Genomic DNA, 144179 nt, shown 5'->3' with positions numbered 1-144179 from the left:
CCTAATTAGTATACCAATTTATCCAAACTAAATAAATAAGTCTAGGTATACCATGGGCAATTAAACATTTTTTAATTAATTTAGTACTATTCACTATTACTATTTTCTAGTACTATTCATTGGTACCATTAATTTCATTTTAATAGGACATTAGTCCTAATTTACATATTCATATCATTTTTAATATTAAATTTTCCTTATGACTATTTTAATTATCCTATATAGCATTTTTCCCATGAATCTTTCTTTAGGTTCATGTTGATGTGTTAGCTTTATCTAGGAATTTGACTAGGTTAGGATGTCTATTTAGTCACACTTCCTTCATAACAATTGCTCCTCTATGTTTAAACTTGAATTTCAGCTTTTGAATCACTAAATTTGGGGTTATAGAACTCAAGTTATGGTCAAAATACCAAAGGAATAGTATTTTGGGACAATTTCTGGGTTAGCAGTTTTAGTGACTAAATTTGTGCTAACAATTTGATTTGGTTAAAGGCAAAACTGGGTTAAGTGGTCCTCATGAAAAGTGTAACCCTATGTCTAAAATTTTCATTGGTAAAATTTTAGGTCATTTGGACCAGTATAGAGAGAGTTATGACCAAATGAACACGTACTGTTCATTTGGTCATTTTCTGGGTTGGCAGTTTCAGTGACCCAAATTGTGCTAACAATTTGAATTGGTTAAAGGCAAAACAGGGTTAAGTGATCTTCATGAAAAGTGTAGCCCTATGCCTAAACTTTCTATTGGAGAAATTTTAGGTCATTTGGACCAGTATAGAGAGAGTTATGACCAAATGAACACATACTATTTATTTGGTCATTTTCTGGGTTGGCAGTTTCAGTGACCCAAATTTTGCTAACAATTTGAATTGGTTAAAGGCAAAACTAGGTTAAGTGGTCTTCATGAAAAGTGTAGCCATATGTCTAAACTTTCCATTGGTAAAATTTTAGGTCATTTGGTCCAGTATAAGGAGAGTTATGACCAAATGAACACATACTGTTCATTTGGTCATTTTCTGGGTTGGGTGCAGGGTAAATCCGGATTTAGGCAGTATTTAGGTCAAGTTTTGGATAGAATTTGGGCATGGTTTCTTCATAGAATATGGGCTATTTTGGGTCTAGTTTCACCCCCAATTGGCCTCATACCAATTGGGTTCACACAATTTCATTTATGGCCTAAAATGTATACTGCCCTCAACAAACACAACCTGCAGAAAATAACACTTCCAATAATTCATTTCTCCTGCATCTTCCTTGCTTCAATTTGACATTCATGGCACTTCTAAATATCATCAACACATCTCAACAATCCCAATTGCATGGTATAATGCAAAAATACCAAAGTTAGGCCAAACCCTAACTCACCATTTCAACCTCATAAAATCTCAATGTAAATCAACTTCTAATACTTATAATGCATCAACCAACATCATTAAATCACTTTATATACATCATAGTCATCAAAAACCATCACTCACCATGGGTACCAAAAACTCAGTCCCCCCATAACTCACCTATTTCTTTTAGTTTCTTACAAATTTCACTTCATTTTAACCTTAACTCAAGGATTAATAAAGGAAGAAAGGAAGATTAGGCACTAACCTCTTGGGTAACTTGTTAAACTTCAACTTTTCTTCTTCTTTTCACTATCAATGGCTTCCTTATGGAGTGGGCTAACTTTTTAATGAAGGGGTCTCTGGGTTTTGATGAGGAGAAAGCTTGGAAAATCAAGCTTTAGTGAAGACAAAAATGGAGGGAGAGAGCTCCCATGGTGGACGGCTCAAAGAGAGGGAGAGAGAGAAGAGGGAAGAAGAAGATGGAGGCTTGGGGTTGGTGGGATTTTGTCTCTTATCTCATATATATATATATATATATATATATATATATATATATATATATATATATATATATATATTTGTACTTTAAATTTTAAATTGTCATAAGCTCTTTATTTTTCCTTTCTTTTCTTTTCTTTCCTTTTCTTTTCTTTCTCTTCCCATTTTCCAAATTTAAATTCATAAAATTAATTTATGTTAATTATTCTATTTCCAAATTTTAATTTGACATTTAAGTCAAAATTCACCTCTAGGGGTAAAATGACTAAAATGCCTTTCATGGTGCTCATTGGGTTATTTTTATTATTTTATACCAATTTTAAATTCTCTAAACTTTAATTTATTTTTCTCTAAATTTTTTTCTATATTTTTTTAACATTTATTTCTTCAATTTATGTCTCATCACTATAGTTTAGGTGTAGTTCCAGATATTTTAACTGTCTGAATAGACATTAGTTGTCAGAACAGTAAAATATACGGACTACCTATGGCGAGGGCGTTACACAATTTCTTTTTTTGCATTTTGATAGGAAAACAAATAGAATATATCAGATTTGACAGTGATTACTAATATTAAAATAATAAAAACAAAAACTCATAATTATTATAATTAATAAAAATTTATTATTAAATCTTATTAATATTTTTACATTTAATACATATCAAAATATGTATCTCAAAAATTATATAAATAGTAGAAGTATATTAAAAAAAAAAAAAAAGTCGGCTCAGCACTCAACAATGGCGAAAATCTTTTTTTTTTTTATGTGTATTATTCTTTCCAAGTTTTATTACTCAAGGTTAACTATATATTCCCATCCTATTTTTTTAACTATATATTCCCATCCTATTTTTTTTTCTTTTCTTGCAAAAATATTTCTTTTATATAAATATGAAACAATTATTAAAGATTATATCATATATATTATTTTTTTATGTGCTTCACATGAATATATTATCTAATTTAGTTATCATTTAATTATTTAACTTGTAGGAAATTGCCAATATAATGAAGTTTTAAATATATAACTTGCAGGATATTATAATTAAACAATCACTAACTGAAGTGAGAGTTCAAGATAAGCCGCAATGGAATGAGCTGTTCAGCTTGAGAATTTTTTAGTCTCTTTATGAATTATTTGTTAAATTGATTGTGGCATTAATAAATTAAGTTGTGAAAATAAGTACTCACAACAACAACAACAATAATAAGAATAATAACATATGATAGTCATTAGCAACATTCAATTTTGATTGGATAGCCAAAACTATTTTAAATTAGGCCCTCAAATACATGGAGAGAGGATGAGACAGCTAACCCACACAAATGCATACTCCCCCCGTCCCAAAAAAATAATTCATTTTACTTTTCGAATATGGATTGAGGATTTTGGTTATTATGATTTAACTGAAATTTTTTCACCTCTTTTTCCCTATATGCCCCTAATTAAAGTTGTTTGCTAAAGTAATATTGCTTTGTAATGCCCTCACCATAGGTAGTCCGTACATTTTACTGTTCCAATGACCAATGTCCGTTCGGATAGTCAAAATGTCTGAAACTACGCTTAGACTATAGTGAGGAGGCATAAATTGATGAAATAAAAGTTAAGAAAATATAGAAAAATTTTGAGAAAATAAAATAATCAAAATAAACCGATAAGCACCATGAAAGGCATTTTGGTCATTTCACCCCCAGAGGTAAATTTTGACCAAAATGTCAAATTAAAAATTTGACAAATAAAATAATTAACATAAAATATTTTTATGAATTTGAATTAGGGAAATGAGGAGAGAAAGAAGAAGAAAAGAAAAGAAAAGAAAAGAAAGGAAAAGAAAAGAAAAAGGGCTTATGAAAAATTAAAAATTTAAAGTACACAAATAGAATATATATATATATATATATATATATATATATATATATATATATATATATATATATATATATACCATAACATGACAAAAACCCACCAAACTTTTCTCTTCATCTTCTTCTTTTTCTCCATTGTGCCGCCCACCCTTGTCTCTCATTTCCACCATTGTCATTCAAGCTCCAAGCTTGATTTCTCCCTCATTTCCTCACCAAAACCCATAACACTCTTTATTAAAAATACTTCTCACACCCTAAGGAAGCTATAGATACCAAAAAGAAGCAAGAAAAGTGAAATTTAATAAGTTACAAAAAAAAGGTTAGTGCTCAAAACTCTTAATCTCTTCTTTAAGCATGAAAATCATGCTAAACCAAGTGAAGATTTACATGAAATTAAAAAGAAAAATTTGAGAAAGAAACCCTTGAATTCGGCAGCCCTAGAGAAACCATAAAAATGATGGATTTTGTTGGTTTTAGTTTAGTTAGGGAAGCTAATTAATAAGGTATTATATGTGAGAATTGATTTCATGGTTATATATGTGAATTTTATGTTTGAAATTAGGGTTGTGCGCTTGAAATTGGGGATTTTGTGACATTTTTGAATTTGACCTAATTGTGTTAAGATTGATGCTAATAGAAGTGCCATGTATGCTTATTTGGAGTTTGGAGAAGGAGGAGATTGAATTTTGGGAGTGTCAAATTTTCTGTAGGTTAGGACTCAATGAGTCCAGTGTGTTTGTTGAACTCTAACTGACAATGTGTGACTCCAATTGGTATGAGGCCAATTTTAGGTGTTTTGGAACATCCAAACGTTCATTTTTCAAGAAGAAATCCTACCCAAATTATATCAAAATCATGACCAATTCTCTACCCAAACCCAGATGACCAAACACTAAAACCCAAAAAATGACCAAATGAACAGTACGTGTTCATTTGGTCATAACTCTCTCTATACTGGTCCAAATGACCAAAAATTTACATCAATGGAAAGCTTAGACATAGGGCTACACTTTTCATGAAGACCACTTGACCCAGTTTTGCCTTTAACCAAGTCAAATTGTTAGCACAAATTGGGTCATTAAAACTGCTAACCCAGAAATTGACCAAAACACTGTTCCGTTGGTATGCCTGACCAGTTTTGGAAAAAAATGCCATAACTTGGTCTCCAAAGTTGCAAATTGAGTGAAACCAGTGCCAAAAGTTTTATAAGACATAGCGCAACAATTTTTATGTTTTGACCAAGCTCCAAAACCCATTGCATCCTAGGGAAAATATTAGCCAAAGTTAGGAATTGAAATCTAGAAAATGTTAAGTTGAACCCAGAATGCCATTTGATACCCGTGTGTTCATTTGGCCATAACTCTCACTAGGAAATTCCATTTGAGATGTGCCAATATGATTTGGAAACATGATACTTAGGGCTACAACATTGATTTAGATACCTTTGCCAAATTATAAGTGTAAAGGCCTTAAAAGGAGGGACAAACATATTGTCCTGAAGATTGACTATTGCCTTTATAGGATTAAGAGTCCAGGTTAATACATTAACTATAACTCACTATACCAAGCTTGAAAAATTATGAAATTGTACTTGGGTGTCCCTAAGACATAGAGGAACATATCTTGTGAAGGAACCTAAGTCTAAAAATGACCATAAAATGATCAAATGACTGGTCAAATTCTATTGACCAAGAATTGTCAATTTTGGACAGCTTAGAGGCAAATGGACCAGTTATGATATTTTAACCATAACTTGAGTTCTATAACCCCAAATTGAGTGATTCAAAAATTGAAATTCAAGTTTAAACATAGGGGAGAAATTGTTATGAAGGAAGTGTGACTAAATAGACATCCTAACCTAGCCAAATTCCTAGATAAAGTTAATACGTCAAAATGAACCTAAAGAAAGGTTCATGGGAAAAATGCTATATATGATAATTAAAATATTCATAAGGCTAATTAAATATTAAAAATGATATGAATCTGTAAATTGGGACTAATGTCTATTAATATGAAATTAATGGTACCACTGAACAGTACCAGAAAATGTAACAGTGAATAGTACTAAAATAATTAAAATCATGCTTAATTGCCCAGAGTATACCAAGACTTAATTTAGTTTGGATAAATTGGTATACCAATTAGGGACTACAGATAGCAGTACTGCCTACCGAGAAAATCATGAACTAACAATATATGTCTGGTATGATTGTTTTACAGGCTATATGCCTACTTACTGGCCATTGTGCCTACTTTATTTCTGGCTTTACAAGCCTGACAGCGGGTCTCATACCCGACAGCTGGCCTCGTGCCTAACAGATGTATACAGGGTAGATATATGACTGTCTAACCCGTATACTCCTGTGTATCCAGCTCTTATAATCTGTTATAAGTTTCTTGGGCACTGATAAAAATTAATTAAGACTTAAAATACAATAAGTAATCATAAAAGATCCCGATAATGTTAAATGTTTCTAAAGTGCAATAAAAATGTAAAAGACCCAGAAATTATGATTTACAGATGTTAATTCAATTATTTAATTATTGTTATTATAAATTATGCACCACTATGCGTAATGCTTAGCGCGTTGGTTTTCCATCGCGTAGGTACTAGAGATCAGTAGCAGCCGCCACAGTAGTATTCGGACAGAGTTTTGACCAGATCTGCCATCGACCAGAGTCCCCTCACTAGTCTTTTGTATCTTGGTAGAGCCCATGTATAGACTAGTATTTTGGTTCATTATGTTTAATCATAATGTAATTACCAGTTATGATGTATTTCATTTTGGACTTGTAATTAAACTTGAGATTGAAACGAAAACTTGTAATTTATTATCTATGAATTTCTATATGAATGCAATAGATGACACTTCATTTTTAATTAGATCTCCTGAATAAATGTAAATGATATGATACAAGAGAATATGATATGAAATTGTGTGAAATGAATATGGACATATTAACAGGTGATTAGTGGAACCTGCCAGATGCTAATAAAACAGGGGAGGCTCTGTCCGGGTCTCCACAGAATTTAGATATTTAAAAAAAAAATTCTACACATGGATTACTACTTTTAAATGATATTAAAAGTTTACAATAGATATGATAAAACAAGATAGGGTGCTCCGGTACCGAATGTGGCACTTCTTGCTCGGCTATACAGTAGACGGGTAAGGGGTGTCATATGCTTGGACTGCATTAAATACAAGATAAATCTAAAGAATTACTATTATTATCTAAAGCATCAATTTGGTCTTCCATTATAGGTGGTGATTTACAAAATCATAATATAAAGAGGTTAAAGTAACAATTTTTTTTTTTTTTTTGATATTGTGATCAAAACTGATAATAAATGAATTATTCACTACACTTCACTTTCTTAAAAAAATAAAAATTATTAATTATTCTAAAGTGTAATTGCATGAGGGTATATTTATAAATTCAAAAAAAAATATATATCTAAAAGAGGAAGTGTGACGCCCCTTACCCGTCTACCGTATAACCGAGCAAGAAGTGCCACATTCGGTGCCGGAGCACCCTATCTTGTTTTATCATATCTATTGTAAACTTTTGATGTCATTTAAAACATATATTCTATGTGTAGAAATTTTTTTTTTTGTTTTTTTTTATATCTTATTTCTGTGGAGACCCGGATAGAGCCTCTTTTATTTTATTAGCATCTGGCGGATTCCATTAATCACCTGTTAACATGTCCATATTCATTTCACACATTTCCATATCATATTCTCATGTATCATATCATTTACAATTATTTATGAGATCTCAAAATGAAGTATTATCTATTGCATTCATATAGAAATTCATAGATAATAAATTAGAAGTTTTCATTTCAATCTCAAAGTTTAATTACAAGTCCAAAATGAAATACATCATAAACTAGTAATTACATCATGACTAAACATAATGAACCAAAATACTAGTCTACACATGGGCCCTACCAAAATACAACAAACCGGTGAGGTGACTCTGGACAATGGCAGATCTGATCAAAGCTCTGTCAGTGCACTATTGGTGCTGCTGCTGCGGCTACAGGGACTGATCTCCAGTACCTACGCGAGGGAAAACAAACGCGCTAAGCATAACGCTTAGTAGTGCATAATTTATAATAACAATAATTTAATAATTTGAAACAATATATGCAACTCATAATTTCTGGGTCTTTTACATTTTTATTGCTCTTTAGAAATAATTAACATTATTGGGATCTTTTATAATTACTTATTGTATTTTAAGTCTTAATTATTATTTTTTTTTTCAGTGCTCAAGAAAACCTATAACAAATTATAAAAGCTAGATGTACGGGTGTATACTGGTTAGACAGCCATATGTCTATCCAAGATATCGTCTGTGCACGACGCCGTATCGCACGAGATTCATCGAGCTTGTAAAGCCAGAAATAAAGTAGGCATATAGCCTGTAGAACAATCATACCAAACATATATTGTCAGTTCATGATTTTCTCGGTAGGTAGTACTGCTATCTGTAGTCCCTAATTGATATACCAATTTATCCAACTAAATAAATAAGTCTAGGTATACTATGGGCAATTAAATATTTTTAATTAATTTAGCACTATTTACTATTACTATTTTCTAGTACTGTTCATTGGTACCATAAATTTCATATTAATAGGACATTAGTCCTAATTTACATATTCATATCATTTTTAATATTAAATTTTCCTTATGAGTATTTTAATTATCCTATATAGCATTTTTCCCATGAAACTTTCATTAGGTTCATGTTGATGTGTTATCTTTATCTAGGAATTTGACTAGGTTGGGATGTCTATTTAGTCACAATTCCTTCATAACAATTGCTCCTCTATGTTTAAACTTGAATTTCAGTTTTTGAATCATTGAGTTTGGGGTTATAGAGCTCAAGTTATGGACAAAATACCAAAGGAATAGTATTTTGGGACATTTTCTGGGTTGACAGTTTCAGTGACCCAACTTTTGCTAACAATTTGAATTTGTTAAAGGCAAAACTAGGTTAAGTGGTCTTCATGAAAAGTGTAGCCCTATGTCTAAAATTTCCATGGGTAAAATTTTAGGTCATTTGGACCAGTATAGAGAGAGTTATGACCAAATGAACACGTACTGTTCATTTGGTCATTTTCTAGGTTGGCAGTTTCAGTGACCCAAATTGTGCTAACAATTTGAATTTGTTAAAGGCAAAACTGGGTTAAGTGGTCTTCATGAAAAGTGTAGCCCTATGTCTAACTTTTCATGGGTAAAATTTAAGGTCATTTGGACCAGTATAGAGAGAGTTATGACCAAATGAACACGTATTGTTCATTTGGTCATTTTCTGGGTTGGCAGTTTCAGTGACCCAACTTGTGCTAACAATTTGAATTTGTTAAAGAAAAAACTGGGTTAAGTGGTCCTCATGAAAAGTGTAGCCCTATGTCTAAACTTTTCATGGGTAAAATTTTAGGTCATTTGGACCAGTATAGAGAGAGTTATGACCAAATGAACACGTACTGTTCATTTGGTCATTTTCTGGGTTAGCAGTTTCAGTGACCCAACTTGTGCTAACAATTTGAATTTGTTAAAGGCAAAACTGGGTTAAGTGGTCTTCATGAAAAGTGTAGCCCTATGTCTAAACTTTCTATGGGTAAAATTTTAGGTCATTTGGACCAGTATAGAGAGAGTTATGACCAAATGAACACGTACTATTCATTTGGTCATTTTCTGGGTTGGCAGTTTCAGTGACCCAACTTGTGCTAACAATGTGAATTTGTTAAAGGCAAAACTGGGTTAAGTGGTCCTCATGAAAAGTGTAGCCCTATGTCTAAACTTTTCATGGGTAAAATTTTAGGTCATTTGGACCAGTATAGAGAGAGTTATGACCAAATGAACACGTACTGTTCATTTGGTCATTTTCTGGGTTGGGTGCAGGGAAATCCGAATTTGGGCAGTATTTAGCTCAAGTTTTGGACAGAATTTGGGCAGGGTTTTTTCATGGAAAATGGGCTATTTTGGGTCTGATTTCACCTCCAATTGGCCTCATATTGGCCTCATACCAATTGGGATCACACAATTTTATTTATGGCCTAAAATGTACACTGCCCTCAACAAACACAACCTGCAGAAAATTAACACTTCCAAAACTTAATCTCCTCCAACTTCCTTACTTCAATTTGCATGCAATACACTTCTATAAGCAACAATCTCATCCTAATAGGTTAATTTCCACATTTTACACAAAGTCCTCAACATTTACACAAACCCTAGTTTTCAAAGTTTTAAATTTACACAAACACTACACAATCAAACCCCCAAATATTTCAACTAATTACACATTCTCATGGAATCATTTTTCATCACTTAAAAGCAATAAACTTCAAGTTCCATGGCTGCCAAAAATTCAAGGGTTCTCTCCTCTAGATTTTCTTTTTGTTTAATGGTATTTATGCTTAGCTAAACATGCTTTTCATGTTTAATAAAGAGAAGAAGAGGGATTAGTGCACTAACCTCTGGTGACCCACTTCAAACTTTAATCTTTCTTCTTCTTATGGGTATCTAAAGCTTCCTTATGGTGTGGGCTAAATTTTTTGTGAAGGGGTCTATGGGTTTTGGTGAGTGAAAGCTTGGGAAATCAAGCTTTAAGCTTAATAACAATGGTGGGGAGGGAGAGACCAAGGGAGACGGCAAGGAGAAAGAGAAAAGAGGAAGAAGAAGATGGTTGGTGGGGTTTTGTCTCTTTGTGATGCCCCTTACCCATTTATTGTATAGCCGAGCAAGAAGTGCCACATTCGGTACTGGAGCACCCTATCTTGTCTTGTCATGTCATGTCTATTGTAAATTTTAATGTCATTCAAATCAGGTAATTTATGTATAGAATTTTTTTTTTTTTTTATATATATCTTATTTCTGTGGAGACCCAAATAGAGCCTCCCTTATTTTATTAGCATCTGGCGGGTTCCACTAATCACCTGTTAACATGTCCATATTCATTTCACACATTTCCATGTAAATTATTATAAATGTTAAAAGACTACTAAAAATGACATGAATCACATAATAGGTATTGGAGGATATGTTGAGAAGCTGCATCATTGACTTTGAAGGAAGTTGGGAGAAGTATCTTCCTTTGGTAGAGTTTGCTTACAACAACAGCTACCAAGCCAGTATAAAAATGGCTCCATATGAAGCGTTGTATGGGAGGAGATGTAGAACTCCCTTATGCTGGACAGAAATGGGTGAGGAGAAAATAGTGGGCTCAGATTTAGTGAGACAGACAGAGGAAAAAGTGAAACTCATCAGAGACAATTTGAAAGTCGCCTCGGACAGACAGAAGTCATATGCCGACCTAAGGAGAAAGGATATAGAGTATGAGGTTGGAGAGAAGGTATTTCTTAAGGTATCACCTTGGAAGAAAGTGCTAAGATTTGGTAAAAAGGGTAAGTTGAGCCCTAGGTTTATTGGTCCATATGATGTCATTGAGCGTGTGGGTCCAGTAGCCTACAGGCTAGCTTTACCACCTGAGCTGGACAAGATTCACAGTGTATTCCATGTGTCGATGCTCAGGAGATACAGATCAGATCCTTCACATGTCATTTCAGCAGAGGAGATAATTGTGCAACCTGATTTGACATATGAAGAAGAACCAGTCAGAATCTTGGCACGGGAAGTGAAAGAACTCAGAAACAAGAGGATCCCACTAGTGAAAGTCTTATGGAGACACCACAACACGGAAGAAGCGACATGGGAGAGCGAGGAGACGATGAGGCAGCAGTTCCCTCAGCTCTTCACATTAGGTAAATTTCGAGGACGAAATTTCTATTAGAGGGGAAGAATTGTAACGCCTTCACCGTAGGTAGTCTGTAACACCCTCCCGATAACCACTCCGTACATCCTACTCTTCCGGTGACCAGTGTCGGTCCGGACAGCTAGAATATCCGGAAAAATATTTAAACTAAAGTCAGGAACCATAATTAACTCAAATATATATAAGAAAAATTTAGTAAAAATTTTAGAAATAAAATACAACCAAGTCAAACGAGCCGGTGCCCTAGCGATGGGTAACCAGAGGGAAGTTGCGGTTCTCGCAACGAGGAGCCCTAGACCCGGGGGAAAAATTATAAAATAATTTTTGGGACTCCAGAGAAGGGTTATTGAGGTTCCCATGGCATTAGAATGCCAAGAAAATACCTAGAAAAAATTTTCAATCAGTACAAACAATTTTTACCCGTTAAGCCAAACGGAGGGCATTTTGGTCATTTCGCCTTCCGAGGTGATTTTTGGCCGACTTGTCCAGTTGAGTAAATAATTAATATAACATAAAATATGAATAAACATTACTAGAAATTAAATTGAAAATGAGTAGTGGAGGAAAGAAAAGAAAATGAGGAAAAGAGGTATTTATGACATCATGGTGATGTCATTAAGAAAACAATGACCAATCAAAATTAAGCCATTATTTGACTAACTATTAAAAGAGATAAGAGAAGACCAAATTGATAAAATGCAGCAGCCATCTCCCTTTCAAGAAAATCAGCCGAAACTTCCTCAACTCCTCCCTCCATTGATGTTCACTCCAAACCTTCAATTTCCTCTTCAATTCACCCTAAAACCCTAGAAACCCTTCACTAAAATTTGCCCTAGCACCTTGCTAAAGCTTTTGGCAGCCAAGAAGGAGAAAGAAAGTGAGGTTTAGGGGCTTGGAAAATTCTGCCACTCGAGGTTAGTGCACTTATATCCATTAAACTCTTTATTTTCATGGTTTGGGACTTGAAACTTAGTGAGAATTGTGGTTTAAATGAACATAAACCTATGTGTTTGAGCTTGTGAATTTCGGCAGCCCTAGCTATGGAATAGGAGGAAGTGTTTTTGATGAGCTCAAAGTGAATTAGAAACCATGTTTGAAGTTTATAAACATAAGAATGGTGAATTAATAGCTAACTAAGGTAAAGTGTAGAAATCATGACTTTGAACTAGGGTTTTTGGAGTAAAATGTGAACTTGGCCTATGCAATTGTTAAAGAACCTTTTAATGGTCAATTAGTGACCATTTTAGGTAATTTGACTAACAAATAGATTGAAAAATGAGGTTGCAAAGTGAGGTTGCAGGCTGCCCTAGGACAGCAGCATAGGGACTAAAAATTCAGTCCATTTGCACTGCCATAACTTGGGCTGTGTTAGTCCAATTGGTGTTTGGCCAATTGGACATTAAATTAGGCTTATAATGGCACATTTTTACTGAAGAAACCATGCCCAAAAGACCAAAGCAAGAGGACCAAAACTTGGCCCCAATCCGGATACCCTGCAACTGGTTCTGCAGAATTGACCAAATGAACAGTAACTGTTCATTTGGCCATAACTCACTGTAGTTATGGTCAATTGACCTGAAATTTTTACAGAAACAAGTTAAGACATAGACAAACAACTTTCATGAAGGAACCTACCTCAAATTATGGCCAGAACCTAATCCAAATGGTAGTGGAAGTTACTGTTCCTGTTACTATAGATATGGTATTTTCTGCAGAATGGGAATCCGGCCAGCTGTGGTTTTTGGACCATATCTGGAGCTAAAAAACTCCAAATGGAGTGATTCAAAAAACGAAATTCAACTAGACAAAATAAGGAACAACTTTCATGTTTTACATTTCTTCAAATTCCCACAGTAACAGTGTCCAATGGAACAGTGAAATTGACTCACCAAAACTGAAAATTCTGCTTGTGTGGGTTTACACTTTGAAATGGTATTAACACTTAATTCCAACAAGTTTTAAACACCAAATGTGGTATGTTGGGAGTGCCAAAGTCAATGTACATATTTTCTATCCAAAAGTCAACATTTTTGTTGACCAATGAGGTGAATAGTAACACCAAAATATGAAATTCACAAATTGAAGAATTTAAAAGTTTCAAATGCCCTAGTATACCTAACAAGATTGGTTTGGATAGTTTGGCATGCCAATAGGGTTCAGTTAGCAAGATCTTGCACATGGCAATATGCCATTCTGTGATTTCATGGCTTTTAGCCATTCGACTTTGTATTGAGACTTGGCCTTGTGCACGATATTATTTACGACTTGTTAGCTACATTTGCACACCGAGATGCATATGTGACCGATGGTGTGACGGCGAGGTACTAGGTACCCGGTGCGGTTACCGTTATCCATCCGATGCCTAGTGTAGGTTACTTGGGCAACCAAATGAATGAAAGTGAACAAAGTTACTGAATTAATGTATATATAACCATACTAAACAAATGAATCATACACATTCACTATATATTCGTTTCCTTGCTATTTTCTTTTATTATATTATTGCACCACTAAGCATTATTGCTTAGCGCGTTGCTTTTGCCACGCGTAGGTACTAAAGATCTCGATCGTGAGCCCAGTAGACCGCAGACTGGGTGAGTTCATCCTGCAGATCTGCACAGTGTCCGTGTCACCTCACTACATGCAGTGCATTAGTAGGGCACTAGGTGTCATTTTGTCATTTTGTAATTAAATTTTTATTTTCTCATATGTATTTGGGATTATGTATTGTATTTTGAGGTTCATGTAAATAATAAAGATTTATGGTTATGTATGGAAGTAATTTGAGCTTTTAATTGTTATTTATATATATGAGAACCCTGAGAAATGGATGTTTGAGAAATGAAAAGGCTATTGAGAACTGAAATTGAGAAATATTGTTGAGTTTTTGATATTGAGACTCTGTTGATGAATTGAAGTTGGGTTTGTTTGAAAATTATTTGGAAGTGTTTTCACAGGTTCCGAAGAACGGTTTTCTCCATTTTTAGCCGGTACTCCGCCGGGTTTTCTTTAAAATTTTCGGAACCTTCAATGAATAATACTTTTGATAAATGGCTTAAATAAATTGTATTTCATAAATTATATGCAAAAGCTTGATATAAATTAATTGAGGAATATTAGAGTGTGCCGGTACACCGTGTGGCATTACTTACTCTGGTATCTTGTACGGGTAAGGGGTGTCACATTTAGTGGTATCGAGCACGGTTTAGGCGTTCGGGCCTAGATTGAGTCCATACCATGCATTGCATTTGTAAGAGTCGAGGTGACACTAACGCAGATCTATTTATTTTTCTTATTTTGAATAGGATATGGACCCTTCATCTCAGAGAGCCGTTGAGGAGGAAGTGGAGAGTCATGCTCCACTGCGGCACCGAGACTGGGGCATGAGAGAATCTGCTCCACCAGCTCAAGCGAGCCTTTCAGCCTCCACAGCCATGTTTCAACAAATGGCCGACTTCTTTAGACAAATGGCCGGGTAATGCCGCACCACCACCACCACCACCAGCTCCACAGTAAATCACACTGAAAGACTAAGAAAGTTTGGGGCGGTGGATTTTTATGGCAAGAGAGAAGATGACTCGTGGCGGTAGAATTGGTTGAGCAGGCAGGCAGAGTCCTAAAACAACTCCACCGCACTCCGAGCAAAACACGGAGGCCGCTATATCCCCTTTGCAAGACGATGCATATGAGTGGTGGGACACCGTGTCGATGAAGTGCAGCCCAAGTCAGAACTTGGGACTTCTTCCTCTCCGAATTCAAGAAGAAATATGTGGTACTGTATACACGGAAGAGAGAAGAAGAGAGTTCATTAACTGAGGCAGATTGTGATGGCGAATATGAGAAGGAATTTGTTCGATTAAGCCGCTACGGAAGGGAGATAGTCCCTAATGAAGCTGAAAGGTGCAAGAGATTTGAAGAGGGATTGAATGACAATATTAAGATACAGCTCACTGCCTTGGGAATCACAGAATTTAGCAAGCTAGTGGAAGCAGCAATAAGGGTTGAAAAAGTGAGAATCAGTGAGCAGACCAGAATTGAGAGACAGCAGAAGAGGGGCCCAGGTCAGTCTTGTTCAGCTCCTGCATTTGGGAAGAAGTTCAAGGGTCTACCTACACAGGGTTCAGGCCAACCACAAGGTCAGGGTCAGTCACAGGGGCCCAGGCCATAGTTCACCCCTAGGAGAGGTCAGTCCACACCATCAGTGGGCAGCTCTCCAGGGATGGGGTTCAGGGGACCAGCCCCAACATCTTCTGCATGTCCGCATTGCCTGAAATGGCACAAGGGGGAATGTTGGAGAGTAACTGGTGCTTGCTTGAGGTGTGGGTCAACAGAGCATCAGTTGAAGAACTGTCCACGCAGAACTACTACAACTGCTCCAACACAAGCAGATAGACCTGCTCCTGCACCACCAAGGGGTAGATGGTCTGGTAAATCCGAAGCTGTGGGACCATCTCAGAGGCCTGCATCTGAGCCAGCAGAGAGGCCAGATAACAGACCACCTGCCAGAAATTATGCCCTGAGAGCGCAGGAGGAGCAAGATGCCCCGGACATCATCAGGGGTACGTTCTCCCTCTACAATACTCCTGTGCATGCATTGGTGGATCCAGGATCCACTCATTCCTACGTTTGCATCAACCTACCCGTAGAAAGGGGGATACTAGTAGGGGAGAGTGACCAAGACATTCTGGTCACTAATCCATTGGGCCACAGTGTAGTGGTGAACAAGGTATACAAGGGTTGCCCGTTAAGGATTCAAGGGTATGAATTCTTGGCAGACCTGATTGAGTTGCCTTTCCATGAGTTTGACGTGATTTTGGGAATGGACTGGTTATCACGTCATCAGGTAATAGTTGATTGCAAATTGAAGAGAATTTCTTTGAAAACTCCTGAGGGTAATGAGATCACTGTTGTGGGTGAAAGGACAGATTTCCTGTCCAATATCATCTCAGCCACAGTTGCAAGAAGAATGATGAGAAAAGGCTGTGAAGCCTACCTAGCACATGTGGTGGATACTAGGCAGGCTAAGCCAAACCTGAGAGATATACCCACAGTAAGAGACTTCCCAGAGGTATTTCTTGAAGAGTTGCTTGGGTTACCACCAGAAAGGGAAGTCGAATTTGCTATTGAGACACTGCCGGGTACAACACCCATTTCCATTGCTCCTTATAGGATGGCACCCACTGAATTGAGGGAGTTGAAAACTCAGTTACAAGAGTTGCTGGATAAGGGGTTCATACGCCCCAGTGTGTCACCATGGGGAGCTCCAGTGCTGTTTGTGAAAAAGAAGGATGGGACTTTGAGGCTATGCATTGATTACCGGCAGTTGAATAAAGTGACTGTGAAGAACAAATATCCGTTGCCTAGAATTGATGATCTGTTTGATCAGTTGAAGGGGGCAGGAGTATTTTCTAAGATTGATCTCAGATCAGGATATCATCAGTTGAGGGTGAAAGATGTAGATGTGCCCAAGACTGCGTTCAGGACCCGGTATGGGCATTATGAGTTTCTGGTGATGCTCTTTGGCCTAACAAATGCACCAGCGGCATTCATGGACCTTATGAACTGTATCTTCCATCCATACCTGGATCGGTTCGTAGTGGTCTTTATTGATGACATTCTGGTGTACTCCAAGACCAGGGAAGAACATGATGAACATTTAAGGATTATTCTGCAAACCCTGCGGGAAAAGAAGCTGTATGCTAAGTTGTCCAAGTGTGACTTTTGGCTGAATGAGATTGCATTCCTTAGACACATAGTGTCAGCTAATGGGATTAGGGTGGATCCCAAGAAAATAGAAGCAGTGATGGAATGGAAGCCTCCCAGGAATACAACTGAGGTCAGAAGTTTCTTGGGGCTAGCTGGATATTATAGAAGATTTGTGAAGGGATTTTCCCTAATAGCTGCTCCAATGACCAAGTTGTTACACAAGAATGTCAGATTTGACTGGAATGACAAATGTCAGACCAGTTTTGAGAAGTTGAAGGCTATGTTGACAGAGGCACCCGTGTTAACACAGCCAGTGTCAGGAAAAGACTTCGTGGTCTACAGTGATGCCTCTCATAATGGGTTAGGGTGTGTATTAATGCAAGAGGGGAAAGTGGTCGCTTATGCTTCCAGACAGCTAAGGCCACATGAACAGAATTACCCTACCCATGACCTAGAGCTTGCAGCAATTATCTTCGCACTGAAGATATGGAGGCATTACTTATATGGTGAAAAGTGCTACATTTACACAGACCACAAGAGTCTAAAATATTTGCCAACTCAGAGGGAGCTCAACCTTAGATAGAGGCGATGGATTGAGTTCCTGAAGGACTATGATTGTGTAATTGACTACCATCCTGGGAAGGCAAATGTAGTTGCTGATGCTTTGAGCAGAAAGTCCATCACAGCTTTGAGATCATTGAATGCCCGTCTAACTTTGATTCGAGATGGAGCTATTTTGGCTGAGTTGCTAGTGAGGCCAAACTCACACACAGATTTTAGATGGGCAAAAGGTAGATGAGAAGCTAATGGCTATTATGAGCAAAATCTCGAAGGAAAAGCAATCGACTATGAGGTGAAAGCGGATGGGTGTCTCAGATACAAAGGAAGACTGTGTACCAGATGATGGGGAATTGAAAGCTAATATTCTGAAAGAGGCACACACTAGTGTATATGCTATGCACCCAGGAAGTACAAAGATGTATCATGACCTGAAGCTTCAGTATTGGTGGTCTGGTATGAAGAGGGACATAGCTGACTATGTGACTAAATGCTTGACATGTCAGCAAGTCAAGGCAGAACATCAAATTCCATCGGGTTTGCTACAGCCTATAAGCATACCTGAATGGAAATGGGATCGGGTCACCATGGATTTTGTAAGCGGCCTACCTCTCACCCGGAAGAAGCATGATGCAGCATGGGTAATAGTGGATAGATTGACCAAGTCAGCACACTTTCTGCCAGTTAGGACTGACTACTCACTAGAGAGGTTAGCAGAATTGTATATCAGTGAGATAGTTAGACTGCATGGAATTCCACTTTCCATCATATCTGATCGAGACCCAAGGTTTACATCGAGATTCTGGAAGAAGTTGCATGAATCCTTGGGTACACAACTCCATTTCAGCACAGCTTTCCATCCTCAGACGGATGGGCAATCCGAAAGAGTAATCCAGGTAAACAATTGAACCAATTGAATTAGTACAAATAATGAATTAAAATGATAACAATAACATGAAATATATGTCAGGTCCTTGAGGATATGCTGAGGAGTTGTGTCATTGAGTTTGAGGGAAGTTGGGATAGATACCTCCCACTGGCAGAATTTGCATACAACAATAGCTACCAAGCTAGTATCCAAATGGCTCCGTATGAAGCACTGTATGGGAGAAAATGTAGAACTCCAGTGTGCTGGACTGAATTGGGCGAAGACAAACTGGTAGGGCCAGACCTGGTGAAACAGGCTGAGGAGAAGGTAAAATCAATCAAAGCCAATCTCAAAGTTGCCTCAGACAGACAGAAATCTTATGTCGACCTGAAGAGAAAAGAAATATAATATGGGGTTGGCGACAAAGTGTTCCTCAAGGTGTCACCATAGAAGAAAGTGTTGAGGTTTGGAAGGAAAGGTAAGTTAAGCCCTAAGTTCATTGGCCCATATGAAGTTATTGAACGTGTGGGCCCAGTGGCCTATAGGCTAGCTTTACCACCAGAGCTGGACAAGATCCACAATGTGTTCCATGTATCCATGCTCAAAAGATACCGCTCAGATCCTTCACATGTCATCTCCAGAGAAGAAATTGAAATACAGCCGAATTTGACATACGAAGAAGAACCTCTACGGATCTTGGCTCGGGAAGTGAAAGAGCTGAGAAACAAGCAAATTCCATTGGTGAAAGTGCTTTGGAGGCGCCACAACACCGAGGAGGCAACTTGGGAAAGTAAAGAGACGATGAGGCAACAGTTCCCTCAACTGTTTGCATCAGGTAAATTTCGAGGACGAAATTTAAATTAGAGGGGAAGAGTTGTAACACCCTCCCGATAACCACTGCGTACATCCTATTGGTGACCGGTGTCGGTGCAGACTAGAATATCCGAAAAAATATTTAAACTAAAGTCAGGAACCATAATTAACTCAAATATATATAAGAAAAATTTAGTAAAAATTTTAGAAATAAAATACAACCAAGTCAAACGAGCCGGTGCCCTAGCGATGGGTAACCAGAGGGAAGTTGCGGTTCTCGCAACGAGGAGCCCTAGACCTGGGGGCAAAATTATAAAATAATTTTTGGGACTCCAGAGAAGGGTTATTGAGGTTCCCATGGAATTAGAATGCCAAGAAAATACCTAGAAAAATTTTTCAATCGGTACAGACAATTTTTACCCGTTAAGCCAAACGGAGGGCATTTTGGTCATTTCGCCTTCCGAGGTGATTTTTGGCCGACTTGTCCAGTTGAGTAAATAATTAATATAACATAAAATATGAATAAACATTACTAGAAATTAAATTGAAAATGAGTAGTGGAGGAAAGAAAAGAAAATAAGGAAAAGAGGTATTTATGACATCATGGTGATGTCATTAAGAAAACAATGACCAATCAAAATTAAGCCATTATTTGACTAACTATTAAAAGAGATAAGAGAAGACCAAATTGATAAAATGCAGCAGCCATCTCCCTTTCAAGAAAACCAGCCGAAACTTCCTCAACTCCTCCCTCCATTGATGTTCACTCCAAACCTTCAATTTCCTCTTCAATTCACCCTAAAACCCTAGAAACCCTTCACTAAAATTTGCCCTAGCACCTTGATAAAGCTTTTGGCAGCCAAGAAGGAGAAAGAAAGTGAGGTTTAGGGGCTTGGAAAATTCTGCCACTCGAGGTTAGTGCACTTATTCCATTAAACTCTTTATTTTCATGGTTTGGGACTTGAAACTTAGTGAGAATTGTGGTTTAAATGAACATAAACCTATGTGTTTGAGCTTGTGAATTTCGACAGCCCTAGCTATGGAATAGGAGGAAGTTTTTTTGATGAGCTTAAAGTGAATTAGAAACCATGTTTGAAGTTTATAAACATAAGAATGGTGAATTAATAGCTAACTAAGGTAAAGTGTAGAAATCATGACTTTGAACTAGGGTTTTTGGAGTAAAATGTGAACTTGGCCTATGAAATTGTTAAAGAACCTTTTAATGGTCAATTAGTGACCATTTTAGGTAATTTGACTAACAAATGGACTGAAAAATGAGGTTGCAAAGTGAGGTTGCAGGCTGCCCTAGGACAGCAGCATAGGGACTGAAAATTCAGTCCATTTGCACTGCCATAACTTGGGCTGTGTTAGTCCAATTGGTGTTTGGTCAATTGGACATTAAATTAGGCTTATAATGGCACATTTTTACTGAAGAAACCATGCCCAAAAGACCAAAGCAAGAGGACCAAAACTTGGCCCCAATCCGGATACCCTGCAACTGGTTCTGCAGAATTGACCAAATGAACAGTAACTGTTCATTTGGCCATAACTCACTGTAGTTATGGTCAATTGACCTGAAATTTTTACAGAAACAAGTTAAGACATAGACAAACAACTTTCATGAAGGAACCTACCCCAAATTATGGTCAGAACCTAATCCAAATGGTAGTGGAAGTTACTGTTCCTGTTACTGTAGATATGGTATTTTCTGCAGAATGGGAATCCGGCCAGCTGTGGTTTTTGGACCATATCTAGAGCTAAAAAACTCCAAATGGATTGATTCAAAAAAAGAAATTCAACTAGACAAAATAAGGAACAACTTTCATGTTTTACATTTCTTCAAATTCCCACAGTAACAGTGTCCAATGGAACAGTGAAATTGACTCACCAAAACTGAAAATTCTGCTTGTGTGGGTTTACACTTTGAAATGGTATTAACACTTAATTCCAACAAGTTTTAAACACCAAATGTGGTATGTTGGGAGTGCCAAAGTCAATGTACATATTTTCTATCCAAAAGTCAACATTTTTGTTGACCAATGAGGTGAATAGTAACACCAAAACATGAAATTCACAAATTGAAGAATTTAAAAGTTTCAAATGCCCTAGTATACCTAACAAGATTGGTTTGGATAGTTTGGCATGCCAATAGGGTTCAGTTAGCAGTACTGCATATGGCAATATGCCATTCTGTGATTTCATGGCTTTTAGCCATTCTGACTTTGTATTGAGACTTGGCCTTGTGCCTGATATTATTTACAGCTTGTTAGCTGCTCAAGGTACACCGAGAGATGCATATGTGACCGATGGTGTGACGGCCCGAGGTACTAGGTACCCAGTGCCAGTTTACCCGTTATCCAGTCCAGTCGTCTAGTGTAGGTTACTTGGGCAACCAAATGAATGAAAGTGAACAAAGTTACTGAATTAATGTATATATAACCATACTAAACAAATGAATCATACACATTCACTATATATTCGTTTCCTTGCTATTTTCTTTTATTATATTATTGCACCACTAAGCATTATTGCTTAGCGCGTTGCTTTTGCCACGCGTAGGTACTAAAGATCTCGATCGTGAGCCCAGTAGACCGCAGACTGGGTGAGTTCATCCTGCAGATCTGCACAGTGTCCGTGTCACCTCACTACCTGCAGTGCATTGGTAGGGCACTAGGTGTCATTTTGTCATTTTGTAATTAAATTTTTATTTTCTCATATGTATTTGGGATTATGTATTGTATTTTGAGGTTCATGTAAATAATAAAGATTTATGGTTATGTATGGAAGTAATTTGAGCTTTTAATTGTTATTTATATATATGAGAACCCTGAGAAATGGATGTTTGAGAAATGAAAAGGCTATTGAGAACTGAAATTGAGAAATATTGTTGAGTTTTTGATATTGAGACTCTGTTGATGAATTGAAGTTGGGTTTGTTTGAAAATTATTTGGAAGTGTTTTCACAGGTTCCGAAGAACGGTTTTCTCCATTTTTAGCCGGTACTCCGCCGGGTTTTCTTTAAAATTTTCGGAACCTTCAATGAATAATACTTTTGATAAATGGCTTAAATAAATTGTATTTCATAAATTATATGCAAAAGCTTGATATAAATTAATTGAGGAATATTAGAGTGTGCCGGTACACCGTGTGGCATTACTTACTCGGGTATACTGTACACGGGTAAGGGGTGTCACATTTAGTGGTATCAGAGCACGGTTTAGGCGTTTCTGGGCCTAGATTGAGTCCATACCATGCATTGCATTTGTAAGAGTCGAGGTGACACTAACGCAGATCTATTTATCTTTCTTATTTTGAATAGGATATGGACCCTTCATCTCAGAGAGCCGTTGAGGAGGAAGTGGAGAGTCATGCTCCACCTGCAGCAGCTGAGACTGGGGGCATGAGAGAATCTGCTCCACCAGCTCAAGCAGAGCCTGCTCAGCCTCCACAGGCCATGTTTCAACAAATGGCCGACTTCTTTAGACAAATGGCCGGGGTAATGCCTGCACCACCACCACCACCACCAGCTCCACAGCAGAAATCACACCTGGAAAGACTAAGAAAGTTTGGGACAGTGGATTTTTATGGCAAGAGAGAAGATGACTCCGTGGCAGCCGAGAATTGGTTGAACAGAACAGGCAGAGTCCTAAAACAACTCCACTGCACTCCAGAGCAAAACCTGGAGGCCGCTATATCCCTGCTGCAAGACGATGCATATGAGTGGTGGGACACGTGTCGATGAAGTGCAGCCCGAAGTCAGAACTTGGGACTTCTTCCTCTCCGAATTCAAGAAGAAATATGTGGGTACTGTATACCTGGAAGAGAGAAGAAGAGAGTTCATTAATCTGAGGCAGAGGCAGTTGACAGTGGCCGAATATGAGAAGGAATTTGTTCGATTAAGCCGCTACGGAAGGGAGATAGTCCCTAATGAAGCTGAAAGGTGCAAGAGATTTGAAGAGGGATTGAATGACAATATTAAGATACAGCTCACTGCCTTGGGAATCACAGAATTTAGCAAGCTAGTGGAAGCAGCAATAAGGGTTGAAAAAGTGAGAATCAGTGAGCAGACCAGAAGGGAGAGACAGCAGAAGAGGGGCCCAGGTCAGTCTAGTTCAGCTCCTGCATTTGGGAAGAAGTTCAAAGGTCTACCTGCACAGGGTTCAGGCCAACCACAAGGTCAGGGTCAGTCACAGGGGCCCAGGCCACAGTTCACCCCTAGGAGAGGTCAGTCCACACCATCAGTGGGCAGCTCTCCAGGGATGGGGTTCGAGGACCAGCCCCAACATCTTACGCATGTCCGCATTGCCTGAAATGGCACAAGGGGGAATGTTTGAGAGTAACTGGTGCTTGCTTGAGGTGTGGGTCAACAGAGCATCAGTTGAAGAGCTGTCCACGCAGAACTACTACAACTGCTCCAACACAAGCAGATAGACCTGCTCCTGCACCACCAAGGGGTAGAAGGTCTGGTAAATCCGAAGCTGTGGGACCATCTCGAGAGGCTCGCATCCGAGCCAGCAGAGGCCGGATAATGCACCACCTGCCGAAATTATGCCACGAGCTCGGGAGGAGCAAGATGCCGGACGTCATCGAGTGCGTTCTCCTCTACAATACTCCTGTGCATGCATTGGTGGATCCAGGATCCACTCATTCCTACGTTTGCATCAACCTACCCGTAGAAAGGGGGATACTAGTAGGGGAGAGTGACCAAGACATTCTGGTCACTAATCCATTGGGCCACAGTGTAGTGGTGAACAAGGTATACAAGGGTTGCCCGTTAAGGATTCAAGGGTATGAATTCTTGGCAGACCTGATTGAGTTGCCTTTCCATGAGTTTGACGTGATTTTGGGAATGGACTGGTTATCACGTCATCAGGTAATAGTTGATTGCAAATTGAAGAGAATTTCTTTGAAAACTCTTGAGGGTAATGAGATCACTGTTGTGGGTGAAAGGACAGATTTTCTGTCCAATATCATCTCAGCCACAGTTGCAAGAAGAATGATGAGAAAAGGCTGTGAAGCCTACCTAGCACATGTGGTGGATACTAGGCAGGCTAAGCCAAACCTGAGAGATATACCCACAGTAAGAGACTTCCCAGAGGTATTTCCTGAAGAGTTGCCTGGGTTACCACCAGAAAGGGAAGTCGAATTTGCTATTGAGACACTGCCGGGTACAGCACCCATTTCCATTGCTCCTTATAGGATGGCACCCACTGAATTGAGGGAGTTGAAAACTCAGTTACAAGAGTTGCTGGATAAGGGGTTCATACGCTGATGTGTCACCATGGGGAGCCCCAGTGCTGTTTGTGAAAAAGAAGGATGGGACTTTGAGGCTATGCATTGATTACCGGCAGTTGAATAAAGTGACTGTGAAGAACAAATATCCGTTGCCTAGAATTGATGATCTGTTTGATCAGTTGAAGGGGGCAGGAGTATTTTCTAAGATTGATCTCAGATCAGGATATCATCAGTTGAGGGTGAAAGATGTAGATGTGCCCAAGACTGCGTTCAGGACCCGGTATGGGCATTATGAGTTTCTATAATCTTTTTTAATTGGTTAGATTTATGATTTCCTTTTTCTTTGACATAAGTTCATGAATGAACTATAGGTAAAATGAATGTGAAAAGGGGTTTTTTTTTTGTTATATATTTAAAATTAGTTGTTTTTTTACACTAATTTATAATTTTATTTAAAAGTTTCAATTCTAGATCAATTATATAAATCTTTTAATTTAAAAAAAATTTTAGCTAAAATTGAAATTTAATCTGAGAACTTAACAGATTTGGAATAATTTAAATAATTAAAGAAGCATATTTAAAGGAATCTAATTAGCGATTATAGAATCCAAACATATATAACAATATAATAATCATTTAATTACTTAGATTATTCTAAATTGGATTAAGATAATGCAAACATTTATGGCAATATATTAATTAATTTTAATTACCTAGATACTTTTGACAAAAAAATAATCACCTAGATTATTCTAAATCGGATTAAGATAATCCAACCATAATATTAATTAATCATTCAATTACCTAGATTATTCCCTCCAATAATTGGTTTGTTAAAATTGATCATAGAAAGGGTAAAATATATAGACAGTATTTTAATTAAAGGGTACGTAACAATAAAACACTTAAACTTTAGTTTATAATGCAAACTCATAATGTTTAATTTAAGTAACATAAAACCCCATGTAACCTCTAACAATAGATTTTTTTATTATATTAAAAAATTATATTTTATCTTTCTTAATTTAATAAAAAAATTTAATTACTTAAAAATAATATTTTATAATTTATTTTTGAAAAAACTACTTACTCATGGTCAACCAAGTTCATCAAATAAAAAAAAATGAGAAGAAATTGAATTAAAAAACAATGGATTTTGCTGCCTTGATCTTGTGGAACTTTAACTTGAATCTTTCCTTGTGTAGAAAAAGTGAATCTTCTCAAGTTAGGTCTCCCATGTAAATTTCTTGGAAGTTAAGATGGCTCTCATGTTATATATATATATATATATATATATGAAAACCCTAATTTTAAAGTCCTAGGAAGCTTAAGAACCCATAAAAATGGAAAGCAAATGGGATAATTTATATTTTCACAGCATTACACGGCCTATGTAATTTTATTAATTTACACAGATCTACCTCATGTGATTTTTTGCTTCCTAAAACTTTTAATTTCCTTTGCACAAAAAGTTATACCATTTGACCCATGCAATTTTACACAGCCTATGTAATTTTAAACTTTCAGAAATCAGCATTACATGGGCCATGCAGTTTATGACACTATCAAAGACCTCCAAAACATAAAATTGAAGTTTTATCACCTTTCCAATTATGCTCATGACCTCTGAATTACCAAACCTTATTTAAAGAAATCCAAAAATCAAAGAATTAGTTGAACATGACGAACAACTAAAAATATGTAAAAATTGAATAAAAAGGTAACTAAACATGTATAAAATACATTAATATAATAACCTAAATGCCTGTAAATTGTCTCTAAATCAGCTAGCACTCAACAATAGCAAAAATTCTTCTTTTTTGTGCATTATTTTTTCAAAGTCTTATAATTCAAGGTGAATTATTTTCCAATTCTAGTTATTTTGTGTTTCTATATGACGCATTATTTTTTTTTCCTTTCTAAATTTAGTCATAATCAAATGAGTTATATGCAAAGAGGCAATTAATTTTAATTTTTATCAAAATTTATAATTGGTTTAGGATTGAGATGAAGAATTGCTCTTTTTTTTTTTTTTTAAACACATCCTTTTAGTTGTTATAGGACAATGAAATTTGAAAGTTTTTTGCTTAAGAATAATTTTGACAAAAATATATAAAAATTATTAAAGATTATGTCATATATTTTGATTTTCTTTTATGTGCTTCACACATATATTTTATCTAATTCAGTTATCATCTGATTATAAAATTTGCAAGAAATTACCAATGTGAAGGAGTTTTAAATATTACAGTTGTCCAGGCGAAAGTGCAAAAGAAGTGGCAGGTGACGATAACAATTAATTGCACTTGCACTCAAAAAGACATAAAATTAGACTGTATGGGATTTTAAGTGGTGAATATAGTCAACCCTCCATACTTAGACGACCAAAATGATGATTGCATAGTTACTTACAATGGAGGAGTTCTTCTGGCAAAAGCTCAATTGGCATTCACCTATGCTTCGGACAGTCCATTTGGGTTTCGGATAATTAGCACCACAATTACATGTTCTAAAGGGAATAATTTGAAAAGCTTGGTTGCTTATAATACGTAACAATTGGTTACTACATTCTATTATAGTTATTTATCAAATCCTTAGATATTTCCATTGCATTAAAGGCCTTGCTCCCTATCCAGTTGGAGCCACGCTACCCATCTCCATCTGCATGACTAAACCCAATAATTTTTTTTCAAACTGTTACAATGTTGGATTTGATTATAATTTTGTTTTGCACTAGAAAATTATTTGAAAATTTATAATTTAATTTTTGAAGTATTACAAGATTATAATTTAATTCATTTATTTTTAATTAAAAATAATTTAATTTTTGATATATGTAATCGGTTGACAAAAATACTTATTTGGTTAAAATTCATCATTAATAGTTTGAAAATTTTAATAATTTAGTTCAGTACATTTTGCTATTTATAATGATTTAGTTTAACAAAATATAAAACAATTATTAAAGATTATGTCATAAATTTTAATTTTTTAAAGTGCTTCACATGTATATTTTATCTAAATTAGTTATCATCCAATTGTGAAACTTGCAAGAAATTGCAAATGTGAAGGAGTTTCAAGCATTACAATTGTCCAAGCAAAAATCCAAAAGAAGTGGGAAGTGACAATAACAAATAATTGCATTTGCACTAAAAAATACAATTAGACTGTACGGGATTTTAAGTGGTGAATACAGTCAATCCTTTATACTTAGATAACCAAAATGATGATTGCATAGTTACTTACAATGGAGGAGTTCTTCCTGCAAAAGCTCAATTGGAATTCACCTATGTTTCGGACAGACCATTTGGGTTGAGAATAATTAGCACCACAATTGCAGGTTCTTAAGGGAATAATTTGAAGATCTTGGGTGCTTTTTATATGTAATAATTGTTTACTACATATAATTATAGTTATAATATGAATAGCACCAAGCTTGGTGAATCTTCAAATGCAATAGTTTACACATTGTTCATTTGTTCCTATAATCTATCAAATCCTTATATATTTCCATTGCATTAAAAGCCTCGCTCCCTATCCAGTTGGAGCCACGCTTCTCCATCTGCATAACTAAACCCATATAATTTTTTTGTCAAACTGTTGTAATGTTGGATTTGACTAAAATTTTGTTTTACGGTGGAAAATTATTTGGAAATTTATAATTTAATTTTTGAAGTATCACAAGATTATAATTCAAAATAATTATTCGGTTAAAAGTCATCATTAATGGATTGAAAATTTTAATAGTTTAGTTCAATATATTTTACTATTTATAATGGTTTAGTTTTTAAAATTTTAATATTTATAATAAATTTAGTCCCTTAAATTTGAATTAATTAATTGCTTCGATTAAAGACTGATTCACAATGAATTGTAATTGAATGATTAATTTGAGATTGTCAACATTTGAGATTATGATTTCCTTTTTAAATATTGAAGAAGAAAATTTTATTATCGCCTCGTTGATTGAAAATGTAAAGTAATTTTTTTTTTCACGAAAGTCAAATGGATTGTAATAATTGCTATGAGCTATTTGTAGATGTGTACGGAACTTAGCTGACTTGTATTATCATGAGGAAATATATATACAGGTATTAGAGATAAGCCTTAGCTGTTAGTAATATTTGATTAGGATTGCAGAGTCAATCTATATACAACGTTATCTATACTGATAATCCTTATTATTATACAGCGAGAGAAGGGCTAAAATTAGGGAGTTGTTTGTGCTTTACACGTAACTATTAAAAAATTTAATATATAGATAATACATAAATAATTTTTAATTTTAATATATAAAACTAAAATAACATTAAGACTAAAATTGATCTAAGAATGGTATTATAATAATTATTTGCAAGGATAGAAAGAATTATCGTTTAGGAAGAAATACTTACTAATTAGCATAATTAATCTTTTTATGGGAATTGAAGATTAGTTCGATTTGATTTTTTTTTTCTGTTTTTAATGAAAATAATTGAACCAAACCAAAATGAAAAATAATTTAATTTTTAATATATGTAATCTTTTAACAAAAATACTTATTTGGTTAAAATTCATCATTAATAGTTTAAAAATTTTAATAATTTAGTTCAGTACATTTCGCTATTTATAATGGTTTAGTTTCTAAAATTTTAATATTTATAATAAATTTAGTCCCTTAAATTTAAATTAATTGCTTCGATTAAAGACTGACTCACAATGAATTGTAATTGAATGATTAATTTGAGACTGCCAACATTTGAGATTGTGATTTCCTTTTTAAATACTGAAGAAGGAAATTTTAATATTGCCTTGTCTACTGAAAATGTAAAGTCGTTTTTTTTTTTTTTTTTTTTTTTTTTTTTTTTTTTTAAGTCAAATGGATTGTAATAATATAGCTATGAGCTATATGTGGATGCGTACAGAACCTAGCTGACTTGTATTACCATGAGGAAATACGTATGCAGGTATTAGAGATAAGCCTTAGCTGTTAGTTATATTTGATTAGGATTGCAGAGCCAATCTATATACAACGTTATCTATACTGATGACCCTTATCATTATACAGCGAGAGAGGATAAAATTAGGGAGTTGTTTGTGCTTTGCACGTAACTATTAAAAAATTTAATATATAGATAATACATAAATAATTTTTAATTTTAATATATAAAAATAAAATAACATTAAGACTAAAATTGATCTAAGAATGGTATTATAATAATGATTTGCAAGGATAGAAAGAATTATCATTTAAGAAGAAATACTTACTAATTAGCATAATTAATCTTTTTATGGGAAGTGAAGTGTGGCAATAGTAAAAAAAATATACCACATGGGAATACCATAAAAAAAATGCTTTCTTTAGATAGATGAGAATATGATATTTTGAAAATGCCCATATGATATAAAGAGAAGATGGTGAACTTTAATAACAAAATTAGTAAAAAGAGTGTCAATATGAACCCATTTTTATCATTTGAAGAAGGTATTAATTTTAAGGTTCCATTTGTTTCATAAAAAGTAATTTGTATATGTAAAATATTTTGTATGGAAAATATTTTCTAATTTTTTATAAAAATAATTTTTATTATTTAATTGTAATATTAAATTAATAATATGTGTTTATATCATATAAGTTTTATCATATTTTAATTCTATTATTAAAATTTAAAAATGAAAAATGACCTAACATGTTCTTAAAAATTACTTAGTTTCCTTTAATTAGAAAAATATTTTCCGTTAGCATTATTCTGAGTATACCAAACACTAGAAAATAATATTTTTTATAAATGAAATGAAGCCGTAAATCTCTTCATTGCTTACATCAAAGGAAAACAAATTTAATATATTATGATAAATGAATTTATTATTGTATCCTATTATCATTTTTGCATTTAGTACATATCAAAATATGTATCCCAAGCATAGCTGAAGTACCTCACAATGTTGATCATATATATTCCTATTAAAAAAATTTAAAAAAAAAAAAAGAAAGGTCATCTCAGCACTCAACAATGGGGAAAATCCTACTTTCATGTGCATTATTCTTTCTCAGTCTTATTACTCAAGGTGAATTATTTTCCCATACTAATTATTTTGTGCTTTTTATGATGAATTGTTTTATGTTTTTTTTCTTTTTCTTTTTTTTTTTATTTAAACATAATCAATCGAGCTCAGGCATCCACCTAAATTTTTGCGTGTCCCCATTTACTAAAATTGAGATTTAAATGGAGAGTGCAACTTCCTACTGTATCACAATTGTTATCCAATCCATGGGACATAAATTTTTAAACTCCATTTTTTTTTTCCAATAAATCTTTTTTTTTTTTTGGAAAGAATTTATACTTTGTTTTGGATTGAGATAAAGAATTGCTTTTTTAGAACACTCCCTTTTAAATGCTATAGGAAAATGCAATTTAAAGTATAATAATAATTTGGTTTATTGACCAGAAAAATCCAAAAAATTTATCCAATTCTTTAATTGTTCATTTTGGATAAAATTTTTCAATATAAAAGTTTTTCATTTAAAATAAGAAATTCATGCAAAGTTTTGAATTTTTTTAACCAATCGACCTATTAATTTTGGCAAAAATATGAAATAAATATTAAAGAGTACATCATATATATTAATTTTTTTTATGTGCTTCACATCGATATCATCTAAATTAGTTATCCTCCAATTATTAAACCTGCAGGAAATTGCCTAATAACACGTGGAGTTGCGTATATTACAATTGGCCAATCTGCAACTGGAGTAAGAATCCACAATAAGCCGCAATGGAATGTGTTAATAACAAATCATTGTATCTGCCGTCAAGAACGGGTAGCATTAGACAGCAAAGGATTTCATACTGTGGAAGAAATCGACCCGAATAACTTAGCTCTGCCTAAAAATGGTGATGACCATTGCCTTGTGCTTAACGGAGGACTTCTCACTGGACTTAATATAGTGACATTTAACTATTCTTAGGATACTCAATTTGAGTTCAAAGCAACTAGCTCCATAGTTGAATATTGTTTTTAAGGGAATAATTTCAAGTGCTTGGATGCTTATCATATAATCGTTCCATTTCTCTTAATCAAATCTCTGCTTGTAAAAAAAAAAAATATAATAATTGTTTACTACACATTATGGTTGTAACAAGGGTATGAACAACGCCAAGGTTGGTAAATCTTGGAATGCAATTTTTAAACATTTTTCATTTGTTCCTATAGTTTATTGCATTAAAAGTCTTGCTCACCATCCAGTTGGAGCCGCCCTATCCATCTGCATAACTAATTAAACCCATCTAATTTTTTTTTGAAATTGTTGTAAATTTGTTTTACACTATAAATTATTAGGTAATTTATAATTTAATTTTCTAAGTATTAAAAAATTTCTAAATTAATCAATTTATTTTAATTAAAAATGATTTAATTTTTGATATACGTAACCTCCTAATTATATAGAAATTTCACTTTTTATAACGGTTTACAAACCTTTTAGTATAATAATAATAATAATAATAATAATAATAATAATAATTTAATTCCTAAATTTAGATTGTGTTTGTTCACTTATTGTCTGTTCAATTTTTTGGCTTTTCTTGAATTCAATTTTGCTTTTGTTGAGTTTTAGGGTTGGGTTTAATTTGTTGCAAAATAGTTTATGGGCATGCCTGAACTAAGTTTGATGAATTAAATCTTTTGTGTGTTTTGGTGAAATGGTGAATTGAATCATTGGTCTAAGGAGGAGAAGCGGGGAGGATGTGGTTCTTGCAATAATGACATTGTTTAATTTTCTGCAAAAATAATACTGTTTAATTTTATCATATACAAAAAATTGAATTATCAATCGTATGATTATATATAACGTGGAATGTACATTTCAAAAAAAAATTAGTAATTAAAAATTATAAATATTAAAAAATATATAATTATAAACAAATAAAGTATTTATATATAGAGAGTACATATCAATGAATTTTAGTTTAATGGCATTTGAATTATTTTCAAAATTGTGTCAATTATATATATATAGTGCATAAGTAGTGAAAATTCACCTACGAAAGTTAAAGGAAATCAAAATTTTAGCCTAACATAAGCCTACACAATAAATTCATTGTATTAAATTTGAAAAGAGTAGTAATTAAATTAAATTTTAATTTATTTTAATTCAAATTTATATAAATAATTAGGTTATTTTATATATCAAAATAACTAGTTAATTTAACATGACAATCCGACCACTAGTCATTTTTCTTAACTCTAAAACGCTAATGAACAAAATCACTCGCACGTGCACCTTTACTACCAATTTTCGTGGACTGCCTGCACTCACTACTCGGCAAAGCTCAAGGGTTTTAACACTTGATTCCAATTCGACTTGAAATTCTAACAATATACACACTTCAATTTGAGAATTTGAGTTCAATTTGATTCATTAACAATCAATTCTGTAATTAAAAATCTTAATCGAATTCATGGGTTCAATTAACATATTTTTTCACATAAGATTTTTTTTTTTCAAATCAGTTCCATTTTTTAGAATTTTATGCTTAATTACTCATACGATATGATTTTTTTTTTAATTTTTATTATTGAATTGCAATTTACATTAGAGGAGTCAATGATATTGTTTTAAATACAACAAAATTAAAGCTTATTAGTATAAATAGATAATTTTTTAATATTATTTAATCAAAATCATTAATTATTAAGCGTTTGTATTAATTCTATGACAATTTCTTTAAATAAGATAAGATAACGCATGTATTTAAATATGTATAGGTTTCGGTTTAATATTTATGAAGCTCGTGGTGCTACCATGTGTTTAGTATTTGGTCAATTCCTTTATGGGGTCGAAGCTCTCATGATGCGCTTCTTGAGTGTTCTTCGATGAAATTAATTAGTATAAGTGAAAGCCAAAGCTGGCCTCTTTGCTTGGAGTGTGTGATTTCCACATGCTTGGGAACCTATATAAACCATTTCTTCTAAGGGAAATCTTGTCTATATAAACAAATAAATTAATAAAAATAAGAAGCAATTATATTCAAGAAAAAAAAAAAATCAATTCCAAGCTTATGTGAAAAGTTGAATAGAAAATCCTAAAAAAGGAATTGAGAATTGCTTTGCTTCTCACTAACTCCCAGTGAAATGTCTAGTTCATATTTAATTGATTACAATCTATTCTTTTATACTAAAAATCAAAAGAAATATATGTGCCAAATTTAAATCGTTATTTTAAAATAAAAAAAATATGATTTGAATGATAATATAATAATTTTAAAAAAGTTATCTTTATAGAAAGAGTATTATTTTTATTTATAAAGAACAAAAAATTTGATATGTATTTTTGAAAATAAATAAATTATTAATTTATATTTAATAACTTAATTTCAAAAGAAGTGAAATTTTTTTCTCTTACTAAATTGACCCAAAAACTTTTACTAAGATTAGATTAAAACTAGTAAAAAGATATAAAATTTTGAGTCTTTTATCGAACGGTTCATTTAATTTGTTATTTATTTTTTTTTATTTAAAGAAAATTCAATAATAATTATTAATCAATTATACAACGAAATATAATTCAATTTAACAACTTACTAAATTTATATTGTTAAAGTTTCCATCCACATCACCTCTTGCTCTATTAAGGAAATTTTGTTAAGATAATGGGCCACCGAAATGGCCTCTCAAAGATATGAAGACACCGAAAAGAAACCACATATTAAAAAGGATTAAAATTATTCAAATTTAAATTGGATGCAATTAGCACATATTAACAAGAATTAATTGAAATTATTAGATATTAATTTGGATTTGCTAAGTGTGAAAAGAAACCAGAATAGTGCATGAAAATCTTTTCCATATTTAAATCATAAGTCATTGTTATTGCCCAGAAGAGAAAATTTTCTAACTTTTCTAAGTTGGCGTAAAAGAAAAAAAATAAAGATGAGAGATCACATAATAACTTCTACTTTTACAACTCTTGACACAAACACACACAGATTCACAATATATATATATATATATATATATATATATTAATTTTCTGTATAAAAATATATATTCAATTATTATGTTGCTGGTCCAATGACAAATATGCTTAGTCTATGAAAATTTTTCCCATGTTTGAATGATGTAAAAAAAAAAATTACTAAATTTCTATGGATCTTTTAGGAAGGGTATGGGGTGGATGAGGGTGGGGATCGCTCCCCATCCTTGCTCCACAGGAATTTGGAGTCAAAATGGGTATTTTTTCATTGAAGAGTGGGTTTTCCACTAGACATTTCTTTTTATTTTTTATTTTTTAATTTTAATTTATTATTATATAAATATAAAATTTATTAAAAAAATAAATTAAAAATATAAGTTTTAAACATAATTTTAATACAATATTTATATATTTTTTAAAATTATAATGTTTAAATACATCAATATACAGGAATAAATTATTTTTTGATAAAAATAATAATATAATATTATGTGAGACTGATTACAAAGATTCAGGACAAGAAGAAGGTTTTCCCATTCTCGTCCCATATAATATCTAAATTAGAGAAAATTAATCAAATTCAAATTCAAAACGGCTCAAATTAAGTTATTCACGGTCCATTGCCATCCTAGGATTTTCAAGAAATTCTCAATAAAATATACAACATTGAATAATTTCTAGGATCTTCTATTCCTTGCAGAAAAACATAAATCATGAATTCCCCTTGTAGCATATATAAATTTTAATTTATCAAATTAAAAAGTTTAACTCTAAATTTATATATATGCTATTATAGCGAATAAAATGCTAACGGATTAACTAAAATTTATAATCTTAGTTGATAATATTCAAAAGATCTAATGGTAGAAAATATTGACAAAACTAATCAGCTATAAATTGATTGACAACCCTTTTTCAACGTAGTGAAAAAATTTTCTGTTCCATTTATATATTCCTCAATTTTCCAAAATTGGATAGAAATTAAATGTGGATGTTAATTAGAAGGAAATGTTGAATATATATACAGCTAATTTCCCTATATCAAATGCATTCTCTCTCTCCTACCTTCCATGCTTCATACCCCTTTCTATAAATATATAAATGAAGATGCAATTGGATTCAGCTCAGGTCCTTATAAAAACCCTTCAATCACTGCTGTTTTCATATTCCCTTCTCTACAATTTTAGTCTTGGTAAATTAATTATTACAAAAATCCAAGTTTGTTTTCAATTTATTTTTCTGTTTCTCTCTATATATACATATGCATGCATGTGCATACATATATATATATATATATGCATTAATGTTTTCTCATTTCCACTGTATTTGATTTGATTGATATGATTTGGATTTTTCAGGTTTTGTTTGTGTAAGACAATGAAGATTGGTGAAAAGAGCAATATGGTTGGGTTGTTGCTGTGGTGTATTCTTCTTTTAATAGGTTGTAATGTATATTATATTCTTTATTTGGTTATTTCAATTGTTATTATAGCTCTTCTTTTTTCTTTCTGTAATGGAAAGGACAGAGAAGAGCAAGTGTTGATATTAATATTATGCATGTTTAATTAGAAAATCTCACTTAAAAGTTCAAATTAACTCCTTTTATCCTAATCAAGACAATGGGGAATCTGTATGGATAGCCTAGTTCTCTTTTTTACTTTTATTGCTATTTTCTCAGTAAAACATGAAAAATAATTAGGCTGCACTGATAGATTCTTCTTCTTCTTCTTATTCTTATTTAGAATCATAACCATTTTTTAAGGATTTCTTCACAGTTTTTCGTTTCTATTTTTATTCTCGGTTATAAAACTCAAATTAATCCGTAGGGTTAATCTGTTGAGCTGGTGATAAACACATAAACTGGGCCAATTTTCTTATTGAACTAATAAAAAATTGACCCAAAATAATTTAGATGACCCGATGAATGCTTTTTGAAGATATATACAGACTTAATCCTTACATAATGTATATTCTTTTACTTTGGATATACGTTTCGTTTCTCAAAATGAATGAAGGAAGCAATTTTCATTCAAATGTCAATTCAATTTACAACATTAATTGAAGTTTGGTTTTTTATATTTAGTAAAAAACGAACGTTTTTCACTTATAATTTCATTTATTTTATAGGGTTTAATATCGCTAATGCTTTATCCTACGATTATACGGCTTCAATTGAGGTAATTATTTCATCTTTGATTTTAATTTTTTTAATTAATTTTACTCTGAAAATAATTCTAATATTAATGAATCAAAATTCATCAATTTATATCTGTAATATGGCAAAAATAATTATAATTCGTAAAATAAAAAAATAATTTTAATATCTGGTTTTTTTTTTTTTTTTTTTTTTGGAAAATAATTATTAGTGTTTGGCAAGTCCTCAAAAACCTCAATATAATGGAGGAGTCATTCAAAACCCAGAGCTTAATGAAGGGTTGAAGGGATGGTCTACGTTTGGAGATGCTAAAATAGAGCACAGAACATTGGGAAACAACAAATTCATTGTAGCTAATTCCAGAGTTCATCCTCACGATAGTGTCTCACAGAATCTTAACCTGGAAAAGAACAAAATCTACACTTTCTCTGGTAGGTGTTTGCTCATTTCATTGATTGATTAAAAGTGTATCTACTTATGTTTAATCATAATTAAGCTTTGGTGTTAATTTAATTCAGCGTGGATTCAAGTGAGTAAGGGAAGAATTCCAGTATCAGCTGTTTTCAAGACTCAAACAGGGTACATACTTGCTGGTTCTATTTTTGCCGAGTCCAGTTGCTGGTCCATGCTTAAAGGTGGCTTTACTGTTGATGCTTCAGGCTCTGCTCAACTCTATTTCGAGGTAATCCTTTATTCCATTTAAGCATTTTTTTTTAATTATTCGCTATATCATAAATAATGAATTTGTGCATATAATTCTAATAAATTTGTATAGAGTAACAATACATCGGTTGACATATGGGTGGATAGCATCTCATTGCAACCGTTCACCGAAAAGCAATGGATGTCTCATCAAGATCAAGCCATTGAAAAGGTAATTAAATTCACTGAAATCCTTTCTCCATGAATTATTATTCTTAATCATGACAAATGCAAATCAATTGCTACTAATTTATCATTATCAACATAAATATTGCAGACCCGAAAGACTAAGGTAAGAATCCAGGCAGTGGATAGTCAAGGAAAACCCTTATCTAACGCTAAAATCTCAATAAAACTAAAGAAAGCAAGTTTCCCATTTGGCTGTGCTATAAACAAAAATATCCTCTACAACAACGCCTATCAAAACTGGTTCACTTCCAGGTTCACAGTGACAGTATTTGAGAATGAAATGAAGTGGTATAGCACAGAACCCTCGCAGGGCAAAGTGGACTACTCAGTCCCTAACGCCATGCTTCAGTTCGCCAAGAAGAACAATGTACTAGTCCGAGGCCACAATGTGTTCTGGGATGATCCCAAGTATCAGCAAGGATGGATCAATTCACTCTCTCCAGCCGATCTTTCCAAGGCCACCACTGATAGGATCAACTCTATCATGTCAAGGTACAGAGGGGAAGTCATTGGCTGGGATGTTGTTAATGAAAACCTGCACTTCAATTTCTTTGAGAGCAAATTAGGGCAAAATGCTTCTGCAGTTTTCTATAACTTGGCTCAGAAGATTGATGGAACTTCGACGTTGTTCTTGAACGAATACAATACCATTGAAAATGCTAGAGATGGTGATTCTACACCGGCTAAGTACCTGCAAAAGCTGAGAGATATTAAGGCATTTCCTGGTAACGGAAATTTGAAATTGGGGATTGGACTCGAATCCCATTTCAGTAGTGCTGCTCCAAACCTTGCTTATATGAGGGCTTCCATTGATACACTTGCTGCTACCAATTTCCCCATTTGGGTCACAGAAGTAGATGTTCAAAGGGGCCCATATCAGGTAATAAGATAAATGATCGGATTTTGCTACATTTATATAAATGATTTGATTTTGCCTTTGCAGTTGCAGGCTAGTTTGCAATTTGAAGGCATGCTATGAATGAGTTATGAACGATTTCAGAAAGCTGAACTTGTACATATATTTTAATGGATTTTATGGGCAGGCACAATACTTGGAGCAGATTCTAAGGGAGGCACACAGTCACCCGAAAGTGGCAGGAATTGTGATCTGGTCAGCCTGGAAACCGCAGGGATGTTACACGATGTGTCTGACAGATAACAATTTCAAGAACTTGCCCACTGGTAATGTAGTTGACGAGCTGTTGGCTCGGCGGATTGCTATCAAGTCCTCGGCTGGCAGGACAGATGGAAATGGCTTCTTCGAGGCGTCCCTTTCCCATGGACTTTACAGTGTGAAAATTCATCACCCATCTGCAAAAAATTCTTCTTTGGTTCAAAAGCTTAATGTGGTCTCAAGCACTGGTGCAGATAACCAAACATTGCTTATGCGATTTGCCGCCTGAGTCTTTTTCTTTTTTTGGTTGGAGCCTGAGTCTTTTTTTTTATAGGCAGAGTGTGACGCCTCTTACCCGTCTATTGTATAACCGAGCAAAAAGTGTCACATTCGGTGTCAGAGCACCCTATCTTGTCTTGTCATATCTATTGTAAATTTTAATGTCATTTAAATCAGGTAATTTATGTATAGAAATTTTTTTTTTTATATCTTATTTCTGTGGAGACCCGGACAGATCTTCCTCTGTTTTATTAGCATCTGGCGGGTTCTACTATCACCTGTTATCATATTCATAGTCATCTCACATATTTTCATATCATATTCTCTTTTATCATATCATTCACAACTATTTATGAGATATCAAAATGAAGTGTCATCTATTGCATTCATATGGAAATTCATAGATAATAAATTATAAGTTTTCATTTCAAGTCCAAATTGAAATACATCATAAACTAATAATTACATCATGACTAAACATAATGAACCAAAATACTAGTATATACATGAGCCCTACCAAAATACAAAAGACCGGTGAGGTGACTTTGGACAATGGCAGAATCGATCGAGCTCTCGGTGCACTCTCAGTCTTTATTCTGCGGTGATCTCCAGTACCTACGCGATGGAAAACCAACGCGCTAAGCATAATGCTTAGTGGTACATAATTTATAATAATAATAATTTAACATTTGAAATAATATATGTAACTCATAATTTCTGGGTCTTTTATATTTTTGTTACTCTTTGGAAACAATTAACATTATCGGGATCTTTTATGATTACTTATTGTATTTTAAGTCTTAATTAATTTTTATCAGTGCCCAAGAAACCTATAACAAATTATAAAAGCTGGATGCACGGGTGTATACTGGTTAGACAGCCATATGTCTATCCAGTATATGTCTGTCAGGCACGAGGCCAACTGTCGAGCACGAGACCCGCTGTCAGGCTTGTAAAGCCAGAAATAAAGTAGGCACAATGGCCAGTAAGTAGGCATATAGCCTGTAGAACAATCATACTAGACATATATTGTCAGTTCATGATTTTCTCGGTAAGCAGTACTACTATCTGTAGTCCCTAATTAGTATACCAATTTATCCAACTAAATAAATAAGTTTAGGTATATTATGGGCAATTAAATAATTTTTTAATTAATTTAGCACTATTCACCGTTATTATTTTCTAGTACTATTCATTGTTACCATTAATTTCATATTAATAGGACATTAGTCCCAATTTACATATTCATATCATTTTTAATATTTAATTTTCCTTATTAGTATTTTAATTATCATATATAGCATTTTTTCCATGAACCTTACTTTAGGTTCATATTGATGTATTATCTTTATCTAGGAATTTGACTAGGTTGGGATGTCTATTTAGTCACACTTCCTTCATAACAATTGCTCCTCTATGTTTAAACTTGAATTTTAGTTTTTGAATCACTGAATTTGGGGTTATAGAACTCAAGTTATGCTCAAAATACCAAAGAAACAGTATTTTGGACAATTTTTGGGTTGGCAGTTTTAGTGACTAAATTTATGCTAACAATTTGATTTGGTTAAAGGCAAAACTGAGTCAAGTGGTCTTCATGAAAAGTGTAGCCCTATGTCTAAGCTTTCCATTGATGAAATTTTAGGTCATTTGGACCAGTATAGAGAGAGTTATGACCAAATGAACACATACTATTCATTTGGTCATTTTCTGGGTTGGCAGTTTTAGTGACCCAATTTGTGTTAACAATTTGAATTGGTTAAAGGAAAAACTGGGTTAAGTAGTCCTCATGAAAAGTGTAGCCCTATGTCTAAACTTTCCATGGATGAAATTTTAGGACATTTGGACCAGTATAGAGAGAGTTATGACCAAATGAACACGTACTGTGTACTGTTCATTTGGTCATTTTCTGGGTTGGCAGTTTTAGTGACCCAAATTGTGCTAACAATTTGAATTGGTTAAAGGCAAAAATGGGTTAAGTAGTCTTCATGAAAAGTGTAGCCCTATGTCTAAACGTTCCATTGATGAAAGTTTAGGTCATTTGGACCAGTATAGAGAGAGTTATGACCAAATGAACACGTACTATTTATTTGGTCATATTCTGGATTGGCAGTGTTTGGTCATCCGAGTTTGGGTAGAGAATTGGTCATGATTTTGATAGAATTTGGGCAGGGTTTCTTCTTGAAAAATGAAAGTTTGGATGTCCCAAAACACCTTCAGTTGGCCTCATACCAATTGGAGTCACACATTGTCAGTTAGGGTTCAACAAACACACTGGACTCATTGAGTCTCAACCTGCAGAAAATTTGACACTCCCAAAATTCAATCTCCTCCTTCTCCAAACTCCAAATAAGCATACATGTCACTTCTATTATCATCAATCTCAACACAATTAGGTCAAATTTAAAAATGTCACAAAATCCCCACTTTCAAGTGTATAACCCTAATTTCAAACATCAAATTCACATATATAACCATGAAATCAATTCTCACATGTCATACCTTGTTAATTAACTTCCCTAACTAAACTAAAACCAACAAAATCCATCATTTTCATGTTTCCTCTAGGGCTACCAAATTCAAGGGTTTCTTTCCCAAAATTTTCTTTTTAATTTCATGTAAATTTTCACTTGGTTTAGCATGATTTTCATGCTTAAAGAAGAGATTAAGAGTTTTGAGCACTAACCTTTTTGGGTGTTTTGCCACTTCAATTTTTTGCTTCTTTTTGGTATCTATAGCTTCCTTAGGGTGTAGGGAGTATTTTTTGTGAAGGGAGCTATGAGGTTTGGTGTGTGGAAGCTTGGAAAATCAAGCTTGAAAGCTTGACAAAAATGGTGGAGAGGGAGCACAAGGGTGGATGGCAAGAGAGAGGGAGAGTGGGGAAGAAGATGGAGAGAAAAGTAGGTGGGTTTTGTCTCTTGTGCTTTATATATTTATGTGTACTTAATTTGTTTTAATTTTTCATAAACCTTTTTCTTTTCTTTTCTTTTCCTTTCTTTTCTTTTCTTTTCTTTGCTTTTCTTTTCGTCTCATTTCCCTAATTCAAATTCATAATTTTTAATTTGTGTTAATTATTTTATTCTCTAAATTTTTATTTTGATATTTAGGTCAAAATTCACCTTTGGGGGTGAAATGACCAAAATGCCCTTCATAATGTATATCGGTTTATTTTTATTATTTTATTTTCTCAAAATTTTCCTATAATTTCTTAATATATATTTCATCAATTTATGCCTCCTCACTATAGTCTAAGCATAGTTTCAGACATTTTGACTATCCGAACAGACATTGGTTGTCGGAACAATAAAATGTACGGACTACCTATGGTGAGGGCGTTACAATTCTTCCCCTCTAATAAAAATTTCATCCTCGAAATTTACCTGATGTGAAGAGCTGAGGGAACTGTTGCCTCATCGTCTCCTCGCTCTCCCATGTCGCTTCGTGTTGTGGTGTCTCCACAAGACTTTCACTAGTGGGATCCTCTTGTTTATGAGTTCTTTCACTTCCCATGCCAAGATTCTGACTGGTTCTTCTTCATATGTCAAATTTTGCACAATTATCTCCTCTACTGAAATGACATGTGAAGGATCTGATCTATATCTTCTGAGCATCGACACATGGAATACACTGTGGATCTTGTCCAGCTCAGGTGGTAAAGCTAGCCTGTAGGCTATTGGACCCACACGCTCAATGATATCGTATGGACCAATAAGCCTAGGGCTCAACTTACCCTTCTTACCAAATCTTAGCACTTTCTTCCAAGGTGATACCTTAAGAAACACCTTATCGCCAACCTCATACTCTATATCCTTCCTCCTCATATCGGTATATGACTTTTGTCTGTCCGAGGTGACTTTCAAATTGTCTCTGATGAGTTTTACTTTTTCCTCAGTCTGTCTCACTAAATCTGGGCCCACTACTTTCTCTTCACCCATTTCTTTCCAGCATAAGGGAGTCCTACATCTCCTCCCATACAATGCTTCATATGGAGCCATTTTTATGCTGGCTTGGTAGCTGTTGTTGTAAGCAAACTCTACCAAAGGAAAATACTTCTCCCAACTTCCTTCAAAATCAATAATGCAGCTTCTCAACATATCCTCCAATACCTATCATGTGATTCATGTCATTTTTAGTAGTCTTTTAACATCTATAATAATTTACTAGGTTCTAAGGGTTACCTGAATCATCCGTTCTGACTGTCCATCCGTCTGTGGATGAAAAGCGATACTGAAGTGTAGTCGAGTGCCTAAAGACTCCTGTAGCCTCTTCCAAAACCTCAAAGTAAATCTTGGGTCTCGGTCAGATATGATCGATGTTGGCACTCCATGTAGCCGGACTATCTCATCTATGTAAATTTCTGCTAATCTTTCTAATAAGTAGTTGGTTTTAACTGGTAGGAAATGAGCTGACTTGGTCAATCTATCCATAATCACCCATATAGTATCATGCTTCCTTTGTGTCAATGGTAGCCCAGTCACAAAATTCATGCTAATGCAGTCCCATTTCCATTCTGGTATGGATATAGGTTGCAACAACCCTGATGGGACCTGATGCTCAGCCTTAACCTTGGCATGTCAAACATCTAGTCACAAAATCACCAATCTCTTTCTTTATTCTAAGCCACCAATAATGTGTTTTCAAGTCTTGGTATATCTTAGTACTTCCTGGGTGCATAGCATGGAAGCTACTGTGCGCCTCTTTCAAGATATTCTTCTTCAGTTCCTCATCTCTTGGTACACATATTCTGCCTTGATAGTAAAGGCACCCATCTCCTTTCAACTTATAATCAGTCTCCTTCCCCTCTTGAGTTCTGCCCATAACAGTTAGCAACTTTTCATCCCTTAACTGTGCTTCTTATATTTGCTGTAACAAACTTAGCTTTACACACAACTCAGCCAAAAGTACCCCATCCTGTGCTAAAGACAACCGAGCATTCAATGCTCTCAAAGCCATCATGGACTTCCTGCTTAGGGGGTCAGCTACTATATTTGCTTTCCTAGGATGGTAGTCGATCACACAGTCATAGTCTTTAAGGAATTCAATCCATCTCCTCTGTCTCAGATTGAGTTCCTTCTGAGTTGGCAAGTACTTTAGACTCTTGTGATCAGTGTAGATGTAACACTTCTCACCATATAGGTAATGCCTCCATATCTTCAATGCAAATATTATTGCCGCCAATTCCAGATCATGAGTTTGGTAGTTCTTTTCATGTGGCCTTAGCTGTCTAGAAGCATAGGCAACTACTTTCCCTTCCTGTATTAGAACACACCTAAGCACATTGTGAGAGGCATCACTGTAGATCACATAGTCTTTCTCTGACTCTGACTGTGTCAACACTGGAGCTTCTGTAAGCATAGCCTTCAGCATCTCAAAGCTGGTTTGACATTTTTCATTCCAGTTAAACTTTGCATGCTTATGCAGTAACTTAGTTAGTGGGACTGCTATAAGGGAAAATCCCTTCACAAATCTCCTATAGTATCCAGCTAACCCCAAAAAGCTTCTGACTTCTGTTACATTTTTGGGAGGCTTCCATTCAACTATTGCTTCATTCTTCCTTGGATCTACCCTGATTCCATCTACTAACACAATGTGTCCAAGAAAGGATATCTCATCCAACCAGAAGTCACACTTGGATAACTTGGCATACAACTGCTTTTCTCGCAGTGTCTGTAGTATTACTCTCAAGTGTTCATCATGCTCCTCCCGATTCTTAGAATACACCAATATATCATTTATAAAGACCACAACAAATCGATCCAAGTAGGGATGAAAGATGCAGTTCATTAGGTCCATGAAAGCTGCTGGTGCATTTGTTAGCCCAAATGGCATCACTAGGAACTCATAGTGTCCATACCGGGTCCTGAAAGCAGTTTTAGGAACATCTGTCTCCTTCACTCTCAACTGGTGATAGCCTGATCTGAGATCTATCTTGGAGAATACTCCAACTCCCCTTAACTGATCAAATAGGTCATCTACCTTAGGTAAAGGGTATTTATTTTTCATAGTCACCTTATTCAGCTGCCGGTAGTCTATACATAACCGAAGGGTACCATCCTTCTTCTTCACAAATAGCACTGGTGCTCCCCAGGGTGACACACTAGGGCGTATGAAGCCCTTGTCTAGTAGCTCCTGTAACTGAACTTTTAACTCTCTTAGTTCAGTAGGTGCCATCCTATATGGAGCAATGGACATTGGCGCAGTACCCGACATAACCTTTATAGCAAACTCCACTTCTCTATCGGGTGGCAACCCCGGCAACTCTTCAGGAAACACATCCGGAAAATCACATATAGTGGGGATCTCCTGCATGCTTGGGCTAGTCTTCCTGGTATCAACCACATGTGCTAAGAAAGCCTCACAGCCCTTTTTTATCAATCTCCTGGCTATTGTGGCTGATATGATGGTGGAAAGACAACCTGTTCCTTCACCCACAATTGTAACCTCATCCCCATCTACTATCTATAGTGACATCCTCTTTAGCCGATAATCTACCATCGCATGATGACGTGATAACCAGTCCATACCCAATATCACATCGAACTCGTGGAATGGTAGCTCAATCAAGTTAGCTAAAAACTCATACCCTTGTATCTTCAGAGGACAACCCTTGTAGACTTTTTTCACCATGACACTATGGCCTAAAGGGTTTGTGACTTGTATGTCCTCCTCTAGCTCCTCTACTTGTACCCCTCTATCAACTGGTGGTGTGATACACACATATGAATGTGTAAAACCCAAATCAATCAATGCACATACTAGCAGGTCATAAAAAGAAAATGTACCTCTAATGACATCAGTTGGTTCTGGCTCATCTCGAGCTCTCATAGCATAAGCACGTGGTGCTACCCTAGTCTCTTGCCTTTGCACTGTCTCTGTAGTAGGCCTCTGTGATGTACCAGCTGTATCAGGCCTCGCAGGTCTTCTACCCCTATGTGCTGCTGGGGCAGACCTCTCCATCTGAGGTGGAGCAGTGGGAGCACTAGTGTTCCTTTATGGACAATCCTTCAGGAAGTGATCTGTTGACCCACATCTGAAACATCCACCCATCAACAATCTGCACTCTCCTCTGTGGGGTCTACCACAATGTATGCAAGCAGGTGGTGAGGCTGATCCCCGTGTAGCTGCACCAGGTGAACTACCCACTGATGCACCAGACTGTCCTCCTCCTCTCCTTGGAGCAAACCGAGACTTCTGTTTCTTGCCCCTACCTTGAGTCTAACCCTGAGACTCCTTGGGCCTCTTACTACCTGTGCTAGCTGAACCGGACTGACCAGACCCAAAAACCCTCTTGCTTTGCCTATCCTTTTTGGACTGCTCTTCATTTCTAACTCTCTCCACATCAAGGGCTGATGCTATCAACAGAGAGAAATATGTGAAGCGGTGAGATGTCAATATCAACCTGATATTGTCATTCAGTTCGTCCTCAAATCTTCTGCATTTATCAACATCTGTCGGCATCAACTCCAATGCATATTCGCTAAGTCTCACGAATTCTCACTCATATTCAGAGACTATCAGCTGCCTCTGTCTCAGTGCCAGGAATTCTCTCCTCTGGCCTCCAAGTACACATGACTGATGTATTTCTTTCTGAATTCAGCCAGAAAGAAATCCCAAGTGATCTGTGCAGGTTGTACCACTCTAGATACTGTCACCCACCATCTATATGTATCCTCCTATAGCAGTGACTGAGCACACTCCAACTGCTGCTCTGGGGTGCAGTGCAACTGCTGCAATACCCTTTCTATCCTCTCCAGCCAATACTCTGCTACGACTGGATCATCATCCCTCTTACCTCTGAAGTCAACTGCCCCATACTTTCGCAGTCTCTCTAGTATAGATCAGTGTACAGGTTGCGGCTGTAGGGGTGGAGGTGGATGTACAGAGGGTGGTGGTGGTGGCTGTGGCTGTGGCTGTGGCTGTGGAGGTGGAGGTGGCTATGGCTGGGGAATGGCTCTGGTGATCTGATGGAACAACTATGTCATCTGTTCATAGAAGGCCTGTTGTGCCCTACTCACAGTACCTCAAGATGACTCTGCTTTACTACCACTTCTCCCCCGACTAGGAGCAGGTGCATGACTATCTACTTCCTCCTTTATCAGTCTTGGAGGTCTGTTCTCTGAAGGATCAGATGCCATCGATCCAATAAAACAGACAAAGAAACAGATCTGCATTAGTGTCACCTCGACTCTATTTAAAGGCCCATGCATGTGATGCAACTATTTCTTTCTATCTATCTAGGTCTAGGACCGCCTAAACCTCTGCTCTGATACCACTAAATGTGACGCCCCTTACCCATCTATTGTATAGCCAAGCAAGAAGTGCCACATTTTGTGCCAGAGCACCCTATCTTGTCTTGTCATGTCTATTGTAAATTTTAATGTCATTCAAATCAGGTAATTTATTATGTGTAGATTTTTTTTTTATATCTTATTTCTGTAGAGACCCGGACAGATCCTCCTCTATTTTATTAGCATCTAGCGGGTTCCACTATCACCTGTTAACATATTCATAGTCATCTCACATATTTCCATATCATATTCTCTTTTATCATATTATTCACAACTATTTATGAGATCTCAAAATGAAGTGGCATCTATTGCATTCATATGGAAATTCATAGATAATAAATTATAAGTTTTCATTTCAAGTCCAAAATGAAATACATCATAAACCAATAATTACATCATGACTAAACATAATGAACCAAAATACTAATCTATACATGAGCCCTACCAAAATACAAAAGACCAGTGAGGTAACTCTGGAAAATGACAGATCTGATCAGAGCTCTGTCAGTGCACTACTGGTGCTGCTGCTGCGGCTAATCTACAGTACCTACGCGATGGAAAACCAACGCATTAAGCATAACGCTTAGTGGTGTATAATTTATAATAACAATAATTTAACATTTGAAATAATATCTGTAACCCATAATTTCTGGGTCTTTTATATTTTTGTTACTCTTTGGAAACAATTAACATTATCGGGATCTTTTATGATTACTTATTATATTTTAAGTCTTAATTAATTTTTATCAGTGCCCAAGAAACCTATAATAAATTATAAAAGCTAGATGCACGGGTGTATACTGGTTAGACAGCTATATGTCTATCCAGTATACGTCTGTCAGGCACGAGGCTAGCTGTCGGGCACAAGACCCGCTGTCAGGCTTGTAAAGCCAGAAATAAAGTAGGCACAATGGCCAGTAAGTAGGCATATAGCCTGTAGAACAATCATACTAGACATATATTATCAGTTCATGATTTTCTCTATAGGCAGTACTGCTATCTGTAGTCCCTAATTGGTATACCAATTTATCCAACTAAATAAATAAGTTTAGGTATACTATGGACAATTAAACATTTTTTTAATTAATTTAGCACTATTCACCGTTACTATTTTCTAGTACTGTTCATTGGTACCATTAATTTCATATTAATAGGACATTAGTCCCAATTTACATATTCATATCATTTTTAATATTTAATTTTCCTTATGATTATTTTAATTATCATATATAGCATTTTTCCCATGAACCTTTCTTTAGGTACATATTGATGTGTTATCTTTATCTAGGAATTTGACTAGGTTGGGATGTCTATTTAGTCACACTTCCTTCATAACAATTGCTCCTCTATGTTTAAACTTGAATTTCAATTTTTGAATCACTGAATTTGGGGTTATAGAACTCAAGTTATGGTCAAAATACCAAAGGAACAGTATTTTGGATAATTTCTGGGTTATCAGTTTTAGTGACTAAACTTGTGCTAACAATTTGATTTCTCAAGGTATCACCTTGGAGGAAAGTTCTAAGATTTTGTAAGAAGGATAAGTTAAGCCCTAGGTTTATTGGTCCATACGATGTCATTGAACGTGTGGGTCTAGTAGCCTACATGTAATAGCCCGATCCTTCTCCAGTTAGTATTGTCCGCTTTGGCCTATGGGCCTCACGGATTTGTCCCTTGGAGGTTTCATTCCCAAAAGCGCGCTGACCAGGTGAGGAAGGCTCCCACATATATGGCCCAAATCTTTTCTTCCGTTTAGATGTAGGACAAGTTTCCACCCGGTCGTGGCTGGTTGAACAAGCACGTCCCAACCCCATCCACGGTCGTGACAAACCCACGACTTCACAGTGCGTCCTCGCACCACACACCGTACTAGAGAGAGTCGGCTCGATCTAACGGTCTTGCTTCATCCACGGACTTGAGTTCTGTCTCCTTTGTGCTAAAGGATACGGATGCGAGCCTATAGAGCAGATCTGTTCAAGTAAGGTCGTGCATCTAAACGGAAGAAAAGATTTGGGGCATATATGTGGGAGCCTTCCTCACCTCGGCGGCTTGGGAATGAAACTCCTGACACTGATCGCTCCCAAAGCGACAATACTGAATTGGAGAAGGATCATTTGGTATCGAGCGCTCGCGTGCAACCTTGAACGATGGTGGGGCAAACCTCAGTGAGGACGCTGAGTCCCATAAGGGGGGTGGATTGTAACACCCTAGGCAAATCCCACATCGACAAAACACGGGAGAGATGCTGGGTTTATAAGTTGATGGTTCGTAACTCCTAGTGACGCGTTTTAAAACCGTGAGGGCTTCGGCCCAGAGCGGACAATATCACTAGTGGGCCGGGCCATTACATTTGTGGTATCAGAGCCGCTCCGCGTGCAACCTTGAACGATGGTGGGGCAAACCTCAGTGAGGACGCTGAGTCCCATAAGGGGGGTGGATTGTAACACCCTAGGCAAATCCCTCATCGACAAAACACGGGAGAGATGCTGGGTTTATAAGTTGATGGTTCGTAACTCCTAGTGACGCGTTTTAAAACCGTGAGGGCTTTGGCCCAGAGCGGACAATATCACTAGTGGGCCGGGCCATTACATTTAAGCTAGACAAAATTCACAATGTATTCCATGTGTCGATGCTCAGGAGATATAGATCAGATCCTTCACATGTCATTTCAGCAGAAGAGATAATTGTGCAACTTGACTTGACATATGAAGAATAACCAATCAGAATCTTGGCACGGGAAGTAAAGGAGCTTAGAAACAAGAGTATTCCATTGGTGAAAGTCCTGTGGAGACACCACTACATAGAAGAGGAAACTTGGGATAGCGAGGAGATAATGAGGTAGCAGTTCCCTCATCTCTTCATACCAGGTGAATTTCGAGGACAAAATTTTAATTAGAGGGGAAGAATTGTAATGCCCTCACCGTCGGCAGTCTGTACATTCTACTGCCTCGGCGACTAACGTCTGTCTGGACAGTCAGGGTGTCTGGAACTACACCTAAATGACAACAAGGACACATAAAATGATAAAATACATGACAGAAAAATACAAGAAAACTTAAGGTAAAATAAAAGACTTAAAACGAAATTAGGCTAAAAGAGCAGTGTCCTAGACCTCCGAGAAACCCTAGGAACAAATTCCAGGGTTTAATTAAAAATTTACCGAGGTGTAAATGGCATTAAAAATGTCAAGAATAATTTAATTAATTGATAAAATTGAAGATAAAAATAAAAATAGATGATGTAAAAATTTGGAGAAATTGTCTGATCGGTAAATTCGAAAAAGAGGGACTTTAACCCAAAGAGGGGCATTTGGGTCATTTGACATTTAAAGTTGACTTTTGACCAAAAATTCCATTAAAAATTATTGGTATTAAATTTAGAAAATCCCATAAAAACCCCATGAAAACATGAAATTTCATTAGTGCAATTAAAGGAGACTTAAGTGAGGTTAATTGGGAATTTAGAAACTTTAAGTATTATATTATTATTTTAAGTTAGTGGCGGGGGGGATAAAAAGTTAAGTGAGCAGAAAAAGGAAAGAGAAAACTCATCTCTTTTCCCTCATCTCACCTTGCTGCGGCCCTAGCTTCATTCCCCATTGAATTATTTCATTTGCATGCTTGGATTTTAGCCATAATCCGCAAAAATTCCCTTCACCAAAGTTGTTCTCCACATTAAAAGGAAGCCATTGATACTAATTTGAGAAGGTAGAAGTTGAAATTGGGCTGTTCAAGGGGCTGTCATCTAAGGTTAGTGCATAATCCCTTACTTCCCTCTCTTAATTTCTTGATTTTAAGGTTAATTGAGATATTGTGTTTGGAAAATTTTAGGAATTGATGGGTAATTGGGAAACCCTAATTTGGAAGCCATGGAACTAGGGGAAATTGTTTAATTTTTCATGAAATTGATGTTTAGAAATGTTAATTAAGCTAAGTACATGAATTAGGATAGGGTTATACGTGGGTGTTTGAAGTTAATTGTGAATTAGGGTTTGTAACCCTAAGAATTTGGGGATTTTCTTTAGACTTGAATCTGCCCAATTTGGTAGCCCTAATTAGCTTAATCAGTGATTAAAGTAGACACATAATTGGTGAATTACAATGTTGATTAAGGTGACTAAGAGTATAGGAATCAAATTATATGTATAAATGTTTATTTGAATACTTTTTCTTAGGGCTTTGAACAATTGTGAGTAATTAAGGATACTGCCCAATTTGGTAGCCTTGAGGAGCATAGAAAATATGTAATTTCATGACTTAAATGATGAAGTATGGTGTCCATGGATATGTGAAAATGAATTAGGCATTGGTAGTTGAAATTACATACACTAATCAATTGTTCCATGCATATATTGTTGACCTTGACCAAATTAAATTTAGGGTGTTGAGTTGCTTATTATTGACTAGTGTATACTGTTGGATATTGATTCTTGAGATGAATTGGTGATATTAGAAGTGCCATGAATGTATACTTGAAGTTTGGGAGATGGAGAAATGAATTATTGGGAGTGTTATTTTCTGCAGGTTGTGGCCTTGTTGAAAATAGAATGTGAATTGAGTTAAAACTGACTTTGTGTGACTCCAATTGGTATGAGGCCAATTAAAGGTGAAAAATGACCTAAAACACTCCAACTTTCATGGAGAAACCATGTCCCAATTCTGCCTAAAAACTAACATGAAACTTGACCAAATCCGGATATGCAATTTTATTGAACCCATAAATGACCAATTGAACAGTGTTCACTCTTTTGTAATATCTCACTGTGTACAGGTCCAAATGACCTGAAATTTATATCATTCGAAAGATTAGACATAGGGATACAACTCTTGTAGAGGACATAAAGCCCATAAATGCCATTTACCTAACCAAATTGCTTGTCTAAGTTGAAGTACCAAATCTGTCTAGAATTGACACTGCCCAGAATTTGCCATATAAGGACCACTTGACCAGTCTTGGCAGAGAAGCCATAACTTGGTCCATATAACTCCAAATGCCCTAAAACTAGTGTCAAATTTTGACTAAGACATAGGTCTACAAAAATGATATTTTGACCAAAACTCAGAAACTTATGAAACTAGTTCAATTAACTTGATTAAATTGGCATACCAAATCTGTAAATGGTTCAAATGACCATTAATTCTAGCAAAGTGTTTTAAGGATAACTCCTACTATAAGTCTTCAAACAAAATGAGCCATACCATTCTGGAAAGCTAAGAAATAGACCTCTAATTTTCCTTTAGGCAACTTCCTCACCTTATGAATGCAAAGAGCCTAAATATTAGGTCAAAGCTATTGCCCTAATTGAAACCTAATTTCTATAAGACACTTGAGGCTAGGTCAATAATTTGACTATAAGTAACACAACAAGACTTGAAAAATTACAATAAAAAATTCTAAGTGACCATAAGACATAGGGTGACATATCCTATGGAGAGTAGTAGACCCAAATATGGCAGCAACTTACTCAAATAAAATTAACAAAATATAATACCAAAACTGCCTATTAAGGGAACCAAAATTCAGAATTGACCAAGTTATGGTCAATTGACCATAACTTGAGTTCTACAAATCTAAATGACATGATTCAAAAAGTGAAATAAAGACAAGACATAGAAGAACAATTTCCTTTCAGGAAATGGAGCCAAACAGTGGCCACAAACTGTCCAAAGTCATATGCAAAGTGAAAGTCCCAAATTTGAACCTAAAGAAAGGTTCTTGAAAAATATTATTGGCTTATCCCTACAAAGTCACTATATACTAATTTACTTAAGACAGATATGTGGGACCCACTTTCCCACTACACATTGACACAAAAATTTCGTTGTCACTACATTACACTAAATGAGTATGTGGGACCTACCTTCCCACTACAAAATGACATGAAAAGCCTACTAAGAAGTTACTAATGCTAAATTGCCCAAAGTAAACCTAGGCTTATATATATTGTATGGATCGATTGGTATACCAATTAAGGACTACAGATAGCAGTACTGCTTACAGGAATAATCATTGATCGACAAAGTATGTCTGATATGATTGTTCTACAGGCTATATGCCTGACCGTTGGCCATTGTGCCTAATGATATTTGTGGCTTAGAAAGCCTACCCAGTGGCCTAGTGCTTGACATGACATGTGTATACAGGCTAGACATATGGCTATCTAACTAGTATACTCCCGCATATCCAGCACTTATAGTCTGTTATAGGTTACTTGGGCACTGTTATAAATAAATCAAGACTAAAAATATAAGAAATGACCAAAAAAGATACTGTTAAGTTAAATTACTTTCAAAGTGCAGAAAATTCATAAATAACTTAGAAACTACGAAAGTTAGCATAGAATAATTATTTTAATTGTTTAGTTACATTTCTTTTAAACTATGCACCACTAAGCTATCAGCTTAGCGCGTATGGTTTTTCCATCACGTAGGCATTGGAGACCAGGCTCACTCGATACAGCCACCATAGTAGCGTCTGACAGAGCTCTAACCAGATCTGCCACCGTCTAGAGTCACCTCACCTGTCATTTTGTATTTTGATAGGGCCCATGTATATACTAGTATTTTAGTTCAATGTGTATAAATATGATGTAATTGCTAGTTTGTGATGTAATAAAAATTGTAAGTTTGTATTTTGGATTGTAATTAAAGTTATGAATTTCTGCTTATGAATGTCTATATGAATGAATGAAATAAATGAATGAACTTGAGATTGTATAAGCAGAAATGTGATAATATGACATGTAGAAATATGAGACATGGTATTATTTTAACAGATAACTTGTGGAAATTGCCAGATGCCAATTAAATAGAGGGGGCTCTACCCGGGTATCCATCGAAATAAATTGTGATATAAAAAAAAAAGTTTCACATATTTTCTATAAGTTTAAAATTAACAATGAACATGACAGCATAAGATAGGGTGCTCCGACACCAAATGTGGCACTCCTCGCTCGGCTACACTGTAGACGGGTAAGGGGCGTCACATTTTAGTGGTATCAGAGCATAGGTTTAGGCAGTCCTAGACCTTGATAGATAGAAAGAAATAGTTGCATCACATGCATGGGCCTTTAAATAGAGTTGAGGTGACACTAATGTAGATATGTTCTTTGTTTGTTTTATAGGATCGATGGCATCTGATCCTTCAGAGCACAGACCTCCAGAATCGATAGAGGATGAGGTAGAGAGTCACACACCCGCACCAACTCCTAGTAGGGAGCGAAGCAGCAGAGCAAAGTCATCTCTAGGTACTGTGAGTAGGGCACATCAAGCCTTCTATGAACAAATGGCACAACTGCTTTGTCAGGTCACCGGAGCTATACCTCAGCCATAGCCACCTCCACCTCCACAGCCACAACCACAGCCACCAGCACCACCACTACCTGTACAGCCACCACCGCTCCCATAGCCGCAACCTGTACACAGATCCCTATTAGAGAGACTGCGAAAGTATAGGGCCATTTGTTAGTAGTATGCCCTAGAGCATATCATTTAGTATGTATCTTGTACATATTTTATTAATAAAAGGCATTTCCACTTTTCCATTTACATAATATATTTATGTGTAATAGAAAAGGTCCATTGATATTTTGTTAGAAATATTATTCTTAAGTTGTTAAGAATATGAGTGACAATATTTCTAGCACAAAGTATCATAAATAGGTTCACAATCGAGGATACTTCATAATAAGGACATGACTTATCCAGAAAGATTGTATTCATGTTTGTTCCCAAGTTATTTATATGAGATATAAATAAGATGGAATGGTGAGTCTCATGCCATATAACAAACTTGATAGGCACTTATAAATGATAAGTAGGCGAACGGTGACACTTATGACAAGCACATGGAGTTTACTCTTGTCAATGTTTTGTCATAAATCATATCGATGCATATAATCTTTAGACTGAGATATACAGTTATCTTGTATATAGGTAGTTTGAGTTTGATACTGCTTTCATACTTGTACTATGTATGGGTATATGGGCATGTGTTGGCTCCTGCTAGTTATATATGGAGGTAAGTGTTGATCAAGATGGAATCTGTTCCTCTAAGTAAATAGAGTTAAAATCCTATGTTCATTTAATTGTTCTTGATGTTTCAAGTTCTGGCCAGACAGATAGATTTATTCGAGAAAAGAGTTTCGATGAGAAAAATCTTTTAATCAAGCTGGAATTAAAAGAGAACATAATATTCATAGCAAATGGAGTTTGACATAAACCATGACTCGGCTTGAGTTGGGATTTTGTAGCAGAGAGATTTTAGTGCATGGTAATATATGATTATAGGTTCATTTAAGGTAAACCTTATTACTAATTGGGTGGCCATGGCATGCTATGCTAGGTGTTAACCATGGTCTATGAGGTTCATAAAATGATTTAGAGAAATCATTTATGGTAAGAAAGAGTTACGATGATATTAAGAGTTGATATCATGTCTCATTGCCAATTAGTGATGAGCCTAGTAAGTCACACATATACACAAGTTATCACCTATTTAAATATGATTTAATTAATTAATTAAAGAGTTTAATTGATTAATTAAATAGATTTGGTTTGCAATTAAATTGCAAAGTCCCTAGCATGACTTGAAACCAAATCTAGATTATTGGATGTGTAGTATAAATTAAATTTATATTTAAAGTGTTTAAATAATAATTTAAAAGAGAATAAATTAATTAATAGAGATTATTTAATTAATTTATATTTGATATAAATTAATTAGAAGAAGAAAATAATTATTTTGGGTTAAGAACTCAAAATTAAGACACGAGGGCATTTTGGTCATTTCACGATTGTGACACGTGGCACCATGAGATGGTGACACATGGCATAACACATAAGCTTGCCAAATATTTTTTAATCATGTAAGATGATTAAAATCAAGATTAAATATAGGTTTGACACTTGGCACAATGTGATTGGGTCACTTAAACCTAGAGCTAATCAAAAGGTGACATGTGGCTAGGGTTTAATGTGTTAACCTAGCTATTTAAGTGTGGTTATGAAAAGAAAACATAACCAGCAGTCTCTCCTCTCAATTGTCACGCCACTTTGAGCCTCTCCAGCTATTTCTCTTCATCTCTCATCAATTCAAAGAGATTAGCCATCAATCTCTTGAATTAAGAACACTAGAAATTGTTTCTAGTGTCCTGTTTACATCTCTAATCTCTTAAAAGGCAGAACTTGAATTTCTAATTAATAGAAAAGGCTTTAGAAGCTGTTCAAGGGCTGCCATAGGTTTTCTTGGTGTGGACAAGCTAGAGGGACAACATCTGGTGTCTGAGGCGAATCTCAAAGACACGCTGCAGCACATCAAGAGGTTAGTGTAATCGTTCTTGATTTAATCTAGGGTTCTAAAATTAATCTGATTAATTTTAAAATCTTAAATGGCAAATACAGATCCAAAAACATATTAAAAGAGTTTTAATATGTTGTTTATCATTGAAATCAAATAGATAAAAATAAATCTTGCATGGTGCATGTGACCCTAGGTGAAAATTTTTGAATTCAATGGTATAATCTTGTGTTTTTCACGCTTCCGTTCCTTCAATTGGTATCAGAGCCACTATATTTGCCATTTAGATTGTTGATTATATAATTTAATTGTGTGTTTGATCATGAGATCAAGAGATTCATTGCTGGTTGGATCATGAGATGTGGCGTCACACATGGTGAAGCCACCATTGGTGGCGGCAACAATGGTTCCTTGGGTGGTTCAAGGTTTGGCTTTTAATTCTGCAATTGTTGTATGATCTAAGGCCTATTCTTTGACTAATTAAAGTGTTTAATTAGTTGTTTTAATCACACAATTAAATTATGATTCAAATCAGAATTTTAAAAGTTGTTTGAATGTGATTCAAATCTGAATTTTAAAAGTTGTTTGAATGTGATTCAAATCTGAATTTTTAAAGTTGTTTGAATCATATTTAAATCTAATTTTTTAAAATTGATTCAATAAAATTCAGATCTGATTTTTTAAGAAATATTTGAATGTGATTCAAATTTGATTTTTTAAAAAATGTTTGAATGTGATTCAAATCTGAATTTTTGAAGTTGTTTGAATGTGATTCAAATCTGAATTTTTAAATTTGTTTGAATGAGATTCAAATCTAAATTTTTAAATTTATTTGAATCATATTCAAATCTGGATTTTTAAGTTGAATATGAGATATTCAATTTAATTTAAGTATGTATGTTTTATTTAATTGTTAAATAGTGATATGCATGATGGATGATCATGGACTATAAAAGACCAATGTGATTGGATTTATTTCTTTTATGTTTCTTTGGGATTGTAAATTAATTAATTTATTTTAATTTATTTTGGGCATGTATTATTAAGTTTGTAATATTTTTTGGGTTGTAATTTCATTTATTTAAGTTTTTGTAAATTCGCCTTGGTATGCCAAGGATTACTATGTAATATTGGATTGCAAGAAGTTCAAGGAGGTCAAGAGCATTGGTGGGACCAGTGGGAGGAATTCAATATCAAGTGTTGATTATGTACTCCTTCAGCAACTCTTGTAAAATGAATGAATGAAATGCACCTAGGAATGCCCTGATTCAATTCTTGGTGGCTCAAATTGAATCCCTTAGAAAGTCCATGATCATACCATATTTACTGCTTATCCATGAATGCATGAGATGTATGGGAATGTATGCAATTATATGATATATGCATGCTAAATGGATAATGTGCAAAGTGAGACCTTAATAGTAATTAGGATGGCTATAAAATCTTCCAAACAAATGATTAAGTTGGAAATGCTATAATTAAAGTAATTATAACATAAGCCCTCCATTGGGGCAATTATTTTAAGAAATTTTAAATAGTTGCATGAGATGCAATTAATTTAAGAGATTTTCTTAAGAATAATTGTTAAGCATGAGATGTTGTAAATATGTAAATGGTTTGGTGGCCAATATTGGATGTACCTGAGGACATTAAAATTATTTGCATAATTACTGGCTCAATGGGATCAACTTAACTAATGCAAGATAAGTCAATAATGGATGTACCGGAGATTTTGAGCATTAGGGGCTAGGTAAAGGATTGAACCTCACATGAGATGTGATGGGCAAGGAGTTGCTCACTTATAGTTTATTGTAATTCCAATAATGGATGTACCTGAGGATGATCAATAGAATTATAAGAATTCAATCACCCACTAGAAATCCATCCAACTAGGATTTCCGTTTTCTACTTTGGAAGTGTAGGATTCGCTAAGCTAGTGGGAGGACCAATTTGATTAAAAGACCATAATCATATTTGGTTAATTACATGATACATTTACTAATTAATCTGGTTATTTCTGCAATTAATTTTACGATAATAATGAGCACAGAACAACCACCACCATCCAATATCCTTGCAAGCATACTTGATCACAACAGTTGACAGGACCTAATGCATGCGATTGGCTAAGAAATTTGAAACTTGTCTGAACCTTGAACATATAGGATATGTTCTAGATTCAAATGTTCTGGTCCCTTACCTCCAGAGGCCACACAAGAGGAACATGAAACTTTGGACAAGTGGAAGGAGCATGATATGAGAGCTAAGTGTTACATGCTTGCTTCTATGAGTAATGAGTTCTGAAGCAACATGAGAACATGCAGTGCGAGTGAGATCCTCCTTCACCTACAAGAGTTGTATGGTGAGCACAGCGAGAATGCTAGGTATGAGATATCTAGACGGCTATTCCGTATGAGGATGTCCGAGGGACAGAATGTTGGGGATCATGTCCACAAGATGATTCGGTGATTGAGCGGTTGGAACATCTTGACTTCAACATGGATTTCCAATTACAAGCGGATTTGATCCTTGATCCCTTCACGAGTCTTTTGGGAATTTTGTGACAAATTTCCATATGACTCAACAGAATGCACCTTAGCTGGTTTACTCAACATGCTGGTTATTGCCCAAAAGAATATGCCAGCAATAAAGGAAAAGAGGTAGCTTTGGTTGCATCTTCTTACTGGAAAGTCCAACAAGAAGAAGGGCAATAAGAAAAAGAAACCTCGATTCTGGTCCTTCCAAGAAAATAGCTAAGTAGAAAAGGAAGACTAAAGCTGATAAAGGCAAAGGAAAGTGTTTCCACTGCCAACAGGAAAGTGTTTCCATTGCCAATAGGAAAGTGTTTCCATTGCCAGTAAGAAAGTGTTTCCACTGGCCAGAGTATAGCAATCTGAATGAATGCAATGCCATGGTGAAAACCAACTCAAGTTCAAAATATATTTGGCACTTAAGGTTATGTCATGTTGCAGAAGATAGGATTGCAAAATTGGAGAAAATGGGGATTCTATCCTCATTGGGCTTTGAGCCTACTCCAACTTGTGAATCTTGCCTTCAAGGCAAAATGACTAGATCACCCTTTGTTGGACAAGGGCTAAGAGCTGAAAATATTTTGGAGCTAATACATAGTGATGTATGTGGTCCATTTAAAGAAATGGCTATAGTGTTTTTCATTATTTTATTACCTTTACTAATGATAAATCAAGGTTTGGGTATTTGTATTTGATGAAATACAAACATGAATCTTTTGAAAAGTTCAAAGAATTTAAATCTGAAGTAGAAAATCAAACAGGAAAGAATATTAAAGCTCTTCGATCAGATCGTGGAGGTGAATATTTGAGTACTAAATTTGATGAATACTTGAGAGAGTATGGCATTGTTTCTCAGCTGACTCCTCCAGGAACGCCACAGCTGAATGGTGTATCTGAAAGGAGAAATCGTACCCTATTGGATATGGTACGTAGTAGATGAGCTATACTGATATGCCAATCTCCTTTTGGGGATTTGCATTAGAATCAGCTTTATATATTCTGAATAGGATTCCATTAAAATCAGTTTCTTCCACACCTTATGAGATATGGCATGGAAGAAAACCAAGTCTTAAGCATGTTAAGATTTGGGGTTGTCCAGCTTATATCAAAAGTGAACAACGATAAATTGGAGACCATATCAGAAAGAGGTCGATTTGTTGGATATCCAAAATATAGTTTTGGATATTATTTTATTTGCCTACTTCACAAAAGGTTGTTATAAGTAGAGATGCCACATTTCTTGAACAACGGTTTGTTCAAGAAGGAGGCAAAGGAAGGCAAATAGAGTTAGAATTGGAGAATTCTAACCAACCAACAGATCAGATGGATATAGATCCATCTAGTCAACCAATACCCGTTGATGAAACATCTACAGCTGTTCCTCGTAGAACAACCAGGGTATCTCACCCACCAGTGAGATATGGTTTTCTTCATGAAGAAGAACAAGAGTTGTCTACTCATGAAGAAGTAGATCATGGAGATGATCCACTTACCTATGAAGAAGCTATATCAGATATAGACTCTTCAAAATGGATTGAAGCTAGGAAATCCAAGATTGATTCCATGTATAAGAATTAAGTTTGGGATCTTGTTGACCCACCTGAAGGTATTGTACCTATAGGGAACAAATGGGTTTTCAAGAAGAAAATTGGTTCTGATGGAAAGGTAGAGACCTATAAGGCAAGGCTAGTAGCGAAAGGGTTTCGCCAAAGGCAAGGAATAGACTATGAGGAGACTTTCTACTTTGTTGCCATGCTTAAATCAATTAGGATTTTATTAGCAATAGCTGCATACTATGATTATGAGATTTGGCAGATGGATGTCAAAACAGCTTTTCTCAATGGATACATTGAAGAAAACATTTTCATGGAACAACCTAAGGGATTTGAATCCCAAGATGGTTCCAAGGTATGCAAGCTAAAGCGATCCATTTATGGGTTGAAAAAAACTTCGAGGAGTTGGAACATCTGTTTTGATGAAGCCATTAAATCTTTTGGTTTTATCAAAAATGAGGATGAGCCATGTGTATATAAGAAGGTTAGTGACAGTGCTATCACTTTCCTTGTCTTATATGTGGATGACATATCTTGTTGATAGGTAATGATACGGGTATGTTGACGACTATAAAGGTATGGTTGTCAAATACATTCTCCATGAAAGACTTAGGGGAGGCAACCTATATTCTTGGGATTCGCATCTATAGAGATAGAGCGAAAAGAATAATTGGTTTATCCCAAAGTCTATACTTGGAAAAGGTGTTAAAGAGGTTTAACATGCTTGATTCCAAGAGAGGATTGTTACCAGTGAGACATGGTATCCACCTTTCTAAAGAGATGTCTCCAAAGACACCTGAAGAAAGAGATAAGATGGCCAGATTCCATATGCTTGGCTATTGGAAGTTTAATGTATGCAATGTTGTGTACTAGGCGGATATCGCATATCTGTTAGTTTGACTAGCGGTATCAATCCAATCCAGTTTGGAACATTTGGATAGTTGTCAAGAATATCCTTAAGTACTTGAGAAGAACTAAGGATTTATTCTTGATTTATGGAGGTGGAGACTATAATTGGATGGTTATCTGATTACGATTTCCAATCGGATATCAATGATAGAAAGTCTACCTCTGGATATATGTTCATTTGTAATAGAGGTGCGATTAGTTGGAAGAGTTCCAAGCAGAGCACATTGATTCCACTCATCGAAATTTGAGTATATTCTGCATCGAGATCCGCAAAGGAAGTCGTTTGGATAAAGAAGTTCGTGAGAACTTACGATAGTTCCTTCCATTGAGTCAGCGGTTCCATTACCTTTGTGACAACAATGGAGCGATCATACAGGCTAAGGAACCAAGGTCTCACGAAATCCAAACACATAGAAAGGCGCTACCACATTATCGGAGAAATAGTTGGGCGGCGATGTAGCCATGCAGAAAATAGCATCGGTGAAAATCCGGTGATCCATTCACTAAGCCTATGTCACAGACTCGATTAGACCGACATCTTGAGCAGATAGGTCTAAGGTATTGTAATGAATGGCTCTCTTGCTAGTGGGAGATTGTTATTAGTATGCCCTAGAGCTTATCATTTAGTTTGTATCTTGTACATATTTTATTAATAAAAGGCATTTCCACTTTTCCGTTTACATAACATATTTATGTGTAATAGAAAATGTCCATTGATATTTTGTTAGAAATATTATTCTTAAGTTGTTCAGAATATGAGTGACAATATTTCTAGCACAAAGTATCATAAATAGGTTCACAATCGAGGATACTTCATAATAAGGACATGACTTATCCAGAAAGATTGTATTCATGTTTGTTCCCAAGTTATTTATATGAGATATAAATAAGATGGAATGGTGAGTCTCATGCCATATAACAAACTTGATAGGCACTTATAAATGATAAGTAGGCGAACCGGTGACACTTATGACAAGCACATGGAGTTTACTCTTGTCAATGTTTTGTCATAAATCATATCGATGCATATAATCTTTAGACTGAGATAGCACAGTTATCTTGTATATAGGTAGTTTGAGTTTGATCTGCTTTCATACTTGTACTATGTATGGGTATATGGGCATGTGTTGGCTTCTAGTTATATATGGAGGTAGGTGTTGATCAAGATGGAATCTGTTCCTCTAAGTAAATAGAGTTAAAATCCTATGTTCATTTAATTGTTCTTGATGTTTCAAGTTCTGGCTAGACAGATAGATTTATTGAAAAGAGTTTACGATGAGAAAAATCTTTTAATCAAGAACTGGAATTAAAAGAACATAATATTCATAGCAAATGGAGTTTGACATAAACCATGACTCGGCTTGAGTTGGGATTTTGTAATGAGAGATTCTAGTGCATGGTAACATATGATTATAGGTTCATTTAAGGTAAATCTTATTACTAATTGGGTGGCCATGGCATGCTATGCTAGGTGTTAACCATGGTCTATGAGGTTCATAAAATGATTTAGAGAAATCATTTATGGTAAGAAAGAGTTCTGATGATATTAAGAGTTGATATCATGTCTCATTGCCAATTAGTGATGAGCCTAGTAAGTCACACACATACACAAGTTATCACCTATTTAAATATGATTTAATTAATTAATTAAAGAGTTTAATTGATTAATTAAATAGATTTGGTTTGCAATTAAATTGCAAAGTCCCTAGCATGACTTGAAACCAAATCTAGATTATTGGATGTGTAGTATAAATTAAATTTATATTTAAAGTGTTTAAATATGAATTTAATTGATGAGAAATTAATTAATAGAGATTAATTAATTAATTTATATTTGATATAAATTAATTAGAAGAAGAAAATAATTATTTTGGGTTAAGAACTCAAAATTAAGACACGAGGGCATTTTGGTCATTTCACGATTGTGACTCGTGGCAACATGAGATGGTGACACATGGCATAACACATAAGCTTGCAAAATATTTTTAATCATGTAAGATGATTAAAATCAAGATTAAATATAGGTTTGACACTTGGCACAATGTGATTGGGTCACTTAAACCTAGAGCTAATCAAAAGGTGACATGTGGCTAGGGTTTAATGTGTTAACCTAGCTATTTAAGTGTGGTTATGAAAAGAAAACATAACCAGCAGCCTCTCCTCCCAATTGTCACGCCACTTTGAGCCTCTCCAGCTATTTCTCTTCATCTCTCATCAATTCAAAGAGATTAGCCATCAATCTCTTGAATTAAGAACACTAGAAATTGTTTCTAGTGTTCTGTTTACATCTCTAATCTCTTAAAAGGCAGAACTTGAATTTCTAATTAATAGAAAAGGCTTTAGAAGCTGTTCAAGGGCTGCCATAGGTGTTCTTGGTGTGGACAAGCTAGAGGGACAACATCTGGTGTCCTGAAGACGAATCTCAAAGGGCGCGAACATATTGCAACATATCAAGAGGTTAGTGTAATCGTTCTTGATTTAATCTAGGGTTCTAAAATTAATCTGATTAATTTTAAAATCTTAAATGGCAAATACAGATCCAAAAACATATTAAAAGAGTTTTAATATGTTGTTTATCATTGAAATCAAATAGATAAAAATAAATCTTGCATGGTGCATGTGACCCTAGGTGAAAATTTTTGAATTCAATGGTATAATCTTGTGTTTTTCACGCTTCCGTTCCTTCACCATTAACTTTAGGGGTAAGAAAGAGTATGACCCAGCTGCAATAGAGTATTGGCTGGAGAGGACAGAGAGGGTTTTGCAGCAGCTCCACTGCACCCTAGAGCAGTAGTTGGAGTGTGCTTCGTCACTACTACAGGAGGATGCCTATAGATGGTGGGTGATTGCATCTAGAGTAGCACAACCTTTACAGATCACATGGGAGTTCTTTTTAGCTGAATTCAGGAAAAAATACATTAGCCATGTGTACTTGGAGGCCAGAAGGAGAGAATTCCTGGCACTGAGGTAGAGGCAGCTTACAGTCTCCAAATATGAGTGGGAATTCGTGAGACTTAGTGGATATGCCTTGGAGATCATGCCTAGAGAGGTTGAAAAGTGCAAAAGGTTTGAGGATCGATTAAATGACAACATCATATTGATAGTCACATCTCATCACTTCGCAAACTTCTCCCAGTTGATAGCATCAACCCTTGATGTGGAGAGGGTTGGAAATGAAGAGTAGTCCAGAAAGGACAGACAACATAAGAGGGGTTCTAGATCTGGGCAGTCTGGTTCAGCAACCACTGATAGTAAAAAGCCCAAGTAGTCTCAGGGTCAGACTCAGGGTCGAGGCAAGAAGCAGAAATCTCAGTTTGCTCCGAGGAGAGGAGGACAGTCTAGTGCATCAGTGGGCAGTTCACCTGGTGCAACTACACGGGGATTAGCCCCACTACTAGTGTGTACACATTGTGGGAGGCCCCACAAAGGAGAGTGTAGATTATTGACTGGTGAGTGTTTCAAATGTGGGTCTACGGATCACTTCCTGAAGGATTATCCCTAGAGGAGTGTTAATGCTCCCAATGTTCCACCCCAGACAGAGAGGACTACCCCAGCGTCATAGAGGGGTAAAAGAGCTCCGAGGCCTGATACAGCTGGTACATCCCAGAGGCATACTGTAGAGATAGCTCAGAGGCAGAAGACCAATGTAGCACCTTGTGCTTATGCTATGAGGGCTCGGGAGGAGCCAGAACCAGTAGATGTCATTAGAGGTACATTTTCTCTTTACGACATGTTAGTATGTGCACTGATTATCTGGGTTCCACACATTCATATGTGTGTATCGCACCACCAATTGATAGAGGAGTATAGATAGAGGAGTTAGAAGAGGACATATAAGTTACAAACCCTTTAGGCCATAGTGTCATGGTGAAAAAGGTCTACAAGGGTTGTCCTCTAAAAATACAAGGGTGTGAGTTTCCAGCTGACCTCATTGAACTACCATTCCATGAGTTTGATGTGATACTGGGAATGGATTGGCTATCAAGTCATCAAGCAATGGTTGATTATCGGCTGAAAAGGATTTCACTACAGACAGCAGAAGAGGATGAGATTACAGTTGTGGGTGAAGGAATGTGTTGTCTTTCTGCTATCATATCAGCCAAAACAGCTAGAAGAATGAGAAGGAAGGGCTATGAGGCTTTCTTAGTACATGTGATTGACACATGGAAAACTAGCCCAAGTATACAAGAGATCCCCAAAGTATGTGAATTTCCGGATGTGTTTCTGGAAAAGTTGCCTGGTTTGCCCCCTGATAGAGAAGTGGAGTTTGCTATAGAGGTTATGCTGGGTACCGCATCAATTTCTATTGCTCCATATAGGATGGCACCTACTGAACTGAGAGAGTTGAAAGTTTAGTTACAGGAGCTACTAGATAAGGGTTTCATATGCCCTAGTGTGTCACCCTAGGGAGCACTGGTGTTGTTTGTGAAGAAGAAAGATGGTACACTATGGCTTTGTATAGACTACCGACAACTGAATAAGGTGACTGTGAAAAATAAATATCCGTTACCACGGATAGATGACTTATTTGATCAACTGAAGGGAGCTAGTGTGTAACACCCTAGGCAAATCCCACATCGACAAAACACGGGAGAGATGCTGGGTTTATAAGTTAGTGGTTCGTAACCCTTAGTGACGCGTTTTAAAACAATGAGGGCTTCAGCCCAAAGCGGACAATATCACTAGTGGGCCGGGCCGTTACATTTGTGGTATCGGAGCCAGGTTACAATATCACAAATGTAACGGCCCGGCCCACTAGTGATATTGTCCGCTCTGGGCTGAAGCCCTCACGGTTTTAAAATACGTCACTAGGGGTTACGAACCACCAACTTATAAACCCAGCATCTCTCCCGTGTTTTGTCGATGTGGGATTTGCCTAGGGTGTTACATGGCGTGTTCTTTAAGATTTCAAATCAGGCTATCACCAGTTGAAAGTAAGGAGACAGATGTGCCAAAAACTACTTTCAGGACCCGGTATGGACACTATGAGTTTTTAGTGATGCCATTTAGGCTAACAAATGCACCAGTAGCTTTTATGGACCTAATGAGTCGTATCTTTCAGTCCTACTTAGATCGGTTTGTTGTGGTCTTTATAGATGATATTTTGGTGTATTCTAATAATTGAGAGAAGCATGATGAACACCTGAGAGTAGTACTACAGACACTGTGGGAAAAGCAGTTATATGCCAAACTATCCAAGTGTGACTTCTGGTTAGATGAAATATCCTTCCTTGGACACATTGTATCAGCAGATGGGATCAGGGTGGATCCAAAGAAGATTAAAGCAATTGTGGAATGGAAACCTCCCAGAAATGTAACAAAGGTCAGAAGCTTCTTGGGGTTAGCAGGATACTACAGAGAATTTGTAAAGGGATTCTACCTTATAGCAGCCCCACTGACTAAGTTACTGCATAAGAATGCAAAGTTTGACTAGAATGACAAATGTCAAGCCAATTTTGAGAAGCTTAGGGCTATGCTCACAGAAGCTCCAGTGCTGACACAGCCAGAGTCTAGGAAAAACTATGTGATCTTCAGTGATGCCTCTCATAATGGGCTTGGGTGTGTTCTGATGCAAGAAGGTAAAGTAGTTGCCTATGCTTCTAGACAGCTAAGGCCACATGAAAAGAACTACCCAACACATGATCTGGAATTGGCTGCAATAATATTTGTACTGAAGATATGGAGGCATTACCTATATGGTGAGAAGTGCTACATATACACGGATCATAAGAGTCTGAAGTATTTGCCAACCCAAAAGGAACTCAATCTGAGACAGAGGTGATGGATTGAATTCCTTAAAGATTATGACTGTGTGATCGACTATCACCCTAGAAAGGCAAATGTGATTGACCATAACTTGAGTTATACAAATCCAAATGACATGATTCAAAAAGGGAAATAAAGATAAGACATAGAAGAACAATTTCCTTTTAGGAAATGGGGCTAAATAGTGGCCACAAACTGTCTAAAGTGATATGCAAAGTGAAAGTCCCAAATATGAACCTAAAGAAAGGTTCTTGAAAAACATTATTGGCTTATCCCTACTAAGTCACTATATACTAAATTACTTAAGACAGGTATGTGGGACCCACTTTTCCACTACACATCGACACAAAAATTCTATTGTCACTACATTACACTAAACAAGTATGTGGGACCCACCTTCCCACTACAAAATGACATGAAAAGCCTACTAAGAAGTTATAATGCTAAATTACCCAAAGTAAACCTAGGCTTATTTATATTGTATAGATCGATTGGTATACCAATTAGGGACTACAAATAGCATTATTGCTTACAGGAATAATCATTGATCGATAAAGTATGTCTGACATGATTATTCTATAGACTATATGCCTGACCATTGGCCATTGTGCCTAATGATATTTGTGGCTTAGAAAGCCTACCCGCAGGCCTAGTGCCTGATATGACATGTGTATACAGGCTAGACATATGGCTGTCTAACCAGTATATTCCCGTGTATCCAGCACTTATAGTCTGTTATAGGTTACTTGGGCACTGTTATAAATAAATCAGACTGAAAATATAAGAAATGACCAGAAAAGATACTGTTAAGTTAAATTGCTTCCAAAGTGCAAAAAATTCATAAATAACTTAGAAACTGTGAAACTTAGCATAGGACGATTATTTTAATTATTTAATTACATTTCTTTTAAATTATGCACCACTAAACTATCAGCTTAGCGCGTATGGTTTTTCCATCGCATAGGTACTGGAGACCAGACTCACCGGACACAGCCTCCATAGCAGTAGCCGCCACAGTAGCATTTGACACAGCTCTGATCAGATCTGCCACAGTCCAGAGTCACCTCATCGGTCATTTTGTATTTTAGTAGGGCCTATGTATAGACTAGTATTTTGGTTCATTGTATATAAACATGATGTAATTACTAGTTTGTGATGTAATAAAAATTGTAAGTTTGTATTTTGGATTGTAATTAAAGTTATGAATTTCTACATATGAATGAATGGAATAAATGAATGAACTTGAGATTGTATAAGTAGAAATGAGATAATATGACATGTAAAAATATGAGACATGGTTTTATTTTAACAGATAACTTGTGGACACCGCCAGATGCCAATTAAATAGAGGGGACTCTGCCCGAGTATCCACATAAATAAATTGTGATATAAAAAAAATTAACATATTTTCTATAAGTTTAAAATTAACAATGAATAGGACAGTATAAGATAGGGTGCTCCGGCACCAAATGTGGCACTCCTCGCTCGGCTACACTGTAGACGGATAAGGGGCGTCACAAAGACTGAAAATGAAATATATGAATAGATAAGATCCTGATAAATATATTGATTCCAAAGTGTTATAAAATATGACATTGACCTAGAATTATGGAATTACACATATTATCGTCATTTTAAATTATTTAGTTATTCTGCTTTAAGATTATGCACCACTAAGCAAATTGCTTAACGTGTTGGATTTTCCATCGCGTAGGTACTGGAGATCAGCAGTTGCCACAACAACAGCCTCCACAGTAGTGTTCTGACCGCAGTTGACCAAATCTGCATACAGTCCAGAGTCACCTCACCAATCTTTTGTATTTTGGTAGGACCCATGTATAGACTAGTATTTTGGTTCATTGTGTATAATCATGATGTAATTACTAGTTTGTGATGTAAATAAAAATTGTAATTACATATTTTGGATTGTAAATAAAGTTATGAATTTCTGCATATGAATTTCTAGATAAATGAATGAACTTGAAATTGTATGAGCAGAAATAACATGATATGACATGTAGAGATATGAAATTGTTATTAACAGGTAACTAGTGGAACCCGTTTGACGCCAATTAAACAGAGAAGGCTCTGCCCAGGTATCCACAGAAATAAATTGTTATAAAAAAAAATCCACATAGAAAATACCTATTTTTAAATGATATTAAAAATTTACAATGAACATGATAAGACAAGATAGGGTGCTTTGGCACCGAATGTGGCACCTTTTACTTGGCTACACTGTAGACGGGTGAGGGGCATCACATTTAGTTGTATCAGAGCAAAGGTTTATGCGGTCCTAGACCTAGATAGTTAGAAATAGATAGAGTGCATCACATGCATGGGCTTTTAAATAGAGTTGAGTTGACACTAATGCAGATCTGTTCTTTGTCTGTTTGATAGGATCGATGGCATCTGAACCTTCAGAGCACCGGTCTCCAAGACCAATAAAGGAAGAGTAGAGAATCATACACCTGCACCAACGTCTAGTTAGGGGCACAATAGCAGTAGAACAGAACCATCATTGGGTACTTTAGTAAGGACACAGTAGGCCTTCCTAGAGCAAATGACTCAATTGCTTCGTCAGGTCATCGGAGCTATGCCACTACCTCCCCAACCAGTATATAGGGCCCCAGTAGAGAGAGTTAGAAATGATGAGCTATTTAGGAGGGACAGGCAGTGCAAGAGAGGGTCTGGACCTGGCCAGTCCAGCACAGCTGCTACAGAGAGCAAGAGACCCAGGGGGTCTTAGGGTCAGATTTAGAGCAGAGAACAGAGGCAGAGGTTCTGATTTGCCTTGAAGAGAGGAGGTCAGAAGGGTGTATCAGTTGGCAATTCTATGGGTCCTATAGCACGGAGATCAACCACGATGCCAGTTTGTACACATTGTGGGAAGAACCACATAGAAAAGTATAGATTGCTAACGGGTGGATGTTTCAGATGTGGGTCCATAGAGAATTTTTTAAGAGATTGCCCACGGAGGAGTGCTCCCACAACTCCACCACAGACTCAAAGGTCTGTCCCGACAGTACAGAGGGGTAGAAGATCGATGAGACCAGAGATAGCTAATACATCACAGAGAGCTTCTGAGACTATAAAACAGCCCGAGGTTGAAGCAGCACCCCATGTGTGCGCTATGGCTCGAGAGAAGCCAGACCTAGTAGATGTTGTCAGAGGTACATTTTCTAATTATAACACCTTTAAATATGTATTGATAGACCCTAATTATGTTCACCCCCTATATATGCATTGTACCTCCTGTTGAAAGAGGATACCGATAGATGGGTCAGAAGATAACATACTTGTCACCAACCTTTTAGGTCACCAGGTGATTGTAGATTATCAACCGAAAAGGATCGTGTTAAAGATAATGGATGGAAATAAGAAAGAGACTGTATATGAGATGAAAGAGGATGTGTACAGAATTGATTGAGGATAAGTGTAGGAAAAACCTGATCTATTGGGATATACCGTGGTAACTACGCAATATTCTCAATGTTTGTGCTATAAGCTGCAGATTACAGCACTAACTTGGGACAATTGTGTAGAGCTACGTATTTTCGTTAGTAAATCGAGATAGGGATAAGATTATAGAACTAGATTTAGTAAGACAGGCTAAGGATTAGTAGAGATCTACATAGCTAAGATAGTATGGTTACATGGAGTGTCGATATCACTCATAACTAACCGAGACCTGAGAATTTCTTCAACAGAAGTTATAGGGATCATTGGGCACTCAATTGCACTTGAGTACGACTTTTCATCTCCAGACGGATGGAAAGTCCAAAAGGGTGATATAGGTAACCCTTAGAACTTATTAAAATTGTTATAGATGTTAAAGACGTGATAGTAATGATAAGACATGATAGTAATGATATGACATGAATTACATGATATGTATTGGAAAAATATGTTAAGAAGTTATGTCATCGATTTTGAAGGGAATTAGGAGAATTATCTTCCTTTGGTAGAATTCGCTTACAACAACAGCTACCAAGCCAGCATAAAAAAAAATGGCTACATATGAAACATTGTATGGGAGAAGATGCAGGACTCCCTTAGGTTGGACAGAAATGGGGGAAGAGAAAGTAGTGGGCCCAGACTTAGTGAGACAGACTGAAGAAAAAGTAAAACTCATCAGAGACAATTTGAAAGCCGCCTAAGATAGACAGAAGTCATATGCCGACCTGAGGAGAAAGGATATAGAGTATGAGATTGGCGATAAGGTGTTTCTCAAGGTATCACCTTGGAAGAAAGTGCTAAGATTTGTTAAGAAGGGTAGGTTAAGCCCTATGTTTATTGGTCCATACGATGTCATTGAACATGTGGGTCCAGTAGCCTACAGGCTAGCTTTACCCCCTGAACTGAATAGGATTCACAATATATTCCATGTGTCGATACTCAGGAGATACAGATCAGATCCTTCGCATGTCATTTCAGCAGAGGAGATAATTGTACAGCCTAATTTGACATATGAAGAAGAACCAGTCAGAATCTTGGCATGGGAAGTCAAAGAACTCAGAAACAAGAGGATCACATTAGTGAAAGTCTTATGGAGACACCACAACACTGAAGAAGCTACATGGGAGAGCGAGGAGACGATGAGGCAACAGTTCCCTCAGCTCTTCACATTAGGTAAATTTCGAGGATGAAATTTCTATTTAGAGGGGAAGAATTGTAACGCTCTCACCATAGGTAGTTCATACATTCTACTGTTCCAGCGATTAATGTCTGTTCGGACAGTCAGAATGTCTGAAACTACACTTAAACTATAGTGAAGAGACCTAAATTAATAAAATAAATGTAAAGAAAAATTTAATAAATATAGGAAATAATTTTGGGACCCAATTTTAAGGTTTATTTAGGTAAAAATGACATTAAAGATGTTAAAGAAAATAAAATAAAATTTAGAGAATTTATTATTTAATACAAAAATAATAAAAATAACCCGATATGCATCCCGAAGTGCATTTTGGTCATTTCACCCCCCAGAGGTGAATTTTAACCTAAATGTCAAATTAAATAGAGAGAATAAAATAATTAACATAAATTAAATATTTATGAAATGAATTGGAAAATGAGAAAAGTAAAGAAGAAGAAAAGAAAAGAAAAGAAAAGAAAAGGCTTATGAAATTTAAAAAAGAAAAAAATTAAGTACACAAATATATATATATATATATATATATATATATATATATATATATATATATATATATAAATACCCACAAGAGACAAAACCCCACCAACCATCTTCTTCTTCCTCTTCTCTCTCTCTCTCTTTGCTGTCTCCCTTGGTCTCTCTCTCCCCACCATTGTTATCAAGCTTAAAGCTTGATTTCCTCTTCATTTACCCATCAAAACCCATAGCTCTCTTCACAAATAATCCTCCCCACTCCATAAGGAAGCTTTAGAAACCCATTTGAAGAAGAGAAATTGAAGTTTGCAAGTTGGGTCACAAGGTAAGTGCAAAAAATACCACTCCCTCTCTTCTTTAAATCTTGTAAGAATGATGAGATGAGTGAGTATTCCATGAAAATGAAAACAAATAAAGGGAATTGAAAAACTTTAATTTTGGCAGTCATGAATCTTATGAGGTTTGATGTTTTTAAATGATAAAAAATGGTTCCATAAGGATGTTTGAATAGTTGATATGATAAAAAGTGTAAAAGAGTTGAGTTTGTGAAAATTGGGTGATTGGAATTAGGGTTTATGTATATGATGTGGGGACTTTATGTAAATACTTGAAATTGACTTGGTTGAGTTGAGATTGTTGCTTATAGAAGTGCTATGCATGCCAATTGAAGTAAGGAAGATGGAGGAAATTGAAATTGGGAGTGCTTGTTTTCTGCAGGTTTTGGGACTCAATGAGTCCAGTATGAGTTTTGAACCATAACTGAAAATATGTGACTCCAATTGGTATGAGGCCAAGTAGAGGTGAAATTGGACCCAAAATAGCCCATTTTCCATAAGGAAACTATGCCCAAATTCTGTCCAAAACTTGACCTAAATACTGCCCAAATCCAGATTACCCTATACCAAATCCAGAAAATGATTTGGTCATAACTCCCTCTACACTGATCCAAATAACCTGAATTTGATACCATTGGAAAGCTTAGATATAGGGCTACAATTTTTATGAAGACCACTGAACCCAGAAATGCCAAAAACCAAACCAAATTGCTGGCCGGCACAAATTGGGTCACAAAGCTACCCATAATTAGGTTACCCAGAAACTGCTGGACCTAACTTCACCTGACTAGTTTTGGCAAAATGACCATAACTTGGTCTACAAGAACTCAAATGTAATGAAATCAGTGGGAAAATGTCTAGAAGACACAGACCTACAAAATTGGTGCTTTGACCAAAACCGAGAAAACAAGAGAACTAGGTCAAACAGTTAGAATAAATCACTACATTAAAACCTGCAATCTGACCAAACTTCACTTGACCCCAGAGCAGTCTTTAGTCATAACTCCTATTAGAAAAATCCAATTGAGATGAGCCATACCTTTCCAGAAACGTGAGAAATAGGGCTACAACTTTATTTGAAGAACCTTCTCCAAATTATGAATTTAAGAATCTCAAAAAGTGACATGCAGTCACTTTCCTGAACTGAGCCCCTGTTGGCACAGGGTACATGAACCCAGGTCAGTTAATTGGCCATAAATAATTCCAAAAAACTTGAAAAATTGTGATACAAATTTCTCAATGATCATAATACATAGGGCAACAATTTTTATGAAGATCACCATGCCTAAAAGTGACTGTAACCTGTTCCGTTAATTAGGTAAATTTTAAGTCCAAAAGCTACCTAGTTAAGGAACCACAATCTGGGAATGAGTTAGTTATGGTTATCAGACCATATCTTGAGTTCTAAAAATCAAATTGACATGATTCAAAAGGGAAAATAAAGATAAGATATAGAGGAACAACTTCCATGAAGGAAGTGTGGCCAAACAGTGGCTACAAACTGATCATATGGATAGGCAAAAGTAAGACACAAAAATTGAAACTAAAGAAAGGTCCATGAGATAAATTATCTAATGGTAGGAATTTAACCCTAACAAGCCATTAAACACTAAACCACATGAAAGGGTATGTGGGACCTATTTTCCCACTATAAAGTGATGAAATAAGTAATAATGTGTAATTGTTCAATGTGATATCTAAAGTCAAAACAGTGAAACTGAACCTAAAGAAAGGTTCTTAAATTAAATTGTTTTTAGTAAGGACTTATCCCTAATAAGTCACTACATGCTAAATTACACAAAATAGGTATGTGGGACCTACTTTTCCACTACAAGGTGACATGAAATTAATTGATACATAAAATATAAATTTACCTAAATGGTTTGCTAAACACATAAGTCATAGGAAAATACACTTGGAAACTATGTTTCCATCATATATGAAATAACAATACTATAAATATGTATAGTATATGATATAAAATAATAAGAGTGATAAATACATAAGTTATACGAATAAGTGCTTGGGACCGATGTTCCCATTATAATAACATGGAAATGGTATAAAGCATAGGTAGCACATGAAGTGAAATAAAAATATATTATGAACCCTTAATAGTACATAGCATGAAATATGCTTAATAGTACTAATTTGCCCAAAGAATGCCTAGGCTTATATGTATATAGTTAGATTGATTGGTATACCAATTAGGGACCACAGATAGTAGTACTGCCTACAGAGCAAATCATGAATTGACAATATAAGTCTGATATGATTGTTCTACAGGCTATATGCCTACCCATTGGCCATTATGCCTAACCTTATTTCTGGCTTTACAACCCTGACAGTTGGCCTCATGCCTGAAAAATGTATATAGGGTAGACATATAGCTGTCTAACCTATATACTTCCGTGTATCTAGCATTATAGTTTGTTAAAGGTTACTTGGGCACAAATATACAGATATGACATGAAATACGTCGATATGATATAAAATACACTAATACGATTCCAAAGACTCTAAAATGAGTTTAAAAAGCCAGAGAATGAAATTAATACCCAAAAAAGATACTAATAATTAATTTATTTCCAAAGTACATAAAAGTTATAAATGACTTAGATTGTATAAGAAATGAATAGAAATGATACTGTTAAATTTAACTGTTCCCAAAGTGTAGAATTAATGACAAATTCACTGATATGAGTTTAAGGAGACTGAAAATGAAATATATGCATAGATAAAATCCTGATAAATATATTGATTCCAAAGTGTTATAAAATATGCCATTGACCTAGAATTATGGAATTACACATATTATCGTCATTTTAAATTATTTAGTTATTCTGCTTTAAGATTATGCACCACTAAGCAAATTGCTTAGCGCGTTGGATTTTCCTTCGCGTAGGTACTGGAGATCAGCAGCCGCCACAGTAGTGTTCTGACCACAGTTGACCAGATCTACATACAGTCCAGAGTCACCTCACCAGTCTTTTGTATTTTGGTAGGGCCTATGTATAAACTAATATTTTGGTTCATTGTGTATAATCATGATGTAATTACTAGATTGTGATATAAATAAAAATTGTAATTACATATTTTGGATTGTAAATAAAGTTATGAATTTCTGCATATGAATTTCTAGATGAATGAATGAACTTGAAATTATATGAGCAGAGATGACATGATATGACATGTAGAGATATGAAATTGTTGTTAACAGGTAACGAGTGGAACCCACCAGATGCCAATTAAACAGAGGAGGCTCTGCCCGGGTATCCACAGAAATAAATTATTATAAAAAAAAAATTTTCAACATATGAAATACCTATTTTTAAATGATATTAAAAATTTACAATGAACATGATAAGACAAGATAGGGTGCTCCAGCAATGAATGTGACACTTCTCGCTCGGTTACACTATAGACGGTGAGAGGTGTCACAAAAACTATCCAATTAAGTCAAATATTAATTTTTAATTAATTTAGTTCCATGAACTTGTTTAGTTTGAATTTGAAAACCATGAAGGCAGTAATTAGGTACACCTTAGAGTGAATCGCAAATTGATTTAATGCTCAATTTGTTCCTGTATTTATTAATATGTTTAATTTAATTTATTTTTAATTTTGATCCCAATTTATCCATAAATTTTAATTTAAATTTAATTTGGTTAGCGGGAATTATGAAAGTGTGAGAGCACTGATTGATGTATATTAAGATTAACATTTGATTTCACTGCAAGAAATTAAAAATTTGGATGCTAAAATTATTGATTATTTTAGAAGGATTTTAATTGGTAATTCTAAGTAGGAAAAACTTAGACTTCAGAAATTTTTTAATGTAAACAAAAAATAACTTTTTCCAATAATAGAAGTGATAAACAATATAAAAATTATATAAAAGTTCACCAAAGTTTTGATAATCAAAAGTTATTGCAATAATTTCTTTACCATTAAAGTGTTTAATCGATTTTAAATATATGAAAAAAGTGGAGAATTATATACTTTAAGAATCAAACTTTTCGTCTTTCATTAGGAATATTGAACAATTTTGTACTATAATATATTAAGCAAAATACTATACTATAAAAATTCATTCATTGAAAGACCATTAGATAAATTTAATTTTGTCTCCATTTAAAACGTTCATTGATTAGACTACAACCATTTTAGATTTCAATTTTCATAAACTGAGACTCTAGGAGTTTAGGATTATTGGTCAAATACCAATTTCATGTTTAGAATCATATTCTACTAGAGAAATTCTAAATAGAGTTAGAAAAGGTAAGAAAAAAGAGTAAATGAGATGTCACAATGCGAAAATTTAAATAAGAGTTGACGTACTTATTGGGAGGAGAGTTGTTTGGAAATCTGCTAACAATCATCTCTAACAAGTTTATACAAAGGTAAATCATCCAAACACCCCTTTGGTTTCTTCCATTTAAACGCAATCCTTGTAGCTCTCTTAAGTTCATTGAAATGATCTTCATTTTTCATCAAGAAATACAACCTTTTTGGCAGTCCAATCACCGTATGCATAAATAAAGCAGCATACACCTTAACATCCCATGAAAAAATAAAAAATGGCAATGTTAGCTGTCTATTATGGTTTTTGCCACTTCCAAGACCCAAAATATATATTAATGGATCCAATCAAAATATAGAAAAATGGGAAAAAAAAAGCTCAAAAAACAAACCAAAAAACAAAAAGAAGAAAAAACTTAAGATATAAAAAGAAAACAAAATTGAGATTAAATTTATTAATAAAGTGCCGTTTCCTATTTTATATTAAATTTAGCTATTATTGTTGCTTACTTATCTATCTTTTCAACTTGGCAATAAAATATTCTCATTTTCTATTATGTATTATTTCTAACTTTTAAAATATATTTTTTTATTATTGATTCACATTATACATAAAGTAATTTATAATATAATTTAAAAAAAATAGAGAAAAGTAATATAACTAAGAACAAAATTTCATAAACATAATTTGAAGAAAAAAAGAGTGTAAAGCCCAAATAAAATAAAGAAAATTAAATAAGAAATAGGAGTTATCAAATAATAAATAAATCAATTTAAATTAAAATTTTATTTATTTCTCTTAATTAAAAATTACCAAATAAGAGTGAGAAAATTGCTTTATTTGTTACTTTTTTATGAAAATTGAAAAATATATTTAAAACTCATAGAAATTGTCAAGTGAAAAAGAGAAAAATACTCTTACCCTTTGCTTTGATATAGCTATATAGATGTGGGTCAGGTAGCCACAAATGTGCGGGAGAGTAAATTAATATATATATATATATATATATATATATATTAATTTTTTTAGTTGAAAAATACGTTTTGGAGAGAGTATCATTACATTTTAAATTAATTCAACATTGAGGTAAGATATGCACAGCAGAAGCTATAACGGCAGCAATAATAACAACAACAATAATAATAATAATAATAATAATAATAATAATAATAATAATAATAATAGGACTAAAAGTACCATTAAATATTAGTTATTTATAAATAAAATAAAAAATATGACAATTCATTTAAATTATACCTTACCTTTATTGGTTATCGTTAAATAATTTATTAAAATAGAAATTATTCTCATAAAGAAAAATGTTAATAATAAACTCTTAATAATATGCATTATTTTCTCATTATTTTACATATAAGTATTTTTTTAATATTAATAAATATCTATTTATTCATGAGAAAATAATTTTTAAAATAATCCTTAAAAAACAATTTTTAGAAAGACTAAATCAAAATTCAAATGTTTAAATAATTATTACAAAATTAGCAATTATAGGTTAATTTTAAAATTACAATATTCATATTAATATATGCAAATTGAGAACTTTAGAAAAAAAAAATTAAATCAATAAAAATTTAAATATTTAAATAAATATTATTGATTTAGTTTGTTGAAAGTGCCTGTAATGATCGGACTACAACCACTAGAGGAATTGTCCGCTTTGGCCATAAGCCTCACGTTTTTGTCCCATAGGTGGAATGGAGAACTTCCCAGGATGTCACTTATCCTAGGATTTCTCTCAAGCGAGTACGCTTAACCCTAGAGTTCTTCCAACTCTCCAGGCCATTCCATCAAAAGGCGCCTCTAGTGGTTCTAGCCCGATCGTTACAATTGATATCAAAGCCGCTCGCGTGTCCTCTTGGGCAATGGTGGGGCAAACCTCTGTGAGGACGCTGAGTCCCGAAAGGGGGGGAGAAAGGTCCCTTAGGCAAATCCCACATCGGCAAAGCCATAGGTAGTCCGTACATTTTACTGTTCCGACAACCAATGTCTGTTCGGACAGTCAAAATGTCTGAAACTACGCTTAGACTATAGTGAGGAGGCATAAAATGATGAAATAAATGTTAAGAAATTATAGAAGAAATTTTGAGAAAATAAAATAATAAAAATAAATCGATATGCACCATGAAGGGCATTTTGGTCATTTCACCCCCAGAGGTGAATTTTGATCTAAATGTCAAATTTAAAATTTTGACAAATAAAATAATTAACATAAAATATTTTTGTGAATTTGAATTAGGGAAATGAGGAGAGAAAGAAGAAGAAAAGAAAAGAAAAGAAAAGAAAAGAAAGGAAAAGAAAAGAAAAATGGATTATGAAAAATCAAAAAAAAAAATTTTAAGTACACAAATAGAATATATATATATATATATATATATATATATATATATATATATATATATATATATCATAAAATGACAAAACCTACCAACCTTTTCTCTCCATCTTCTTCTTTTTTTTCTCCATTGTGCCGCCACCCTTGGTCTTCATTTCCTCCATTGATATTCAAGCTTCCAAGCTTTATTTCTCAAGCTTAATCCAGCCAAAACACATAGCTCACTTCACAAAAAATTTAGCCCACACCATAAGAAAGCTTTAGATACTCATAAGAAGAAGAAATGTTAAAGTTTGAAGTGGGTCACAAGAGGTTAGTGCCTAATCTTCCTTTCTTCCTTTATTAATCCTTGAGTTAAGATTAAAATGAAGTGAAATTTGTAAGAAACTAAAAGAAATAGGTGAGTTATGAGGGGAGTGAATTTTTGGTACCCATGGTGAGTGATGGTTTTTGATGACTATGAATGTAATGGCCCGGCCCACTAGTGATATTGTCCGCTTTGAGCCGAAGCCCTCACGGTTTTAAAACGCGTCAATAGGGGTTACGAACCACCAACTTAGAAACCCAGCATCTCTCCCGTGTTTTGTCGATGTGGGATTTGCCTAGGGTGTTACATTTAATGATGTTAGTTGATGCATTTATAAGTATTATAAGTTGATTTACATTGAGATTTTATGAGGTTGAAATTGTGAGTTAGGGTTTGGCCTAACTTTGGTATTTTTGCATTATACCATGCAATTGGAATTGTTGAGATGTGTTGATGATATTTAGAAGTGCCTTGAATGTCAAATTGAAGCAAGGAAGTTGGAGGAGAAATGAATTATTGGAAGTGCTATTTTTTGCAGGTTGTGTTTGTTGAGGGCAGTGTACATTTTAGGCCATAAATGAAATTGTGTGACCCCAATTGGTATGAGGCCAATTGGAGGTGAAACTAGACCCAAAATAGCCCATATTCTATGAAGAAACTATGCCCAAATTCTGTCCAAAACTTGACCTAAATACTGCCTAAATCCGGATTACCCTGCAACCCAACCCAGAAAATGACTAAATGAACAGTACCTGTTTATTTGGTTATAACTCTCTCTATACTGGTCCAAATGACCTAAAATTTCACCCGTGGAAAGTTTAGACATAGGGCTACACTTTTCATGAAGACCACTTAACCCAGTTTTGCCTTTAACCAATTTAAATTGGTAGCACAATTTGGGACACTGAAACTGCCAACCCAGAAAATGACCAAATGAGTTCATTTGGTCATAACTCTCTCTATACTAGTCCAAATGACCTAAAATTTCACCCATGAAAATTTTAGACATAGGACTACACTTTTCATGAAGACCACTTAACCCAGTTTTGCCTTTAACCAATTCAAATTGGTAGCACAATTTGGGTCACTGAAACTGCCAACCCAGAAAATGACCAAATGAACAGTACGTGTTCATTTGGTCATAACTCTCCCTATACTGATCCAAATGACCTAAAATTTCACCCATGTAAATTTCAGACATAGAGCTACACTTTTTATGAAGACCACTTAACCCAGTTTTGCCTTTAACCAATTCAAATTGGTAGCACATGTTGGGTCACTGAAACTGCCAACCCAGAAAATGACCAAATAAACAGTACGTATTCATTTGGTCATAAGTCTCTCTATACTAGTCCAAATGACCTAGAATTTCACCCATGGAAAGTTTAGATATAGGGCTACACTTTTCATGAAGACTACTTAACCCAGTTTTGCCTTTAACCAATTCAAATTGGTAGCACAAATTGGGCCACTGAAACTGCCAACCTAGAAAATGTCCCAAAATACTATTCCTTTGGTATTTTGACCTTAACTTGAGTTCTATAACCCCAAACTCAGTGATTCAAAAACTGAAATTCAAGTTTAAACATAGAGGAGCAATTGTTATGAAGGATTTGTGACTAAATAGACATCCCAACCTAGTCAAATTCTTAGATAAAGATAACACATCAACATGAACCTAAAGAAAGGTTCATGGGAAAAATGCTATATATGATAATTAAAATACTCATAAGGAGAATTAAATATTAAAAATGATATGAATATGTAAATTGGGACTAATGTCCTATTAATATGAAATTAATGGTACCAATGAACAGTACTAGAAAATAGTAATAGTGAATAGTGCTAAATTAATTAAAAATGTTTAATTGCCCATAGTATACCTAGACTTATTTATTTAGTTTGGATAAATTGGTATACCAATTAGGGACTACAGATAGCAGTACTGCCTACCGAGAAAATAATGAACTGACAATATATGTCTGGTATGATTGTTCTACAGGCTATATGCCTACTTACGGGCTATTGTGCCTACATTATTTCTGACTTTACAAGCCTGACAGCGGGTCTCGTGCCCGACAGCTGGCCTCGTGCCTGACAGACGTATACTGGATAGACATATGGCTGTCTAACCAGTATACACCCGTACATCTAGCTTTTATAATTTGTTATAGGTTTTCTTGGGCACTGATAAAAAAATTAATTAAGACTTAAAATACAATAAGTAATCATAAAAGATCCCGATAATGTTAATTATTTCCAAAGAGCAATAAAAATGTAAAAGACCCAGAAATTATGAGTTGCATATATTGTTTCAAATTATTAAATTATTGTTATTATAAATGATGCACCACTAAGCGTTATGCTTAGCGCGTTGGTTTTCCATCGCAGAGGTCTCGGAGATCACCGCATCGGTCCCCAAGTACAAAGAATGCAGCAAGAAAGATCGTGAGTGCACCGTGCAGCTCGATCGATTTGCCATTGTCCAGAGTCACCTCACCGGTATTTTGTATTTTGGTAGGGCCCATGTATAGACTAGTATTTTGGTTCATTATGTTTAGTCATGATGTAATTACTAGTTTATGATGTATTTCATTTTGGACTTGTAATTAAACTTTGAGATTGAAATGAAAACTTGTAATTTATTATCTATGAATTTCTATATGAATGCAATAGATAATACTTCATTTTTAGATCTCATAAATAATTGTAAATGATATGATACATGAGAATATGATATGGAAATGTGTGAAATGAATATAGACATGTTAACAGGTGATTAGTGGAACCCGCCAGATGCTAATAAAATAAGGGAGGCTCTGTCCGGGTCTCCACAGAAATAAGATATAAAAAAAAAATTTTTCTACAAATAGAATACATATTTTAAATGACATCAAAAGTTTACAATAGATATGATAAAACAAGATAGGGTGCTCCGGCACCGAATGTGGCACTTCTTGCTCAGCTATACGGTAGACGGGTAAGGGGCGTCACAGTGCCTTTGATGTGGCGTGCTTTCTCCCAAATCATATGATCGGTAGCAACAACTTCTAGTTTTAAGCTAGTAAAATACAACAACAGAACTTCTAGACTTTCTGGCTTCAGACGTTTCTAATCCTCAGACAAGCAAATAGTGGCACTAACCATTCGAGCGAAATCCTTATTGTTTTTCACTATTCGGTTGTCTTGAATGGATTATGCTAGGATTTATGAACCAAGAGAAGTTGGAATGGTCCCACCAAGCATGGGGCTAGAAGAAGTTGAGGGGGCTACATTCTTGTTGGTATAGTGAGTTGGCTCGAGAGGTGAACCCAAGACAGGAGGAATGATGGGAGCACCTAGAGGAGGTGGTTCTTTACTTTGTCTTTTCTTGGCTGGTGGAGCCCATCCAATCTCAGCTAGCCTCTTCTTTTTCTACTCCTTGATGAGATGAGTAGTCCTTTATTTTTAATTACCCGCCATACCTACACAAAGAAAGTAGTTAATAAGTATTGCAGTTTATGAGGCAAGGAGCTAAGAGAATATCTCGAGAAGGATTGAAGTCAGCTACTTCCATAGGTGTATTCATTTTGGCCACATAGGTACTAAACCACTAGTTTAGCTTGGCCTTCACAATGTTGGCGATCTTTCTTTCCCTACTCTTTAAGTTCAACCACTGATATGTCTTTAGTGAGGTGGAGATTGGGCGTTCTTTTTGTTTTGTCAGCTTGGTGATTCAAATTCTGAGCGATCCCTTCCCAACCAGTTCATTCTCTACTTCGGAGAATTAAGAATCTCCTTTTCCAGTTCTTTAGGGAAGAAGGTAGATTGGCTAATAGTTGGCAGTTTGGCTGAGCATGAGAAAAAATAGAACTTGTCCTTCTTTTTGGCTTCTTTGTTCTTCCTTATACCCAGACGGTAAAGGCCAGAATATACTTTTTCTATTATTGCCAGATGTTTAGCTCGACATATTGCTCGGAAACTAGCTAGTAATCTCCAAAAGTTTGGCTTGGTGATCTATAGTAGTAGTATTATATTACTTAGATGTAAAATAGATCTAAAGGAAACCATAACCATGCGTTTTGTTATTCTTCATAGATGATTATATGGTCTCCTCCCTCAAAGTGATGACAAGCTTAGATGTGGTCTTCACAGGCTTCTGCTCTTAGATGTGGTCTTCACAGGCTTCTGCATCATATTAGTACTCGGGAATGTGTTATTTTGACATAAAAGAGGGGAGTTCGATCAAATTCACTTTAGAGGCAATCTTGTCTATGCTAAAAAGTTCGGCCACAATCTTCAACTTTGTCTGTCTCTTTGGAGGTGGCACATAGGTTAAGTGGTACCACCCCCGCAATTGGTACTCACTGCCTCACTACCATCAATGGCATCTTCCATTTCCACTTCTGTCAATTAAGAGGGGCTGTCAGCCATTTTTGCCATTAGGGAATCATTATAACTATTTTATCTGTTTGTTGTTTCTTAGGTTTCTTGGCTATCTCTCACTCATTTTTGAAAAGGAAATGAAGAAAAGAAATAAAGATGAAGGAGAAGGAAGTGGCAGTCACCTGATTGTTGTTGGTTAGAGGTTCACTGGAAAAGCACACCATAATGATATAGTATGCCCTAAAAATCCGAGATAACTCTAAAGGAACTTCATATCGGATCCAGATTTCATAGTTGAAGGCAAGAATGTTTGAATAAGACAAAAATGTTTGGATAAGGCAAGAATGTTCGGATAAGACAAAGATGTTTGGAAAAGACAAGGGTGTTTGAAAAAAAAAAAAAGGATGTTTGGGTAAAAAGTATCCGAATAGAATACAAGATGTTCAAAAAAGATGAGGAGTGTTCGGATGGGATAAAGAATGATCAGGTAAAGTCAAGGTGCTGAGATAAAACAAATCATCTTGAAAGAAGGGCACACACTGTTAGGAGATGCTATATTTCTGCCAAAAATATAGGTACGAGACAAATGTCATTTTTGTGATATGCAGAGGAAATCAGTTGGGCATGAACTAGCAAAATCTTGATTGTGATGGAAAAGGTATCATCTCCCAATCCTATAAATAATGGCGCATAACACCTGTTAATATGCAATTCCATTCTTTTATTATTTTTTAGTATTTGCTTTCCCCTTAGCATTTATTGACTTGACCATCAGAGTGGCCCTACTTAGGCCACTGACCTCACCTTTCTCGTTTATGTAGGTAATTCTATGACCATCCACTAACCCAAGAATCTCAAGCAGATAATTATATAATTTAAGAAATTAATATATTCATATTTAATTTTTTATAAATATATAAAAGTTGTGAACTTAACACACTAGTTATACATATAATTAATTAACACGTCGCAGGTTTTTTTTTATTTTTTGTCAGTAACATGTCGCAAGTTGTTAAAATAAACTTTATAAAATCTAAACATAAAATATCCATATTAATAAAAAAATTACTTTTAAATGATTATAATGTATTGATTTTTTTTTAAAATAATTAAAGGAGAAGATTGTTATTTTTTATTTTATTATCTTATCTAAAGGTGGATATAAGGTGTAATATAAGCTACTAATATGGGAAGCTATTTTAAATTAGATTCAAATATTTTTTTATTTATAAAAAAATTTACTTGAGAATTTTTTTAGTGTCTTTATGAATTGTTTATTAAATTAATCGTGGTCCTAATAAATTAAGTTGTGAAAAAAAGTACTCTCCAAGATATGGTGGTCATATAGCCAAAACCATTTTAAGTCCAGCCCTCCAATACATAGTCTTTATTCAGTAATAGCTTTTAAAGTAGTATTTAGTATTTTTATTATAGTCTAAATACTGCCCCTCTTATCTATACTATTAATGACATAGTATTTATAGTTGTGTTTAAAAGTTGAAAGAGTGGTTCGTTAAAAGCTACCCCTCATAGTTTTTAGAGGTTAAGGAAGAATTTTGATAAGAGTTAGTAAGTTGATACTACTATTTTATATTCAACCACTAATCCAATAGCTATTTTTACCGAACACTTTGACTTTATATCACTATAAAAACAGGTAACTACTAATAGCTAATAACTAATAAAAATAAATGATAATTATTAAAATAATTAATAGTTACCAAAACAGTCAATATTACCGAACAGGGCGATAGAGAGAGGATGAGACAGCTAACCCACACAAGTAAAATAGGTGCGGCTCAATACAATTGTAATGGTAATTTTATTATGTGAGGCTAAGTCCAATCGTTTCTCTTTTAGAATGAAAGCCTGATCCCTTATCTGTTTTATAATGAAATTATTACTCTCTCAGTTCATTGCATGCATATTTAATAATAAGAAAATGAAATAATTAATTATCAATATATTTAAATTTTTGAAAAAAAAATGTCTTCATAATTCATTTAAATATATTTTTTTAAGATTCCGATTATAATTTTTTATAACAACAATAACAAATTTTTAAAAGTATATAAACATTAGAAATCCTCTTGTGGAAAGCCACATATCTACCTTTTTTTTCGTATGAATTTCACCCAACCCAACCACATGAAAAAAAGAAATAACTAAATATTTATGAATATTATACCCATTTATCCAATTCTAATTATCTGACCCTTCTTTAGATACAACTATGACAATGCAATTCCTAGCAGCAGATGATCCTAGGATTGGTTTTCATAGTGAATAGAATGTTAAAAAAAAAAAAATGAAGAAAGTCATAATATATATATATATATATATATATATATATGAAAGTTTTCGCTAAGTAGCAAAAGAAATAACACATTTAATCTATAAAATAACTAATATCTATATTAAGGTCATATGATTATTCCTAACAAATGCACAATTAGCATGAGTCAACAAGTCACATTTCTTTAACTCCGAGATAGTCACTGGATTAAATTAAAAAAAAATGTAATTAAAATAAAATTTGGCTTATGTTTAATCGTTTTAATTTTTTAATGAGAAAATTAATAAATTATTTTTATTTTTTAAATGGCCTTGTAAACTATATTGAGAACTTCTAAATCATAGACCATTACTCTTTTTTTTTTTTTTCCTTTTCCGTAGAAAAGCCAAATATTATTATCAATAAAGAAATTCAAAACATTTGTTTTTTTAATCTTTTTGGATTAGAAAGGTGAAGTTTTCTTCTTAACTCTTGTGGGTTTAAATAAATTACACGTATTATATTTTAAAGTTGTTGTATTATAAAGAATAAAATGATCTTAACAATACTAGTAAAGCAAAAATTAAGGAATTACATTAAATTTTAATTTCTATAATGCAAAATCCTTTTTTAATTGGTTAGATTCATGATTTCGTTTTTCTTTTACAAAATTTTAGCTAAAAATAAAATTCAATTTGAAAATAATTTAATTTTACTTGCGAAAATTTTGTGAAATAAGATCTAAAAGTGTTTTATCAAGCATTCATAAATACATAACTCAACTGTAATGTTGTCAATTGATGAATTAATTTTTAGTTTTGACTAAAATCTTTTCAAAATTAAGTGATTTGGATAATTAATTTAAAATTAAAAAATTTAGATAAAATTGTAAATTGATATTCATATTTAGATTTTTTTTTTTAAATCCAATTGCCCTTAAAATTATACTTAAAAATTATGCTTTCTATTATTCTCTATGCCTATCTTGTGTTCTGTTCCACTATCTATTCTATGGACTAACCTCTTTATCCTCACCCGTCTATGATGTGGGAACCCTTGCTCATTTAATACCACACCTGGGCGCTGGCATAGTGCGTCGCTTTTGGTGAACGCCCTACAACCTTGCATATTTCTCACCACACCCGGGCTCCGATGTAGCGCATCGTAAGTAGATAACACCCCAACGTTTATATCGTAAGAATCCATATCACGAGGTGTGATGAAATTTTTACGCTGATTGTTACCTACCCAACCCTCCTCCTTTATTCGAGCTTGGGACCAGCTAAGCACAAACTACGTAGGCGGAGTTATTTTTTGAAAAATTAATTTAATTAAATTTAAATAAAATTTTATTTTATTTAAATTTAATATGGGTAATTTTTAAATGAACCTAATTAAGTTTGATTGGGTCCCATTGGCCTAAGAAAGCCTAGTTAAAAATTTTAAATAGAACCTATTTAATTTAGTTTCTGAAAATTAAAGTAAAAAAATATCCTTTTCTCTCTCCCTCTCCCATACAAACTCTCTCTTCCACTTGGCCCCACTCTCTTCCTCACTCCCTATTGGTTTTGCCTCCTCTCCCTCTTTTCCTATTAGTTGAAACACATTACCCATATCCCAGTCTCACCCGAATTCCCCAATCCCAGTTGTTTAAGTTATATGAACCTTATCATCATAAGACTCCAAATCCCGCTACACCTCTCTCTTAAAACTCTACAAATACGCTACTGGGATAGAGGGAAAAAGGGGAGGAAAAAGAGAACAAAAAAAGAAAAAAGAAAAGAGATTGAGAAAAAAAGAGTGAGAAATATTCATAGCTATTTAGAGATATTTTAGGGCTATAAAAAATTTAAAGATATTCAAAACTCTTTTAGTTCTTTCTTGTTTCTTTTCTTTTCTTTTCTTCAAAAAGATTTTCTTGCAAGATTTCTTGAAGGTTGGTTCTTCTATTTCTTTTCAAGATCGATGTAATGTAATATTTAATTTTATGTTTTTTGTTTTTAATTTATCTTGCATGTTCATGTAGATCATGTAATCATGTTCAATTTGAGGGGATACACAACTCTACACATATTTAGTTTTCTGTCTCCCATATTGTTATTACTTTTTGTTACTTTCTGAAGCTGTAAAAATTTTAGAAAAATTATGTTCATGTTCTACATTAAATTTTATTAATTTTAGACTCAAGAATCACTAAAAAAGCTTTTTTATTTTGTAAGCTGTGGATGTTTGAAACTAAGGTTTTTGCAAAATCCAATTTAGAGCATACCCGACTTGTGAAGCTCATATCTCCCTTGTTTCTTAATATTGTTGTGCGAATCTGGTGTCTAAAATTAAGTTCAAAATCTTATAAATCTTTTCTAATTGGTTTCACATTCATATATATTGTAGTTGATGAGTTATGAATTTATATAAAAAAAAAGTAGTGTGATTTTGTCACTGGAAAAAGTTACGATTTGTGTAGATCATTTGCTAGGGTTTTGTTTGGTTTATAAATTTTATGATCGTGTATGATGTTTTTGCTGTCAACTATAATTTGTTCATGATTTTTAGGCATATCTAACTATTTTTCAAAAATCAGATTTCTTACTTCTGTCAATCTGTTAGAATTTGAGAATTGTATATTTATGCATATTTTAGTGTGTTCATGGGTTCCAATTGATATTTTATCTATTTTTCTGTATTCTTTTAATTCAAGAAGTGCTATGAAGTTTTTGGAATATGTTAGAAGACCTAGACCCTTAGGGAGTTGTAACTAGTTAGGAATCTTAACCCCTTAGGAGACTAGAGTTAGAATCCAATACGAATTGTTAATAGTATTTTCTTATTTTCTTTACTTTCTTTATTTTCTTTATGTTTTCTTTATTTTTTTTTATTATTACAAATAAAATTGGTAAGTAGCCCTAAGATAAGTACCAAAATGGGCATTTATGTGGAGCTAAACGGGAGTAAGCTAGAGATATCATTGTCATACTAGAAGAGAAGACTCTTTTTTAAGGGTAGCTTGCTCTAATAGCAACTATAAGTATCGACAAGTAAGAAGCCCTAAATTCCTAGAATAACCGTTGGCATGATATTATAATAATAATAGAATTTTTATTTGGTAAATTAAAATTAACTTTTTTTTTTTAATTTAATTGACTTTTACATGCAATTAATTTAAATAAATACTTAGTAAATTAAGATTAATCTTATTTTTAATTAAACTAATCTTGGCATATAAAATAAATTTAATTTAATACTTGGTAATTATAAAATAAATTAACACGTTAGAAATCTTTATTAGGTTATGATTTTTTGGGCCTTATGTGATTTTAGAATAAATTACACATGTGCATAATTAATTTAGTTTAATTATTTTTAGGGTAACTTGGTAAAAAAAATTAATTAATTAAGTTAAAAAAAACTTAGGATTGTTTGAAATTGAATTTATTTGTAAATTAAATTCTCAATAATAAATTAATTTTAGTTATTTGGTAAATATTATTTAAATAATTAGCAAACCCATAGATAGGAATTATTTGTGCATGAAAACTATTTGTAAACAATAACGCTTTTGTGAATTAGTTGCGTGTGTAGGATTAGAATTGTATTTTTAGGATAAAATTTAATAGAGGAATAATAGACAAGACTTTTAGAAATATTAGTAGAGGACTGGCACTCGAATTAACGAGGTCAAGCCAAGCGTAAGGGGTGCCTAACACCTTCCCCTTATGTACCCACTATCCTAAACCTAGATATTGAGCTATAGTAATGACAGTTATGGAAACTTTGCAAGGAGTAGGTTGCCATCCATGACCTTCAGAATAAACACTGAATATATCCCAGTTATTATCCGGGTGGCCACTCCTGTCTATCTATGCCTTTGTGGCATAAATCCTTAGTACCGTGGTAGTGTTATGGGAAGATGGTACTTACCAATGGTTCGATTCTATTAGGATTGTATGAAGTGTATGTTTAGAAAATGCTGTTTAAGGAGGTGGTACTTAAGTGAGACCATTGTGACTCCACCATCTTTTATGGGCATTACCTGGTGCATTTTATGTAATTCTAGTGGACGATATTTTGCCTCATGTTCTATAGTTTGGTGACTCCATTGGGGATTAAATGGATAGTTGCTCTAACATATTTTTGTTAGTATAATATTATTCCTCTGTTAAACTTTTTATATTGCACTATACTATCACATGGATCACACTTACCCTTTTAGCCCTACTAGTACTAGCCAAGGAGACCATAAGTCCACTCGAGCTATGATGAATTGGTGAATGCTGGCACCCCATGCTCGTACCTTCGAGTATATAAAAGAGCCACAGCTCCAGCCATTGTGTTTAATGGACAAGCTCTCACATGGGTGACCCTTTTCCTACCCTATGAAGCCCATGAGCCATAGATTTCAGCCCTAAGTACCCCATAGATTTTTGTTGTGCTAGATTTATAACCTTACTGTTCAAGCCATAAGTTCTAGTAATAGTTGAGATGAACCTAGGCATATGCATAAACCCAATGTGTGTAGAGGCCCAAGACTATTTCAAAATGTTAAGCAAAATGATACTTACTTATGGTTAAACTTTAAGGATATAAATCATTTGTTTATGAGGGAAAGGTTATCTTGGACCACCCCCTGTTGGTGTGTCTAGTGTACTGTAGCCTAAGATAGAATTTTTTTTCCTACCCTACACGTGAGAGTTGGAGGTATAAGGGGGCAAAAATTTAGTTCTAAAGATGTTCTTTTTGGTTTTGATTCAGCCTTTGGTCTGATTTTAGTTTGGTTTTGGTTCAGTTTTATTTCTATTGGTATGGTTCAGTTTTGGTTTTGTAAAGGTAAAAAAAAAGGGGTCCATTCATACATTGCATTCATGTACATAGCACGTTAGGTTAACCCTTAAATCTTATTTTTTGAGTAAGTAGAGCCTCGAAACACACCAAAGAGACTTTTGATCAGGTCACTTGGGTTAGGGAAGGGAAGAGACTAGTAAGGATTTTACCCACACTACTTAAGATGGAAGAAACTATGGCCATGCATGATGAAACCTTGAATGCCAAGATATTTGAGCTGGAAGAGAAAATTGTGGTCAACTTTGGAAAGAGGCCCTAAGGTAGGTCAATTAAGTGGCATTAAAGTTATTGAGGTTCAAATTGTGTAAGGAGATTTTCCTAATTCAACCAATCCTTATCCAAAGTTTTTAAGTGTTTTAAAGTTCAAGATCTCCTGTAGCTTTTAACACCTAGACCACCACCAATTCCACTCTCACCTAGCTATGATATCAACCAATTTTGCTAGTTCTACCAAACCCACAGTCATGACACCGACCGATGCTTCCAACTTAAGCATGATATCTAAGACCTAATTGATGCCAAAAAGAATCGACCAAACACCCATACTAACCCTATGCCTAACCAAATTTTCCACCTCCACTAGGTCTCTATATGATCTCCACCACCCTAAATAATCTTGATAGAATTATTGACTTTATTCAACCCATCCAAAAGCCTAATGAACCTCAGTCTATGTTGGTTATTGACATTTGAGGCAATTTTAGCCATGATGAAGGTCCTTTGGATGTTTAGACCAATTCTAATGAGGAGGTAGTTGCATTGTAAGTAGATGGTTCAGCCCCACCAATGTCTAGTTTTGAAGTTATTGGGATCTATAAAAACTGGATCGATTCAAAAGTGCCTACTGTGAAGAAAAGGATGAGGTTTTTTTTTTTTTTTTTTCTGGCATGGGCCTAGGAAAACATGTAGATGGCTTGGCAACTTTTCTTAAGATCAAAAGGTAGATCACAAGGTATGGCTTAGGCTATTAGCCAACTGAAGAGAAAGAGGAGCCAAAGCCTCCTGAGTTCTAAAAGAGGGGGCAATTACCTTGACAGATGATCAGGAGCTACAACATGTGAAAGAGTTAGAAAAATTAGCACCACTAATCTAAAGACTGCAAGAAAGCCAAGCACATAAAGCTACACTCCTAATTTTGAATCTGTCTTTTGTAATGCTTATAGTGTTTCCATTTTTTATGTACTTGATGAAGATTTCGAGGCAAAAATTAATAACATGACTAGTCCTTTTGCTAACTTGTTTGATGTTTATTCTAACGAGCATATGCATGGCATTCATAATCATTTAGAATCTGCTTCTGTTAATGCATCAAAATCGATCTCTATTAATTTGAGTACACCAGATAATTCTAAAGACATTAAGTTAGCTAAAGATTTAACCTGAGAAGAAAAAGATAACTTTATATCCTTATTAACAAAGAACTAAAAAGCATTTGCCTGGTTTTATAAAGATATGTTGGGAATTGACCGAGACATAGTACAACACAAGATCCCTATAGATCTCAATATGAGGCTTGCATCCATACCCTAAAAGCATGATAATTGTTAGGGCAAAGAAAGAAGAGGTAATTGTAGATTCAATACTAGTGGTCTCTTATATTAAAGTTGAATGAGAATTGAAGGAAAAAAAATTGAGGCCATACTTGGAATATATAAAGAAACTATTAGCTAATTTTTGATAAGGTGACCATAAAGCACATGCTTCGAGCTTTGAATCAGATGGCCAATTCCCAAGCCACACTGGTATCCCTATAGGAAAAGCATGATTAAAAGTTGACTTAGTTAGTTAACCTAATAAGGTGTTAGTAGTATGCCCTAGAACATATCATTTTATATGTATCTTATACATATCTTATTAATAAAAGGCAATTTTACTTTTCCATTTACATAATATATTTATGTGTAATAGAAAAGGTCCATTGATGTTTTGTTAGAAATTCTATTCTTAAGTTGTTAAGAATATGAGTGACAGTATTTCTAGCACAAAGTATCATAAATTGGTTCACAATCGAGGATACTTCACAAAGGACATGACTTATCCAGAAAGATTGTAATCATGTTTGTTACCAAGTTATTTATATGAGATATAAATAAGATGGAGTTGTGAGTCTCATGCTATATAACAAACATGATAGGCACTTACACATGATAAGTAGGCTGAACCAGTGATGCATATGACAAGCACATGGAGTTTACTCTTGTCAATGCATTATCATATATCATATCAGTGCATATAATCTTTAGACCTGAGATAATACAGTTATCTTGTATATAGGTGGTTTGAGTTTGATACTACTTTCATACTTGTATTGTGTATGGGTATATGGGCATGTGTTGGCTCCTACTAGTTATATATGGAGATAGGTGTTGATCAAGATGGAATCTGTTACCCTAAGTAAATAGGGATAAAATCCTATGTTCATTTAATTGTTCTTGATATTTCAAGTTCCTGGCCAGGACAGACAGATTTAGTCAGAAAAGAGTTTCTGACAAGAAAATCTAATTAATCAAGAACTAGAATTAAAAGAGAGCATAATGTTCATAGAAAATGGGGCTTGACATTAACCATGGCTCCAGCTCAAATTGGGATTTTGTAATAGAGAGATTCTAGTGCATGGTAACATATGATTAAAGGTTTCTTTAAGGTATTCCTTGTTACTGATTGGGTGGCCATGGCATGGTATGCTAGTTGTCAACCATGGTCTATGAGATGCCTAAAATGATTTAGAGAAATCATTTATGGTAAGAAAGAGTTCTAATGATATTAAGAGTTAATATCATATCTCATTGCCAATTAGGGATGAGCCTAGTGAGTCACACACATACACAAGTTAATCACAAAGTAAAATGTGATTTAATTGTTTAATTAAAGGGTTTAATTGATTAATTAAATAGGTTTAGTTTGCAATGAGATTGCAAAGTCCCTAGCATGGCTTGAAACCAAATCTAGGTTATTGGATGTATAGTATAAGTTAAATTTATATTTAAAGTGTTTAAATATGAATTTAATTATGAGAAATTAATTAATGGAGATTAATTAATTAATTAATTAATTTATAATTGATATAAATTGATTAGAAGAGGAGAAATAATGATTTTGGGTTGAGAACTCAAAATTAAAACATAAGGGTAATTTGGTCATTTCACATGGTGACATGTGGCATCATGAGATGGTGACACATGACATCATATAAGCTAACCATTTGTCTTTTTATCATGTAAGATACAAAGTCAATATTAAGTCTAGCTTTGGCACTTGGCTTAATGAGATTAAGTCAATTAAAAATAAGATGCAATGTGGTGGTGACATGTGGCAAAGGGTTTAAGTGATTATTTGGCCTAATTGTAAAAGGGAAAGAAAGAAGAGACAAAGTACTCTCTCTTGTCTCTCATGTGTGACGGCACAAAGGCTCTCTCCATCTCCTCTCTTCTTTTCTCACTTGATTCAAAGAAAAATCCCTTATTACCTTTGAATTAAAATTGCTAGAAATTGTTTCTAGTGTCCTATACACACATATAACCTCTCTAAAAGAAAAACCCTAAATTATAATTGGTTGGCAAAGGCTTGAGAAGCAAAATTGGGGGCTACCATTGGTGATCTTGGTGTGAACAAGCTAAAGGGACAACATTTGGAGTCCTATTGCATCCATAGTGCATCAAAGAGGTTAGTGCCCAAATTCCTATTTCAAAATAGTGCCCACTAGTGATATTGTCCGCTCTGGGCCGAAGCCCTCACGGTTTTAAAATGCGTCAATAGGGGTTAGGAACCTCCATCTTATAAACCCAGCATCTCTCCCATGTTTTGTCGATGTGGGATTTGCCTAGGGTGTTACAGCAATTGAGCATTAAAATTAATTAAGCACATAAGAGATATGGCATGATGCATGAAACCCTAGAAGTAAAATTTTGAAATTCAATGCTCCAATGCATCAATTACCATGCTTCCGCTCCTTTATAAGGAATAAAATTTAATGCTATGAAGGATTAGTAGTAGCACATGTGGACTTAGAGAGTGAAGAAAAATGGCAGGTAGACAAAAGGAGGTATCTAAAAGTGAGAGAATACCTGTAATCAGCCAACAAAAGAGATTGAATAACAATTTATAGATTAGCCACTCAATTTACTTTAGCTGGAGGGCAACTCTACAAACCCTTATATGTGATAGAAAAATAGGCTAAACAAATAATGAAAAAAGCACATGCAAGAATGTGCGGTCCCCATTTGAATAAAAAGGTTCTAGTTGCAACAATTCTAAAGTTGGGTTATTGCTAGTCCATTATGGAGACTGATTATGCCGAGTTTGTCAAGAAATGCCATGAACGTTAGATCCATGTAAACTTGAACCACCTACCACTAAGTGAGCTCTATAGTATGACTTACCTTGGCTTTTTTCAGTTTGGGGCATAGACATCATTAGGAAGATTTCTCCCACAACTTCTAATGGCTATAGATTTATAATGGTGGGGACTACTTCACTAAATTTGTTGAGACTGAATCCTATAGAGTAATGAGTGCTAACCAAATGAGTAAGTTTTTACAGAAAAATATAATCTGCCAATTTGAACTACTCCATGAGATAGTCTCAAATAATGGTAGCTAGTTTAAGGGTAGTTTTCTAGAGTTAGTTGTAGAGTTCAAGATTAAGCATCATATGTCTTCACCATATAGGCCTCAGATTAATGGAGCAGTTGAAGTAACCAATAAGAACATGAAGATTATTTTGACAAAAATGTTCAAAACATATAAGGATTAGCCTGAAAAAACTCCCTTATGTTCTTTAAGATTATTGCACTGCTATAAGAGCATCCACAGGGGCAACCTTATTCTCTTTAGTGTATGGGACTGAAGTAGTGCTACCTATTGAGCTAGAGGTCAAATCCTTGAAAGTAATGCTAGAAGCTAAGATCCCGAAAAATGAGTGGGCCCAAAAGAGATATGAAGAACTAGCTTTGATAATGAAAAGAGGATATGAGCCTTGTATCATATGCAGGCTTATCAGAGGAAGATAGCCACGGCCTTTAATAAGAAGGTGAAGTCAAGAAAGATCAAAGAGGGGGACATGGTTTTAAAACAAGCTCGGCCCATCCCTTTTGATCTAAGAAGAAAGTTTAAGCCAAACTGGGATGGTCCATACATAGTCAAAAAGATCTTGCCAGGAGATGTTGTAAGAATATCAGACCTGGATGGGAATGAATTTCAAGAACCAGTCAACTTAGACAGGCTCAAATGGTACTTTGTGTGAGACATGCCCACTAGGCTGAAAACCTTTAAAGACAGTATAAGAAAAAGTAAGGGTAAAAAAAAATTGCTAGATTGAAAACCTACAAAAGGCAGTCTAGGCAAAAGGAGAGATGAGAGAAGATCTGGATGGAACACCTGAAAAGGCCATTCGACAGGTTATAAAATTTATTTCTAACTTTGGAAGGTTAAAAATTTGGCAAAACTAAATGTAAGAGGAAGTAATAGTGTACCTAAATAAATAAAAAAGGTTTTATTGCATTAACCAGGAATATTTTTTATTTAATTATGATTGCGAATACATCAAATGATTAAGTAATTGAACTGTATTTATGACGCCCCTTACCCGTTTATTGTATAGCCGAGCAAGAAGTGCCACATTCGGTGTCGGAGCACCCTATCTTGTCTTGTCATGTCTATTGTAAATTTTAATGTCCTTTAAATCAGGTAATTTAAGTGTAGAATTTTTTTTTTTTTATATCTTATTTTTGTGGAGACCCGGACAGATCCTCCTCTGTTTTATTAGCATCTGGCGGGTTCCACTATCACGTGTTAACATATTCATAATCATCACACATATTTCCATATCATATTCACTTTTATCATATCATTCACAACTATTTATGAGATCTCAAAATGAAGTGTCATCTATTGTATTCATATGGAAATTCATAGATAATAAATTATAAGTTTTCATTTCAAGTCCAAAATAAAATATATCATAAACTAGTAATTACATCATGACTAGACATAATGAACCAAAATACTAGTCTACACAAGGACCCTACCAAAATACAAAAGACTGGTGAGGTGACGCTGATCGGTGGCAGATCTGGTCGGAACTCTGTCCGAATACTACTGTGGCGGCTGCTGATCTTCAGTACCTACGCGATGGAAAACTAACGTGCTAAGCATAACGCTTAGTGGTGCATAATTTATAATAACAATAATTAAACAATTGAATTAATATTTACAAATCATAAATTCTGGGTCTTTTAAGTTTTTTTTATTACACTTTGAAAACAATTAAAATTATTGGGATCTTTCCTGTTTACTTATTGTATATTCAGTATTAATTAATTATTATCAATGCCCAAGAAACCTATAACAAATTATAAAAGTTGGATACACGGGAGTATACGGGTTAGACAGCCATATGTCTACCTCAGATACATCCTGTGCACGAGGCCACCGGGCACGAGACCCGCTGTTAGGCTTGTAAAGCCAGAAATAAAGTAGGCACAATGGCCAGTAAGTAGGCATATAGCCTGTAGAACAATCATACCAGACATATATTGTCAGTTCATGATTTGCTTTGTAAGCAGTACTGCTATCTATAGTCCCTAATTGGTATGTCAATTTATCCAAACTAAATAAATAAGTCTAGGTATACTGTGGGCAATTAAACATTTTTAATTAATTTAGCACTATTCACTGTTACTATTTTCTAGTACTGTTCATTAGTACCATTAATTTCTTATTAATCGGAAATTAGTCCCAATTTACATATTCATATCATTTTTAATATTTAATTTTCCTTATGAGTATTTTAATTATCATATATAGCATTTTTCCCATAAACCTTTCTTTAGGTTCATGTTGATGTGTTATCTTTATCTAGGAATTTGACTAGGTTAGGATGTCTATTTAGTCACACTTCCTTCATAACAATTGCTCCTCTATGTTTAAACTTGAATTTTAATTTTTGAATCACTGAATTTGAAGTTATAGAACTCAAGTTATGGTCAAAATACCATAACTGGTCCCTTTGCCTCTAAGCTGTCCAGAATTTACAATTTCAGGTCAATAAACTTTGACCAGTCATTTGATCATTTTATGGTCATTTTTAGACTTAGGTTCCTTCACAAGATATGTTCCTCTATGTCTTAGGGACTCCCAGGTACAATTTCATAATTTTTCAAGCTTGGTATAGTGAGTTATAGTCAGTGTATTAACCTGGACTCTCAGTCCTATAAGGGCAATAACCAACTTTAGGGCAGTATGTTAGACCATCTTTTTAGGGTCTTTACACTTAGAATTTGGCAAAGGTGTCTGAATAAATGTTGTAGCCCTAAGTATCATGTTTCTAGATCATATTGGCACATCTCAAATGGAATTTCCTAGTGGGAGTTATGGCCAAATGAACACACAGGTATGAAATGGCATTCTGGGTTCAACTTAACATTTTCTAGATTTCAATTCCTAACTTTGGCTAATATTTTCCCTAGGATGAAATGGTTTCTAGAGCTTGGTCAAAACATAAAAATTGTTGTTCTGTGTCTTATAAAACTTTTGGCACTAGTTTCACTCAATTTGCAGCTTTGGAGACCAAGTTATGGCATTTTTGCCAAAACTGGTCAAGCATACCTACTGAACAGTATTTTTGGACAATTTCTGGGTTGGCAGTTTTAGTGACTCAATTTTTGCTAAAAATTTGATTTGGTTAAAAGAAAAACTGGGTCAAGTAGTCTTCATGAAAAGTGTAGCCCTATGTCTAAGCTTTCCATTGATGAAATTTCAGGTCATTTGAACCAGTATAGAGAGAGTTATGACCAAATGAACACGTACTGTTCATTTGGTCATTTTCTGGGTTGGCAGTTTTAGTGACACAATTTGTGCTAACAATTTGAATTGGTTAAAGGCAAAACAGGGTTAAGTGGTCTGCATGAAAAGTGTATCCCTATGTCTAAACTTTCCATTGGTAAAATTTTAGGTCATTTGGACCAGTATAGAGAGAGTTATGACCAAAATGAACACGTACTGTTCATTTGGTCATTTTCTGGGTTGGCAATTTCAGTGACCCAACTTGTGCTAACAATTTGAATTTGTTAAAGGCAAAACTGGGTTAAGTGGTCCTCATGAAAAGTGTATCCCTATGTCTAAACTTTCCATGGGTAAACTTTTAGGTTATTTGGACCAGTATAGAGAGAGTTATGACCAAATGAACACGTACTGTTCATTTGGTCATTTTCTGGGTTGGGTGCAGGGAAATCCGAATTTGGGCAGTATTTAGTACAAGTTTTGGACAGAATTTGGGCATGGTTTCTTCATGGAAAATGGACTATTTTGGGTCTAGTTTCACCTCCAATTGGCCTCATACCAATTGGGGTCACACAATTTCATTTATGGCCTAAAATGTACACTGCCCTCAACAAACACAACCTGCAGAAAATTGACACTTCCAAAACTCAATCTCCTCCAACTTCCATACTTCAATTTGCATGCAATACACTTCTATAAGCAACAATCTCATCCCAATTAGGTCAAATTTCAAGCATTTACACAAAATCTCCAAGTCATGTACACAAACCCTAATTTCCAAGTTTCAAACTCAATCAATTCAATCCCTTTTCACTTCTCATACATATAATCATATCAATCATCATCTCTAAACTCATTTACATTATTTGAACACAATAAAGCCCAACACATTTCATGGCTGCCAAAATTTGGGGACATCATGGATTCATGAATTTCTTGTTAATTTCTTGAAATTTCCACTTATCTCAAGTCAGTTTCAAGTATTAAAGAAGAAGGAAGGGAGAAAAGCACTAACCTCTTGTGACCCAACTTGGAAATTTTCCCAAAACTTCAACTTTCCTTCTTCCTATGGGTACCTAGAGCTTCCTTATGATGTGAGCTAAATTTTTAATGAAGGGGACTATGGGTTTTGGGGAGTGAAAGCTTGGGAAATCAAGCTTTAATTTTGATAACAATGGTGGGGAGGGATAGACTAAGGGAGACGGCAAGGAGGGAGAGAGAAGAGGAAGAAGAAGATGGTTGGTGGGGTTTTGTCTCTTGTGGGTATTTATATATATACATTTATGTGTACTTTATTGTTTTTAAATTTCATAAATCTATTTCCTTTCTTTTCTTTTCTTTCCTTTTCTTTTCTTTTCTTTTCTTTCCTTTTCTTTTCTTTTCTTTTCTTCTTCTTTCTCTTCTCATTTTTCAAATTCAAATTCATAAAATTAATTTATGTTAATTATTCTATTTCCAAATTTTAATTTGACATTTAAGTCAAAATTCACCTCTAGGGGTGAAATGACCAAAATGCCTTTCATGGTGCTCATCGGATTATTTTTATTTTTTTATACCAATTAATAAATTCTCTAAATTTTATTTAATTTCTCAAAATTTTTCCTATATATTTTTTTTAATATTTATTTCATTAATTTATGCCTCCTCACTATAGTTTCAGTGTAGTTCCAAACATCCTGACTGTCCGAACAGACATTAGTCATCGGAGCAGTAAAATGTACGGACTACCTACGGTGAAGGCGTTACAGCATTGTTTAAATTTAATCTATGCCTTATTAGCATGATAGAATAGTTGCTTAATATGAATGCCTTGACAATTGTTTAATTTAAAAAAAAAAGATATAAAAAAAAAAGAAAAAATAGACCTCACTAAGTGGAAAAATCGAAAGGGTCACTTAAGCAAAAGTTAGAGCAAGCTCGCTGAAATGAAAACCCAAAAAGGCATTTCAGGCAAAAGTTAGGGCATAAAGAATGGAGTTCATGGAAGAGAAAGAAGTTAAGGCAGAAGAAGGTTTTGAAATAGCTTTAGAATAATGAACCATGAGGGGGAGAGAAGTAAAAGAAAAATCAAAGGGAATTTGTATTGTGACCTTAAAGAAGTATTTTTGGTGAACAGTTTTCCTCAAAAATTTTGAGGCTAAAAAAAAGGTTTTGCAAAAAGAGGTCCCTCAGAAGACTAAGTTTTTTTTTTTAATCTCCAGTAAAATTAGCATACCCATGATAAGAAGTAGCATACAAGAAGCACAAAAATCACAGAGAGAGTTTTGAGACCCAGTCATCCCAATTTTTTCAAATCATGAATTAGATGTTTTTAGTAAGTTCATAGACGTTGTTTAGGGCTTACAACATAGTTGTATAAGGCATAGAAGAACATGCATCAACATGTTACCTGTAGGTGTGCAAGGTGTAGAAGAATATGCATCATCACAGTTTTAAGTGTCGAACTACGAGGGGGTCTAATTCTTCCTCAAGATAGTAAGGGAGATATGTAGGCAATTTAGAGCCATGGTCCTAAATATGAACCCACGACATTTCAACACAGATTAGTTTATTTGGTAAGTCCTTAGACGTTGCTTAAGGCGCACGACATAGTTGTATAAGGCATAGAAGAACATGCATCAACATGTAACCTATAGGTGTGTAAGGCATAGAAGAACATACATCACCACAGTTTCATGTGTCAAGCTATGAGGGGGTCTGATTCTTTCTCAGGATAGCGAGGGGGATACGAAGGCAATTTAGGACTGCGGTCCTAAATATGAACCCACAACATTTCAAGATGGATATTTTTTTATAAGTCCTTAGGCATTGTTTAAGACGCATGACATAGTTGTGTAAGGCATAGAAGAACATACATCAGCATGTCATATGTAGAAGTGTAAGGCATAGAAGAACATATATCACCACAGTTTTAAGTGTCGAACTGTGACGCCCCTTACCAGTCTACTATATCGCCGAGCAAGAAGTGCCACATTTGGTGCCGGAGCACCCTATCTTGTCTTATCATATCTATTGTCAACTTTTAATATCATTTAAAAACAGGTATTTCATATGTAGAAATTTTTTTTTATATATAACTTATTTTTGTGGAGACCCGGACAGAGCCTCCTTTGTTTTATTAGCATCTGGCAGGTTCCACTAATCACCTGTTAACATGTTCATAGTCATTTCGCACATTTCCATATCATATTCTCTTTTATCATATCATTCACAACTATTTATAAGATCTCTAAAGAAATATCATCTATTGCATTCATATAGAAATTCATAGATAATAAATTTCAAGTTTACATTACAAATCTCAAAATGGAATACATTATTTTTTTAGGTACAATGAACAAAAAGTACAAAATCTAGACATACATGGGCTCTACCAAAACGTAATACAACTATAGAGGTGATTAGTAAATACTGGCAGATCTGATCGGTCTTTGTGTGAGCACTACTGCTGCTGCTGCTTTAGCTGCTAGGACTGATTTTCAGTACCTACGTGATGGAAAACCAACGCACTAAGCATAACGCTTAGTGGTGCATAATTTATAATAACAATAATTAAACAATTGAATTAATATTTGCAAATCATAATTTCTGGATCTTTTATATTTTTATTACACTTTGGAAACAATTAACATTATCAGGATCTTTTATGATTACTTATTGTATTTTAAGTCTTAATTAATTTTTATCAGTGCTCAAGAAACCTATAACAAATTATAAAAGCTAGATGCATGGGAGTATACTGATTAGACAGTCATATGTCTATCCAGTATACGTCGGTCATGTCAGGCATGGAGCCTACGGCCAAGCTTTTAAGCCTGATATAAAAATTAGGCACAATGGCCAATGGGCAAGCATGAGGCCTGTAGAACAATCATATCAGACAAATTTTATCTATTATTAATTATTCTTATGGGTAGTACTGCTATCTGTAGTTCTTAATTGGTATACCAATTTATCCAAACTAAATAAATAAGTCTAGGTATACTATGGGCAATTAAGCATGATTTTAATTATTTTAGTACTATTCACTTTTACTATTTTCTAGTTCTGTTCAGTGGTACCATTAATTTCATATTAATAGGACATTAGTCCCACTTTACATATTCATATCATTTTTAATATTTAATTAGCCTTATGAGTATTTTAATTACCATGTATAGCATTTTTCCCATGAACATTTCTTTAGGTTCATTTTGATGTATTATATTTATCTAGGAATTTGGCAAGGTTAGGATGTCTATTTGGTCACACTTCCTTCATAACAATTGCTCCTCTATGTTTAAACTTGAATTTCAATTTTTAAATTATTCAATTTGGGGTTATAGAACTCAAGTTATGGTCAAAATACCATAACTAGTCCCTTTTCCTCTAAGCTGTCCAGAATTGGCAATTCCTGGTCAATAAACTTTGACTAGTCATTTGATCATTTTATGGTCATTTTTAACTTAGGTTCCTTCATAAGATTTTTTCCTCTATGTATTAGGGACTCCTAGGTACAATTTCATAATTTTTTAAGCTTGGTGTAGTGAGTTATGGTCAATGTATTGATTTGGACTCTTAATCCTATAAAAGGCAATAGTCAAACTTCAGGGCAGTATGTTTGACTCTCTTTTTAGGATCTTTACACTTAGAATTTGGAAATGGTGTTTGAATCAGTGTTGTAGCCCTAAATATCATATTTCTAGATCATATTGGCACATCTCAAATGGAATTTCCTAGTGGGAGTTATGGCCAAATGAACACACGAGTATCAAATGACATTCTGGGTTCAACTTAACATTTTTTAGATTTCAATTCCTAACTTTGGTTAATATTTTCCCTAGGATGCAATGGGTTTTGGAGCTTGGTCAAAACACAAAAATTGTTGAGCTATGTCTTATAAAACTTTTGGCACTAGTTTCACTCAATTTGCAACTTTGGAGACCAAGTTATGGTATTTTTGCCAAAACTGGTCAAGCATACCAAAGGAACAGTGTTTTGGTCAATTTCTGGGTTGACAGTTTTAGTGACCCAACTTGTGCTAATAATTTGACTTGGTTAAAGGCAAAACTGGGTCAAGTGATCGTCATGAAAAGTGTAGCCCTATGTCTAAACTTTCCATTGATGTAAATTTTAGGTTATTTGGACCAGTATAGATAGAGTTATGACCAAATGAACACGTACTGTTCATTTGGCCATTTTCTGGGTTTCAGTGTTTGGTCATCCGGGTTTGGGAAGAGAATTGGTCATGATTTTGACAAAATTTGGGCATAGTGTCTACATGAAAAATGGGCTATTTTGAGTCTAATTTCACTTCCAATTAGCCTCATACCAATTGGAGTCACACATTTTTAGTTATGGTTCAATAAATGGACTGGACTCATTAAGTCCCAACCTACAGAAAATCAAACACTCCCAATATCTCAATTCCTCCAACTCCCTTACTTCAATTTGCATGCAATACACTTCTATAAGCAACAATCTCAACTCAATAGGTCAATTTCAAGCATTTACATAAGGTTCTCAATCATTTACACAAACCCTAGTTTTCAAAGTTTCCAATTTGCACAAACACTACACAATCAAACTCTCAAACATTTCAACTCATCACACATTCTCATGGAACCATTTTTCATCACTTAAAAGCAACAAACCTCAAGTTCCATGGCTGTTAAAAATTCAAGGTTTCTTTCCTCAATATTTTCTTTTTATTTCATGCACATTTTCACTTGATTTAGCATGATATTCATGCTTAAAGAAGAGATTAAAAGTTTAAAGCACTAACCTTTGTGGTGACCCAATTTCAAGCTTCATAAACTTAAACTTTTCTCCTCTTTATGGGTATCTATAGCTTCCTTAGGGTGTGGGGAGGATTTTTAATGAAGTGAGCTATGGGTTTTGGTGTGTGGAAGCTTGGAAAATCAAGCTTGAAAGCTTGACAAAAATGGTGGAAAGGGGGGGAGGATGCAACCGGCCAAAGAGAGAGAAGAGGGAGTGGGGAAGAAGATGGTTGGTAGAAATTTGTCTTATGTGCTTAATTATATTTTTATTTTTATACTTTAATTTTTAAATTTATCATAAGCTTTTCTTTTCTTTTCTTTTCTTTTCTTCTTCTTTCTTTTCTAAGTCAATTTATAAAGTTTTAATTCATATTAATTATTTTAATTCTCTCAAATTTTAAATTTTTGACACTTAGGTCAAAATTCACCTCTGGGGGTGAAATGACCAAAATACCCTTCATGGTGCATATCGGGTTATTTTTAGTATTTTTGTACCAATTAATAAATTCTCTAAATTTTTCATATATTTTCTTTACATTTATTTCTTCAATTTATGCCTCCTCACTATAGTTTAGGTGTAGTTCCAGACATTTTGGCTGTCCGAACAGACATTAGTCATCGGAACAATAAAATGTACAGACTACCTATGGTGAGGGCGTTACATGAACTATGAGGGGGTCTAATTCTTCCTCAGGATAGCGAGGGGGATATGTAGACAATTTAGGACCATGATCTTAAATATGAGTATACAACATTTCAAGACAGATGTTTTTTGGTAAGTCCTTAGATGTTGTTTAGCGCACACAACATAGCTGTGTAAGGTATAGAAGAACATGCATTAACATATCACCTGTAGGTGTGTAAGGTATAGAAGAATATGCATCACCATAGTTTCAAGTTTCAAACTATGAGAGGGTCTGATTCTTCCTCAAGATAGCGTGTAACACCCTAGGCAAATCCCACATCGACAAAACACGGGAGAGATGCTAGGTTTATAAGTTGGTGGTTCGTAACCCCTAGTGACGCATTTTAAAACCCTGAGGGCTTAAGCCCAGAGCTGACAATATCACTAGTGGGCCGAGCCATTACATTTGTGGTATGTGTGGTGCATGGGGTTGGGACGTGCTTGTTCAACTGGAAACTTCATGTCCCACATAAGAAAAGATTTGGGCCATATATGTGGGAGCCTTCCTCAGGGAATGAAACCTCCCAAGGGACAAATCCGTGAGGCCCATGGGCCAAAGCGGACAATACTAACTGGAGAAGGATCGGGCTGTTACATAGCGAGAGGGATACGTAGGCAGTTTAGGACCGTGGTCCAAAATATAAACCCACAACATTTCAAGATAGATATTTTTTAGTAAGTCCTTAGAAGTTGTTTAGGGCACATGGCATAGTTGTGTAAGGCATAGAAGAACATGCATCAACATGTCACCTGTAGGTGTGTAAGGCATAGAAGAACATACATCACCATAGTTCTAAGTATAAAATTATGAGTGGGTCTGATTCTTCCTCATGATAGTGAGGGGGATATATAGGCAGTTTAGGAATCCACATCATTTCAAATCATCCAGTTGTCATTATCGTGAGACCATAGCTTGTCTCACGACGCAGAGTGTATCAACAGAGTAAGATGCACTCGATTTTCACATGACACAGTTATCATTGTTATGAGACTATAGCTAGTCTCATAACGTAGAGTTTGTCGACCGAGCAAGATACATTTGATCCTTATAGCCAATGTTTCATAGTTATTAATAGATTGAGTTTCACTTTGACGAAACTTAAGCAATGCTTTGGTATTGATTTCAACTTTTGCGCGTAGGGGGGTGGGCGCGGGGGGCGCAAATTATAGACTCTTATTTTGTGATTTATTATAACTATATGTATTGAGGCTATGGGAAACCCGATGATGAAAAATTATATGACTGTAAGATGTAATTAGAGGCATGGAGCTGAGTTATTAATTCTGTAGCATAATCTTACCAAAAAAATAATAATATGCTTTTTGGAAAATTAATTTAATTAAATTTAAATAAAATTTTATTTTGTTTAAATTTAATATGAGTAGTTCTTAAATAGACCTAATTAAGTTTAATTGGGCCCCATTGACTCAAGAAAGCCTAGTTAGGAATTTTAAATAGAACTCATTTAATTTATTTTCTAAAAATTAAAGTAAGGAGATATCTTTTTCTCTCTTCCTTTCCCATACAAACTCTCTCTCCCACTCAGCCTCACTCTCTTCCTCACTCCCTATTGGTGCCACCGTCTCTCACTCTCTTCCTATTGATTGAAACACCTTACCCATATCCTAGTCTCACCCGAATTCTCCAATCCCAGTTATTTAAATTATTTGAACCTTATCACCATAGGACTCGAAACCCTACTACACCTCTCTCCCAAAACCCTATAAATATCCTGCTAGGGTAGAGAGAAAAAGGGGAAGGAAAAAGAAAAAAAAAAGGAGGAAAAAAAAGATATTGAGAAAAAAAGAGTGAGAAATATTCAGAGCTATTTAGAGATATTTTAGGGTAATAAAAAATTTAAAGATATTCAAACTCTTTTAGTTCTTTCTTGTTTCTTTTCTTTTCTTCAAAAAGATTTTCTTGCAAGATTTCTTGAAGGTTAATTCTTTTATTTTCTTTTCAAGATCTATGTAATGTAATATTTAATTCTATATTCTTTGTTTTTAATTTATCTTGCATGTTCATGTGGATCATGTAATCATGTTTATTTTGAGGTAATACATAACTCTGCACATATTCAATTTTTTGTCTCTCATGTTTTTATTACTTTTTGTTATTTTCTAAATCTGTAAAAATTTTAAAAAAATTATATTCATATTTTACACAAAAGCTTATTAATTTAAGCTCAAAAATCGCTGAAAAAGCTTTTGAATTTTGTAAGTTATGGCTATTTGAGGCTAGGGTTCTTGCAAAACCCAATTTGCAGCATACCCGACTTGTGAAGCCCATATCTCCCTTGTTTCTTAATATTGTTCTGCAAATCTGGTGTTTAAAATTGAGCTTAGAATCTTATAAATCTTCTAATTGGTTTTGCATTCATATCTGTTGTGGTTGATAAGTTATGAATTTTATAAAAAAGTAGTTTGATTCTATCACTGGAAAAAGTTACAAATTGTGTAGATAATTCGGCTAAGGTTCTGTTTGGTCTATAAATTTTATGATCTTGTATGATGTTTTGGCTGTTATCTGTAATTTCTTCATGATTTTTAGGCATGTCTAACTATTTTTCAAAAATTGGATTTCTTACTACTATCAATCTATCAGAATTTAGGAATTGTATATTTATGCATGTTCTTATGTGTTCTTGGGTTCCAATTGATATTTTATCTATTTTTCTATGTTTTTTAACTCAAGAAGTGTTATGAAGTTTTTGAAATATGTTAGAAGACCTAGACCCTTAGGTAGTTGTAACTAGTTAGGAATCTTAACCCTTTAGGAGACTAGAGTTAGAATCCAATGTGAATTGTTATTAGTATTTTCTTATTTTCTTTACTTCCTTTATTTTCTTTCTGTTTTCTTTATTTTGTTTATTATTACAAATAAAATTGGTAAATAGCCCTAAGATAAGTACCAAAATGGGCATTTACATGGAGCTAAACGGGAGTAAGCCAGGGATATCATTGCCATATAGAGAAGACCATTTTTAAGGGTAACTTGCTCCAATGACAACTGCAATTATCGATAAGTACGTAGCCCTAAATTCTTATAATAACCATTGGCGTAAAATTGTAGTAATAATAGGATTTTTGTTTGATAAATTAAAATTAACTTTGTTTTTAATTTAACTAACTTTTGCATGTAATTAATTTAAATAAATACTTGATAAATTAAAATTAATCTTGTTTGTAAATTAAACTAACCTTGGCATATAAAATAAATTTAATTTAATACTTGGCAATTGTAAAATAAATTAGCATGTTAGAAATCTTTATTAGGTTGTGATTGTTTGAGCCTTATGTGATATTAGAATAAATTACATATGTATATGATTAATTTAGTTTAATTATCCTTGGGATAACTTAGTGAAAAATTAATTAATTAGGTTAAATAGAAACTTAGGGTTATTTAAAATTGAATTTGTTTGTAAATAAAATTCTCAATGATAAATTAATTTTAGTCATCTGGTAAATATCATTTAAATAATTAGCAATCCCATATACAGAAATTACTTGTGCATGAAAACTATTTATAAACAATAACCCTTTTGTGAATTACTTGCATGTGAAGGATTAGAATTGCATTTTTAGGATAAAGTTTAATTGAGAAATAATAAACAAAACTTTTAGAAATATTAGTAAAGGACTGGCACTCTAACTAACGAGGTTAGACCAGGCGTAAGAAGTGTCTAATACCTTCTGCTTATGTACCCACTATCTCGAACCTAAACATTGAGTTATGATAATGACGATTGTGAAAACTCTGCAAGGAGTAGGTTGCCATCCATGGCCTTCAAAAGAAACACTGAATATGTCTCAGTTATTACCCGAGTGGCGACTCCTGTCTATCTAAGCTTTTGTGATATAAATCTTTAGTACCGTGGTAGTGTTTTGGGAAAACGGTACTTACCAGTGGTTCGATTCTATCAGGATTGTATGAAGCGCATGTATAGGAAATACTGTCTAAGGAGGTGGTACTTAAGTGAGATCATTATGACTCCACTATCTTTCCTGAGCATTACCTTGTACATTTTATATAATTCTAGTGGACGATATTTCATCTCACGCTCTACACTTTGTCTTATTATTCAAAGTGAATTATTTTCCCATACTAGTCATTTTTTGTTTTTATATGATGCATTATTTTTTTCCATTTTAAAATTTAGCCATAATAAAACGAGTTATATGCGTAGAGGTAATTAATTTTAATTTTTACTGATAAATCGTTTGTTTTCCTAAAGAATTTATAAGTGCTTTAGGATTGAGATTAAGAATTGCTCTTTTTAGAACACATCCTTTTAATTGTTATAGGAAAATGCAATTTGAAAGTAATTTCCTTAATAAAAATTTTGACAAAATATAAAACAATTATTAAAGATTATGTCATAAATTTTAATTTTTTAATGTGCTTCACATGTATATTTTATCTAAATTAGTTATCATCCAATTATGAAACTTGCAAGAAATTGCAAATGTGAAGGAGTTTCAAACATTACATTTGTCCAAGCAAAAATCCAAAAGAAGTGGCAAGTGACAATAACAAATAATTGCATTTGCACTCAAAAATACATAAAACTAGATTATACGGGATTTTAAGTGGTGAATACAGTCAATCCTTTATACTTAGATAACCAAAATGATGATTGCATAGTTACTTACAATGGAGGAGTTCTTCCCGCAAAAGCTCAATTGGAATTCACCTATGTTTCGGACAGTCCATTTGGGTTGAGAATAATTAGCACCACAATTGCATGTTCTTAAGGGAATAATTTGAAGATCTTGGGTGCTTTTTATATGTAATAATTGTTTACTACATATAATTATAGTTATAATATGAATAGCACCAAGCTTGGTGAATCTTCAAATGCAATAGTTTACACATTGTTCATTTGTTCCTATAATCTTTCAAATCCTTATATATTTCCATTGCATTAAAAGCCTCGCTCCCTATCCAGTTGGAGCCACGCTTCTCCATCTGCATAACTCAACCCATATAATTTTTTTGTCAAACTGTTGTAATGTTGGATTTGACTAAAATTTTGTTTTACGCTGGAAAATTATTTGGAAATTTATAATTTAATTTTTGAAGTATCACAAGATTATAATTTAATCCATTTATTTTAAATGAAAAATAATTTAATTTTTGATATATGTAATCTTTTAACAAAAATAATTATTCGGTTAAAAGTCATCATTAATGGATTGAAAATTTTAATAGTTTAGTTCAATATATTTTACTATTTATAATGGTTTAGTTTTTAAAAATTTAATATTTATAATAAATTTAGTCTCTTAAATTTAAATTAATTAATTGCTTTGATTAAAGACTGATTCACAATGAATTGTAATTGAATGATTAATTTGAGATTGCCAACATTTGAAATTATGATTTCTTTTTTAAATATTGAAGAAGGAAATTTTATTATCGCCTCGTTGATTGAAAATGTAAAGTAATTTTTTTTTTCACGAAAGTCAAATGGATTGTAATAATTGCTATGAGCTATTTGTAGATGTGTACGGATCTTAGCTGACTTGTATTATCATGATATATACAGGTATTAGAGATAAGCCTTAGCTGTTAGTCATATTTGATTAGGATTGCAGAGTCAATCTATATGCAACGTTATCTCTACTGATAATCCTTATTATTATACAGCGAGAGAAGGGCTAAAATTAGGGAGTTGTTTGTGCTTTACACGTAACTATTAAAAAATTTAATATATAAATAATACATAAATAATTTTTAATTTTAATATATAAAACTAAAATAACATAAAGACTAAAATTGATCTAAGAATGGTATTATAATAATTATTTGCAAGGATAGAAAGAATTATCATTTAGGAAGAAATATTTACTAATTAGCATAATTAATCTTTTTATGGGAATTGAAAATTAGTTCGATTTGATTTTTTTTTCTGTTTTTAATGAAAATAATTGAACCAAACAAAAATGAAAAATAATTTAATTTTTGATATATATAATCTTTTAACAAAAATACTTATTTGGTTAAAATTCATCATTAATAGTTTGAAAATTTTAATAATTTAGTTCAGTACATTTCGCTATTTATAATGGTTTAGTTTCTAAAATTTTAATATTTATAATAAATTTAGTCCCTCAAATTTAAATTAATTGCTTCCATTAAAGACTGACTCACAATGAATTGTAATTGAATGATTAATTTGAGACTGTCAACATTTGAGATTACGATTTCTTTTTTAAATATTGAATAAGGAAATTTTAATATTGCCTTGTCTATTGAAAATGTAAAGTCGTTTTGTTTTTGTTTTTTTTTTTTGTTTTTTTTTTTTTTAAGTCAAATGGATTGTAATAATAGCTATGAGCTACATGTGGATGCGTACAGAACCTAGCTGACTTGTATTACCATGAGGAAATACGTATGCAGGTATTAGAGATAAGCCTTAGCTGTTAGTTATATTTGATTAGGATTGCAGAGCCAATCTCTATACAACGTTATCTATACTGATAACCCTTATCATTATACAGCGAGAGAGGCTAAAATTAGGGAGTTGTTTGTGCTTTGCACGTAACTATTAAAAAATTTAATATATAGATAATACATAAATAATTTTTAATTTTAATATATAAAACTAAAATAACATTAAGACTAAAATTGATCTAAGAATGGTATTATAATAATGATTTGCAAGGATAGAAAGAATTATCATTTAAGAAGAAATACTTACTAATTAGCATAATTAATCTTTTTATGGGAAGTGAAGTGTGGCAATATTAAAAAAAATATACCACATGGGAATTCCATAAAAAAAAAAATGCTTTCTTTAGATAGATGAGAATATGATATTTTGGAAATGCCCATAAGATATAAAGATAAGATGGTGAACTTTAATAACAAAATTAGTAAAAAGAGTGTCAATATGAACCCATTTTTATCATTTGAAGAAGGTATTAATTTTAAGGTTCCATTTGTTTCATAGAAAGTAATTTGCATATGTAAAATATTTTGTATGGAAAATATTTTCTAATTTTTCATAAAAATATTTTCTATTATTTAATTGTAATATTAAATTAATAATATGTGTTTATATCATATAAGTTTTATCATATTTTAATTCTATTATTAAAATTTAAAAATGACTTAATATGTTCTTAAAAATTACTTAGTTTTTCTTTTAATCAGAAAAATATTTTCCGTTAGCATTATTCTGAGTATACCAAACACTAGAAAATAATATTTTTTATAAATGAAATGAAGCCGTAAATCTCTTCATTGCTTACATCAAAGGAAAACAAATTTAATATATTATGATAAATGAATTTATTATTGTATCCTATTATCATTTTTGCATTTAGTACATATCAAAATATGTATCCCAAGCATATTGATCATATATATTCCTATTAAAAAAATTAAAAAAAAAAAGAAGAGAAAGGTCATCTCAGCACTCAACAATGGGGAAAATCCTACTTTCATGTGCATTATTCTTTCTCAGTCTTATTACTCAAGGTGAATTATTTTCCCATACTAATTATTTTGTTCTTTTATGATGAATATTTTTATGTTTTTTTTCTTTTTCTTTTTTTTTTTTTTAATTTAAACATAATCAATCGAGCTCAGGCATCCACCTAAATTTTTGCGTGTCCCCATGTACTAAAATTGAGATTTAAATGGAGAGTGCAACTTCCTACTGTATCACAATTGTTATCCAATCCATGGGACATAAATTTTTAAACTCCACTTCTTTTTTTTTTCCAATAAATCGTTTTTTTTTTTTTGGAAAGAATTTATACTTTGTTTTGGATTGAGATAAAGAATTGCTTTTTTAGAACACTCCCTTTTAAATGCTATAGGAAAATGCAATTTAAAGTATAATAATAATTTGGTTTATTGACCAGAAAAATCCAAAAATTTTATCCAATTCTTTAGTTGCTCATTTTGGATAAAATTTTTCAATATAAAAGTTTTTCATTTAAAATAAGAAATTCATGCAAAGTTTTGAATTTTTTTAACCAATCGACCTATTAATTTTGGCAAAAATATGAAATAAATATTAAAGAGTACATCATATATATTAATTTTTTTTATGTGCTTCACATCGATATCATCTAAATTAGTTATCCTCCAATTATTAAACCTGCAGGAAATTGCCTAATAACACGTGGAGTTGCGTATATTACAATTGGCCAATCTGCAACTGGAGTAAGAATCCACAATAAGCCGCAATGGAATGTGTTAATAACAAATCATTGTATCTGCCGTCAAGAACGGGTAGCATTAGACAGCAAAGGATTTCATACTGTGGAAGAAATCGACCCGAATAACTTAGCTCTGCCTAAAAATGGTGATGACCATTGCCTTGTGCTTAATGGAGGACTTCTCACTGGACTTAATATAGTGACATTTAACTATTCTTAGGATACTCAATTTGAGTTCAAAGCAACTAGCTCCATAGTTGAATATTGTTTCTAAGGGAATAATTTCAAGTGCTTGAATGCTTATCATATAATCGTTCCAAATCTCTGCTTGTAAAAATAAATAAAAAAAAAAAATTGTTTACTACACATTATGGTTGTGATAAGGGTATGAACAACGCCAATCTTGGTAAATCTTGGAATGCAATTTTTAAACATTTTTCATTTGTTCCTATAGTTAATTGCATTAAAAGTCTTGCTCACTATCCAGTTGGAGCCGCCCTATCCATCTGATAACTAATTAAACCCATCTAATTTTTTTTTGAAATTGTTGTAAATTTGTTTTACACTAGAAATTATTAGGTAATTTATAATTTAATTTTCTAAGTATTAAAAAATTTCTAAATTAATCAATTTATTTTAATTAAAAATGATTTAATTTTTGATATACGTAACCTCCTAATAATATAGAAATTTCACTTTTTATAACGGTTTACAAACCTTTTAGTATAATAATAATAATAATAATAATAATAATAATAATAATAATAATAATAATAATAATAATTTAATCCCTAAATTTAGATTGGTTGCTTCGAATAAGGATTCATTAACAAAGAATTTTAATTGAATGTTTATTTTGTAAATAGAAACATATTTCAGAATTAACTTGTTTCACATAAAAATAAAGAGCCTAAATTTTATTTTTATAATGTTTCACAAAATAAATTATAAAATATCCAATATTATTATGTAAACTCCGTCTTCATATATAAAACACATTAATATATATATATATATATATTTTTTATATGAAATCTATCAAATTGAATCAAATATTAATTTTCAATTAATTTACTTCCAAGAATTGGTTGAGTCTGATTTTGAAAACCATGGAGTTAATTATTAATTGGGTCCACACTAGAGTGAATTACAAATTGATTTAATGCTTATTTTGTCACCTGTACTTAAATATAAATTACAACAAATAATTAAACCTTTAATAATGTTAATCTTTCAACAAAAATTCATTTTACGATATATTAACATATAAAATTATTATTATCATCATCATCATCATCATCATCATCATCATCATCATCATCATCATCATCATCATTATTATTATCATTATTATTACATATGAACGTTAAGCTGTAAATTTTTAGGGATTTAGATATATATAAAAGTAAGAAGGATGGAATAGTGAAATGGAAAACAAAGTATACATAGTTTACTAAATAACGATAAATTGCTCTTTATTTTGATTGTTTAAAAAATAATATCGAAATTTATTATTTAAAACATTTTTAATTTGATTGGTTAGATTAGTTTCCTATTTAAATTCAAATTCCATTTTTTTAATAAATATAATTTTATTTAGCATTTTTTAATTAATAATTAAAAAATTTTATTATTTTTTTTCAATTAGTCTAGTGACCTATTTAAATTTAAATTCTGTTTTGTTAGGAAATGTAAATTTTTTCTATCTGATTACTATAATTAATAATTAAGATAAGGTAAGCTAAATTCATAGATTCTTTTCGGAAGACCTACATGCATTGGCTTAAAGTTGAAGATGAAAACCCACATGCTCAATGATGCAGATTTATAGACCAGATTATGCCTCTTTGCCTCAACCCCCTCTGTCGTCTTCTTCTTCTTCTTCTTTTTTGTAAGCTGGGTCTTTTTGTTTCAATTTTCCCCTAAGCTCTCATGATGCGCTTCTTGAGTGTTCTTTGATGAAATTAATTAGTATAAGTGCAAGCCAAAGCTGGCCTCTTTGCTTGGAGTGTGTGATTTCCACATGCTTGGGAACCTGTATAAACCATTTCTTCTAAGGGAAATCTTGTCTATATAAACAAATAAATTAATAAAAATAAGAAGCAATTATATTCAAGAAAAAAAAAATCAATTCCAAGCTTATGTGAAAAGTTGAATAGAAAATCCTAAAAAAGGAATTGAGAATTGCTTTGCTTCTCACTAACTCCCAGTGAAATGTCTAGTTCATATTTAATTGATTACAATCTATTCTTTTATACTAAAAATCAAAAGAAATATATGTGCCAAATTTAAATCGTTATTTTAATATAAAAAAATATATATGATTTGAATGATAATATAATAATTTTAAAAAAGTTATCTTTATAGAAAGACTATTATTTTTATTTATAAAGAACAAAAAATTTGATATGTATTTTTGAAAATAAATAAATTATTAATTTATATTTAATAATTTAATTTCAAAAGAAGTGAAATTATTTTCTCTTACTAAATTGACCCAAAAAACTTTTACTAAGATTAGATTAAAATTAGTAAAAAGATATAAAATTTTGAGTCTTTTATCGAACGGTTCATTTAATTTGTTATTTATTTTTTTTATTTAAAGAAAATTCAATAATAATTATTAATAAATTATACAACGAAATATAATTCAATTTAACAACTTACTAAATTTATATTGTTAAAGTTTCCATCCACATCACCTCTTGCTCTATTAAGGAAATTTTGTTAAGATAATGGGCCACCGAAATGGCCTCTCAAAGATATGAAGACACCGAAAAGAAACCACATATTAAAAAGGATTAAAATTATTCAAATTTAAATTGGATGCAATTAGCACATATTAACAAGAATTAATTGAAATTATTAGATATTAATTTGGATTTGCTAAGTGTGAAAAGAAACCAGAATAGTGCATGAAAATCTTTTCCATATTTAAATCATAAGTCATTGTTATTGCCCAGAAGAGAAAATTTTAGCTAGATTAGCTAGTTAAGTAAAACTTTTCTAACTTGGCGTAAAAGAAAAAAAAATAAAGATGAGAGATCACATAATAACTTCTACTTTTACAACTCTTGACACAAACACACACAGATTCACAATATGCTATGAAAATTTTTCCCATGTTTGAATGATGTTAAAAAAAAAAATTACTAAATTTCTATGGATCTTTTAGGAAGGGTATGGGGTGGATGAGGGTGGGGATCGCTCCCCATCCTTGCTCCACAGGAATTTGGAGTCAAAATGGGTATTTTTTCATTGAAGAGTGGGTTTTCCACTAGACATTTCTTTTTATTTTTTATTTTTTAATTTTAATTTATTATCATATAAATATAAAATTTATTAAAAAAATAATTAAAAATATAAGTTTTAAACATAATTTTAATACAATATTTATATATTTTTTAAAATTATAATGTTTAAATACATCAATATACAGGAATAAATTATTTTTTGATAAAAAAAATAATATAATATTATGTGAGACTGATTACAAAGATTCAAGACAAGAAGAAAATTTCTCCATTCTCGTCCCATATAATATCTAAATTAGAGAAAATTAATCAAATTCAAATTCAAAACGGCTCGAATTAAGTTAGTCACGGTCCATTGCCATCCTAGGATTTTCAAGAAATTCTCATTAAAATATACAACATTGAATAATTTCTAGGATCTTTTATTCCTTGCAGAAAAACATAAATCATGAATTCCCCTTGTAGCATATATAAATTTTAATTTATCAAATTAAAAAAGTTTAACTCTAAATTTATATATATGCTATTATAGCGAATAAAATGCCAACGGACTAACTAAAATTTATAATCTTAGTTGATAATATTCAAAAGATCTAACGGTAGAAAATATTGACAAAACTAATCAGCAATAAATTGATTGACAACCCTTTTTCAACTTAGTGAAAAAATTTTCTCTTCCATTTATATATTCATCAATTTTCCAAAATTGGATAGAAATTAAATGTGGATGTTAATTAGAAGGAAATGTTGAATATATATACAGCTAATTTCCCTATATCAAATGCATTCTCTCTCTCCTACCTTCCATGCTTCATACCCCTTTCTATAAATATATAAATGAAGATGCAATTGGATTCAGATCAGGTCCTTATAAAAACCCTTCAATCACTGCTGTTTTCATATTCCCTTCTCTACAATTTTAGTCTTGGTAAATTAATTATTACAAAAATCCAAGTTTGTTTTCAATTTATTTTTCTGTTTCTCTCTATATATACATATGCATGCATGTGCATACATATATATATATATATATGCATTAATGTTTTCTCATTTCCACTGTATTTGATTTGATTGATATGATTTGGATTTTTCAGGTTTTGTTTGTGTAAGACAATGAAGATTGGTGAAAAGAGCAATATGGTTGGGTTGGTGCTGTGGTGTATTCTTCTTTTAATAGGTTGTAATGTATATTATATTCTTTATTTGGTTATTTCAATTGTTATTATAACTCTTCTTTTTTCTTTCTGTAATGGAAAGCACAGAGAAGAGCAAGTGTTGATATTAATATTATGCATGTTTAATTAGAAAATCTCACTAAAAAGTTCAAATTAACTCCTTTTATCCTAATCAAGACAATGGGGAATCTGTATGGATAGCCTAGTTCTCTTTTTTACTTTTATTGCTATTTTCTCAGTAAAACATGAAAAATAATTAGGCTGCACTGATAGATTCTTCTTCTTCTGCTTATTCTTATTTAGTATCATAACCATTTTTTAAGGATTTCTTCACAGTTTTTCGTTTCTATTTTTATTCTCGGTTATAAAACTCAAATTAATCCGTAGGGTTAATCTGTTGAGCTGGTGATAAACACATAAACTGGGCCAATTTTCTTATTGAACTGATAAAAAATTGACCCATAATAATTTAGATGACCCGATGAATGCTTTTTGAAGATAGATACAGACTTAATCCTTACATAATGTATATTCTTTTACTTTGGATATACGTTTCGTTTCTCAAAATGAATGAAGGAAGCAATTTTCATTCAAATGTCAATTCAATTTACAACATTAATTGAAGTTTGCGTTTTTTATATTTAGTAAAAAACGAACGTTTTTCACTTATAATTTCATTTATTTTATAGGGTTTAATATCGCTAATACTTTATCCTACGATTATACGGCTTCAATTGAGGTAATTATTTCATCTTTGATTTTAATTTTTTTAATTAATTTTACTCTGAAAATAATTCTAATATTAATGAATCAAAATTCATCAATTTATATCTGTAATGTGGCAAAAATAATTATAATTCGTAAAATAAAAAAATAATTTTAATATCTGGTTTTCTTTTTTTTTTTTTTTTTTTTTTTGAAAATAATTATTAGTGTTTGGCAAGTCCTCAAAAACCTCAATATAATGGAGGAGTCATTCAAAACCCAGAGCTTAATGAAGGGTTGAAGGGATGGTCTACGTTTGGAGATGCTAAAATAGAGCACAGAACATTGGGAAACAACAAATTCATTGTAGCTAATTCCAGAGTTCATCCTCACGATAGTGTCTCACAGAATCTTAACCTGGAAAAGAACAAAATCTACACTTTCTCTGGTAGGTGTTTGCTCATTTCATTGATTGATTAAAAGTGTATCTACTTATGTTTAATCATAATTAAGCTTTGGTGTTAATTTAATTCAGCGTGGATTCAAGTGAGTAAGGGAAGAATTCCAGTATCAGCTGTTTTCAAGACTCAAACAGGGCAAATACTTGCTGGTTCTATTTTTGCCGAGTCCAGTTGCTGGTCCATGCTTAAAGGTGGCTTTACTGTTGATGCTTCAGGCTCTGCTCAACTCTATTTCGAGGTAATCCTTTATTCCATTTAAGCATTTTTTTTAATTATTCGCTATATCATAAATAATGAATTTGTGCATATAATTCTAATAAATTTGTATAGAGTAACAATACATCGGTTGACATATGGGTGGATAGCATCTCATTGCAACCCTTCACCGAAAAGCAATGGATGTCTCATCAAGATCAAGCCATTGAAAAGGTAATTAAATTCACTGAAATCCTTTCTCCATGAATTATTGTTCTTAATCATGACAAATGTAAATCAATTGCTACTAATTTATCATTATCAACATAAATACTGCAGACCCGAAAGACTAAGGTAAGAATCCAGGCAGTGGATAGTCAAGGAAAACCCTTATCTAATGCTAAAATCTCAATAAAACTAAAGAAAGCAAGTTTCCCATTTGGCTGTGCTATAAACAAAAATATCCTCTACAACAACGCCTATCAAAACTGGTTCACTTCCAGGTTCACAGTGACAGTATTTGAGGATGAAATGAAGTGGTATAGCACAGAACCCTCGCAGGGCAAAGTGGACTACTCAGTCCCTGACGCCATGCTTCAGTTCGCCAAGAAGAACAATGTACTAGTCCGAGGCCACAATGTGTTCTGGGATGATCCCAAGTATCAGCAAGGATGGATCAATTCACTCTCTCCAACCGATCTTTCCAAGGCCACCACTGATAGGATCAACTCTATCATGTCAAGGTACAGAGGGGAAGTCATTGGCTGGGATGTTGTTAATGAAAACCTGCACTTCAATTTCTTTGAGAGCAAATTAGGGCAAAATGCTTCTGCAGTTTTCTATAACTTGGCTCAGAAGATTGATGGAACTTCGACGTTGTTCTTGAACGAATACAATACCATTGAAAATGCTAGAGATGGTGATTCTACACCGGCTAAGTACCTGCAAAAGCTGAGGGATATTAAGGCATTTCCTGGTAATGGAAATTTGAAATTAGGGATTGGACTCGAATCCCATTTCAGTAGTGCTGCTCCAAACCTTGCTTATATGAGGGCTTCCATTGATACACTTGCTGCTACCAATTTCCCCATTTGGCTCACAGAAGTAGATGTTCAAAGGGGCCCCTATCAGGTAATAAGATAAATGATCGGATTTTGCTACATTTATATAAATGATTTGATTTTGCCTTTGCAGTTGCAGGCTAGTTTGCAATTAGAAGGTATGCTATGAATGAGTTATGAACGATTTCAGAAAGCTGAACTTGTACATATATTTTAATGGATTTTATGGGCAGGCACAATACTTGGAGCAGATTCTAAGGGAGGCACACAGTCACCCGAAAGTGGCAGGAATTGTGATCTGGTCAGCCTGGAAACCGCAGGGATGTTACAGGATGTGTCTGACAGATAACAATTTCAAGAACTTGCCCACTGGTAATGTAGTTGACGAGCTGCTGGCTGGGCGGATTGCTATCAAGTCCTCGGCTGGCAGGACAGATGGAAATGGCTTCTTCGAGGCGTCCCTTTCCCATGGACTTTACAGTGTGAAAATTCATCACCCATCTGCAAAAAATTCTTCTTTGGTTCAAAAGCTTAATGTGGTCTCAAGCACTGGTGCAGATAACCAAACATTGCTTATGCGATTTGCCGCCTGAGTCTTTTTTTTTTTTTTATAGGCAGAGTGTGACCCCCCTTACCCGTCTATTGTATAGCCAAGCAAGAAGTGCCACATTCGGTGCCGGAGCACCCTATCTTGTCTTGTCATGTCTACTATAAATTTTAATGTCATTTAAATCAGGTAATTTATGTGTAGAATTTTTTTTTTATATCTTATTTCTGTGGAGACCCAGACAGATCCTCCTCTGTTTTATTAGCATCTGGCAGGTTCCACTATCACTTGTTAACATATTCATAGTCATCTCACATATTTCCATATCATATTCTCTTTTATCATATCATTCACAACTATTTATGAAATCTCAAAATGAAGTGTCATCTATTGCATTCATATGGAAATTTATAGATAATAAATTATAAGTTTTCATTTCAAGTCCAAAATGAAATACATCATAAACTAATAATTACATCATGACTAAACATAATGAACCAAAATACTAGTCTATACATGGGCCCTACTAAAATACAAAAGACCGGTGAGATGACTCTGGACAATGGCAGATCTGAGCAGAGCTCTGCCAGTGCACTACTGGTGCTGCTGCTGCGGCTGATTTCCAGTACCTATGCGATGGAAAACTAACGCGCTAAGCATAACGCTTAGTGGTGCATAATTTATAATAAAAATAATTTAACATTTGAAATAATATCTGTAACTCATAATTTCTGGGTCTTTTATATTTTTGTTACTCTTTGGAAACAATTAACATTATCGGGATCTTTTATGATTACTTATTGTATTTTAAGTCTTAATTATTTTTTATCAGTGCCCAAGAAACTTATAACAAATTATAAAAGCTGGATGCACGGTGTATACTGGTTAGACAGCCAAATGTCTATCCAGTATATGTCTGTCAGGCACGAGGCCAGCTGTCGGGCACGAGACCCTCTATCAGGCTTGTAAAGCCAGAAATAAAGTAGGCATAATGGCCAGTAAGTAGGCATATAGCCTGTAGAACAATCATACCAGACATATATTGTCAGTTCATGATTTTCTCGGTAGGCAGTACTGCTATCTGTAGTCCCTAATTGCTATACCAATTTATCTAACTAAATAAATAAGTTTAGGTATACTATGGGTAATTAAACATTTTTTTAATTAATTTAGCACTATTCACCATTACTATTTTCTAGTACTGTTCATTGGTACCATTAATTTCATATTAATAGGACATTAGTCCCAACTTACATATTCATATCATTTTTAATATTTAATTTTCCTTATGAGTATTTTAATTATCATATATAGCATTGACTAGGTTGGGATGTCTATTTAGTCACACTTCCTTCATAACAATTGCTCCTCTATGTTTAAACTTGAATTTCAGTTTTTGAATCACTAAATTTGGGGTTATAGAACTCAAGTTATGGTCAAAATACCAAAGGAATAGTATTTTGGACAATTTCTGGGTTGGCAGTTTTAGTGACTAAACTTGTGCTAACAATTTGATTTGGTTAAAGGCAAAACTGGGTCAAGTGGTCTTCATGAAAAGTGTAGCCCTATGTCTAAGCTTTCCATTGATGAAATTTTAGGTCATTTGGACCAGTATAGAGAGAGTTATGACCAAATGAACACGTACTGTTCATTTGGTCATTTTCTGGGTTGGCAGTTTTAGTGACCCAACTTGTGCTAACAATTTGAATTGGTTAAAGGCAAAACTGGGTTAAGTGGTCTTCATGAAAAGTGTAGCCCTATGTCTAAACTTTCCATTGATGAAATTTTAGGTCATTTGGACCAGTATAGAGAGAGTTATGACCAAATGAACACGTACTGTTCATTTGGTCATTTTCTAGGTTGGCAGTTTTAGTGACCCAACTTGTGCTAACAATTTGAATTGGTTAAAGGCAAAACTGGGTTAAGTGGTCTTCATAAAAAGTGTAGCCCTATGTCTAAACTTTCCATTGATGAAAGTTTAGGTCATTTGGACCAGTATAGAGAGAGTTATGACCAAATGAACACGTACTGTTCATTTGGCCATTTTCTGGATTGGCAATGTTTGGTCATCTGGGTTTGGGCAGAGAATTGGTCATGATTTTGACAGAATTTGGGCAGGGTTTCTTCTTGAAAAATGAAGGTTTTGATGTCCTAAAATACCTCCAATTGCCTCATACCAATTGGAGTTACACATTGTTAGTTAGGATTCAACAAACACACTGGACTAATTGAGTCCCAACCTGCAGAAAATTTGACACTCCCAAAATTTAATCTCCTCCTTCTCCAAACTCCAAATAAGCATACATGTCACTTCTATTATCATCAATCTCAACACAATTAGGTCAAATTCAAAAATGTCACAAAATCCCCACTTTCAAGTGTACAACCCTAATTTCAAACATCACATTCACATATATAACCATGAAATCAATTCCCACATATCATACCTTGTTAATTAACTTCCCTAACTAAACTAAAACCAACAAAATCCATCATTTTCATGGTTCCTCTAGGGCTACCAAATTCAAGGGTTTCTTTCCCAAATTTTTCTTTTTAATTTCATGTAAATCTTCACTTGGTTTAGCATGATTTTCATGCTTAAAGAGGAGATTAATAGTTTTGAGCACTAACTTTTTTGGGTGTATTGCCAAACTTCAATTTTTTTTTTTTTTTGCTTCTTTTTAGTATCTATAGCTTCCTTAGGGTGTAGGGAGTATTTTTTGTAATGGGAGATTTGAGGTTTGGTGTGTAGAAGCTTACAAAATCAAGCTTGAAAGCTTGACAAAAATGGTGGAGAGGGAGCACAAGGGTGGACAGCAAGAGAGAGGGAGAGTGGGGAAGAAAATGGAGAGAAAAGTAGGTGGGTTTTGTCTCTTGTGCTTTATATATTTATGTGTACTTAATTTGTTTTAAATTTTCATAAACCTTTTTCTTTTCTTTTCTTTTCTTTTCTTTTCCTTTCTTTTCTTTTCTTTTCTTCTCATTTCCCTAATTCAAATTCATAATTTTTAATTTGTGTTAATTATTTTATTCTCTAAATTTTTATTTTGACATTTAGGTCAAAATTTACCTTTTGGGGGTGAATGACCAAAATGCCCTTCATAATGCATATCGGTTTATTTTTATTATTTTATTTTCTCAAAATTTTTCCTATAATTTCTTAACATTTATTTCATCAATTTATGCCTCCTTACTATAGTTTAAGCATAGTTTCAGATATTTTGACTGTCCAAATAAACATTGGTTGTCAGAACAGTAAAATGTATGGACTACCTATGGTGAGGGCGTTACAATTCTTCCCCTCTAATAAAAATTTCATCCTCGAAATTTAACTGATGTGAAGAGTTGAGGGAACTATTGCCTCATCGTCTCCTCACTCTCCCATGTCGCTTCTTTCGTGTTGTGGTGTCTCCATATGACTTTCACTAGTGGGATCTTCTTGTTTCTGAGTTCTTTCACTTCCCATGCCAAGATTCTGACTGGTTCTTCTTCACATGTCAAATTTTGCACAATTATCTCCTCTGCTGAAATGACATGTGAAAGATCTGATCTGTATCTTCTGAGCATCGACACATGGAATACACTGTGGATCTTGTCCAGCTCAGGTGGTAAAGCTAGCCTGTAGGCTACTGGACCCACACACTCAATGACATCGTATGGACCAATAAACTTAGGGCTCAACTTACCCTTCTTACCAAATCTCAGCACTTTCTTCCAAGGTGATACCTTAAGAAACACCTTATCGCCAACCTCATACTCTATATCCTTCCTCCTCAGGTCGGCATATGACTTTTGTCTGTCCGAGGCGACTTTCAAATTGTCTCTGATGCGTTTCACTCTTTCCTCAGTCTGTCTCACTAAATCTGGGCCCACTACTTTCTCTTCACCCATTTCTTTCCAGCATAAGGGAGTCTTACATCTCCTCCCATACAATGCTTCATATGGAGCCATTTTTATGCTAGCTTGGTAGCTGTTGTTGTAAGCAAACTCTACTAAAGGTAGATACTTCTCCCAACTTCCTTCAAAATCAATGATGCAACTTCTCAACATATCCTCCAATACCTATCATGTGATTCATGTCATTTTTAGTAGTCTTTTAACATCTATAATAATTTACTAGGTTCTAAGGGTTACCTAAATCGCCCGTTCTGACTGTCCATCCGTCTATGAATGAAAAGCCGTACTGAAGTGTAGTCGAGTGCCTAAAGACTCCTGTAGCCTCTTCCAAAACCTCAAAGTAAATCTTGGGTCTCGGTCAGATATGATCGATGTTGGCACTCCATATAGCCGGACTATCTCATCTATGTAAATTTCTGCTAATCTCTCTAATGAGTAGTTGGTTCTAACTGGTAGGAAATGAGCTGACTTGATCAATCTATCCACAATCACCCATATAGTATCATGCTTCCTTTGTGTCAATGGTAGCCCAGTCACAAAATCTATGGTAACGCAGTCCCATTTCCATTCTGGTATGGATACAGGTTGCAACAACCCTGATGGGACCCGATGCTCTGCCTTAACCTGCTAGCATGTCAAACATCTAGTCACAAAATCACCAATCTCTTTCTTCATTCCAGGCCACCAATAATGTGTTTTCAGGTCTTGGTACATCTTGGTACTTCCTGGGTGCATAGCATGGAAGCTACTATGCGCCTCTTTCAAGATATTCTTCTTTAGTTCCTCATCTCTTGGTACACATATTCTGCCTTTATAGTACAGGCGCCCATCTCCTTTCAACTCATAATTAGTCTCCTTCCCCTCTTGAGTTTTGCCCATAATAGTTAGCAACTTGTCATCCCTTAACTGTGCTTCTTGTATTTGCTGTAACAAACTTGGCTTTACACACAACTCAGCGAAAAGTACCCCATCATGTGCTAAAGACAATCGAGCATTCAATGCTCTCAAAGCCATCATGGACTTCCTGCTTAGGGCGTCAGCCACTATATTTGCTTTCCCAGGATGATAGTCGATCACACAGTCATAGTCTTTAAGGAATTCAATCCATATCCTCTGTCTCAGATTGAGTTCCTTCTGAGTTGGCAAGTACTTCAGACTCTTGTGATCAGTGTAGATGTAACACTTCTTACCATATAGGTAATGCCTCCATATCTTCAATGCAAATATTATTGCCGCCAATTCCAGATCATGAGTTGGGTAGTTCTTTTCATGTGGCCTTAGCTGTCTAGAAGCATAGGCAACTACTTTTCCTTCCTGCATTAGAACACACCCAAGCCATTGTGAGAGGCATCACTGTAGATCACATAGTCTTTCTCTGACTCTGGCTGTGTCAACATTGGAGCTTCTATAAGCATAACCTTCAGCTTCTCAAAGCTGGTTTGACATTTTTCATTCCAGTCAAACTTTGCATTCTTATGCAGAAACTTAGTCAGTGGGGCTGCTATAAGGGAAAATCCCTTCACAAATTTCTTGTAGTATCCAGCTAACCCCAAAAAGCTTCTGACTTCTGTTACATTTTTGGGAGGCGTCCATTCAACTATTGCTTCAATCTTCCTTGGATCTACCCTGATTCCATATGCTGACACAATGTGTCCAAGAAAGGATATCTCATCCAATCAAAAGTCACACTTGGATAACTTGGCATACAACTGTTTTTCTCACAGTGTCTGTAGTACTACTCTCAAGTGTTCATCATGCTCCTCCCGATTCTTAGAATACACCAATATATCATCTATAAAGACCACAACAAACCGATCCAAGTAGGGATGAAAGATGCGATTCATTAGGTCCATGAAAGCTGCTGGTGCATTTGTTAGCCCAAATGGCATCACTAGGAACTCATAGTGTCCATACCGGGTCCTGAAAGTAGTTTTAGGAACATCTGTCTCCTTCACTCTCAACTGGTGATAGCCTGATCTGAGATCTATCTTGAAGAATACTCCAGCTCCCCTTAACTGGTCAAGCAGGTCATCTACCCTAGGTAAAGGGTATTTGTTTTTCACAGTCACCTTATTCAGCTGCCGGTAGTCTATACATAACCGAAGGGTACCGTCCTTCTTATTCACAAATAGCATTGGTGCTCCCCAGGATGACACACTAGGGCGTATGAAGCCCTTATCTAGTAGCTCTTGTAACTGAACTTTCAACTCTCTCAGTTTAGTAGGTGCCATCCTATATGGAGCAATGGACATTGGCACAGTACCCGGCATAACCTCTATAGCAAACTCCACTTCTCTATAGGGTGGCAACCCCGGCAACTCTACCGGAAACACATCCGGAAAATCACATACAGTGGGGATCTCCTGAATGCTTGGGCTAGTCTTCCTGGTATCAACCACATGTGCTAAGAAAGCCTCACAGTCCTTTCTTATCAATCTCCTGCCTGTTGTGGCTGATATGATGGTGGAAAGACAACCCGTTCCTTCACCCACAATTATAACCTCATCCCTATCTACTGTCTGTAGTGATATCCTCTTTAGCCGATAACCTACCATCGCCTGATGACGTGATAACCAGTCCATACCCAATATCACATCGAACTCGTGGAATGGTAGCTCAATCAAGTCAGCTAAAAACTCATACCCTTGTATCTTCAGAGGACAACCTTTGTAGACCTTTTTCAACATGACACTATGGCCTAAAGGGTTTGTGACTTGTATGTCCTCCTTTAGCTCCTCTACTTGTACCCCTCTATCAACTAGTGGTGTGATACACACATATGAATGTGTGGAACCCAGATCAATCAATGCACATACTAGCAGGTCATAAAAAGAAAATGTACCTCTAATGACATCAGCTGGTTCTGGCTCATCTCGAGCTCTCATAGCATAAGCACGTGGTGCTACCCCAGTCTCCTGCCTCTGCACTGTCTCTCTGCAGTAGGCCTCTGTGATGTACCAGCTGTATCAGGCCTCACAGGTCTTCTACCCCTATGTGCTGCTGGGGCAGACCTCTCCATCTGAGGTGGAGCAGTGGGAGCACTAGTGTTCCTCTGTGGACAATCCTTCAGGAAGTGATCTGTAGACCCACATATGAAACATCCACCTGTCAATAATCTACACTCTTCTCTATGGGGTCTACCACAATGTATGCAAGTAGGTGGTAGGGCTGATCGCCGTGTAACTACACTAGGTGAACTACCCACTGATGCACCAGACTGTCCTCCTCCTCTCCTTGGAGCAAACCGAGACTTTTGTTTCTTACCCCGACCCTGAGTCTGACCCTGAGACTCCTTGGGCCTCTTACTACCTGTGTCGGCTGAACTGGACTGACCAGACCTAGAATCCCTCTTGCGTTGCCTATCCTTTCTGGACTGCTCTTCATTTCTAACTCTCTCCACATCAAGGGCTGATGCTATCAACAGAGAGAAATCTGTGAAGTGGTGAGATGTCACTATCAACCTGATGTTGTCATTCAGTCCGTCCTCAAATCTTCTGCATTTATCAACCTCTGTCGGCATCAACTCCAATGCATATTCGCTAAGTCTCACGAATTCTCGCTCATATTCAGAGACTGTCAGCTGCCTCTGTCTCAGTGCCAGGAATTCTCTCCTTCTGGCCTCCAAGTACACATGACTGATGTATTTCTTTCTGAATTCAGCCAGAAAGAAATCCCAAGTGATCTATGCAGGCTGTACCACTCTAGATACTGTCACCCAACATCTATATGCATCCTCCTGTAGCAGTGATAGAGCACACTCCAACTACTGCTCTGGGGTGCAGTGCAACTGCTGCAATACCCTCTCTGTCCTCTCCAGCCAATACTCTGCTGCGGCTGGATCATCATCCCTCTTACCTCTGAAGTCAACTGCCCCATACTTTCGCAGTCTCTCTAGTGGAGATCTGTGTACAGGTTGCGGCTGTGGGGGTAGAGGTGGCCGTACAGGTGGTGGTGGTGGTGGTGGTGGCTGTGGCTATGGCTGTGGCTGGGGAATGGCTCCGGTGATCTGACAGAACAACTGTGTCATCTGTTCATAAAAGGCCTGTTGTGCCTTACTCACAGTACCTCGAGATGACTCTGCTCTACTACCACTTCTCCCCTGACTAGAAGCAGGTGCGTGACTCTCTACTTCCTCCTCTATCGGTCCTGAAGGTCTGTGCTTTGAAGGATCAGATACCATCGATCCTATAAAATAGACAAAGAAACATATCTGCATTTGTGTCACATCGACTCTATTTAAAGGCCCATGCATGTGATGCAACTATTTCTTTCTATCTATCTAGGTTTAGGACTGCCTAAACCTCTGCTCTGATACCACTAAATGTGACACCCCTTACCCGTCTATTGTATAGCCGAGCAAGAAGTGCCACATTCGGTGCCGGAGCACCCTATCTTATCTTGTCATGTCTATTGTAAATTTTAATCTCATTTAAATCAGGTAATTTATGTGTAGAATTTTTTTTTTATATCTTATTTCTGTAGAGACCCGGACAGATTCTCCTCTGTTTTATTAGCATCTGGCAGGTTTCACTATCACCTGTTAACATATTCATAGTCATCTCACATATTTCCATATCATATTCTCTTTTATCATATCATTCACAATTATTTATGAGATCTAAAAATGAAGTGGCATCTATTGCATTCATATGGAAATTCATAGGTAATAAATTATAAGTTTTCATTTCAAGTCCAAAATGAAATACATCATAAACTAATAATTACATCATGACTAAACATAATGAACCAAAATACTAATCTATACATAGGCCCTACCAAAATACAAAAGACCGGTGAGGTGACTCTGGACAATGGTAGGTCTGATCAGAGCTCTGTCAGTGCACTACTAGTGCTGCTGCTGCGGCTAATCTCTAGTACCTACGCGATGAAAAACCAACGTGCTAAGCATAATGCTTAGTGTTGTATAATTTATAATAACAATAATTTAACATTTAAAATAATATCTGTAACTCATAATTTCTGGGGTTTTTATATTTTTGTTATTCTTTGGAAACAATTAACATTATCGAGATCTTTTATGATTACTTATTGTATTTTAAGTCTTAATTAATTTTTATCAGTGCCCAAGAAACCTATAACAAATTATAAAAGCTGGATGCACGGGTGTATACTGGTTAGATAGCCATATATCTATCCAGTATATGCATCGTGCACGAGGCGGTATCGGCACGAGACCATTGTCGAGCTTGTAAAGCCAGAAATAAAGTAGGCACAATGGCCAGTAATTAGGCATATAGCCTGTAGAACAATCTTACAATACATATATTGTCAGTTCATGATTTTCTCGGTAGGCAATATTGCTATCTGTAGTCCCTAATTGGTATACCTATTTATCCAGCTAAATAAATAAGTTTAGGTATACTATGGGCAATTAAACATTTTTTTAATTAATTTAGCACTATTTATTGTTACTATTTTCTAGTACTGTTCATTGGTACCATTAATTTCATATTAATAGGACATTAGTCCCAATTTACATATTCATATCATTTTTAATATTTAATTTTCCTTATGAGTATTTTAATTATCATATATAGCATTTTTCCCATGAACCTTTCTTTAGGTTCATGTTGATGTGTTATCTTTATCTAGGAATTTGACTAGGTTGGAATGTCTATTTAGTCACACTTCCTTCACAACAATTGCTCCTCTATGTTTAAACTTGAATTTCAGTTTTTGAATCACCGAATTTGGGGTTATAGAACTCAAGGTATGGTCAAAATACCAAAGGAACAGTATTTTGGACAATTTATGGGTTGGTAGTTTTAGTGACTAAATTTGTGCTAATAATTTGATTTGGTTAAAGGCAAAACTGCGTCAAGTGGTCCCCATGAAAAGTGTAGCCCTATGTCTAAGCTTTCCATTGATGAAATTTTAGGTCATTTGGACCAGTATAGAGAGAGTTATGACCAAATGAACACGTACTGTTCATTTGGTCATTTTCTGGGTTGGCAATTTTAGTGACCCAATTTGTGCTAATAATTTGAATTGGTTAAAGGCAAACTGGGTTAAGTGGTCTTCATGAAAAGTGTAGCCCTATGTCTAACTTTCCATTGATGAAATTTTAAGTCATTTGGACCAGTATAGAGAGAGTTATGATTCATTTGGTCATTTTCTGGGTTGGCAGTTTTAGTGACCCAATTTGTGCTAATAATTTGAATTGGTTAAAGGCAAAACTGGGTTAAGTGGTCTTCATAAAAAGTGTAGCTCTATGTCTAGTCGTTCCATTGATGAAATTTTAGGTCATTTGGACCAGTATAGAGAGAGTTATGACCAAATGAACACATACTATTCATTTGGTCATTTTCTGGATTGGCAGTGTTTGGTCATCTGGGTTTGGGCAGAGAATTGGTCATGATTTTGGCAGAATTTGGGCAAGCTTTCTTCTTGAAAAATGAAGGTTTGGATGTCCCAAAACAGCTCCAATTTGCCTCATACCAATTGGAGTCACATATTGTCAGTTAGGGTTCAACAAACACACTGGACTCACTGAGTCCCAACCTGCAGTAAATTTGACACTCCCAAAATTCAATCTCCTCCTTCTCCAAACTCCAAATAAGCATACATGTCACTTCTATTATCATCAATCTCAACACAATTAGGTCAAATTCAAAAATGACACAAAATCCCCACTTTCAAGTGTACAACCCTAATTTCAAACATCAAATTCACATATATAACCATGAAATCAATTCCCACATATCATACCTTGTTAATTAACTTCCCTAACTAAACTAAAACCAACAAAATCCATCATTTTCATGGTTCCTCTAGGGCTTCCAAATTCAAGGGTTTCTTTCCCAAATTTTTCTTTTTAATTTCTTGTAAATCTTCACTTGTTTTAGCATGATTTTCATGCGTAAAGAAGAGATTAAGAGTTTTGAGCACTAACCTTTTTGGGTGTCTTGCCAAAGTTCAATTTTTTTGCTTCTTTTTGGTATCTATAGCTTCCTTAGGGTGTAGGGAGTATTTTTTGTAAAGGGAGCTATGAGGTTTGGTGTGTGGAAGCTTGGAAAATCAAGCTTGAAAGCTTGACAAAAATGGTGGAGAGGGAGCACAAGCGTGGACGGCAAGAGAGAGGGAGAGTGGGGAAGAAGATGGAGAGAAAAGTAGGTGGGTTTTCTCTCTTGTGCTTTATATATTTATGTGTACTTAATTTGTTTTAAATTTTCATAAACCTTTTTCTTTTCTTTTCTTTTCTTTTCTTTTTGTTTCTTTTCTTCTCATTTCCCTAATTCAAATTCATAATTTTTAATTTGTGTTAATTATTTTATTCTCTAAATTTTTATTTTGACATTTAGGTCAAAATTTATCTTTGGTGGTGAAATGACCAAAATGCCCTTCATAATGCATATCAGTTTATTTTTATTATTTTATTTTCTCAAAATTTTTCCTATAATTTCTTAACATTTATTTCATCAATTTATGCCTCCTCACTATAGTCTAAGCATAGTTTCAAACATTTTGACTATCCGAACAGACATTGGTTGTCGGAACAGTAAAATGTATGGACTACCTATGGTGAGGGCGTTACACAGAGTCTAATCATTTATAATTATTTAATTTAAATAATGAAATATGATTTTTTTACAAAAATATGTTTATATAATCACTTATTGTTATATGGCATTTTAAAGGATAAGTCACCTAACTTCAAAAATCAAAGCATGACATATTAAGAATTAAATTAATATAATAAAATAATATACTAATCAACTTATTCAAATTTTAAAATTAAATATTTTATATCTTTACATTTCATAAAAAAATTTTAAAAAATAATTCATAATCAATTAAAAAATAAAAAATATATATATATATATTTGAAAATGCCTCATAAAAATAAATCACTTAGCGTTTTCAAATAACATATTAAAAAACTTAATTAGAAATAATTAAAAAAATTTTCCACCCTCAGTATATGTTAGTCTAGGTTGTTAATTTGAAAAAAAAAAAGGTTAAAATAATTTTTTGGGAAAACTTTTCAAAGATATTAGTAAAAAAATAATTTTCTCTTTTATAATAAAATTTTAATTTTAAAAAAATTTCAAATAATTTTTTGGGAAAACTTTTAATTAATATTTAAAAATAATTTTAATTTTTTTTACAATTTTCTCTTTTATAATAAAATTAAACATACTATTATAATATAGTCAAGTAACAAACATTAAAATTTTAAAAAATAAAACAAGTTTTCAGATATATTTTATAATAATTAATTGTTTAATTATGAAAAATATAATTAAATTTTTTAAATTAAAAAATAATTTTATTATTGATAATTAAACCCAATTTTACATTGGGTCTGTTAAATATTTTAGAAAATAAGAAAGGTGTTGAACTTTGAAATTGGAAAACAAACCAAGAACCACCAAGCTACGAGCACTACAAGAAATTTAATTTTTAACACCACTTTTCTATTATTATTTAATACATGATGTTAAAATAATAAATAACATCAATATGATATATTTAGGCATATAAAGTAATAAATAATATATACAATATCATACATAGCAGCACTGTAAATTAATGTAAAAGTATTGTTAAAAACTCTATATTATAGGGTTTATACACATTATTAGGTGTTTGTTGATAATTCTTATTAAATATATGTTTTAAATTTTTAACAGTATCGAAAATATGTTGTTAAAGCCTAAGATATTTCCTAAAAACTAATTTAAATACATAAAAATTAAATAGGATTATTTTCTCTATACAACTTTGATGATTAATTGTATAATTTGAACTCGTAATTTTATATAATTTTGAGATAATTTATAGGGTTGCTTTTGAAAATTTCTTAGCTCTCATGATGTGTTTTTTGAATGTTGTTAGATGAAACAAATTAGAGTAAGTGAAAGCCAAAGCTGCCCGTTTGCTTGGATTGTGTGATTTCCAAAATGCTTGGGAACCTGTATAAACCATTTCTTCTATGGGAAATCTTGTTTTCACATATCTATATATTTAAAGAAAGTTGTGCCAAAGAAAAGGATTCTCATCTCTGTGAGGAGCTATCTCCATCTAGGATATTTTTTTCTCTTTTACGTTGATTTTTTATTTTCTTTTCTCCCTCTCTCTCTTCTTATTTTTATTTTTCTCTGCATTCCTATGTTCTTAACTAGCCACTAAACAATTCTATAAATATATACTTATTAACATTAATTAACCCAATTGTAACCTAAAAAGCAAACGGAAATAAATGTATTAGGTTTGTTGTTAGTCTACGATAATTGTGCCACAAAATCCTTAAATAAAAGAATCGACATTCCTTCTATTCGCATTGATATATATAGATATAACTGTCCACTTTTGGGTATATGAATCACCAAGAGCACCCTCCCACAAACTAGGAATTCCTTTGGTCTTTCTATTGGAGTGTGATTTCTATTTGTTGTTTTGGATTCCCATCTCTGTAAGGACCTCTTTCCATTCAAGATAATTTTTTCCTTTTATGCAAAATCTTTATTCCCCTCCACCCTTTTTTATTTTCCTCTCTCTTTATATTATTACGGATAATAATGCTTGTAGTCCTTTGATCTTCCTCTTGGTGCATCATTTTATGTTTGTTGTTTTTATGATTTATGAGGATAGGAATGTGTCTTTTAGGTGGATTTGTTTTGTATACTTTGAATCTATCCTTTCGTCTTTTGATTTATATTGTCTAATCTAATTATCATTTGCTTTTTCCCCTATATCTTCGTGCTATATATAATTGAATATGGGTGTTGCTGGGTCATATCCATTTTGTTGGTTGCATTATTATGTTTTATAAATATGGAGTATTCTTTCCTTGATGAGCTCAATACTACTAGAGATGATTGCATGATAAGGTGAGGATTTGTAAGATGTGGGAGCCTATTAATCTCAAAAAGAATGGAGATTTGATCAGTTTGGATAGGATTTTTATCGATGAGAAGGTGATTTTCCATTTTTGTTCAAATATATCATTGCTATGTTTTTTCTCTTCGTACTATATTTTTATCAATGAGAAGGTGGTTTTCCATTTTTGTTCAAATATATCATTGCTATGTTTTTTCTTTTCAATATTTATTTTTTTATTAGTGTAGACCTTTTGAAATTATGTTGTTTCATGGAAGGAAAATTTGATACATGCAACAATTAAGAAAAATCAAGTAAGCAGGTTTAGACACATGTTGACTGAGGAGTCTGTTCTTAGAGAGAAGAATTTCATGGTTGTTGCATGTGTAGGGCAGTATCAACCAATTTTGAATGAGTACAAAATTATTTTTTTGGTCATAACTTCAAGTAGAATGATTGAGGAAGGGATTACTAAGATTCCAATGCATGGATTTCAATTCATTAGTGCGAAATTGATTGATTTATGGGTTAATGATAATAGAGTTCTATTAGGTGTGTTGTCAAGCATATATGTTCGCTATTCATTCTTCTTTTCTCAAATGCATTGTTTATTATTGTTTAATATGTTTTTCTTCTTTTGTCCATGTTGTAAATGTCATAGAGTGTTTATCCATCGTTTGTGATATTGAGGTTGTTGGAGTGGGCCAAAAAAAGAGATATTGAAATTATAATAAATTAGTGAGTTATTTTGTTAATTTATATGATGAACTTTCTGTTAAGTTAAAAAAAATGAAAAAAATTAGTGCATTATTTGCTATTTTAAATGCACAGGTTAGTGTTCATCATCTTTACTGCAATGATAAAAAAAAAAAAAAAAACTAAGATATTTGTCCACCTTTATGTCTAGATCGGTGACGGCAAAGATTACTTTATGGGGAGAGTTGGTAGAGAGGTTTGGTTTCAGTTTCTACAAGAAAGATATTTTCATTTGATTGAAATTTTGGTGTTGTAAAAAAATTTCAAAGTGAAATTTTAATCTTTTCTGTTTGAAATAGGTGAGGTTACTTTTTCTACCACAAGTGCTACCAAATCTATGTGAATCTACAAATGGAAAGTGTAACATCTTTCATTGAAAGATTCTCAAGTATCTCTACTGGTGTCTAAGCTCCTGAGTGCTCTTCTCTGAATAATATACTTCTTGAGGAAGAGATGTTCGTGAATAAGAGAGCATAAATGAGCTATTAAAAACTGATTGGGATGTTGATATAACTATACGTTTGTTATTTTTTATTTCTTTGCCAATGCTGCCATAAGTATTCATGTTGCTAAAGGGGTGTCTTTCATTTTTCTTTTAGGAGTATGTTGTTACTATGAGGGCAAAGATTATAGACATAGACAATTTTTTTGCTGGTATTACGTTTCATGTAACTCATATAGTGATGCTGCTGGTAGTCTTTTTGATCTGACCCAGACGACAACATGGACATAGAATGAGAAAAAGTGATGAAGTGGATGGCCTTCTAGTGGGCCACTCCGATGCTGAAGTCAGTGTTCTCGATCCTTTCAGAGGGAGATTAAAGTATTTCTTTTATAACATAGAGTAATAGAGATAGTAAGCGTATTTGAGTCTCCTTTTTTGCTAGTATTTATAGGCTTTTAAAGAAAATAACCATTGCTCTATTTAAGGTGGTGATTGTAGTTGGATATTTATGAATCTTCGTAATATTTGCTTTTACTGGATTATATGCGAGATTATGGCTCGATCTAAGGAATCGCATTGTATCTGTTACTGGGTGTTTGCTTGGCAAGGGTTTTGTTCGTCATTTTGGGCAAACAAAGCTATTTTTCGGGCAAACAAAACTATTGTTCAGTCCTTTTCTTCTTATTCAACTTGTTGAGTCCCTATTTAGGTTTGCCACATTTTAAAGTACTTTTTGCTTTGACTATCCAAGGTGGAAATATCTTTAACTTTCTGACTTTATTTTAGGAGGGTGATATCATTAGTCCCCCCACCAGTCTTGCGTACATTTATGTTCGCCTTATTTGCTCATCCTGCTGTAAGTGGGGCATGACTATTTGCATGATTCATCTATGCTGAGGATAGCTATCGTGTGCCCTTTAGGTGGGTGTAGGCTGTCATTATTTAAAATTTCCTTAATAAGCGAGAAGGCGACAAGTGACGGTTTGATTATTGGAGTTAATTAATTGCTCCTTTCCTTTAAAAACCCCTCTTTTCTCTTTCTATTCTTTTAAATTTTTCTTTTGGTTTCTTCTTCTCTGAAATTTCTGGTAGTGTGTTTCATCTTTTATCTTTGATTTGCTTTGAATCACTCCGTTTGTAGGTATTTTTGAATTGACGTTTGCATTTTCTTTTTTTCCTTTCTATTTTTGGCAAGAAAATGAGTGATTTGAGCAATCTTGGTGACTCGAATGCCACTCCCTAGTCACCTGAGGTTGACTATATCAGAACTTGAGTACCCGTGAACTTTTTTCTGATGAGAAACCAGCAAAGGTGATGGAGTTTCCAGAGGTTATAGGTCCATATGCTGGCGGGTCGATTCTAAATGCTAAAGCGGATTCATTAGGAGGGAACGTGCCTAGGGGGTCTCCGAAACTTCATCTTCTCTCACTGGGTGGCGTCTTCTAGAATTTCCAAGGTCTACAGGATATCTTCTGAGTGGTTTCGTCTCTCGCTCACCGAAGCAAATGGCGAGCTAATAGTACGTATCTCCATCCTGTGTGGATAGTGGTATACGAAGAGCAATTGAAATTAGGCCTGCATTTGCCATTAGACCCTTTAGATGTGGAAATTTTAAAATACTATCAAGTGTCTATGTCTCAAATGCATCCCAACTCGTGGAGGCCACTCTCCAGATTCCAAGCTTTGTGCCGAAGGAAGACGTTGCATGCTTTAGCCCATATCTTCTCCATATTTTTTTACCTGAGCGTGCTAAAGAACGAGGAATATTGGCATTTTCATTCTCAAAAAGGGATGGGATTGTTTGTCAGGCTTCCCCCTTCCTTGAAAAATTGGAAAGATAAAATTTTCTTTATCGAGGATTTAGCAGACGAGCAATGGGGTGGCATTCAGACATCATGGAATTGTGTGGTGAACAAAAGTCTGGTAAGCTAAGACTGGATGCCAAGGAAAAGGCGGTCATAAGGGAGATAAAAACTCTTGTCTGAGATGATAAAATTTTAATAAAAGTGCTCCTCAAGGCAGAGGCTCGGTGGTGGGAGTCGATCCATGTGACCAGGATCCTATGGTGACTGAGCATTATAATAATTTACCTCTTGAGGGTAAAACCTTAAACTAATTCTTCTTAGTTTATTTTACTTATTGAAATTCTTTTCTTTTTATAGATATGGGGAGCCGAGCGAAGAATATCAAACAGTTATTCTGAAAGAAAAAGAAGGCTGCTCATTTTCGGTGAAGGATGCGTCCCCAGTAGGTCCCAAGAGAGCCAAGGTTGATCCTCGCTCCCCTCCCCAAAATGTTTCATTTAGACTTATCAATCGAAAACATAAAGGGTTAAAGTTTCTCCTTCTCTGTGAAGGCAATCAGTTGAGCAAGCATTGGCGAGCAAATCAGTTTTGCATAATTTTAAGCTTGCCAACTGGTTTGCCAAGAAATATACACTGCTGATAGATCATGCTTGGCTGGAAGGGGAGCATGATGATGACCTAGCCCTTCATTCAGTCTCTTTGCTGATGGAGCAGCTGACATGTATGCAGGTCCTTAGGGAAAAGAACAAGGTACCACGACGTCAAGTCGGCTCTCAAGAAGTCGAGATGAATCTATTGGTTAATGCAACGGCTGCTTCCGAGAAGTAGGCTAAGGAGTTAGAGGCTGAGCTTCAACAACTAAAAGGAAATTTCGCTACTCTTCAAGAGTAGTTGGCTACTGCTCAAGAGAGTCACTCGTCTGTGCAAGAAAGTTTAAACAAGAAAATTAAAGTTCTAGAGGGAGAGCTTGTTGTGACCGATGATCAGATCACTTGAGATTTATTTGAAGTGTCAGAATGATACGGTCGTTGAGTTGCAGAAATGCTACCAGGGAGATGATTTCTTATAGTAGAGGAACTTTAAAGGGAGGGAGGGAGGAAAAAGATAATGGGATCGGGCAGGGGGGCAGAGGTAATGATGTAAGCCCTTCTACCTAAAGGAGTTGTAAAGAATTTAAAGGTTTTTATAAATGAAGTTGTTTTTATTCATTCTTTTCTATGTTTGAATTCCTATAGCTCGGACCCACCGGCCGGGCCATTTTTGTAGGCACAAAATTATTTATTTATTTATTTATTTATAATCCAATCATATAGTCAACTCTAATTGTGTGAATAAAAATGGAACTTAAATAATTGTGTTTTACCTCCATTAGAGTTATCGCTAGAGGGACAACATTTGGTGTCCTAGGTGCTTCCCAAAGGTACCAATCACATCTGCAGTGCATCAAAAGGTTAGTGCACATGTTCTTGTATTAATCTAGGGTTCTAATGAATTAATTTGTTAATTCAAAAATCTTAAATGGCAAATGTAGATCCTAAAACATATTAAAAGTGTTTTAATATGTATTTGAACATTGAAATTAATTAGATATATAATGGATATTGCATTATGCATAAAACCCTAGAAGAAATTTTTTGAATTCAATGTTATAATCTAACAATTTTCATGCTTTCGCTCCTACAATTGGTATCAGAGCCACTATATTTGTCATTTAGATTGTTCAAGATGAGATTTAATTGTGTGATTTAATCAAAAGTTGATTGATTCATTGCTGGTTGCTTCAAAGAGTGTGGCAGCATGCTTGGTTGTGCACCTTCATGCGCATGGTTTGACCACCACCATGGTGCGCATTATATTGGACTTCAATTGTGCAATTGTTGTATGCTTTGATGCCCATAATTATGCCTATGACTAATTAAATTATTTAATTAGGAATTATAATCACACAATTAAATTTGTTTGAATGTGATTTAAATCTGAATTTTTAAATTTATTTAAATATGATTAAAATATGAATTTTTAAATTTGTTTGAATGTGATTCAAATCTGAATTTTTAAATTTGTTTGAATGTGATTCAAATCTGAATTTTTAAATTTGTTTGAATGAGATTCAAATCTAGATTTTTTAGTCGAATATGAGATATTCAATTTAATCTTAGTATGCATGTTTTATTTAATTATTAAATGGTGATATTCATGATGAATGATCATGGACAATAAAAGACCAATGTAATTGGATTGATTTCTTTTATTTTTCTTTGGGTTGTAAATAATTAATTTTATTTTGGTGGCATGTATTAGAAGGTTGTAATATTTTTTGGTTGTAATTTCATTTATTTGAGGTCCATGTTCTTGTAAATTCGCCTTGGTATGCCAAGGATTACAATGTAATGGATTGCAAGAAGATCAAGGAGGTCAAGAGCACTGGTGGGACCAGTGGGAGGAATTCAAGATCAAGTGTTGATTATGTACTCATTTAGTAACTCTTGTAATATGAATGAATGAAATGCACCTAGGAATGCCCTGATTTAATTCTTGGTGGCTCAGAATTGAATCCCTTAGAAAGTCCATGATCATACCATATTTATTGTTTATCTATGTATGCATGAGATGTATGGGAATGTATGCAAGTATATGATATATGCATGGTAATTGGATAATGTGCAAAGTGAGACTATAATAGTAATTAGGCCGACCACAAAATCTTCCAAACAAATGATTAAGTTGGAAATGGTATAATTAAAGTAATTATATCATAGGCCCTCCATTGAGGCAATTATTTTAAGAAATTTTAAATACTTGCATATGATGCAATTAATTTAAGAGATTTTCTTAAGAATAATTGTTAAGCATGAGATGTTGTAAATATGTAAATGATTTGGTGGCCAATAATGGATGTGCCTGAGGTCATTAAAATTATTTGCATGTTTACTGGCTTAATGGGATCAACTTAACTAATGCAAGATAAGTTAATAATGGTTGTGCCTGAGATTTTGAGCATTAGGGGCTAGGTAAAGGATTGAACTTCACATGAGATGTGATGGGCAAGGAGTTGCTCACTTACAATTTATTGTAATTCCAATAATGGATGTGCCTGAGGATGATTAATAAGACTATAAGAATTCAATCACCCACTAGAAATCCATACGAATAGGATTTTCGTTTCCTATTTTGGAAGTGTAGGATTTGCTAAGTTAGTGGGAGGACTAATTTTATTAAAAGACCATAATCATTTTGGTTAATTACATGATACATTTACTAATTAATCTGATTATTTTCTACAGTTAATTTTCTGATAATAATGAGCACACCACAACCACCACCATCCAATATCCTTGCGAGCATACTTGATCACAATAGGTTGATAGGACCTAATCTTTCTGATTGGCTAAGAAATTTGAAACTTGTCCTAAACCATGAACATATAGGATATGTTCTAGACTCAAAGGTTCCTGGTTCCTTACCTCCAGAGGCCACTCAAGAGGAACATGAAACTTTGGACAAGTGGAAGGAGAATAATATGAGAGCCAAGTGTTATATGCTTGCTTCTATGAGTAATGAGTTACAGAAGCAATATGAAAATATGCAATATGCAAGTGAGATCCTCCTTCACCTGCAAGAGTTGTATGGTGAGCACAGCAGGAATGCCAGGTATGAGATATCTAGGCAGCTATTTCGAATGAGGATGTCTGAGGGATAAAATGTTGGGGATCATGTCCACAAGATGATTCGGCTTATTGAGGAGCTGGAACATCTTGACTTTAACATGGATTTCCAACAGCAGACGAATTTGATCCTTCAGCCCCTACTTGAGTCATTTGGGAACTTTGTGACAAATTTCCATATGACTAAGCAGGAATACACCTTGGCTGATTTACTTAACATGCTGGTTATTGCCCAAAAGAATATGCCAAGCAATAAAGGAAAAGAGGTAGCTTTGATTGCATCTTTTTATGCTGGAAAGTCCAACAAGAAGAAGGGTAATAAGAAATAGAAACCTCAAATTCCTGGTCCTTCTAAGAAGATAGCTAAACAGAAAGGGAAGACCAAAGCTGATGGAGGCAAAGGAAAGTGTTTCCATTGCCAGAAGGATGGGCACTAGAAAAGGAACTGCCCAGAGTATCTTGCTTCTCTGAAGGACAAGAAGGATAGACCTTTAGAAGGTATGTCTGTGTCTTATTATTTAGATTCCGATGATACTCATAGTTCATCTACAGCTTGGGTTTTAGATACTGGTGCCAGTTCTCACATTTATTATGATATGCAGGAACTAGCAAACAGTAGCAGCTTGCGTTCTCGAGATGTTAGACTCCGGATTAGCAATGGCTCAACTGTTGAAACTTTAGCCATAGGATCTAAATCTTTTTACATGTCTGGACATGTTTTGTGTTTGAATAATATTTTATATGTACCTGATGCTTTTAAGAACATCATTTCTATATCTAATTTGACTTGAAATGGTTATGAATTTAAGTTCATAGATGATGTTTACAATATTTATTTTGAAAATAAATATGTTGGCTCAGATTATATGCATGATGGTCTTTATTATTTGGATAATAATGACAAACACAAAATGAATGCAAGTAATCTAAAAGAATGCATTGCCATGGTGAAAATCAACTCAAGTTCAAAATATATTTGGCACTTAAGATTAGGTCATGTTGCAGAAGATAAGATTGCAAAACTAGAGAAAATGGGAATTTTATCCTTATTGGATTCTAAGCCTACTCCAACTTGTGAATCCTACCTTCAGGCCAAAATCACTAGATCACCCTTTGTTGGACAAGGACTAAGAGCTGAAAATATTTTAGAGCTAATACATAGTGATGTATGTGGTCCATTTAAAGAAATGGCTAGAGGCGGTTTTTATTACTTTATTACCTTTACTGATGATAAATCAAGGTTTGGGTATTTGTATTTGATGAAATACAAACATGAATCCTTTGAAAAGTTCAAAGAATTTAAATCTGAAGTAGAAAATCAAACAGGAAAAAGTATTAAAGCTCTTCGATCAGATCGTGGAGGTGAATACTTGAGTACTAAATTTGATGAATACTTGAAAGAGCATGACATTGTTTCCCAGTTGACTCCTCCAGGAATGCCACAACTGAATGGTGTATCTGAAAGGAGAAATCATACCTTATTAGATATGGTACGTAGTATGATGAGCTATACTGATATGCCAATCTCCTTTTGGGGATTTGCATTAGAATCAGCTTTGCATATTCTGAATAGGATTCCATCAAAATCAGTATCTTCCACACCTTATGAGATATGGCATGGAAGAAAACCAAGTCTTAAGCATGTTAAGATTTGGGGTTGTCCAGCTTATATCAAAAAGCCGAACACTGATAAATTGGAAACCAGATCAAAAAAGGATCGATTTGTTAGATATTCAAAAGAGAGTTTTGGATATTATTTTTATTTGCCTACATCACAAAAGGTTATGGTAAGTAGAGATGCCACATTTCTTGAACAACAGTTTATTCAAAAAGGAGGGAAAGGAAGGCAAATAGAGTTACAATTGGAAAATTCTGACCAACCAACAGATCAGATGGATATAGATCCCTCTAGTCAACCTACACTTATTAATGAAACATCTACAGTAATTCCTCGTAGATCAACCGGGATATCTCACCCACCAGTGAGATATGGTTTTCTTCATGAAGAAGAGCAAGAGTTGTTTACTCATGAAGAAGTAGATCATGGAAATGATCCACTTACCTATGAAGAAGTTATATCAGATATAGACTCTTCAAAATGGATTGATGCTATGAAATCCAAAATTGATTCCATGTATAAAAATCAAGTTTGGGATCTTGTTGACCTACCTGAAGGTATTGTACCTATAGGGAATAAATGGGTTTTCAAGAAGAAAATTGATTCTGATGGAAAGGTAGAGACCTATAAAGCAAGGCTAGTAGCGAAAGGGTTTTGGCAAAGGCAAGGAATCGACTATGAGGAGACTTTCTCGCCTGTTTCCATGCTTAAATCAATTAGGATTCTATTAGCAATAGCTGCATACTATGATTATGAGATTTGGTAGATGGATGTCAAATAAGTTTTTCTCAATGGATACATTGAAGAAAAAATTTTCATGGAACAACCTAGGGGTTTTGAATTCCAAGATGATTCCAAAGTATGCAAGCTAAAGCGATCCATTTATGGGTTGAAACAAGCTTCGAGGAGTTGGAACATCCGTTTTGATGAAGCCATTAAGTCATTTAGTTTTATAAAAAATGAGGATGAACCATGTGTATATAAGAAGGTTAGCTATAGTGCTGTCACTTTCCTTATTTTATATGTGGATGACA

At 34.2% G+C, this 144179-nt stretch overlaps 2 protein-coding genes across 2 annotated transcripts; both read left to right on the top strand.

The window, feature by feature from the left end:
- Nucleotides 1-36249: 36249 nt before the first annotated feature.
- LOC131182082 (endo-1,4-beta-xylanase 5-like) lies at nt 36250-39097 on the top strand. The gene is made up of 7 exons (XM_058150720.1): nt 36250-36260; nt 36714-36807; nt 36997-37216; nt 37304-37467; nt 37561-37659; nt 37765-38556; nt 38720-39097. The coding sequence occupies exons 1-7, from the start codon at nt 36250-36252 to the stop codon at nt 39077-39079; spliced, it is 1740 nt and encodes a 579-aa protein (XP_058006703.1). The 3' UTR covers nt 39080-39097.
- A 15385-nt stretch (nt 39098-54482) lies between these two features.
- LOC110670696 (endo-1,4-beta-xylanase 5-like) lies at nt 54483-121167 on the top strand. The gene is made up of 7 exons (XM_058150719.1): nt 54483-54600; nt 118837-118886; nt 119081-119300; nt 119388-119551; nt 119644-119742; nt 119848-120639; nt 120803-121167. Exons 1-7 carry the CDS (start codon nt 54483-54485, stop codon nt 121160-121162), a joined length of 1803 nt encoding a protein of 600 aa, XP_058006702.1. The 3' UTR covers nt 121163-121167.
- Nucleotides 121168-144179: the final 23012 nt, after the last annotated feature.

The sequence above is a fragment of the Hevea brasiliensis genome, chromosome 8 (genome assembly GCF_030052815.1).
Source record: "Hevea brasiliensis isolate MT/VB/25A 57/8 chromosome 8, ASM3005281v1, whole genome shotgun sequence".
NCBI classification, from domain to species: domain Eukaryota; kingdom Viridiplantae; phylum Streptophyta; class Magnoliopsida; order Malpighiales; family Euphorbiaceae; genus Hevea; species Hevea brasiliensis.
Note: the sequence above shows the minus strand (reverse complement) of the source record. Positions and strands in the feature narration are given on the sequence as shown.

Coding starts and splice junctions, on each gene's coding strand:
- LOC131182082 (XM_058150720.1), top strand. Junction 37,217..37,303: donor CAAAATCTACACTTTCTCTG/GTAGGTGTTTGC, acceptor AATTTAATTCAG/CGTGGATTCAAGTGAGTAAG. Junction 38,557..38,719: donor TTCAAAGGGGCCCATATCAG/GTAATAAGATAA, acceptor TTTTATGGGCAG/GCACAATACTTGGAGCAGAT.
- LOC110670696 (XM_058150719.1), top strand. CDS start 54,483: ATGGCATCTGATCCTTCAGAGCACAGACCTCCAGAATCGATAGAGGAT. Junction 119,743..119,847: donor AAGATCAAGCCATTGAAAAG/GTAATTAAATTC, acceptor TAAATACTGCAG/ACCCGAAAGACTAAGGTAAG. Junction 120,640..120,802: donor TTCAAAGGGGCCCCTATCAG/GTAATAAGATAA, acceptor TTTTATGGGCAG/GCACAATACTTGGAGCAGAT.